The following is a 139,208-nucleotide window of genomic DNA, read 5'->3' as shown; positions in this document are numbered from 1 at the left end:
GGAGCGTCGGCTCGCCGGCGGCGGCCCGATTCGGGCGCGCTGGACTTGGGCGGCGGCCGGGGGTGAGGGGAAAGGGGAAAGGTGGCGCCCTGGAGGGGATCCCGGCCTCACCTCGGGCTGGGATGGCGCGCAGAGGCGGGGCGGCGTGGGTCGGCGGCGGCGGGCGGGAATGGCTGCGGCGGCGGCGGTGCAGGTTAGGAGAGGGGGCTAGGGCCGGCGGGTGAGGTTGTGGAGCTGGCCGGGGAGCTCGGGGCCCCTTTTATAGGAGAAATGAGGCGGTGGGGGTAGGGTGAGCCGGTGGCGGACGGTAGGTGCGTCCGGCGAGCGGCGCGGGGCGGAGTTATGGCGCTCCGGCCATTCTTGCGCGTCGCGGTGCAGCGGGTGCGTCAAGGGCGGGCCGATGCGACGGCTCGGCAGCGGCACAGGGCAAGGGAAGGCGCGCACGTGGAGGGGCCCGGTGATTGGGCTTGGCGTCGCGCTGCGAAGCCCGAGTGACGAGGCGGCGGTGCTACTGTGCAGGCGCGCGGCCGGCGGCGAGCGCGGCACAGGGAGGCGGCAGCGGCGGGCCTTGGGGGCGCGTGGAACGCGTGCTCGCGGGCGGGCCGAGGCGCGTGCGCGCACAGGGCGAGGAGCAGCGGTGCGCGTCGCGCGTGGCCGTGCCGGAGCGGTGGCGTGGCGAGCTTGGCGTCAGGCATGGCGAGGGCGCGCAGAGAGGCAGCGGCGGTGCGGGGGCAGGCGCGCACGTGGCCGAGCAGGGGAGTGGGCGTGCGAGCGCGTGCGCGCGGGTGGCGCCGGGCGGAACAGTGAGCTCGCGCGCGGCGGCGGCCTTTTGCGGCGAGGCAGAGGGCGGCAGGCGGCGGTGCATGCGCGCGCGTGCGGGCAGGACGAGCGGGGGAGGCGGGGTGCGGCTCAGGGCGGCCTGGCGCGTTCGCGCGTGCGCAGCCGGGAGTGGAGGTGCGCGCGCGGGAGGGAGGCCGGAGGCGGGCGGCGCGGCTGGGCGCGCGACAGGGGAGGGAGGAGAGGAGAGAGGGAAGGAAGGGAGGAAAAGAAAGAAAAAGGGAAAAAGGGTGAAGGGAAAAAGGAAAAGAAAATAGGAAAAAGAATTAAAGAAAAAGGAAATGGGGAAAAGGGAGGGAGAGAAAGGAAAAAAGAGGAGGGGGAGGGGCGGTGCGCGCCAGCGGCGACCGCGGCTGCGGTCGGCCACGCGTGGCGTGCGGCCGCGGGAGGTGGGGCACGCGGTCGGAGGGGAGAGAGGAAAAAGGAGGGGGCGGGATTCGCGGCGGCTGGTCATGACGTGTCGCGTTGGATGGGAAAGAGATGAGACGTGGATTGAATTCGGGTGTCGGGTCAGATCTCCAGGGATCGGGAGATCGGAGCAGGAGGGTTTCCGGGAAGTTAGGGTTAGGGTTTGAGTCGAGCTCAATAACAAAAACAAATTTAGCGCATGATTTATTTTGGTGGGTTTTCGGGATGTCACAAACCTACCCCACTTAAAATGAATCTCGTCCTCGAGATTCGGCTGGTTCCTAAACAGGTGGGGAAACTCCTTCTTCAGAGCGTCTTCTCGTTCCCACGTCGCTTCTTCTACTCCGTGTCTGCTCCACTGGACTCTGCATATCCGTACTTCAGAGTTTCTGGTCCTTCTGGTGACCGTGTCGAGAATCTTGACCGGTACTTCTTGATATCGTAGGTCTGGCTGCAGATCTATTGTTTCTACTAGCACGTGCTCTGCCTCGGGTACTCTCAAACATCTTCTTAGCTGTGAGACGTGGAACACTGGATGTATATCCGACATTTCTTCTGGCAGTTCCAAACGGTATGCTACTGCTCCAACTTTCTTCAGAACTCGATATGGTCCAATGTACCGAGGGGCTAATTTTCCTTGTATCTGAAATCTTCGGGTTCCTCGAATGGGTGATACCTTGAGATACACGAAATCTCCTGGGTTGAAACTTATCTCGCGTCTCTTCTTGTCGGCGTAGCTCTTTTGTCGAGACTGGGCTGCTTTCAGCTTTTCTCTAATCTCGGCAACTCTTTCTTCTGCTTCCTTTATGAGTGCGGGGCCGACTAGGGCACGTTCTCCAACTTCTGACCACATCAGAGGGGTTCTGCATTTTCTTCCGTAGAGAGCTTCAAAAGGTGACATGCCCAAGCTTGCTTGGTACCCGTTGTTGTACGAGAACTCGGCATAGGGTAGACTCTGCTCCCAATCTTTGCCATAAGTGAGGACGCATGCTCTCAACATATCTTCCATAATCTGGTTTACCCTTTCTGTCTGGCCATCTGTTTGCGGGTGATAAGCGGAACTAAAGTCTAGCTTGGTGCCCATGGCTTTATGCAAACTTTTCCAGAATCTAGAGGTGAACTGGGTCCCTCTATCTGAAACAATTCGACTGGGCACACCATGCAACTTCACTATATTTTCCACGTAAAGCTTGGCTAGCTTCTCTCCGCCGTAGTTGGTACGTACGGGTATGAAGTGAGCCGTTTTAGTGAGTCGGTCCACTATTACCCATATGGAATCGTGTCCTTTCTGGGTTCTGGGCAGTCCTACCACAAAATCCATTCCTATTTCATCCCATTTCCAAACTGGAATGGGTAGGGGTTGCAATAATCCTGCCGGCTTCTGGTGTTCAGCTTTAATTCTCTGGCAAGTATCGCAATGGGCGACAAATCGTGCAATATCTGCCTTCATCCCACTCCACCAATACTTCTGTTTTAAGTCCATATACATTTTGGTGGATCCTGGGTGAATAGAGTAGGCTGAGTTGTGGGCTTCATCCATGATTATTTGCCTGAAATCTCCCTTCTGGGGCACACAAATTCTATCCTTGTACCACAATGTTCCCCTATTATCCACTCTAAAGTCTGGTGCCTTATTTTCTCCGGTTTGCTTCCGGATTTCCATCAGTCCCTTGTCCGCTTTCTGGGCTTTCCTGATTCATTCTCCTAGAGTGGATTGAACGTTCAGCACTTGGCTGGAGCCTCGAGGGACAATATGCACGTTTAATCGCGCCATTTCCTCTTGTAAATGGTCATTCCTGGGCCCATAGGATTTCCGACTCATGGCATCAGCTACTACGTTTGCCTTTCCCGGGTGGTAATGAATTTCCAAATTATAATCCTTGACTAATTCTAGCCATCTTCTCTGCCTCAGGTTTAGGTCTGGTTGGGTGAAGATATACTTCAGACTTTTATGATCGGTAAAAATTTCGCACTTATTTCCAATCAAATAATGCCTCCAAATCTTAAGTGCGTGCACTACGGCTGCAAGTTCCAAATCATGGGTTGGGTAGTTTTGCTCATGGGTCCTGAGCTGACGGGAAGCATATGCAACGACTTTCCCATCTTGCATCAGCACACAACCCAATCCTTGTCGGGACGCATCACAATAGATGACAAAATCCCGATGAATATCCGGCAGGGTTAGCACTGGGGCTGTCGTCAATCTTTGCTTCAACTCCTGGAAGCTTCTTTCACACGACTCTGTCCAGGTGAACTTCTTCTCTTTCTTGAGCAGCTCTGTCATGGGCCGGGCTATCTTAGAAAATCCCTCAATGAATCTCCGATAATACCCAGCTAATCCGAGGAAACTTCTGATCTCACTGACATTAGTTGGTTGCTGCCAATTGGAGACTGCTTCAACCTTCTCGGGATCCACTGCTACTCCTTCCGCGGTCAAGATATGACCAAGGAAAGCTACTCTCTCCAGCCAGAACTCACACTTGCTGAATTTGGCGTATAGCCTGTGCATTCTCAACTTCTCCAGAACTACTCTCAGGTGTTGCTCGTGCTCCTGAATACTCTTTGAGTAAATAAGTATGTCGTCAATGAAGACTACGACAAACTTATCTAGCTCGTCCATAAACACTTTGTTCATGAGGTTCATGAAATAGGCAGGTGCATTTGTCAGTCCAAAAGACATCACCGTAAACTCAAACTGACCATACCGGGTGACAAAAGCTGTTTTCGGGATGTCGCTCCCCCTGATCTTGAGCTGAAAATAGCCGGACCTCAGGTCAATTTTGGAAAAGTACCTGGCTCCTTTTAACTGGTCAAAAAGATCATCGATCCTGGGGAGAGGGTACTTATTCTTGATAGTGACCTCGTTTAGTTCCCGGTAGTCTACACATAACCTCATACTTCCGTCCTTTTTCTTGACGAATAGAACCGGGGCTCCCCAAGGCGACGAACTTGGCCTGATGAAGCCAATTCGTTGCAGTTCCTCTAATTGTTTCTTTAATTCTGCCAACTCGGTGGCTGCCATCCTATAAGATCTCTTGGCTATAGGGGCAGTCCCAGGGACAAGGTCAATGACAAATTCTATGTCCCTATCTGGTGGCATACCGGGAAGTTCTTCGGGAAAGACATCGGGATATTCACTCACTACTGGGACTTCTTCCAAGGACTTGGCTTCCATGCTGAATACCATCGGGTTTGCTCCACTTTCCCGGGTATGACAGGTCACTCGGACTCCCTCTGGGTTTGTTAGGTGTACTACCTTATCCGTACAACCTATGAGGCCATTGTGTTTGCTCAGCCAGTCCATTCCAAGGATCACATCTATCCCTTCTGACTTAAGTACTACTAGATCTGCTAGAAACTCTACCCCACTTAAATTAATCCTTACCCGTAGACAACCCAGTTGACACCTGATGTCTCCTCCGGGCGTCCGGGTTAATAGGGGTGTTTTTAGTAGTACCGTAGGTATTTTATGTTTCTCCACAAAACTCGAGGATATAAATGAGTGTGATGCTCCAGAGTCAAACAGTACTGTTGCAAGAGTTGAGCTGACAAGGTACTCACCGAGTACTACGCCCTGAGCTCCTTGAGCTTCCTGCGCATCGATGTGGTTGACGCGAGCCCGTCCGAAAGACTGCTGGGATTGCCTTTGCTGATTGTTGTTGTTGTTGGTGTTGCCACGGAGGGGCACTCGGTTGGCACCGGTCAGCACTGGCTTGGGTCCGTTCACTGTGTTGGAGAAAGCTGAAGTGGCTGGCTTGTTCTTGGCATAAGGGCAGTCGGCGATGAAATGCCCTGTCTCTCGGCAGTTGAAACAGGCCCTGACATTGCTGTTGTTGTTGGTGACTTGGCTCGCATTACTCTGTGGGGCCCTCATGGTGTTCTGGCTTCTGAGCTGTGTGTTAGGGGCCCGTGGTCCTGTCGCTTGGGACTGGGTTCTGTACTGCATTGGGGCTTGGGTCCTTGGTGCATTGTAGCTGAAACTTCTGGCCTTCTGGGAACGATCCTGCTGGCGGGCCTTACTCTCCAGGAACTTGCGCTTGTTATCCTTCCTTTCATCACTCTTGGCCTTCTCAGTGAGGATTGCCTTGTTCATCAAGGTGTTGAAGTCAGGATAGATCTGAGGGGTGAGCAGGGTCCTGAGTTCTGGATTTAGTCCCTTCTTGAACATATCCTGCTTCTTCTCGTCGTCGTTTACCTCTTCTGGTGCATAGCGAGCCAATTCCATAAACTGGTGTGTATACTCCTCTACCGTCATATTCCCCTGCTGAAGTGCGCGGAATTCATCTGCCTTGCACTTCATGGTAGCTGAGGGGATGTGATAGCGGCGGAACTCTCTCACGAATTCATTCCAGGTGATGGTGGAGGCATCTCTGGCAGCAGCGCAGTAATTTTCCCACCAGGCTAAGGCGGTCCCGGTGAGTTGATGTGCTGCCAGGAGGACTTTATCCCGATCTTGGCACCCAAACGGCTCGAGCTTCCTCTGGATCACGCGGAGCCAGTCATCTGCGTCCAAGGGGTTGCTGGATCCGGCAAAAGTGGGTGGCTTGGCCCTCAGAAATGCTGTTAGCTTGTCGTTGAAGGTCTGCTCTCGTGGCTGCCTGTTCATTAGAGCATTGGCCAGTGTCTCCAGTATGAGAGTCTGGTTATGGATCACTTGTGCCAGGTCCACGAAGGGTGGTGGTGGTGGTAGCTGTGCATCCTGATTTTCTCCTCTGCCCTGACTCACTTCTTGTTCTTCCTGAGGATGGTTTTGCCCGTTAAGGCGTACTCCTGCATCAGCGGCTGCAGGGTCCCTGACACGGGAGGCCCTCGTGACGCTTCGAGAAACCATCTGCAGATTGGGTAGGGTTTTGTGAGATTGAGATTAGGTGATGCTTAAGTTGTTTAATTCGTATTTTTGAAAAGGCAGAATTAACCTTCTGCCGAAAGGCACACACACAACAAGCACACAACAAGGCAAACAAGCAACCTTCAATAAAGCGAGGCAGGGTACAACACGGGGACACAACTAGAACGCGTACTACACGTCCGGGTACAGGTTCAAACTAGGGATACAACTTAAACTGAAAAGGCTAGAAGGGTACAACAACAGGGTAGGGTTGGACATTCTGCTCGCGGGGCGAGTCTTCTTCTGGGGTGGTACGCGCTTCCGGGGAAACAAATGGCTCGTCGTCCTCCGGGTTCCCGTTCTCTTGGGGCTGAGCAGCAACTTCTCTTTCTCTGACGGCAGTAGACCCTTCGGGGTTCTCGGGTAGGGCTCGAGGGCTTCCAAAGAGCGTTCCCCATCCTATGACGGGTGTCCCAAGTAGAACATGGTCTTCTCCGATGGCCGGAACCGGGGTCCCACTTCTGGTCCATTCTTGCATGCGCCGGTCTCGGGCTTGTCTGAGGCTCTCCTGTGCAACCGCTTCACTGCTGATCGCGGCTGCGGCTCTTGCCTCGGCTTGGGCTGCTCGGACTTGTTGGAGCCTCATCGCGAGTTCAGCTTGCTCAGCGCGATGGGTCTGCTCCCTCAGCAGGTGGGCTTGTTCATCGAAGAGCTGATCCAAAGCGGCTAGGTAGTTAGCCACTTGGTACAGAGGGTCCTCTTCATGGCGGCGTCGTTCCAGGCTTCTCATGCGGGCTTCCCAAACAGGGGTCCTGATGGCCGGCGGAAAGAACCTCATTGGCGTGGGTGCTAGGTGTTCTTCGAAAATCCGGCATAGGTACCGAAGTGCCTTTCTGACAGCCAAGGGATAGGTGTCTTGGTGCCTGAATCCCGTAGCGGTCACTCGCCACGACTGGATGTTGGGGTGGCGCTCACTTCTGGCGATGACAATGATCACCCTGCAGCGGAGAGTGCCATGATGCTCGTACTCTCTGCTGTAGTACCTTGGGCGTTCCGTAACGCCAAGGCTTTCCAGGGCGTTGATCAACAGGCTGGGGAAGCCAGGTGCAGCTTGGCAGTCGCCCTGGGTCCATCCTTCCTCAGCCATCTGAAAACAAAGATAGGGTGAAGATCTTGCACGAATATTTGCGGTACACAAAGGGGTAGATGGTTTTTATTTATGGCATCATGGTGGGGTACAACTTCATGGGTACATGATTATTAGAGCAAAGGTTCTAGCTTAGAGACTACTCCTATCATGGGGATTCTTCCTCAATTCTAAAGGAGCGCTTCTTCAGTGGAAGGTACTGGTCCACCACATCATCCTCGGTCTGAGTTCCTTTATCCCAGTGGGTTTCTTCGGGTTCTTCTTCTTCAGTCTGAGTGCCAACGTCCCAATGGGTTTCCATGGGTTCTTCCTCTTCTTCGTCTTCCTCTATCCATCCACCTATTCCCCAGCGAGCCTCGTACCTCCGCATCTGAGCTTGGAGAGCGGCTAGCGAGTTCTCGGCACGTGCGGCCCTTGTCCGCTGCTCCTCCAATTCTGCCTCTTTTTCATCCATTTGGACTTGGAGAGCAGCCAGGGAATACTCGGCGTGGAAAGTCCTCGACCGTTGTTCCTCCATCTCCTGGGTTGCTTTTTCTGCTCTGTGGACCTGCTGTTTCAGTTGTGCTGCTTGCTCGCGATAGAGCTCATCCAGGCCGGTGAGATAGATGGATAGGTGAGAGACCGTGTCTTCTAGGTCTTCTTCTTCTCTTCCAAGTCCTCTCATCCTGGCAATCCACGTGCGTCCTCTTCCTTCAGTCGGCGGGAAAAATCCCATAGGAGTCCGCTGAAGGTGATGCTTGTAGATCACTCGGAGCCGTCGCAGGGCTTTACGGGCGGCTTTCCGATAGGTATCCGGAAAACGGAATCCAGTGGTGGAGATGAACCAAGGGTCCACATCAGGATAGCGGGTGCTTCTTGCTATGAAGATCATCAGGTCACACCGAAGAGTACCCTTGGAGTCGTATTCCCGATAGAGAAACTCTGGTGGATCCACAACTCCGATGCGTTCCAGGCTGAGTATCAACAACTTGGGAAGGCCAGGCTCTGCGAAACAGATTCCGCCAATCCATCCATTGTCAGCCATCTGGAACAGGGCAAGAACCAAAGGTGAGTGTTTGTGCGAGAAAAGGATTAAGGAAAGAATAAACCTAGTGTGGAAAGGCCTAAAACAGGATTTCGCTCCTAGGGTCACGTCCTACGGCCAACCTACGGCTCTGATACCACCTGAAGCGTCCCCTCATAAGAGAAGACTTAAATGTGATACAAAGCACCAGTCCCAGGAGGCTGATGCCACATTTATTACATCAGATGGTTCAAAACCGTACAAACCTTGGAGGACACTCGATACAGATGATAATAATAATTAACCAAGCTACGACGTAACACCAGACCGCAAACCACATAGGGTCTACTACGGGCTCAGAGTACTGCGACAGCGGAGGCATCTCGACAGGGCCGGTTCCACAGGCAAGGTTGGGTGTAGAACGATAACCCTACTCGGCGTCGTCTGGTACGAAGTCTGGATCTTCTTCTGTAAAAAGTAAAAGTGGGGTGAGTACAAACGTACTCAGCAAGTCCAACCACACCCACGGAGGGGTTATAACAGAATAATATGCATAGGTAAATCAAGGATAAGGTTACGGTTTAATTTGCAGAAAAATGACATTTTATGCAGGGGTTTATTTTACAGAAAACCTTTTAGAAATCAGTTTTTGCATTAACACGGAGTTCAGGTTTTAAAACTGCTACCGGACTCCCCGTCCGTCGTAGCACACGGCACAACTGCCGGACACAATTCCAAAACAACTCACACTAGCTCATCCCAAGAAACACTAGTTATGTGACCACACCGTAACTCGCCCAATACCGTGGGCACGGACTATTCGAATAGATTCTTAACTCTGCAGAGGTGTGCAACTTTACCCACAAGTAGGATACCACAACTCGAACACCGTCGTGTCGGTGTAGATCCCAACATAGCCATTACCCACCATAGCTAAGCCTGACTAGCCATCACGGGATGCACCAAGGGGTCATTGACCGTTCACTTAGGTATAACCGGGCATAAGTCACTCGGGGCTTATCCCTTTTCCTTAGTCACCCGTTGCTCTCAGCTCTCCTGATGGCTACCACACCAACTAGTGGGATTTATGCTACGCCGTTGCCCATTCAACGGTCGAGTGGTTTGCACGATAGTGGAGTTAGGTGAGATGACACACCAACTCGGTCCTTAGACATGACAAGATGGATATCTCCCTTCTTTGCCCTGCCACACAGGCATAAGCACACCAGTCGGCAATTCACACAGAAATGCCGTCCATCCCGTCCATACTCATCTTTCGAAAATCCACATCTTACCCCTTCCCACACGCACACATTTTCTTTTTAAATCAAATAGTATTATGAGTAAAGTCCTAAGCATTCTAACATCGATTAACGTCCAAACAAAATCAGACAATAATCTAGGTGGCCAAGGAATGGTCATCACAAATCAAGGGGTGGCTATCCAACCGTGTTTTCATGTAAGTAAAACATATGCAATTTATAAAACAGGCCATTGGGTCGTGTTTATAAAAACTAGGACAGAAACATGCATCAAAGGATGGGATTGAACTTGCCGTCTTCAAAGCCTTCGGGGAAGTCCTGTCCTTCGGGCTCGGGGTCGCGGAACTGGTCCTCGTTCTCCTGCTCACAGAACTGCTCGCTGACGGGCTCCCCTTCGTTCACTCCGCGGTCTACAGCACACACAAACAAGCATCCAATCAACACAAGATCTATCGTTGAGCTCGAATCGGAAGCACATAAAATATAGAGTACGAAGTATTATTTTCGAGTGGTTTCCTAATGGCATGGCCAAGACTTGGTTAGGAAAAGCGTGATAAAGTTTCGGGTTGATCAGAGGTCGTTTGTTACATGAAATGATAGGTTTTAGTAAAGGTTCGGGATCGGATAGGGGCAGGGGCCTAGTTGTAAAATAATTCGGGAAAACTCGGGGCCTGTTTACGATTTCTAAAAGTATTTGGGCCTAAAAGGGAAGTGCAGGGACCTAATTATTATTAGGTTTAAATAGTGGAGGATTTGTTTGCAAAAATAGAAAACAGAAGGGCCTTTTAGGAAAAAAAAGCCCATAAGGAGTGGGGCTCTTTATGGAATAAAGGGAAGGGGGAGGGCCTAATGGCAAAACTGCCATCTCCCTCCTCCCCCTCGCACTGGGAAACAGGGGAGGAGCGTCGGCTCGCCGGCGGCGGCCCGATTCGGGCGCGCTGGACTTGGGCGGCGGCCGGGGGTGAGGGGAAAGGGGAAAGGTGGCGCCCTGGAGGGGATCCCGGCCTCACCTCGGGCTGGGATGGCGCGCAGAGGCGGGGCGGCGTGGGTCGGCGGCGGCGGGCGGGAATGGCTGCGGCGGCGGCGGTGCAGGTTAGGAGAGGGGGCTAGGGCCGGCGGGTGAGGTTGTGGAGCTGGCCGGGGAGCTCGGGGCCCCTTTTATAGGAGAAATGAGGCGGTGGGGGTAGGGTGAGCCGGTGGCGGCCGGTAGGTGCGTCCGGCGAGCGGCGCGGGGCGGAGTTATGGCGCTCCGGCCATTCTTGCGCGTCGCGGGGCAGCGGGTGCGTCAAGGGCGGGCCGATGCGACGGCTCGGCAGCGGCACAGGGCAAGGGAAGGCGCGCACGTGGAGGGGCCCGGTGATTGGGCTTGGCGTCGCGCTGCGAAGCCCGAGTGACGAGGCGGCGGTGCTACTGTGCAGGCGCGCGGCCGGCGGCGAGCGCGGCACAGGGAGGCGGCAGTGGCGGGCCTTGGGGGCGCGTGGAACGCGTGCTCGCGGGCGGGCCGAGGCGCGTGCGCGCACAGGGCGAGGAGCAGCGGTGCGCGTCGCGCGTGGCCGTGCCGGAGCGGTGGCGTGGCGAGCTTGGCGTCAGGCACGGCGAGGGCGCGCAGAGAGGCAGCGGCGGTGCGGGGGTAGGCGCGCACGTGGCCGAGCAGGGGAGTGGGCGTGCGAGCGCGTGCGCGCGGGTGGCGCCGGGCGGAACAGTGAGCTCGCGCGCGGCGGCGGCCTTTGCGGCGAGGCAGAGGGCGGCAGGCGGCGGTGCACGCGCGCGCGTGCGGGCAGCACGAGCGGGGGAGGCGGGGTGCGGCTCGGGGCGGCCTGGCGCGTTCGCGCGTGCGCAGCCGGGAGTGGAGGTGCGCGCGCGGGAGGGAGGCCGGAGGCGGGCGGCGCGGCTGGGCGCGCGACAGGGGAGGGAGGAGAGGAGAGAGGGAAGGAAGGGAGGAAAAGAAAGAAAAAGGGAAAAAGGGTGAAGGGAAAAAGGAAAAGAAAATAGGAAAAAGAATTAAAGAAAAAGGAAATGGGGAAAAGGGAGGGAGAGAAAGGAAAAAAGAGGAGGGGGAGGGGCGGTGCGCGCCAGCGGCGACCGCGGCTGCGGTCGGCCACGCGTGGCGTGCGGCCGCGGGAGGTGGGGCACGCGGTCGGAGGGGAGAGAGGAAAAAGGAGGGGGCGGGATTCGCGGCGGCTGGTCATGACGCGTCGCGTTGGATGGGAAAGAGATGAGACGTGGATTGAATTCGGGTGTCGGGTCAGATCTCCAGGGATCGGGAGATCGGAGCAGGAGGGTTTCCGGGAAGTTAGGGTTAGGGTTTGAGTCGAGCTCAATAACAAAAACAAATTTAGCGCATGATTTATTTTGGTGGGTTTTCGGGATGTCACAGTGGACCGTCCGATTTGAGATGGATGGATATGATCGATCGCTACAGTACCATGCTACAGTGAAAAACAATACACTTTTCGAACAATGTTCTGTGACTGTACCTGCTACAGTGAACACGGTAGGGAGCACTGTTCATCCAGACTCAGAACAATGTTCATCTTTGTGACTTCGCTTCATGAAGTGCTTCATGAAGTCAGAGAAGTTGAATCGCGCCGCCCTACGCTGGGGCTTGGCTACCGGGCTAGGCGCCACGCCAAACCCCAGAAGTGGTCGGCCACCTCGCCGGCCGGCAAGATTTTCGCGCCAGCTGCACGCAGGCAGGCAGCTCCGGACGCAGTTACATGTCACAAGAGGCGACAATATTTCCAACCATCACCCGAAAAGTCTTCTTCATGTACAACTAAATGGGCCGTCGGCCCAACTAGCTAGGTTCACATGGTGTTTCGTAAAGGATGTTTACGCTTCAACTCTGAAAAGGAAAAGAGTCAATCACACCGTTCGGCTGGTGGATGCAGCAGCGAGCAGCGAGCAGCGAGCAGCAGCCTAGCGTCCAGCAGCAAGCAGCAGCCACGCGTCCAGCAGCCACCAGCCGAATGGCAGCAGCGCGGCAGAAGCAGCCGGAAGCAGCGCAAAAGTGACCAGCCGAACACAGTGAATGTATACATGCGAAAAAGACAAATATGATGACGTCATCCCACATGCAAGAAAGTTTAGAACTTAAAAAAATTATAGATCTTAAAAGGTGTGTCCAAACTAAATTTAGATTGCACCATTATTATTTTTACGACAAGATTTTTAAAACAAGACCACACTTGTCTATATTTGCATGAAATTTTTTTAAAAACATTTTTAATACTAAATAATTAGTTTCATCTACTGGAAACAAATATTTTAACAATATGAATAAATAATTATTTAACGAATAAATAATCAAACATAACGAACAAATAATAATGTGCAACGAACAAAATATTGAACATTTGATTATACAAGATATATAATGGAAAATAAATATCACGAACAGATGAGTCAACATGGTCGAACAATTTAATCTATAAAACGAACAAATGAGTCAACATGGCCGAATAATCTATAAAGGAAACATATAGAAGGAAAAAATAAGTAACTAAATAAAGAAAAAGAAAAAGGAAAAATAAAAATAAAATAAGACTAAAAAGATTTGTAGAATGGATACAATAGAAAATTGAAAGAATATAAATATAAGAAGAAAAAGGCAATTAAAGTAAAGAGAAGAAAATGAAATAAAAAAGATGCATGCGCCTTATTTTATTTTCTTCAACCCCGTCGCATGCATGTATGTTTGAAGCAGCAACGCACAGTGTGGGAGAAAATTATAAGAAAAATAAAAATGTAGCAGCACAGTCACAGTCTCGTCACATGCATGTACTAGCATGCATGCAACTGAAGCACTGCTTGCGGCCAGGTACAGCACAAGTCTAATCATACTAGCATGCATGCAACTGTCATGCATGCAATTATTGTACAACTGCAGCAGCACCACCGCACAGATTTTCACAGGCCAACTTTTCTCTCATTTGGGCCGAAATAGTTTCACCGATCCGTATCATATTCTTCAGGCGATGGATAGCAAATTTGCAGCGTAGGCGACATATAGCTTTCACGCGCCCTGGGCTCGGTTAGGTATCACTTCAGGCGACCGTAGTCCCATCCGTAACCTGAAGGCTGAAGCGGAATTAATTTCCCTCGATAGACATGAGAGAGTGCAAGTGCTGTTGGACCGAATCTTGAATCAATTACCGCGATTTGTTCCGTGCACATTAGCGATTCCGGTTTTCACTCATCAACCAATAGTCCGATTTTGAAGCATATTGCTTTCCTCTTGGATTGTTCTTAACATCTGTTCAGGTTTCGTAGTACTTTAAATAATAAATGCATGCATGCAGGTTACACAAATTGATGATATCACCCACATGCAAAGAGGAGTTCATAATAAAAAATTTATAAATCTTATACTGTGCATCCAAATTAAATTATGATCATTATTATCTTTTTTACAATAAGATCTTCAAAACAAGACCACACTTGCCTATGTTTGCACAGTATTTTTTAAAAATATTTTTCAAAACTAAATAATTACTTTGAGCTATTGGGAATAAATATTTTAACATCACGAACAAATAATTATTTTCTAAGAACAAAAAATTAAAAATGATGAACAAATAATAATGTACTACGAACAAAATATTAAACTCGTGAACATTTGATTGTATAGTATAAATAATGGAAAATGAATATCGCGAACAAAAGGATCAACGTCACGGAACAATTTAATCTACAAAGCGAACAAATAATTGACATTGCGAACAAATTAGTTAAACACGGATAGATAATTTTACATGAAGAATTATGAGCATATATGCGCACCAAATGAGTTAGTATGGAAAATAAATTAGTTATACGCTGATAGATAATTTTACATGAAACATCACTGTATTTATAGACTATAGTGTTCATAGACTTAGTCTATAGAAAAAGAAAATAGGGAATAATGAATGAACATATTAGAAGGAATAGGAAATAAGCAACATAGAAAATGAAATGAAAAAGAAATATCGACTCTAGCATTGCAAATAAATAGTAAAAAAATGGATAGGAAGAAAATCAGTACAAAAAAAGGAAAGGAAAAAGAAACAAACAAAAAGAAAGGTGCTTCCATTTGCATGCATGCGCATGTAGCATGCTCATACCCACTCAAACAGCTTTGCATGCGGCCATATGCAACTAGATCAATTCATAGTACGATATGACTACAAATTATAAATTTGCAGCTGAGAAAAAGCAAAGAAAAATGAGCGGAAATGAATATAAGAAAGAATTGAGGGGAGAAAAGCAAATAAAAAAGAATACAGAAAGTAAATAAATAAAAGGCGAAGAAAAAATAAAACATATTACAAAAAATTATCTAGGAGGACTGGAAATAAAAATGAAAAAGTAAGATGGAATTGAATAGAAACATAAAAGAAAGAATAAGAAATAAGGTGGGACTCTCTTTGCATCTTTGGATGCAATTTGCATGTGCCCATGCATGCGGACGAAGCCAATGCTATTTCAGAATTCCAACGTCACCAACATTTGGCAAGCGGATCCAAATAATCTCACGGCGGCCCGTCTCTACCTTTTCAGGTGATGGGAAGCGATTTCATCGCTTGGGCGATGTATAGTCATCGCGTCCCACTCCCACCCTACCATGTCTGGGAATGAACTAACCATAGTAGATCTTAAAAATTGACAAAATAATCGCGAGTATGTGATGTGATCGGCATGAATATTGGCTACCACATTGAAAAAATAATATCGTTAATATGTAAGTAACTTAAGAAAAAATGAGAGCACCCAGTCCAGGACTTACGACTAGGATCCGTATGCAAGTTTCACTTGAACGAACCTAATCAACTGGCCTAGACATAGCTCGCTAGTGTTGTGTTACTGTATAACTTGACGAAATAAGTCTATGCTTTTTAAGTTTGAACAGTCAACAGATGTGTAAAAGCTTGCATAGATAACACAATGAGTTGATATTAACTGTTTAATTCCGTGTGACTATTTTTATTTTATTTGAAACAATATATTCATATAGATGCTATTACTCAGAGTGTCACGTTGCAAACATGTCAATTTCTTAACCAACTTATACTTGACATCGGAGGCGATATATAATTTCTTAGAAAAAGGATATTCTTTCTCATAGAAATCTTGATGTTCGAAACACAATGACAGAGAACTACAATATGTTTAAATTACCAATACCCAATGTTTTGAAAAGTTAACTGTGCTTTTTGTCAAAGATGTAGGTGACTGAAAGTAGTTCACTCATGAACTTCATGTTTTAGAATTTAAGTAAAACAGGGGGTTGTTTGGGAGCACTTTTAGCTCCACTCCACAAAAAAAATATCTAAACAAGTCTAGCTGCTCCACTCTACTCCACCAAAAACTAGCACTAGTCCACCATGCCACTGTCTACACATCTCCCGCACCCCTTCATGAACTACTCCACCAAAAACTAGCACTAGTCCACCATGCCACTGGTTACACATCTCCCGCACCCCTTCATGTATGGAAAAAAAATGTCGCCGCTCCACTGCAGGCTACACCTCCACCTCCAGTCTCGACCCCGGTCTCGCGCTGGGGGCTCGCCCGCCGCCGGGGCTTGAAGCCCCCTCCGCTGTGGGCTCTCGCCGCCGTCGCCCCCAGGGCTCGTAGCCCCCTCCGCCGCGGGCTCCTTCCGGCGCCCCTCCCCTCCGCGGGGGCTCGCGGCCATCGCCCCAGGGCTCGCACCCCCTCCACCTCGGGCACAGCGAGCAAATTGTCCCCGGGACAGCGAGGATCCGAGCGGGGCCGCACCTCTGTGGAGACAGTGAGGGCAGGAGGGACCAGGATGGGGCCTGCAACCCCGCCGTTCTAAAACAGACCAGATGCAAGGCAGCGCCGGCCTCCTTCCTTGTTCCTGTTGTGCTCGGATCCGAGAGAACAATGGGCAATAGGGAGAACGAATAAGGAACCAGAGAATGACCTGCAGGGGCACACCAGAGAGGAGGAAGAGGAAAAATGGAGTGGAGGTAGAACAACTACCTGACAGTAGGGCTCACGTGAAAGTGAAAGGAGTTTAGATGGGTCGAGACAATCTGCTAGGCTGGTCTTTTTAGAGCTGTGAAGTCGAGCCACAGAATACTCAAACAAAATAAACTATAAGTGGTGGAGTAAAGTGAAGTCGGTAGAGTGGAGTGTCTATTTTGAATGTCTCAAACAAAATAAACTATAAATGGTGGAGTAAAGTGAAGTCGGTAGAGTGGAGTGTCTATTTTGAATGTGGAGTGCTCCAAAAACGACTTCATTCCCCAAGCAGCGGGGGGAGGGCGCGCACAACCAAAATCTTGGCCCAAGTATGAAAAGAATTAAAAGTATTGGCCCGCTGTACAGTTTCCGGAGCCCAGCCCAGTCTCCTAGCGGGGACGAGCACGCTTGGACGACGGGACAGAGCTGTGGGCCGCGGTGGGCCGTGCGACATATTTGCTTCGCTTCTTTCCACATTGGATGACTGGGTCTCGCCATCTCTCCCTTTCCTCCCCGAGGCTCCAAAACCTAGCTCTTCCCTTTTCCTCGGGCGGCGGCGGCCATGGACAAGAGCATGCTCGGCGACCTGGACGGCCTCCCCGAGGAGGACAAGATGCGCATGGCCTCCATGATCGAGCAGCTCCAGATCCGTGACAGGTTCGAGGACCACGCTCATGCCTCTCCCTCTGGTGACACAGGTTGTTGATTTGGAAGCGTAATTTTGAGAAAGCCGTAACAAATTGATCTATGTGGTCTGTTGCGGTGAGCTTCCGAGAGATGGGGATTGGCTTGCTTATCTGGAAGGGTTTTGATTGTGGGTATCCTCTGGTCTCTGGATTTGTGTGATTTGCACCTTGTACGTCCCAAATCATGCCGATTAGTATAATCTTAGCGAGTCAAACTCTGATTTCCTAGCGTTTGGCTGCCGACGATTGTATGAAAGCTGCTCAGTGATAAATAATTTAATTTGTCCGAGTGTCAGAGTGTGGTATAGGAGCAGATAATCGTGGTTGGGAAATGGAAGGTTATTTAGTCCTTTGTATTCAAAAGCTGCCAAAATATCATGTGAACTCGAAACCAGGGTTTCTTGGCTTGAAAAAAATTAACTGTTTGCTAACCTTAGCCTTTCTGGTGGTAACTGGTAACCAAGGATTCTGTGCGTTAGAATTGATAGTTTAATGGCTTCTCTGCATTCTTTCTGTTATTTGTCGTTTCTGATGCATATATTATATGTGTTCTGCTATCTGTATGTTCTGTTCTTCACTTCTTCTGCCATATTAGATTTGCTGGTTCCAGTCTCAGGCTAGAGTCAAAACTGTCACAATTGTAGATCCCTGTACTTTTATAGTTCTGATGGAGAATGAATTGTTTTCTAGACCTATTGGGTAAGAGTATGCCATCCTTCTTGATAATTCACAACTGTTGCATTAGAATTGCTCATTGATTAGTTCTAGTTTACAGCATTTTAAATACCTTGAAAGGCAAAACTTCGTTCAAGGTAAAGATGCTGGAGGCTATACAACTATTGGTGATATATTGCTGCTTGGGGCTAGTGCTAGGTGTGATAATGCGAGGTTACTCGAAAATGTGGAGAAATAAGGATGTGATGATGGGCCAGAATAATATTTCCCTGTTAAATTAATTAATGGTGCTCCATTGTAGCAATGTATCTGCAAACTATGTAATACTTGGCTTTAATTTGAAGCGGTGTTTCTACATATTTTCTATGCTTTTGTCTAACCCAAAACTCGTGGGCTGCTCATTGAATCCTTTACACCTTTTGCATCTGTGAAACTGCAAATCCAGAACTCACATCTTTGCTCTATCACTTTGCAGTCTGAGAATGTACAATTCCCTGGTGGAGAGATGCTTCACGGACTGCGTGGACACATTCCGCCGCAAGACCCTGGACAAGCAAGAGGAGTCATGTGTCCGCCGCTGCGCTGAGAAGTTCCTGAAGCACTCCATGAGGGTTGGCATGAGATTTGCTGAGCTTAACCAGGGTGTGGCCACACCTGACTAAACTTTGTTGCCCTTGCCAAGTTCCCCCCGTGGGGATTTTTGTCAGCATCTATTTGTAATCCTAAAAAAGATTTTAGCACCCTTTGAGAAATGCAACTCGGTAAGGTTGCCCTTGAACCAACTGCTGGGTATGACATTGAATAAAATTACCTAGATTCATTTTATCCAATGGTACATTTTCCATTTCGTGGTTAACGCTGTATCCATTGATATCTGATAGCTGCTGAGAAGAGTTTGGATTCTCGTTTCGTACTTGAATCAGCAGATTTTGAGCCACGGAAGTGCATATTATCGTTCCTATATCAGGTATTGTTTGTAGTGTAGACATCAAGCTGCACAGCCAAAGGTGCCATTGGATGTTCTCAAAGGTTTGGACGTGGTCACCTTTGGCATCTCATGGGTAAACTGTTCGGAGCTTGGCCTGTTGGCCATGGCCGATGGGCGCTGTGGGCAGGTTGGCCCCCGGCCAACTTGTGCCCAGTACCTTGTACTTGTAGTCCACTCACGCAGTGCCTGCTTTTTTTTTTTTGTTGGCGTACGTGTCCGTTCCGAACCAGAATGGATACTGCGGTGCGGTTCCTGCCCGGCCAGCGTACATGCTTCCCCGCCGCCGCGCTGTTTCGCGCCCCGCGCCGGGAGCGTCCGCCGTGGCATCTCTAGCGCATGCGATCGTCCGCTTGCACGGAGAAGAAAAGAGATCGAGCACGAAACAGAAAAGCGTCGTGCCTCCGCTGTCACAAGGCACCGACCAGCTTGAAAGAGACGATCGCCAAGCTCAGGGATGCCAGAATTTTACACTATGGTGCTCTCCGTCGCCCTCATCCCACCATTTCAATTTGCAGATGGATGGGAATGGGAATTGACCATTGGGCATGAACTCCTGACCAAAAAGGAAAGGTGACTACTGCTAGCTTTGTGGACTTGCAACTGCCTTGGTCTACAACATAAAAGAGCAAGTACAATAAAGATGAGTCAGCCGGCTGAATAGAGTACACGTCAAAAGAAACGATGATGCGGCAGCGAGAGGATAGGAGAGAGAAGAGGCAGGAGCTAAACTCTTCGCTCGGCTGAGACTCTCCGCACCGCCCGTTCCCAGCCGGTTGCAGGCGATAAGGTCGGCGCTTCCTCCCTTCTCGATCTCGTGTGGCACCACAACATTAAATACTAGCATGTTTGATACAGCCAACCTCAACTAGTTTGTTACATTCACATGCTATTCACAGACTATATGTGACATGGCATGAGCTCTCAGCCGGCAGTCGGCTGGCTTATTAGCCATGCTCTAATGGACTCCACCTCACTTTCTTCTCCCTTCCTCCAAACCACTCTTGTCTTCTAGCCTGATTCGGTGGCATGCATCTTCCCCACTGTCCCGAATACAAGGTTTCACACCGCAGTGACATTTTACCCTCGCTTTTTGTGAAGACGGCTGCTAGCGGACCCTTGCTTATAAAATCTGCACTCGAGCCCGGGCCTTGCTCCAGCCTCCCAACTCCCTAGTGGCCAACGCCGCCGCCGGCGGAATCAAGAGAATCAAGAGGTCTGCATAGGTTCCAGGGGTCTTAATGTAATTTTTCTGTTTCTTAGGGGCCTTTGCGTCAAAAGGTTGGGACATCTTCCTTCTGTATCCCACATGTCTGTATCTTTATGTGTACGCATCATGTACAGTACTTGTTCTTGTTAATACAGGTACGGTTGCCTCAAAAAAAAAAAAACTCCCAAGTGGCCAAGTCCCAAGCTCCCCTCCTCCCACTCCCGCTTCTCACTGCTCGAGCTGCACACCAAGAGGTTGTTCGGCTGGTAGAATCAACAATGCTCGGCTGGTAGAATGAATAGTATTATGTGAGAGAAAATAAGCCGAAATAAGCCAAACCGGCTGGTTGATCAGATCAGCCGAACAAGGCCCAAGCCCTCCGGCCCACCGCGCGCTCCCGAGCCGCCAAAACCTCCTCCATCGATCGCCGCCATATGACCTCCCAGGACCGCCGCGGCGCCCGGCTAGTCCTCGTCCTCTCCGCCGCGGCCCTCCTCGCCTTCCTCTCCGACGCGCCCTTCGTCATCAAGTGGTGCGCGACCTAGTCCCACAGATGAAGCAGGAATACGGATACGGAAGGATACGCGTATCGATATCAGAAGGATACGGATACGTGGATACGTCAAATTTCTGCAAAAGTTAAAGGCACAAAGGTATATCGGAGTATCGGATATGGATACGCGGATACGTATTGGATACGTCATACGGGGCCATGTTGAAGTATCGGGGTTATATAGTTAGCCACCGCTCGGCCGGCGGCGGCCCGAGCCCCCGCTTCCGCCTCAGCGCCTCGCGCCTCGCCGTGAACATGGTATGGTTCGGATTCGCCATCGGCGGCCTCGCGTCCAACGTCGGCTTCTCCTGCTACTACCTCTTCTTCGCCAGCGACGACCAGTACGGTAACGTCTTCGGCTACGACGCCCGACGACGACGGCGGCGGCAGCGGCGAGTCTGACGCCGGCGGCAACTGAGGCCGGCGTATGGCATCCGTACGTCAGGTGCTCCCGTAAAAGTTCGATCTTACAGCGTATCTGCAATCTGCAAATATATACGCGTACATGGCAGTGCTCATATATAGCAGCGTGAGTCGATCTAGTAAAATTTCATCATATATCCTAAAATTAAGTGCACTAGCATGATGCAAATTCTTATGTTGATGATGATTATGAATTTATGATTAATGACTAATGAGGTGGTGCTTCCCTTCCTAGTTTTTTTTTCTTTTTTTGAGAATTGCTTCCCTTCCTAGCTCTTCTCAGGCGTTCAGGCTTGTTGTTTGCACGTGGAAACAGCGGAAGGCCCAGGTAGTCCAAAGGACTGGGCCTTTCTATGGGCTGTATTGTTCACACTAGGCCCGATATGAATTTCCAGAGCCCAGTGCGGGAGTTTAGGCGGCAATCCTATCTATTTTTCAGAAAAAAAAAATACTTACTCATCTTTCTTTCGGTGTCTGAGATTCGTCCGAAACTTCTCCGCCGTTCGATCCAAACGCTCGTTGCATATCAGCCCAACAGGCCGGACAGAATTCCAAGGGTTGAGGGAATCTGGTGGACACGTGTCACAGCCTGATAGGAGTAGGTGGCATTTGTATTTGAAACCTAAAATGTGTTTTTCTCCTAAATGGTGGACTTATTTGTGAATCCGTTTAAACCACTGTACTCTTGAGAATTAATCCAACACAATAAGATCCAATATGAATATGTTTTTACTATTTTTAAAAGTCAATATTTTAGATGAACTAGTTCAACATTTTAGATATATTGTTTCAACATTTTCATATCAAATGTTGAACTAGTTTATGTAAAATGTTGAATTTTATTTTAAAAAATGTTAACAAGAGCACATTTATACACTTGATAAATTAATTGAAGTACGTGAAGGAAGATGTCTAAAAGGAAGATGAATAGACAGGAGAACGTATGCATATATAAAAAGTTAAAAACAAAGAGCATCTCCGTGAGCGATTCTGTCCCGCCGCCTGTTGCATGCTAGAGCTGGAGCAACTGTTGTTGGTGAGCCACTGTTGGGCCGTGGGCTGTTGCCGTGAGCGATTCTCTAATGCCGAATTTTTTTTATTTTTTATATTATTATTTTTTTCGAATTTTCAAAAATATATGCTGATTTTTTTTTTGCAAATTTGTCATCCTGCCGCCGGTTGATCTGGCGGAATGAAGTTACCGCCGGATGAACCGGCTGTAGGTGCTTGGGCCTACTGCCTGACACCGTATCGCCAGCGGTAAATGGACCGACGTGGGCCTGCTACTTACCGCTGGATGAAACGGCGGTAGGTGAGGCCTACCGCCGAATGGTCCGGCAGTAAGCGCCCGCTGCGCTTACCGCCGGACCATTCGGCGGTACGCGCCCCCCCCTTAAAAACTGGCCGCGGTCCGGCCTGAGCCCTCTCCCCCGCGCGCTCAGCCGCCTTGACGGCGCTCGCCCTTCCCCCGCGCGCCGCCGCTCGTCCCCTCCGGTCGCTGCCCGCACGCCGCCGCTCGCCCCCTCCGGTACGATTATTAGTTTAAATATTAGTGAGTTGATTTATTAGTTTAGATAATATTAGTTTAAATACGATTATTAATTTTGATATAAGTAGTTTAAATATGATTATTAGTTGAAATAGGATTATTAGTTTAAATATTAGTGAGTTGAATTATTATTTTCGATATTATTAATTTAAATACTATTATTAGTTTAAATATTAATGAGTTGAACTTAGAATATTAGTTTGCTAGAACTATTAGTAAGTTATATTATTTTAGGTACAAATAGTAGGACTATTAGTCCGTTATAGAAATTCAAAGGAAAAAATTAAGGTACATATTAAAAATTAATTACACATATTACTTATTTGAATGGTACATGTTAAGGTACCTGTTTTAAAATTATATTGGTTTTAGATTTGAATGGTCAGCACAGTAATATCAACGGCTCACATACATTACTTATTTAATTGAAATGTGGGTAGAAAATATTGTTAATATTTAGACTGTGGTCTGAATTTGACTTCACAAAATAATAGAAAGATTCACTGGCGCAAATTTTGGCAGGCATGTCAGATGATTTGTATTTTCAAGTATTCTATGGGTCAGGAGAAGTTAGATAAAGTCCTGAAGGGATAGATTTGACAGAGTTTAGCTCGATCCCAAAAAAAATTACCCAAAGCAAGAGAAAGGACTTTGATTTCAATATCCAATTGGCTATTTAAAGCTTTCGGGCTTAATGGAGATGAACATGAGATCTCGGTCATGGCAGTGGTCAGACGAAGGGAACCAGTGTTTTGGGAGCTATTGCCGCTTGAAGGGACGTAAAACTGGAGGAACTATGTTAATATAAGTACTAGCTGAGGGTTACCGCTTGCATTGTTTGTTCAAGCTTTCGAGAAGGTTAGGTTTAGTACTGAAGCGGGTGTAGAACATGGAGGCCAGGGAAATATAGTATCGGAAGATCCGGAGACGATGCATGAACCTCATGAAGAAGGTGCTGAACTCGAGATTGTTGAAGATGATACAAATGCTTCACACGAACCTCGTCAAGCAACTGGTGAGGCTGATGAGGGGGAACACATTCCCGAGATAGTTGAAGAGTTTCAGAGGGAGGGTGAACAACATAACCATGCAATGGATGACGACTCCTCGGATGATGATGATGATTATCATGTCCCACAGAACTGGTCCGGGTATGATTTTTCAAAATTAAGTGTAAATAAAGGTGAAGCGGTCCCTTGGGAGTACAATAAAAATGAGGTATGTATCGGTTCGGTGTATGCCAACAGTGACAATATGAAGGAAACTGTAAAATGGTGGTCCATCCTATCTTTGCAAAGACAGTTCAAAGTAGTCAAGAGCAGTCCGAGAGCATATGACGTGCGTTGTATGCGAAGCGAATGCTCATTCAGGGTGTATGCTTCTAAGAGAAAGTGGCAAGATTTCTGGGAGGTCAGAAAAATTGTGGAGCACACATGCCTGCTTGAGCAATTAGAACCACAGCACCGCCACCTTAGTGCCGGTTTCATAGCTAACTACATGTACCATTTGATCGTGGACAATCCTAATTATGAACCGAAGCCAATTATTTATGCTGTTGAGGAGGAGTTTAAATATAAAATTAGCTATAATAAAACTTACAGAGCGAAGCAGAAAGCGCTGGAGATGAGGTGAGGGACGTATGAAGCTTCGTATCATAATATGCTGGCACTGTTGCAGACCATATGTCTTAGAAATTCTGGAAGGTACTACGACTTGAAAACATATCCATGTGCCTAGAAGCCCGGGAAGCAGGTATTGCAACGGTCGTTCTTGGCCTTGGGGGCTTGCATTAAGGCGTTTCCGCACTGCCGGCCTGTCATTTGCCTAGATGAGACATTTTTGACATAAAGGTATAAAGGCACAATCCTCACAGCTGTTGCAGCTGATGGTAACAGGCAATTATTGCCCTTGGCAATTGCCTTCGTGGAGAAAGAATCAAGGGATAGTTGGTATTGGTTTCTATAGAGGGTGAAACAGATGATTGTGAAATATGTAGAGAACATGTGTTTGATTCATGACCGGCACAAGAATATCTTACAAGCAATTGATGACATACAAAATGGTAGTACTGAGCGTCGTAGGCCTGTACTATGGCCGGACCTAAAGCTTCATGCTCCTCCGCCTGCCGACGTTCCACATATGCGAACCTCTTCTGGATCTCTTCTTTATCTTTCTTGTGCTTCTCCTCCATTTTTTTTCTCTTGCAGCATTCGCTGCCACCTTTCCGCAGCCCACCTTGCTTCGCGCTCAACGTGTTCCTTAGCTTCGGTCGATTGCTGTGTCCAGCCACTGTATGAAATCACAAAGAGGTGGTGGACTCTATTTGCAAGCCGAGTTAGATTTAACTTACTGTACTCCGAAGGCGCAAACTAGATAGTGCGAGGTGGTACCTTCGGTTGAAAGGCCCTTGTTTGGTTTTGGTAATTGAGTGACAACTTATGTGGACTAATAAGTGTTTATGTTGAGATACACAGGAGATTAGTCCACACAAAGACACTAGTATGAGCAACATGTGCCATGGAGGAGAAATGGCTAAGTGTTGATGCTATGCTCATATAGTGTGATCGAGGAGCTCATTGCATATGAGACATGACATGGAGTTATGTGACCAAAGTGGAGAAGATCAAGACAAGGCTTGGCTTGATGGACCGGTTGAAATGGAGAAGGGCAAGTCAAGGCTTTGAAGCGAGGGACCGCGAGGCGGTGAAGCTTGGGCAAGATTTGGCGCCGATGGACCGAGGCAACGGTGAAAAGCGAGCAAGGTCAAGATCGATGGACCAAAGAAGTCATGTGATGATATGGAGTGGATCATATCATTTAAGAAAGATCAAGCCAAGTGTTGACTCGTAATGATGATCAAAAGGCTTGATGGAGTTTGGTGCTTGTGAGGCATCAACATTTGGGAAGATGAAATGGAATGCGCAAGGCAAAGGTATGACTTGTAGGGCATTTCATTTCACCGGTCAAAGGTTGTGTAGAGAAGTGCATGACCGGATTTAGGATAGATGGCCGTACTATCAAGAGGGGCAAACTTGTTTGCATATCGGTCATCTAGTGCCACTTGAGCGATCTAACATTGCGATGTTGCTAGGATCAAGTGGCGTGGTGAGATCAAGTGAAAATCCTTTGAAAATGATTGTGAAATGCTAACACACATGCACATGGTGTTGTTCACGTGGTGGTGTTGGCACATTTGCAAAGGAGAAAGAGTTGGAGTTGATGTTGATCAACTTTTGGAAGCTAGAAAGGTTTTTCGGTTTTCTCCGGAAATTAGGTTGTCCCTTGGAGTGGAATACTGCTTTGATCCATTGTGTTTTGGATCAAGTATTCAGTTGGGTTGTGTAGCCCTCTGAATTAGCTTTCCATAGAGTCCAAGATCACCTAATTTGGACATCGGAGCTAAGAGTTATGGCCGTTTTACCGAGGTACATTTCTGCTGGAAATAGACCTGCGGACGGTCCGCCCTAGACCTGCGGACGGTCCGCCGTTGAGGGGCGGACGGTCCGCCGTTATCTCGGTTGAGCTCAAACAGAACCGTTTTTGGCTCTGTGGGTGGTCCAAAATGACCTGCGGACCGTCCGGTCCATGGGGGCGGACGGTCCGCCTTTAAAAGCTGAAACGGGCGCAGAAACTTGGTTGTTCTGTCTTGGGTGCCCAAAATGACCTGCGGACCGTCCGGTCCTTGGGGGCGGACGGTCCGCCTCCTACTGAAATTTCTGGGACAGAAACACTGCGGTTTCTGTGTGTGCTCACGTTTTGAACTGCGGACAGTCCGCCCCTGGGGAGCGGACAGTCCGCCGGTAACTTCCAGATTTAGTCAGAGACGTTTGCAAATCGGTTGGTTCGAAGTTTTGAACCGCGGACAGTCCGCCCCAGGGGCGCGGACAGTCCGCCCGGGGCTCTAACGGTCGACTCTGACACATAATCATTGCAGTTCTAGCCGTTGGTTTTAAATGGCGGACGGTCCGGTTTTTGTGAGGCGGACAGTCCGCGAAAACTCAGTTTTCACGGGATTTGAGTGTAACGGCTAGTTTGGGGCCTCCCTCTATAAATAGAGGGTGTGGCCGGCCATTTGAGATGGCTGAGCACCTTGGGGACTTAGTGTCCATGTGTGAGAGTGCTTGAGAGCCCTCTACTCACTCTAACTTGATAGTAATCATCCGATCGAGTGAGAGAGTGATTCTAGTGCGATTGCTTTGAGAGATTGCATCGAGTGGCACTAGGTGATCGTGTTGCAAGCCGGTGTGCTTGTTACTCTTGGAGGTTGCCACCTCCTAGACGGCTTGGTGGCAAGAGGCTCCGTTGAAGCCCGCAAGAAGATTGTGCGGTGCTCCGGAGAAGAGATTGTGAGGGGTATTGTGCTCACCCCGCGGGAGCCGCGAAGAGCAACTCTAGTTGAGCGAGACGTGAAGAGCAACAAGTGGTTCGGCCGGATCATGTGCTAGAGCTCGGTGTGAGCACTCCACGTGGGAGAGTGTGACTTGAGAGTCACCACTAGCAAGAGGATCGGCGGCAACCTTGGAGCTTGTCTCAACGGGGATTAGCTTGGTGGCAACCAAGTGAACCTCGGGATAAAAATCACCGTGTCAACTTTGTCTACTCTTCTCGGTGGTTTGCATTCTCCAAATCACAAGCATTGTATTTACATTCTTCTATATCTTGTGCTTGTGTAGTTGCTCTCTAGTGATTAGTTAGCTTGTGTAGCTTGCTAATCAACTTCTTGCTTGTGTAGCTAGAAGTAGAGATCCTAGTGTAACTAGTTAGCTTGTGTAGCTTAATTAGTTGCTCTTACTTAGATTGTGTAGCTAAGCAAGTTGAGCACTTGGATTTGGATTGTGTATCCTTGTCCTTGAGCATCTAGTGAGCTTAGGTTTGGCTTTGTGCTTTTGCTCATTAGAATTGTTTAGGAGCTCCCCCGGTTTGTGAAGTACTAGTGCTTAGGCTTGTGTGTCTTGGCATTAGAATTGTTAGGAGAGCTCTTACTAGCTTGGCACTCCATTTGCTTTGTGTAGGATCCTTTTTGGAGGTGCCTTAGAGTCATAGTTAGAGGGGTGAAGTCTTGGCTAAGCGAATAGTTTCAATTCCGCATAAGTTTCGGTTAGCCGGCGTAATTATTTTTAGAAAGGACTATTCACCCCCCCTCTAGTCCGCCATCTCGACCCTACAAGTGGTATCAGAGCAGAGGTCTCTCATTTGTGGTCCTTACCGACCCGAGAGGATGGCGACTTATGGGCTAGATGTTGAGTGTCCACATATTTTTGATGGCATACACTTTGCACGGTGGAAAAATTAGATGATATGCAATTTTAAGTTTATTTGCCCTCAAATGTGGTGGATGGTGGATGTAGGTTTTTCTCATGTGTTAGATGAAGGAAATCTAACTCCAACACAAGAGAAATGCCTAGATCTAGACATCCAAGCTACTAATATTTTGTTTAGATCTTTGCATAATTGTATACTTGGTGAAATCATGGATATGACAACCGCCCACGAGATTTGGAGTTATCTCAATAAGAAATATGGGGCGGCCTCCGATAATGATGATGATTTTAAGGCCAAGGAGGAAGTGCATGAGGATGGTGAGCTCATTCACGACATGGTAGTTGTGGAAGATTGCTCGACCTCATGGTCAAGTGATGATGATGATAATGATGATGATCAATCTACAACAAGCTCACTTGACATAATTGATGGTGATGATTCAAGTGTTGCAAATGATGATCCTACTCCAAGCACACTTGTCGATCAAGTTGGTTCATGCATGGATGATATTTCTACTTCAAGCTCATCTCCATCATCACATTGCTTCATGTCACAAGGTGACACAAAGGTATCAAATTGCAATATGATTGATCCTAATTCATATGATGAGCTCTTAAATAGATATGCTAGTATGACCAAATTATTTGAGGAAGTGTTAGCCAAAACAATCAAATTTGAAAAAGAAAACTCTTTTCTCAAAGACACATGTGAACAACAAAAGCATCTACTTTATGTCATGAGTTGTTCACATGAGGAGTTAAAATTGACTCATGAGGAGCTTAGTGTTGCTCATGAGAACTTGGTACTAGACCATGCTTTACTCACTAGCAAGCTTTATAATAAAAGAATTAAAACTAGTGAGAGCTCATCACATGGGTCAAAGGATCAATTGCAAAATGTTGCTAACCCTTGTGATGTAGGCAAGAAACATATATCCACCTCATGTGATGATTTATTGTCTATGCCATGTACTTCACATATAGATGCTTGTTCTTTTTCTACTATGCAATATGAGACTAACCTTGTAGAAGAAAATAAAGAGCTCCAAAGTCAAGTGAAGTATTTGAGCAACAAAATAGAGAGATGGACAAAATCAAAAGTCACCCTTGAAAGCATAATCAAAAATCAAAGAAGCTTCGGTGACATGAGTGGCATTGGTTCCAACAAGAGCAAAGCCAAAGACAAGAAATGGGGCAAGGATAAATATAATAGGAAGATGAAGAAGCAAGAAGAAATGAAGCTATCTCATTTCATGTGCTTTCAATGCCATGAGATGGGACACTTTGCAAATGGTTGCCCCAACAAAGAAAAGCTCAAGTTGAAGAAGGAAGGAGAGAAGCTTAAACATGTCAAATGCTTCAAGTGCCGCACTTGGGGTCACCTCACCTCAATGTGCCCAACCAAGCAATTGGTGAAGCAACAAGAACCTCAACCAAAACCACAAGTTGAGCAAGAGAAGGTACCCCAACCTCAAGTCAAGATCAACCATGATGATCAAGTTGATGACTTGAAGATGATGAAAAAGAGAACAAGAAGGGGTGGCAAGGCAAGAACAAGGCATCCAACTCACATTCAAAATGCCAAGATGTTGAGTAAGAACAATATTCAAGAGAAGAATCCACATGCTCACATCAAGTGCTATAGTTGTGCAATATTGGGTCACCTAGCTTCGGGTTGCCCAAACAAGTTTGAGAAGAAGGCTCTAGCAAACAATGAGAAGCAAGGCAATGAGAAGCATCAAATGAGTAAGGAAGAAAAGGCTCAACAAAAGAGAAGATGCTACTTATGCCGGGAAACGGGACACATGGCTTATTCATGTCCCTTAGGTAATAATTCTAAGCCTATTTCAATTGATGCAAATATTATGCTTAGAAAGGATGGTAATGGTACCTCATTTGTTACTATTGCAAAATATCCCGCTATTCATACTAAGGCATTGCCAAAGTATGTTGCTCCTAACTTGAGAGGACCCAATCTAGTTTGGGTACCATCAAAACGTGGATAAATGAGTGTAGGTACTAATGACATTGGAGGATTGACTCAATTGGTTTTATATTATTCATCAAGTGATTGAGTCAAATAATTGAAGCCTAGTGCTATTCTCATCCCAATGTCAAGTCAAAACAATGAAGTCCAAGTACTACAACATACAAGTATCTTATTCTAATTGTGATGTTTTATTGGAAATATTTGATGGCTTGCAAATTTATTTGAGTTGAATCTTGTTTTGGATAAAAAATCATTTTGCTTATTGGAAAAGGAGCTACTTGTCATTGACTTCTCAAATGTGACTTGAAAACTAATACTTATGGCATTTGGTTCTTATATGCACTCTTTGCTTCAAATTTCTGAATTTTCAAAGCATTTACGGGATATTTATGAGTTTTCATGATTCTACTCGATTTATTTTTGAATTCTTGTTGAAACTTGCTCATATGAGTCTCTTGAAGGTTTTCATGCAATATTTGAGATTTTTGGATTTTTATATGAGCAATGATCCCAAATTGGAGTTGGATTTGAGAAAATTGGCAGAATTCAGACTTGTCAGATTTTTGGTAGCGCGGACAGTCCGCGGGTATGGGGCGGACAGTCCGCCGTTCATAAGGATTGTCCACCAGAGGCTCTGCAGAGAAGTTGTCAACCGCAGAAATTCATTGCGGACAGTCCGCCAAAGGACCGCGGACAGTCCGCCAGTGTTGGGCAGTATTTGCCAGAGGCAGTTTCAGTCGGGCGGCAGTGTGAAAATTCAAAGGCGGACGGTCCGCTAGGATATCGCGGACAGTCCGCGAATGGACAAAAAGGAGGATCCTGACAGCTGAACTTATCATAAGCTACAAAGGTATATCCCTAGTTGATCACATTCATTTGGGTGCATATGAGATGTTTGAATTGGATATATATGCTCGTGTTGCTTGCTATAAGATGTTTGAATGGATTAAATGCTTAGTATTCAAAATTGAGTTAATTTGAATGGATATGATCATGAGATGACTTTTAGTATGCGATATAATTGAATATATGTCTTGTGAGAGTATTCAAACAAGTTGACATCAAGTTTGATTCAATTTGATGAAGTATAGCTCAATTGCTCAAAATCTATCCTTTATTGAAAATCTGAGTAAGCTGAGAAGATAACCATAAGTGGATGATCAAATCAATTTGGATTGGCTTGAAATTTGGTATGCATGCCCTACACTTATGGTACTAGTTGCTGTACAAATTTCATGAGAATATGATGAGAAATACTTTAGTTTTGGAGTGGATCTTGTCAATGCATGTGCAGCAGTTTTCAGCATGCACCCATGAGTGAAGATGTGAAATCTGGTAGCAATCTAGAAAAGCATTGAAGCTCAATTTTTTATGGCTACTAGATGACTTAGTGCCACACATCTCCACAAATTTTTGTGGCAATTCAACATGTACTTTGAGAGATTTGATGTATTCTTTGAGAAGTACAAAATCTGCCAGAAAAGTGACAAATGTTGGATTGATCTTGAGTCACTTAAATTGAAAGGTCCTCAAGTTGGAATCATCGTTACAAGTGGTTGAAGAACTTAGGTTTGGTTTTGAGAGGAGCTAGAAGCATGACAAGAAGCATGACAAGTATTAAGTACAAGGCCATTTGATTGTAGAGTGTACTTATCACATTTTTGTACTAAAATTGGAAGATCAAGAAAAGCAAGCAATACCCAATATAGAGAGATTCATGATAATTCAAGTATATTCAAATGGTATTCTCTCATGCAAGCAAGGATCAAAGAGATGAAGCAAACCAACCACAACAAGATAATGCATTTGATGATAAGTGATATTCATTTCATATGGGTGAAGGATGGTATTCATTGTCTTCACCAAGCTATTATAATTGGACTTCATGATGCTAGTTGGAGAACTAAATTGGAATCTAATGACTATCCTCTACTCCAACATAGCAAGGTGAAATTGCTTGACATATGCATTCATTATATGATAAGGACATGATTAGTGCATATAATCATATATAGTGATCATTCATGAAAAATAAAATATTTTTAAATGTTTATGATGCCACTATTGCTTCTATGGTTGATATGATCTAGTGGTAACATATGACATGTTCATGAGCTAGTAAACCCAAGTAGTTGATCTAGAAAATGAGTTTTCAAGTATTTAACTCAACATTGTCAAGATAACCCTTTGAATGAGGTGTGAAGAAGCTTGTCATTGGTTCAAACCAAGTTAAATTATTTGGGCAAGTAGTCTAGATCAAGTCAAAGAGAAAGAAGCTCATGGAAACAATCTAGTTCAAGAATTAGTTATCAATGTCAAATTCAATAAAGTGGTCCATCATGATTTTACAAGTGATACTAGATTCAACAAAAGGTATATCATTGTATCTCTACAAGTGATGTACATGGTCATACAAGTAGTATTCATTCAAGTAGATCTAGTGCAATAATGTTGGTTCCACAAGTGATCCTCAACTTTAAGTGATCAATTCAAATCAAGAAAGCTATCCTCATCAAGAAGAGCTCAAGATTCAAGTAGATTGACAAAACACTTTGACATAGGGGGAGGAGCCCCACTACAAAGTTTCAAGGTCAAGGATCCTACTAGTATCCTACATGTGGCATTTCAAGGTGATCTTCATGCTTCCACATGTTGTTGTTACAAGTGGTGTCAATTCCAATCAAATTGAAAGTGTCCATCAAAAATGAAGATTCAAGACTCAACCATCTACCCAAGTCCAACTCTTTGTATCAAACCACAAATGCTTCATATGATTGCCTACAAGGGGTGTTCAAGTGGTAACCCTATAAGTACAAGAGGTACAACCTCAAGTGGTAGCCATTGATCTTCACATGGCCAATTTCATGTGGTTTCGGCCTTTTTATGGTCATTGATGACAAAGGGGGAGAGAAATGAACAAAGATATGAATTATTCTTGGATGACAAAGGGAGAGATGAGATGAGAGTGCAATTATTCTTGGATGACAAAGGGAGAGATGAGATGAGAGTGCGATCATGGACATGGATCAAGAGGAGCAATATTGAGGAGGATCAATATTCTTGGACAAGAGGAGCACACAAGTAGGGGGAGCAAGCTCATGAACTTAGTTGTTTGCATTTGATATGTGCATATTCATGTGCTTGTTTGCATTTGCATAAGTTTTAAAATTTATATATGCATTGCTTGTGTGTGATGTATGCTAGTCATAGAACTTGGTTGATGATTTGATAACTAGCATGCATAGATTGTAGCTAGACTTTTTTTTTACAAGTGAATCAAGAGCCTTGCTAATATTGTTGATCTCATGAGGTATCTTGAGTTTTTGATGAATGTCTAGTTACTCATTGATGCTAAGGAATGAACTTCAAGGATGCAACTCAAGTTGGTATCATGCTTCAAAAGTTTATCCTATATACCTTAGCATCACTTAGTAGTGATAACAATCCCACAAATTTCATATTTATGCATGTGTGAGTTTAAAACCAAATCTCTTGAGCACACATGTAGGGGGAGTTATCACTACCAAGTTGGATTTTTATGGTGCTTATCCAATCTTTTACAAGTGGTCTTAATGGTGGATAAGAAACATAAAATCCAAACCAAGTTAGCTATTTACACGTATGTGAAGTGCTAGCTTGGAATATCCTTAATTTCCATATCTTTGTAGAGTTGTCATCAATTACCAAAAAGGGGGAGATTGAAAGGCCCTTGTTTGGTTTTGGTAATTGAGTGACAACTTATGTGGACTAATAAGTGTTTATGTTGAGATACACAGGAGATTAGTCCACACAAAGACACTAGTATGAGCAACATGTGCCATGGAGGAGAAATGGCTAAGTGTTGATGCTATGCTCATATAGTGTGATCGAGGAGCTCATTGCATATGAGACATGACATGGAGTTATGTGACCAAAGTGGAGAAGATCAAGACAAGGCTTGGCTTGATGGACCGGTTGAAATGGAGAAGGGCAAGTCAAGGCTTTGAAGCGAGGGACCGCGAGGCGGTGAAGCTTGGGCAAGATTTGGCGCCGATGGACCGAGGCAACGGTGAAAAGCGAGCAAGGTCAAGATCGATGGACCAAAGAAGTCATGTGATGATATGGAGTGGATCATATCATTTAAGAAAGATCAAGCCAAGTGTTGACTCGTAATGATGATCAAAAGACTTGATGGAGTTTGGTGCTTGTGAGGCATCAACATTTGGGAAGATGAAATGGAATGCGCAAGGCAAAGGTATGACTTGTAGGGCATTTCATTTCACCGGTCAAAGGTTGTGTAGAGAAGTGCATGACCGGATTTAGGATAGATGGCCGTACTATCAAGAGGGGCAAACTTGTTTGCATATCGGTCATCTAGTGCCACTTGAGCGATCTAACATTGCGATGTTGCTAGGATCAAGTGGCGTGGTGAGATCAAGTGAAAATCCTTTGAAAATGATTGTGAAATGCTAACACACATGCACATGGTGTTGTTCACGTGGTGGTGTTGGCACATTTGCAAAGGAGAAAGAGTTGGAGTTGATGTTGATCAACTTTGGGAAGCTAGAAAGGTTTTTCGGTTTTCTCCGGAAATTAGGTTGTCCCTTGGAGTGGAATACTGCTTTGATCCATTGTGTTTTGGATCAAGTATTCAGTTGGGTTGTGTAGCCCTCTGAATTAGCTTTCCATAGAGTCCAAGATCACCTAATTTGGACATCGGAGCTAAGAGTTATGGCCGTTTTACCGAGGTACATTTCTGCTGGAAATAGACCTGCGGACGGTCCGCCCTAGACCTGCGGACGGTCCGCCGTTGAGGGGCGGACGGTCCGCCGTTATCTCGGTTGAGCTCAAACAGAACCGTTTTTGGCTCTGTGGGTGGTCCAAAATGACCTGCGGACCGTCCGGTCCATGGGGGCGGACGGTCCGCCTTTAAAAGCTGAAACGGGCGCAGAAACTTGGTTGTTCTGTCTTGGGTGCCCAAAATGACCTGCGGACCGTCCGGTCCTTGGGGGCGGACGGTCCGCCTCCTACTGAAATTTCTGGGACAGAAACACTGCGGTTTCTGTGTGTGCTCACGTTTTGAACTGCGGACAGTCCGCCCCTGGGGAGCGGACAGTCCGCCGGTAACTTCCAGATTTAGTCAGAGACGTTTGCAAATCGGTTGGTTCGAAGTTTTGAACCGCGGACAGTCCGCCCCAGGGGCGCGGACAGTCCGCCCGGGGCTCTAACGGTCGACTCTGACACATAATCATTGCAGTTCTAGCCGTTGGTTTTAAATGGCGGACGGTCCGGTTTTTGTGAGGCGGACAGTCCGCGAAAACTCAGTTTTCACGGGATTTGAGTGTAACGGCTAGTTTGGGGCCTCCCTCTATAAATAGAGGGTGTGGCCGGCCATTTGAGATGGCTGAGCACCTTGGGGACTTAGTGTCCATGTGTGAGAGTGCTTGAGAGCCCTCTACTCACTCTAACTTGATAGTAATCATCCGATCGAGTGAGAGAGTGATTCTAGTGCGATTGCTTTGAGAGATTGCATCGAGTGGCACTAGGTGATCGTGTTGCAAGCCGGTGTGCTTGTTACTCTTGGAGGTTGCCACCTCCTAGACGGCTTGGTGGCAAGAGGCTCCGTTGAAGCCCGCAAGAAGATTGTGCGGTGCTCCGGAGAAGAGATTGTGAGGGGTATTGTGCTCACCCCGCGGGAGCCGCGAAGAGCAACTCTAGTTGAGCGAGACGTGAAGAGCAACAAGTGGTTCGGCCGGATCATGTGCTAGAGCTCGGTGTGAGCACTCCACGTGGGAGAGTGTGACTTGAGAGTCACCACTAGCAAGAGGATCGGCGGCAACCTTGGAGCTTGTCTCAACGGGGATTAGCTTGGTGGCAACCAAGTGAACCTCGGGATAAAAATCACCGTGTCAACTTTGTCTACTCTTCTCGGTGGTTTGCATTCTCCAAATCACAAGCATTGTATTTACATTCTTCTATATCTTGTGCTTGTGTAGTTGCTCTCTAGTGATTAGTTAGCTTGTGTAGCTTGCTAATCAACTTCTTGCTTGTGTAGCTAGAAGTAGAGATCCTAGTGTAACTAGTTAGCTTGTGTAGCTTAATTAGTTGCTCTTACTTAGATTGTGTAGCTAAGCAAGTTGAGCACTTGGATTTGGATTGTGTATCCTTGTCCTTGAGCATCTAGTGAGCTTAGGTTTGGCTTTGTGCTTTTGCTCATTAGAATTGTTTAGGAGCTCCCCCGGTTTGTGAAGTACTAGTGCTTAGGCTTGTGTGTCTTGGCATTAGAATTGTTAGGAGAGCTCTTACTAGCTTGGCACTCCATTTGCTTTGTGTAGGATCCTTTTTGGAGGTGCCTTAGAGTCATAGTTAGAGGGGCGAAGTCTTGGCTAAGCGAATAGTTTCAATTCCGCATAAGTTTCGGTTAGCCGGCGTAATTATTTTTAGAAAGGACTATTCACCCCCCCTCTAGTCCGCCATCTCGACCCTACATCGGTTTGTCCTTGCCGTAGCGTTTTGGCGGGTCGTACTCGTAGTTGTCACACATGAAGAACCTCATGCCGAAGTCATCGCCCAAAACTTTGGACTCCATCAGCTTGCACAACGAACCGCAGAAGCACATTGGAACCTGCACTCCTTGAGGCACAAGTTCTCTAACCTTATTTCACGGAATGTAGGTAGAACCAGAGAAAGACATGGTGGTAGTGCGGAGATGTCTAGTGATTTCGTTTGAGATGGGGTGATGTCCCTATTTATAGATGGAGGTATCTGGTATATAGGCATAGTTTATGCAATCTGAAAAGCGCACTGCTGTCAATTGACGTACCATCACATCCACACACAGTGAACGTGTGGGGGTGCAGAAGAATCCGATGCAAGCTGACAGGATATCGAAATCGTAATTGGAACTCATGAAAATATCTAATGAAAATATATTTTCACATTCTATTAGAGTTAAATCTAATTTGTAGTAGTTAAAAAAAGTATTTTCATAAGCTCTGCTTGCTCTACTATTTTTTTTTGAAATATATCTAAGCGTACATCATCCGGCAATGAGAACTTATCATACTAGTACTATGAAAAATGCATTAAATTCGGTCAACTACCTGCACAATTGGTCACCATAACCAATAAAATTTCTGGACAATTTTTAGTTACACCGATGGACCGTCCGTCCCATAGGATCCGACAATCCGACTGTTAAGATGTTCGGACATCGAAATCGTTATTGGAGCTCATGACAATATCTTAAGAAAACATATTTTCACATTCTCCTAGAGTTAAATCTAATTTGTATTAGTTTTTAAAAAAGTATTTTCATAACCTCTCCTATCTCTATTTTTTTTGTGAAATATCTCTAAGCGTAAAGAAAATAATTACAGCACAGAGAGCCTACAAAATAATTAAACAAATAATTACAACACAGAGAGCCTACAAAACAATTAAAAAATGTGGGAGGACCTTCCGCCGTTTGAAACGGCGATAGCGCACTGTAGTATACAGTGCGACTATACAGTGCGGCTACAGCGCGCCTATATCCGGATGTAGCTCGGCGGTAGCACCTTCCGCCAGTTCATCCCGCGGAAGGTAGCTACCGCCGGATGAACTGGCGGGAGGATGACATTTTTGCAACAAAAAAAATTTCGGCATATATTTTTGACAAATAGGAAAAAAATAAAAAAAATTCTCTAATGCCGGAACAAAATTTTAGGCCGTGGGCTGATTGATGGGCCACTGTTGGGTTAAGGATAAGAAGCAAAATTATCTAACGGAAGGTATATAGGAGCCCCGAGTTTAGGAGCCTAGCGAAAGAATGCGCCGGAAATGCTGGGCGCTGGCGTAGCCCCTTGGATCCGATACGATTAACGGTTGATTATTTTAATATTTTTGCAATTAATTACAAATTATTTAGATTTATTAGATTCGACGAAAAATTTTATTTAGTATTAGAATTCTTTTATAGCGATACGTGTGCCAGTGCTCACCAAACGCGGCATGAACTCCCGTGAGCCGCGATGGTCCAAAATGACGCGGTTTTTTTATTTTTTTATTTTTTATTTTCGTTTTTTACATAAATATATTTTCGTTTTCAAAATTTACAGAAATATACCCGGCCGCCCTGCTACCGGACGGCTGGGACCTGGTCGCGGCAAGGGTTTTTCTACAAAAATTGTGAGAATTTTTGTAGAAAAGCCCCTGGAGGACCGGTCGCCCGACAGCGGGGCGACCGGCCCCCCAGGCCACTCGGCAGCGGGGCGGCCGCCTCCCCCCATATATAAATATATAAGGGGTTGGCTGCCCCCACACCTTTATTTGCCTCACTAAAAATCCAGAAAAAAAAGAAAAGAGAGGGAGGGAGGGAGAGGTGAGGGAGAAGCAAAGCGGCGAAGTCCTGTCGGATTTTCAAGCCGGCGATTGCAGGTAACTAAAATTTTCTACACTTTACAAATAGATTATGTTATAATTATTTTTGTTGACACAGTAGATTAGCAATCAGTTTAATTATTGTTAGGAGTGATTAGTGGTACATTAGCAATTATTTAATTAATGTTAGTAGTGATTAGTATTAGATTAAAGATTTAGGTTCGGTTATGTATGGATATGTATTTAAACCAGATGGTAGCATGTAACAATATAATTTCGTTATGTATGGACATATAGTGTTGTATGATGGTACGAACCTAAGACTCGTTGGCTAAGGACACCGGTCCACACACTGAGGCTTCGTTTAGGGCGTACCTAACCTGGTACGAACCTAAGACTCGTTGCCGCTTGACGTATGTTGACATGCATCCACAGCCGCATGTTGCGACTTCGCAGGATGGCTATGCACGACATAGGGATGAGGCACTAGTTGGGGCGGTGAATAAATATTGACGGCATTTTCAATCTTTTAAGATTTGTGGACTAAGTTTGGATGAGGCACTAGTTGGGGCGGTGAGTAAATATTGACGGTATTTTCAATCTTTTAAGATTTGTGGACTATGTTTTCTTGGTTGCAGTTCGAAATGTGTAGGTTGCTTGAATTAGATTGCTCACTGAATGTAATAAGCATTCATGGCGGGTCTACGATGAGCATGACGGCGCAACTCAAGGCCTGGACCACTCAACATGATAGAGCCCGAGTCATTCTTCATGCCTTTGGTACGTGGACGGAGTACGAGGATTCCTACGGATCGTCGCAAGCGTCCATGTCGGTTCATTGTGGTGCCGCAGTCCAGCAGCCTCCCCCATACCACCCACAGTACGAAGGTATGGTGTGATATTTACCGATCCGTATGTTTATAGGCAATATTTAAGTACGACTCCACACAGAGTACGGGTACCCCGGTTCTCAGCCCTATGGGTTATGGAGGGTCAGGTGCCTCGCAAGGGGCACCGTTTCAAGGAACCCAGTTTACTATTATGACACCAGCTACATGGACTTTAGGTAAATATGTGGTGCATAATTTTATTTTCTTATGTTTTATGGTCGAAGACTCATACATTACTATTTACACTCAGGATCACAACAGTTCACCGGAGCGGGGCCTTCTTTGTATCACCCTATGCCGCCGCCAGGAGGATATCAAGGAGTTTATTACTATCCCCCCACCACCACCACCTCCAACACAGGGTACGTACAATCATTTGTACGGAATCGCATTCACCTATTTAACATTACTTTTAAAAAAGTTTTTTGTGATCCGTAGGGTGGTCTCAAGACAACGACGAAGTCTCCTTCGACGACTTTACACGGTTGTTTGCTACGCCTGCCCAGGACGATGATCCCAGCTTGCATACAACTATGGCTCAGTTACGACGTCCTGCCAGAGACGTGAGGCCACCGGACCGTCATAGCTACCCTACAGATCACGTACATGCATAACGTAAGAGAGGTCGGCACGGTAGGGGTGGTTAGTTGTTGCCACTTATTTCTCTATTGTTATTATGGACCTGTCGTCTTGGTTTTCATATTTTGTACTCAAACTTCGTTTATGCTACCTTGCAATGCAAGGACACTTTTGCAGCACCAATGAACTGTTAGACCATTATATGTTATATGAATAGTATTACGACAAACCGAGTTCAAAGTAATCCGTGCGGTACAAAGTTCGTGGTAGGAACTTCTTTGAGTCATTGTATTTTTATGTTCATATGAAGGAAACGAATATGTGATTTTCCAAATTGGAAAATCAAAATGATGCCTTTTTTGATTGTTTTCGGGGAGCTGGGCAGAAGTAAAAGAGGCTCCTAGCTAAAGTTGTCTCGCCCTGCTTCAAAACTACAGGGCGCGCGCTACGGCTTTGACCTACGGATTTCCTGGTAAACGAAGTCATAGGCACGTAGGTTCAGAGCCAACCCAACTACGCCAATAGCACTCATCCATAAACCGGTGACGGGTACAAATAGCATAAAGAAATGTAACCCGCCTATCCGCGAGATCGACTCTATGGCATAAAGAAGGCCTTTTTGCTGCCAAGGTGTAGTCGTTGATCTTCTAAATGCACGAGACGACGCTGATTAGTTCGAATTATGAATTCAGAATGCTGCAAGTACGGGACCGCCATTAAATTTTGAAAGCGAAAATATATTTTTTGTAAAAAACAAAAATAAAAAAATAAAAAAATAAAAAAACTGCCCAAAATGACTTCGTGGTGACGTGCCTCGAGTCAGCAATGCAACAACAGGGCCTCGAGTCACGATGTCGTTGGGGGGAGCCACGGGTCACCCGTACTCATACCCACGATTTATCCATCCCCAATTATCCAACATTAAACGGGTAGGATAATACCCAACAGACATGGATAAGCCTACTGATCCTCGCTCGCTCCGTCTCTCCTTGGGGATCGAGGACCTGTGTAGTAGGAAGTGGAGGGAGGTGTCGTCGAGCTGCAGAATGCTCGGGTGCAGCATGTTCAGCGGCCGGATTCTATTCCTGCCGCCCTCGAAGAGCTCGACGGCGGCGGCGAGGATGCAGCGTCGACCTTGCTGCCCAGCCACCGACGGCAGGTAGGTCCTGCTTCTCTGGCAGCGTGGGACCGAGATGCGACGGAAGCGCAGCGTCGTCGGAGCTCGCATGGCCATGAAAGCTGCGCGCCTGCGCAGATACTGAGAGGAATGGCGAGCCGAGCCTGCGACAAGGCTGCTGTCTCTGCCTGTCCACGCGCCAAGGCCTTGATGCAAGCTGAAGGTGGCTGCTGGCTGGGTACACGGGTGAAATGGGTAATACTCTTTATTATCCTACCCATATCCATAAGCAAATGGATAATTCATACCCTCCCCAAATAATATAGATATGAATTTGGGTACGGATGCTGGGTATCCATCGGCAACATGCCCTCGAGATTGTCGGTGCGGCGTGTCCGCGTGTGCCCGTGTTCCCGAATAAACAAGAGTATAGACGCAAAAGCCAAAGGGCAACGTAGGTAGAAAACCCATGTCTGAGATATCGAGCAATGTCACTAAGAATCTCTACGCCACGTCGCTTGAAAATCGACATGGCGCTTATTTTGATGCTCACGGTAACTGAAATTAGCCTAAAGACTGAAGGGAGTACCAAACTGCTACAGTGTCAAAAACTCAAATTTTTTCAGCAACTAAACACACCCCTAGTTTAATATACATTAAAACAAACCCGGTGCATGCTACATTGCTACTACTTGTTTTAGAGCCTAGAATTGGTTTTAGTACAACCATTCAAGTACAACTCAATTACAAATAAATCTGATAGCTTCCTATTCATTTATTAGCTTTCATACAAGAGAATTTTATTTACATAATAGATTAAGCATATTGCTACTTGTGTGTTCTTACCGTTGAATCGTTGACGTAAGGGTCCACGCGTCACTGTTAGGGAGGACATCTCAATTTGATGTGGATACTCATATTTTTTTCAAAATTTTTTGTTATAATTTAACCCTACTATTATTCTCCCGGTGGTTGGATATATAGTATATACTCGTACTTTACGTCTCCACCGTTAAGCTCTCACTCCGTAGGCCTAGGCGGACTTATTCAAAAGTCTCAGGTACTTTAGTTCCTAAAGAACCAAATAGAAAGAACTTTTAGGATCTAAAGTACTAATTGGGGCTAAAGAATTAAAAGTCTCTCTTGAGAAAGTTTTTTGGGACCTAGGGAAATCCTAACCCATAATGTCTATGAGTAGTATCCACATCATCAAAAAATCACCTTTAGAAATTATACTTTTGAAATCCATGATGTCTCGGTACGGATTTCTATTAACCTCACTCTATTTTTCTCCACCTATCATATTTGTTATTCATTTATTATGAAGACATCACCTCACTTCGAATTATTGATTTACATATTGACATTGGGTCTTACATGGAATCCAGTTTCTTCCTCTCTCTCCACTCTCTCATCTATTATTATGCCACATAAGTTAAAATTCCTATATAGCAATGCAGTTAATGCCATGGACACTATCCTACATGAAGGGTTGGGGATGCCCTAGGCGTCCGCAATGGTAATAGTTAGTACTAGCTACGTAGTCTGTTGATGTGGAAGTGAGAGATAAAAGAAAAAACTATTTTATACTATTGGACCCACACATTTCTCTCACATGTTCTTGTGTTACGTGAAATAAATCAGCTATTTGCTCATCGCTAGTGACTATTTTTTTTCCTATTTTTTATTGTCGCATCAGATCTAGCTAGCTAAATAGCTAACCGTTGTGGACGCTCTTAAAGCTCACATGAGATCTACTATTCCACCTCCTACCTCCGTTCCCCATCTCTTAGATGCATACAACTTAGAGGTATTGTGGTACTTTGTGCACTTATTTATTGGTCTTTAGTCTCTTTTAGTCCCTAAAACCAAATAGACAGACTAGAATTTTTTTAGTTCAGGAACTAAAATAGGCAACCAAAGGCCACCTAACAATGTGGAACAAAAGGGGCTACACTGCAAAAAGTCAGTCACCCCTCGGATTCCCCTCGCTCCCCGTCTGAAGAGCAGGGTTCACCTAACCGACCGGTCTCCGGTAACCGCCAGGCTCCGGTTCCGGTTTACCAGACCAGTTGCACCGGTTACCGGTAGAAACCGGTCAAATTCAAATTTAAATTAAAAAAACTCAGTTCAACCGGTTCGTACCGGTATACCGACCGGTTAGACCGGTTTACCGGTCGGTTTGACCGGTTTACCGGCCGGTTTGAATTCAAATCCAAATTTAAAATCGCATGTGTAACCGGTATACCGGCCGGTTAGACTGGTTTACCGGCCGGTTTTACCGGTTTACCAAGTGGGCCTTAATGGGCGTCTATTTTTTTTCCTTTTCTTTTTTGTTTTAACTTTAAATGCCCGAAAAGTATGCTAAACGAACGAATTTTTGAGAAAATTTGACACCATTAGATTCGTTGCACCTTGAAGTATTTTTAGAATTTTTTTGAAAATTTATCATTTTTTGGAATTCAAATTTAAATTTTGAATTTGGGCCGATTTGGGACCGGACCAAACCGAAACCAGACCGGACCGGTTACCGACGGTTCGGTTAACCCTGCTGACGAGTCGACTCCGAGCTCCTCCATTTTCTCCGAGCGAACCTTCTTCCCTTTCCCCGGACACAAATCAGGCTCTCCGCCGCCGCCTGCCCGCCATGGCCGCCCGCCGTCTCCTCCTGCTGCTCGCCGTCGCCGCCGCGTCCCTCCTCGCCGCCGACGCGCGCCCGTGCCGCACCTTCCTCGTCGCCTTCCCGGCTGACCCAAACCCCAACCCCAGCGGCGGCGGCGCCGCAGCCCACCACCACTACCGCGGCGTCCCCCACGTCGCCACGGTCGTCACCGTGTTCCGCGTCCGCCGCCTCGGCCCGCACCTCCACCAGGGCCACCGCAACCACCACCACCTCCACTCCATCCCCGCCAACGTCCAGATCCGCCGCCCCGAGCTCCCCCACCCCGCCCACGCGGCGGCCGCCGGGCCCCAGGAGCGCGCCAGGGACATCCTCGTGGTCGTCGTTGGGCTCCTCTTCGGCGTCGCCTGCGGCGCGCTCACCGCCGCCTCCGTGTACCTCGTCTGGTCCATGGTCGCGGGCGGCGCCACAGCCTCCCCGTACGAAGAGCTCTACGACGAAGAGGACGAGGCATCCGACACCGAGAGCCCTAAGAAGGTCGGCTACGTCATCATCCAGGAACTCGAGGTTCACGACGGTGGTAAGAACTAGAGGGGTAGGGTTTGGTGGTGCTCCCGGGAGGAAGGGCAATTTCATGCAGTGGGATGATCTATGACCATATGATTATGTGTTGAGTGATTCGTAATGTCTGTATGTGATGTTTGGTTGGAAGTACTAGGGGTTTTCCCTCCTTGTGAATATGCTCCTGAAGTGCGCCTAAGCTATGAATTGTGCTTATTTCTGATGGATTTATCAATCAATGTTATGCATTGCGAAATGTTCTTCGGAAACAATGTTCTTTGTTCTGCTGTCTCATGTATTGTGGCCCAGCTTTGATAGCATGGTTGTGGTTGGTTGTTTACTTTTGACAGATTTGTATCCCAATTCAAGACATTTTAATTACTGCTCTTCCCTGATGCACGATGGCATGTTTGATTAGCCATCTGAGGATCATCTTGGTTGGCCTACGATTCTTTGCTTGTATGTGCACTAGTGGTTATTTTGGACTGAAGTGCTTGCGGTTGCACTAGCTGAACAGGTAGTATGAAATGTGTTGATGAATGATGATCAATTTCTTTTGCTAAATGGTATTGGCAACAGCTATCTAATGGTTTCTGTGTGCACCGTGTTGTGATTTCTGAATATTGGTTGGTGTTTATCTACCAGTCAGGGGCCGGTTATAGCATTGCCGCCATGTTCAAGACAGGGCAGGTACATGCATGTTAATTCGTATGACCTAACATTCGTATATGTGCTGCTTAAGGTCATGAGCACAAAATCTCCGCATAAGACAGATTAATCTGAATTAGTATTGAAATGTGCAGATGGTAGTCACTTCAAACGCTCCTGGTGTCGTTTTATAACTGATTATCATTTTGGCAATGCTATTAGGTTGTGGCTGGATTTGATTTGCTTTGGCTTATTGAGTGTTATGTGCTTATCTGTTGCTTAAAATGGGAACCTTATGATGGTAATGTAACTAACTTGGGTCGTCTACTTTGTATGATTATTCAGGAGATATTACTGTTACTTAACTTCTGAGTTCAATTTGATCTTAATGATTGCCCCGGCTGCATCCTGCTTGTTTGCTCTGAACTAGACGGTCTATGAATGACAAATTGACAGTAAGGTGTTCATATCAGGTCGATTATCATATGCATACAATCTATTGTTTTAGAAAAAAAAAGTTTAGTTTGGATGCTTGACCGTGATTCATTTTCTGATTGGTCGTTGTACCTGCTGCTGGAGAGGTGTGTACGAAATAAGTACTCTGGAACTGACGTTGTACGGTTGGAAGAATCATTGGTGCTGAAAAGTTGATGAACGCGACATTGGCTGTGTTTAGATGGAGGGAAAATATATGCGAAAAGTCACATTGGACATTGTAGTATTTTTCGTTTGTGTGGTAAATATTATTTTACCATAACCTAACTAGGCTTAAAACATTCGTCTCGTAACGTATATCAAAACTATGCAATTAGTTTTTTTATTTACTTACATTTATTACTCCATGCATGGGTCATTTGCTATATTTAATGTTTCGATGTTATGGAGATGTGATGGAAAGTTTGGTTTTTGGGGAGTTTTTGGGGCATCTAAACACACCCATTGCGTAGTAGAGTCAGCTTTAATTCATATTCCCTCCGTCTCAAAATATAAGTATTTATCGATTTCTGCGATTCATATTTGACCGTTCGTCTTATTCGAAAAATTTGTGAAAATATTATTTATTTTATTATGACATGTTTTATCATTGTATATATTTTAAGTATATCATAACTGTTTTTACATTTTCATACATTTTTTAAATAAGACAAATGGTCAAACATGAATAGCAAAAGTCAACAAATACTTATATTCTGGAACGGAGGGAGTATTCCTCAGTAATCGGGAAACTAGTGTTTTGCGCAAGAGTTACCTGCGGTCGCAGGCTCACGCCTGATGTGTGCTCCTCAGCAAATTTCTTAACGTCAGCTCAATTGGCAACTACTCGCTCCTTTTCAAATTGTCGTTCCAGCTTTTTTTTTAGAGTCAAACTGTGTTTATGTTTCATCAAAGTTATAGAAAAGATTATAAAAATTTATAGATCCAAATAGATATACTATGAAGATATATTTAATAAAGAATTTAATGATATTTATGTTAGTACTAGATCAACCTTGAAATGTTTTGACTCTCAAAAAAGTTAGAATGATTTTAAAATTTGGAACCGAGGGACCACAGTAAAACAGGCTTATGCGATGCTCCATGGACCAGCGGCCTTTGCGCCGTGGCACCGCAGCCTACCAAATAAACCAAAGCTGTTTCTGTTTGAGACCCCCTTGAATTGAGTAGTACACAAGCCATGACCATACAAAAGAATACAACTTCAAATTTGGAACTCGTGATGTACAACAAGACCAAGCTGAGTCAAAACATACTTTCCGCCAAAAGAAATACACAAAGAGCAGTGGATGATCAAAATATAACTCTCTTGCCACAAGTATATTTTTCTTGTACAGTCAAGTAGTAAAAGATGAGATGCTCATCACAATATCTGTCAATCGACAACTATAGCACACATAGTCAAGTACATAAGCCAGGACCATACAAAGGGCCTGCTTAATAGGCCGAACATCGAAGTCATGCGGCATCATACTGATGGGATGGGTCTACTTACATGATAGATACTGCAATACCAGTGGTACCTTCTCAAAGGAATTGTCAAAAGCTCCATTTGTCATGACTCATGAAGATTATTGCCTCGAACATGGAATAATCAATCATGTGACATTTGTTCAAGCAACCGCAGGAGTTGGGTTTTGATGATAACCACAAGGCACTCCAGTGCCCTATTTTCTCATGAGATTGCCATCGACTGACTCACATTGTATAAATCAACAGAAAGGGGTATGCAAGCCTTGATCTGATGATAAGCTAAGTGTTCTTTTGGGCTGCTAGCATCATGACATGTCAAGCAACGACGTCGTATATTGTGCATTGCATAGATGAGATTCCTGAAAACCAACTAAACATAAACATGCACCTTTGCAGTACCCAGTGAAAAGAAACGCCAGATGGTCTTTTAAATGCCTTCATCTCCAGTCCTCAAAACATGATCAATCTTCTAGACTTTCAACCCAGCACCTGCAAATAATTTCAGCAGATTTTTCATGTCCCTTGTAAACCAAACAAAATAGGTCAGTAACTGAGATCCGGCATTTATACACTCGTAATTTCACTATTCTGATAAACTTAAAAATACAAATCTTGTGGTAAACTGGTAACTAAGAAGCATAGTGACAAGGAGACATACCGGGTTGCCATTCTCAGATCCACAGGTCTGTAGATGAAGTAGGAGAAATGCTTGCATCCAATCCTCAAGTTCTCAGCATTCTGTCTGATGTTTAGAAATAGTACTTGAACATCTCAAATAAATTATATTATGATACGGCAATATAAATACTAGCTGAGCAAATCTTTTTAATACTAATACTAATGCACACAGACATTGGTGGACTCATAACAGTTAACTAACCATATGGTCATTGGAGCGGATGATTCTTTGACAACTGAGCTGCCTAATGGACAGATTTGCTCCCACATGGCCACATTACACCTCAGACAAATGAAATGATCACATACAGCATATACGTGGCAAAACATGACCTAGCAGAAATAAGGATTGATATTCGTATCCCAAGCTCCAACAGGGAATCACAATTCCACATCCAAATCTAGACAAGGCAAAATATGACCTAGCAGAAATAAGGATTGCAACTCCTAATCTCAAGAAGTAATTATAATCCCAAACCCAAACCTAGACAAGGCAAACATGACCTAGCAGAAATTAGAGTCACACGTCACACCTACATTACAGCAAGTTCTAACAAACTATATTACTACACTGCAAGAGCATACCTTTCAGGAAGATGTCAAGCTCTTAGAAATATCTGCTGCAAATCCTCTTATATCAGGCACAAAGCCTTTTTCTACCATGCCTGCATTGATTATTTTATAAGTGGCCCTATTTGGAACTAGACCTTTCTCCAACATTTCATTCAGGAGCTCATTAGCCTCCTCCATCTTGCCCATCTTGCAGAAGTACTTGAGAAACACATTATATGTGGCCACATTCGCCCGTTTCTTACATCTGTTCATCCTACTCCTAATTTCATGGGCAGCTTTATAGTCCCCCTTCTCACAAAACCCTTCTATAATGGTATTGTAGGTCAGATGTTTTGGCTCCAAACCAACCTCTGACATCTCATCCAAGAGCTTTACTGCTTTCCAGACCTCACCTTTGCAACAAAGCGCGCCAATAAGCACATTATAAGTGACAACATCTGCTTTCACACCTTTCTCCTTCATCTCATCGAGAAGGCTTGAAACACTGCTCCAATCCCAACTACTCGTAAACCCTGCTAACAAGCAATTATATATGTTAATATTTGGACTAATCCCTTTCCCTGCCTCCTTCACTGCCACCGCCTCCTCCATCTTTCCCAGACGGCGGTATCCATTGACCAAGGTACTGTAAGTAATCACATTGGGTTTCATGTCACTCTGTTCCATACCATCAATCCAGTCCTCAGCTTCCACCATCATGCCATTCTTGCAAAACCCATTCAGCACACAGTTCAGGATAGGCACAGGGCATGCCAACCCCAGCTCCTCCGTCTCTTTCACCAGCTTCATGCCTTCCTCCACCTTCCCCTCACCGCAGAGCCCGGAAACAAGTGAAATGTATGTCACCACATTCGCGGCAATCCCGTGCTGCTTCATCTCCTCGAAGACCTTCACTGCAGCTGTAATGTTGGATTCCTTACAATACCCATTAATCAACAAATTGAATGTAACCACATTCAGAGAAAGGCCGGCATCGATCATCTCTTTCAACAGCACATCGACATGATACATCTTCCCCGCTTGACGGGACTTGAAGTACCCGTCGATGAGAGTGTTGTACGTGACCACTGAGGGCGCCAGCCCCCATGCCCTCATGTCCTTGACGACGTCGCCGGCCTTGCGAAGCTGACCGATCTTGCAGAGCCCGGAGATGACGGTGTTGAAGGTGATCACGTCCGGCGACAAGCGCCGCCGCAGCTCCGCCTTGAACGTCCTCTCGGCGAGGTCGACCCGATCGGCGTGGACGAGGGCGGCCAGCAAGGCGGTGACGGAGAAGGCCGAGGGGCGGTGGCGCGGGTATTCGGCGCCCGCGAGGACGAATGCCTCGTATGCGGCCAGCGGCTGGCGATCCCGGGCGAGCGCGAGGACGAGCATGTCGGCGATGAGCGGCGCGGACGGGGACAAGCCGGAGAGGGCGCGGAGGATGGAAGCCGGGGAGTGGAGGCGCGCGACCGCGAGGTCGTGCAGTTCGGAGCGAAGGAGCGGGTAGTGGCCGCCGCCGCCGCCGCGGGAGGCGAGGCGGACGAGGAGGAGGGCGTGCAGCGGGAGCGGGAGCGGCGCGCGGAAGTGGGCCCGCGACCACCGCGCGAGGGAGACGAGGTGCGGGAGAGGGGGCAGCGGCGCGGTGCGGAGGAGGCGGCGCAGGACGCGGTGCGCCGCCGCCCGTGAGCTCCACCACGCGGCCGTAGCGGCCGGCCGTGAGGTGCGCGAGCAGCGTGGCGAGCGGCATGGGGATGGACCGTGAGAGGGGTTTTGGGTGGGATTTGCACACGGGGGCTGGGTGGATTTGCTCGATTTCACCCCGTCCGTGTGGAGGGCAGGCCGAGGCGGAGGCTCTCCGGCAGGGTGGGTGATGGGGGCGGCGATCGCCTGAAGCGGGGGAAAACACAAAGAAACCACCCTTGCGGACGGAGGCGAAGCGCCCGGCGGCCCCGGCCAGCAAGACGAACTGCAGAGAGGCACAGAGGTTTGCTATCGTTATGGCCACAACAGAAGTAAACATTTCAGTTTTTTTTAAAAGTACTTAAACATTTCAGAAAAAAGGAAAAGAAAAGAAAAGAAAAGGAAGCAAGGTAAGCAAACATTTTTACACAAAGCCGTAAACGATTCAAGAGTTTTTGCTTTTCGTTCCAGAAGCAAGACTATGCGTGCCTTCGTGTTCTGTGCATCAGTTCAGTTCAGGAGCCAAAATTACACGGCTCAAGCTTTGGTGAGCAGCAATGGACTTGGCACAAATGGCTATCAGAAACACCAATGTGGACATCACATACCAATACCATCACAGTGCCACCGTGCTGTGCCTATTGTGAAGGCTGCGCCATCATCGAGACAGAAGCATTCTGAAGAACACAAGTGCAGTGCAGGCAAGTTTGTCTTTCTGATGGCACTTTTTCGAAGGGAATTCTGATGGCACTTGACAGTTAACATTTCTGATTCTCGGGCCCAAGCAGAGGCTCGTTTCCATTGCACAAGTAGCACTATAACTGGCTGTGAGTGCTCAACTGCCCATACATGCTGTAAGTTGTGTGCATCAATTCAGGGATATGAATTACTCACTGGAGCTTGGGTTGTCAGCAACAAACTGAGCACAGGGCAATGATAACCCTTCAGTACATACTGCAGACTTTAAACATGCTGAGTTTATGTGTGTAGCACTGGCTGAATGTTGAGGTTGTGAAGTACTACCGAAGCAGGTGATTTGTGAGTACATGGAACAAGAACGTTAGGGCCATCTAGGAGAACTGCACGCATTCCCATCAGCTGCCTGTTCCTCTTTCAGTCATCAGTTTTCTAGATAATTTCATGAATTTTGAAGCATTTGGGCTCATGGTGCTGAACAATTGCTGACCTTTCAGGGGGACTGATCTTGCTGCACCACCAGTGTTTTCTGCAAGTAAAGGTAAAAGAAAACAGTGAGATCAAGCATTGTGGGTTCTTAATGGTGGCGGTGCCATAGCAATTGTAACACTGATGACTCCCATTGCAAAGGGACAGATTGATATTCATGTGTTGCTTTAAAGATGTAGCTGACCATGTGAGCAGAGTAATGTACTGAAAACCAAAAACCTCAGCACTGCAATGTTGGATGAAGACAAGAGAAATTGGTTTACTAGAACAGCATTCTGAACATTTTTGCTTCTCAATATGGTACATCATAGTTAACTTGTAAACTTAGCAACAGTAAAACTAAAATGTCTTTTGTTCCAAAAGCTTGAGCAGAAAAGTACCAGAGAGGTTATAAATAAGTTTGAAGGTGGCATCACTCAGAAGCCCAGGCTCTATACAGGTTGGCAAGAGTTTTGCAGGTTTTCTACTGTCATGATAGCCATGAAATACAAAAGATGAAGAGGGCCCAGACTTTGATAGCCACGAAGACAAATGCATAAGATAGGTTTTACAAGATAAAATCAGGTGTTCACGTCAAAATAAAAATAAAGATAAACTGAGGTGGCTGTTCATGATTAAGATTAAAGGCCAATTCTATTCACCTGATTTTCTTTTCAGGAATTAAAAAGTTTACTTCATGATAGCTTATTGTAATTTTAGCCACAGCAATAATTACCAGTGTCAAAATACTGTCAGCATCTAAGTTTTGCCCTTTTCCTTCTATTTAGCAAAGCTGAATGTATTTTCTTACAGAAAAATATTAATTTATAACACAACAGATATATTATGTAAGCATATCAACAAATGTTTCGATGCAGTTCCACAACAACATGGAAATTTCACTACGGAACTGCTTCTGTTCATTTTTGCATTTTTCCCAACTTGGTCCAAATTTCAGTCGTGTATGAGTAACACACATGAGCATCAGCAATGTAGTCTTTTAAAGTACTGCAATATTACTAGAGAAACTCACAACAGCCTCTACTCAAGTTCAACACCATATATAATAAATGCAACAATAAGCAACTATGGAATACCTTTATTGGCTTTCTTTGCTTCAGTTTCACCTTCACATCAACTCCATTATCAATTATTGCACGCAACACAACCTCAATTTTTCCTTCAATCCTATCTCCTTTCCTTGGTGTATACACTGCATTGTGAATATCATCCTCTATGGCACGCTTCGCAAGCACGGCACCAACAGCCGCACAGGCCTTCAAACCCTTACCCTTCCTTGAACCCAGATCAAACTTCATATCCTTTGATATGGAGTGTGCAACAGCCACCACCCTGCTGGTCACTCGGTGCACGAAGCAAGCACGCACTGACCCTTTGGTGACATGTATATCAAGGCAGAAAGGGTGGTGGTAAGGATCGGTCATCTGGTTGAACGTTGGCACCCGTTCCCGCTTCACCTCAACTATGCTGTCGTCGCGTGCTGAACGCTTTGCCTTCAGCTTTGGAACATTGGCAGAAACAGGCTTGATAGGCTCCACGTTCATGCATTCCTTTGAATTCTTGGTGTTGGCTTTCTCCCTCTTTCTGCTGCGACGCAAGGGCACGCTATTCTCCTCAAACTCCCGCGAGCCCCTGTCCAGCTTGTAGAACAGCTTCTTGCGGTGCCTCATGTCATCGATCTCGTCATCCGAATCATGTATCTCATCACCCTCGTGTTGCTGAAAGTCATCTGTGAACTCGCTGCCAGGTGCAGGCTCCGGCAGAAAACCCAGGGACGCGGGCCATAGGTCGGAGTCGACCACATCAATGCGGAAGCAGGAGCCAAGGGGGCCAGAACTGGAGCAAGGCGAGCCTTGTACTCGCACAGGTGGAGACCGGCGCGGGGGCGTGGTCGAGGCTTCAGGAGGGACGATGGACGGCGAGTGGAAGAGGTGAAGGAGGCCGGGGAGATCCCGAGGCGGATGGGGTGCGCACTGCCGCCGCGCTTGGCGCTGCAGCTGCCGAAGGAACATTCCCACAAACACCTTGCGTGCGAGCTGGTAGAGAGTAGTTAGTAGGAGGTGCGCCCAGTTGCTAGAGAGTTTAGAGACCAAGGGTTCCTGAGGAAATAGGTAACTCTCGGCGCAGCCTGCCGGCCACGCCGGCGCCGCACCTCACCGCGGAGCACCCGCGCCCCGCCCGCACTGCTGGGGGGAGGAGGAAGGAGGCGCGGCGGCGGCGGTAGGCGGAAGGAGGCGCGGCGGCGGCGTCAGAGAGGTGCGGCGGCGGCGTCAGGAGAGGTGGCGGCAGCAGCGAGAAGGGGCGGCGGCGGGCTCCTCCTCATCGCCGGCAGCAGTCGCACCCGCGGGTGTCGCGAGCAGCAGGATGAAGAGGACGGAGGCACGGCAGTGACGCGAGGGAGACGGAGGGCGGCGATGGGTTGTTTGGTTTATGGCCACTGGACGCCACGCCACAGCCTGGCTCGCCACAGATGTGAGGCGGCGTTTCGTCCGCTACAAAAAAAACACTGTAGCGTGGCGAGTTTACTGTGCACGTGGCAGGGTGCGACTCCCAACCAAACAAGCCCAGCAAAAAACCATATTTTTTTAATGTTCTAGAGCAAAATCACTTTTGGCTGTGTTCACTACCCTCAAATTTTTCAAACTTTCCATCACATCGAAATATTAAATATAGCAAATGACTCATGCATGGAGTACTAAATATAGTTAAATAAAAAAATTAATTGCATAGTTTTGATGTACGTTGCGAGACAAAATTTTTAAACCTAGTTAGCCTATACTAGAACAATATTTACCACAAATAAACGAAAATTGCTATAATACACTATAATGTCTGATGTGACTTTTTCTACCAGATTTTCACGGATCTACACACCTTTGAAGAATGTCCCCCGCCCCCAAAACACAACGGGCGGTCGCGACCCGTCAACATGCAGTGGATTTTTGCGTTTAGCCCCCCGCGACCCGCAGTAACTCCCGAGTCGTCGCCTGTTTTGTCTACGAGCAACGACCCGTGCTCCGAGGCACGGCGACGGGGAAGGCGACCGCTGTACGGCGTGCTGCGGGGAGAAGACGAGGGCATGAATCCGCTGCGCGCGGAGGAAGTTTCTATACACCAAAGGTTCGCGCCGTCCGCGACTTTCCCCTCCGCCTCCGGCCTCCCTCTTTTTTTTGGCGCCAAGGAAAAAAATTTCGACCGGTAAATCCGGTTTACCGGAAAATTTACCGTTACCGGTAGTGTCCGAGAAATGGATTTCGGTGATATTTCGCATTTACCGGTTTCAAATTTGAAAATTTCAAAAAAAAATTATATAAAATAGGGTAAAAATCTGATAAAAAACTAGACATTTTTATGAGCATTTTGGACTAACATTTTTTGAAATCTAACCTCATATGTTGTGTAAAAAAAATAGACCCATACGACGGTGAGGATGATGGTAGCTCTACCTCTGTCAGTTCCACCTACAGCTACCCGTCGGCACCCACCTTTGTGTGGCCACCACAACCACATCCGATGACTGTCCCTCCGCGTCCTCTATATGGATATCCTCATATGTACTATCAAGGATACCTCCCATATGGATTTCCTCACATGTACTATCAGGAATATCCCCCAGAGCAAGATCATAGAGATGACGAATGAGTACCCATGTATGTAGGTAACACATCTTATTTTCTCACTTGCATTCATTTCGTTTGCATCTTCTCATCCATTTTATTTATTCCATTCTATAGGATTCGACGTTACAATGTGAGTCATCAACAATTTCCGGTCGGTCGTAAGGTTTTCCTGTTGGAAAACACCGAAATAAAAATTTTAGAGTATATTTTGTGTTAACTATTTGAGACTTGTATTATTTGAACCTATAAATTGTGTTAACAAGTTGAACCTATATTTTATTGCATTTGGATTGTGGTTTGTATTGATATACATATGTTTTACGTCAAATCTATTAATATTTGCTTGGTAAGAAAATCATTATGCATATTGAACTATTATATATAAGAATTAGATATAATTCTCTAAAAATATTCCACTTCTCTTAACACAATTTGTTATTTTCTATCGTGGTCAACATTTTTCGGTCCATACGCAGCGAATTCCACCGAAATTACAACGGAATTCGGTCGAAAAATCCGAAATTCGATGATTTCAAATTTGAATTGGTTTACCGATCGGTAAATCCGGTAAACCGGCGGTTTTCGGTAACTTACCGTTACCGGTGAGGACCGGTAAATCACCTAGCGCCGGTAAGTTTTTCCCTGCTCGAGGCTCGACCCCCATCTCCTTCGTCTCCTGCAGGGCCGAGACCGCGAGCGGCAGTGGCCCAAGGGTCTCTAGCGTGGTAAGGTGCTTGTCAGTGATGGCTGCAAGATCTGAAATTACCATCACGGTGAGGCTCGGATGGGCCAATAGATAGACCATGGAGGTAGCTGCGGAGGTTGCGGTGCCGGGGGCGCGAGGAATCGGCCAGAGGTGAGCTGTGGGCATGGAACTTTGGCCGGCTGCAGGGAGCTCCGTGGCTTCAACCGTGATGAGAAATGACGGGAGATGGAGATGCACGGGGAAGATGAACAGTACAAGCTAGCAAGCAATGGATGTTTAGTACTTGTGTGTTCATGATTTTGTAAAATTCACAGTAAAATAAATACAGGTCCAAATAATCTCAAATTTGTTTTGTTGGATCTATCTTGTGATGCTTTACATTTGAAAAATATGAATACCCATACTACTATTCTGTGTTTTTATCTATAAATTTATTTGTGCTAGGGTGTTTAAATGTATATTAAATTATGTATTGATCCAACAAAATATGAAACAAATTTTGTTAGACTCCCCTTTAGAATTATATTTCAAAACTGTAACCTTTACTCTTGAGAAGTTTAAATGTATTTTTTACTTCCTGCTTGAAAATTGAGAAATCTCTAGAAAATTACAGAAAAATAATAAAATGGCAAAACCATTTTTTTCATCTTTTGTTTTCTTTGTGTACAATATGAGAAAAATAAGTTTGCTATGTTTTTTTTGTTATTTTATATGCCTTTTATGATTTAATGTATAGGTGGCTTAAAATTTGCTACAAAAAGACATGCAAATTCATGTTTATATACGTTTTATGATTTAATATATTATATATATAAGATTTATGCAAATTATTTGAATATATTGTGCATTCTGTCATCTATGCAACAAAATAGCTACAAAGATCAATTATGCACTAAATCACCATGAATTTGTGTGTCAAAGGATAAATTAATCATCATTTTGACAGCCAAATAGATAATTTATTGTACAAGCTGTCTGTTCAGCTGTCTGTTTGAGATAAAAAAACAGCAACTGCATATACTATTGTTGTTGCCCTAAGGGAAACCAATCGAGATGGTTTGGGTCTGGTGAGCCTGGCCGATCCAACAATTCGTGCCAGTGCCAAGACAACAAGCACTAGTGATAGTCGGCGTGATTGGTTGTCTGCTTGCGCTCGAGCCAGGCTCGCGGATGCAGAATCTTGTTTGGTTGGTTCCTTGCATGATTGCATCCATGCTGGAGTCTGGCTGCCCGGATGCAAAACGCAGTGTAGTGCCCTGCCTAACTCCGGGCCCGGCTCACAGGATGCGACCAATTAATCAGTTAATGATGTTATTAGTATTAATATATTTTAAATACTATTAGGGAGTATTAAGATGAATTAGGAGCTATACAAAAACCTAGTTTGCTTCAAGATTTCAAAATCAAGACCTGTCAAACGCAGGTGAATAGGAACCAAGACAGACAATCATCACTTCCAAATTAAAGAGGAACAAAAGTAGCTACTTCCAAACTCAACAAATTAAAAGACTAGATATATTTCGAAATCAAGGCTCAGCAAGGACATCAAACAAGCCACATGTCAACTTATGCGGATCAAAAGTTGCACAAATTTTACTCGTCTTCTGTGGAACTGTCGTTTGCATTTCCCTGTCCATGAGCCTGAAAGTCCTCCGATGGCCACATAACTTTCAGAACTAAATAAAAATGCTAACTTGCCAGTAAAAATCATGATGTTAAAGGTCGAAGAAACTAAAGCAATTTTGCAAGCACAAAGCATTCAACAAGATAATTACTAAAACCCACTAGTCTTGCTGACCTTGCTGAGATTACAAACTTTCTCACAAGTCAGACCAAGGATAAATAGGAGCATGAGGAGATAACGAGGCACCCACGTAGATTCAGCTATGGACCAATGCTTTGCCCTCCCTTTCTGTGCCATACAAATAACAAGAAGCAGGTAATTAGAGTTTGAGAATAAAGGGATGAAAGATAGTCTGTAATAGTAATGATTTTGATAAGCACTGCTAACTAAAGAAAAAATGCTTCATGAACCCAAGGGAATTTTACTTGCAGGTCAACAAAGAAAATCTAATATAAGTAAAACTGAAAGTAGGATTGAAAGAAGAGAATATAATTGGTTTAACTCAACATGGGCATTGATGATGCTAGTGACATTACAGAAAACAATTTCAACTTTGCCTGGCTCAATTCTTATCCAAAAAGCTCAGGTCTTTCAATCAACTGTTTTCAACACATATCAAAGGTTCAGCCATTGTGCCAAGCCAAAATTTGGTCAGGGCCAAAACCAGGGCATGGCCAAATTTTGTCAAAGGAAGATGTGCGAGTGTGACCATACCAACATTTACTGTTATGCCTATGACATGTGGGTCCTATATGATAGGACAATAATTTTTTTACACTAGAATATAGTATCCAATATGGGTCTTAAATTGTAGGTTTAAATGTAAGTTTGTTTAAAAGGATCAAGAAACGAAATTGTGGATCAAGAGATATAATCTTCAGAAGATTTTCATCTAACAATTAATGCAGGGTAAGGTAGTAGCACTTTAACAAAAACACTACTTACAAAATTACAACTGAAAGCAAGATCTACCAGTGAACACCAAAGAAACAACTTCAGCTTCACCACTATGTGAGTCCTTGGTCCAATTCTTTCTACCAAGAGCTTTTGGGTCATAAGTTGTGACAATTTTGCTATGTTCAGATGTTTCAATCAACTGTGTTCAACACTGCATGTGCAGTTTCAGATCATTGAGAGTTGTTCTGAATTTCAGGTAGCATTGTTGTGTACTTAATGTGCATACCATGCCACGCAAATACCGCCAGACCCATGAAGTTTAGACATATGGGGAGAATGCTAGTCACAAATGTTATATCCTTGTTTGCTTCAACAGTTCACAGTATTTTGAGTACCAGCTCATGCAATCCAATTATCTAATGTCTCTTTCTTACTGTATTACAGTACAATATAAGGCAGATAGGTTCATAACAGACTTTATCAAATTATCTTCTGCCAGTAATTGGCAAATGTAGAACTTGAGGTTTTATGCGATTATTTCCAAGATCATCCGAACACCCAAGTGACTATACAGAGATGCTTGGAGAACAACAGCCAAGGTTCCGCGACAATGCTTAGTGGAACATATTTTCCTATGGACAAATCCTAGAGTAACATAATTTAACGATGACTAAGAATTCCTTAAAATATAACATAAATGAAGAGCATTCTAAGAAATACTTACAAAGAAATACACGAATGCTGATTAGAATGGACAAAGCAGGCAGATTAAACTTTCATGGCAGATAATAGGAAACAACTTGCAGCAATGCCCTGAGATATCCACAGTGTAGATCGTTTCAATTATTGCCGTCTTGGGGTCATAGTAGCCCAGTGACCAACCTCCATGGAGCAAAATCCGGCCATCCTTTGGATCAACAGCCAATGGTGTAGTGTTACCTGACAAATAATCTGGAAAGAATTCACTGAGCTCTATATGATACTCCATTAGCCAACTGCCACAATCTTTCATCATCCTCATCCATATACCAATTGAGTTCGTGCTTGGATCTGAACAAGCCACACAAAGAGCAACTTGAAGCTGGAGGATGGTCGTACGCCCACAGTCATTGTTGCATGGTGGACCTTGCAGGACGTCAAATTCATCTGACTTGACATCAAAAGCCAAGATTTCACTTCTTGCAGAAACTGGCCCAAGATTTTGCTCTACCATCCAGTAGATCTTGCCATCAACGAAAGTGGGTGACACGGAAGCCACTGGTCTGGGAGGAGGGTCTAGTGGACGCCATAGCTTGTCATCCAAATATCGCACTTTGCATTGCAGTTCATAGTATCTAGTTTCCAGGTCCTTCTGTTTGTATGTAATATGCACAACAACATGTTTGTTAATCTCCAAGTTGTACCCCAATCCAATGCGACCGCCAAAGAATGTGCCATCATTATCATCAAATTCTATATGCTCACAATAACCTACGACAAGATTGCATATGAAATCCCAGAAACTGTAGCTCCCCACATTAAGTCCGTGGCAAGGCTGGGAACATACAAAATCCAAACCCCATAAGATTGGTTTATGTACACCAGTGAATTTCTCCAAATCCATGTACTCACCAAAGCGGGGATCCAAGATGAACATGATCCGAGGGCTCTTATTCAAGTTTGCATAAATAACATGTGATTGGATAAAGTGATCTGACATGATCATTGCACGCCACTCCCAACAGACCAAGCTCAACTCACAAACAGAGCGGGCTGGTAACCAATTGAGGATGTCGAACCAAGCTTCATCTGTTTGTGATTGGATAAGCTTCATAGGGGTGTGAGTGTGCGTATGTTGTGAGTGTCTGAGTTGTACTGTGTAATCTCAAAAAAAAATGTGCGGCCCACAGGGACAAGACTCTCCTCATAGAGACCTAGGGCTGGGATATTGTCATCCTCACAACTGCCGACGATAGTCTCATCTGGAGTTAGTAAAATCTGTGGGGCGTTGCCATCTAGGTCTACCGCGAACACCTTGCAAGAACCTGTCCCAAATATGATCTTTTGTCCACCACCTAAGTTAATATATCCCTAATGGGGCCATCCAGAGCGAGTCCAGCAGTGTGCGCTCAGATTCAGCCAAGCTGTTCGATCAATGCAACACAGAGTCTGTGGGACCGAAGTCGGCGACCAGAGAGGGGTGAATGGGAGCCGATCAAAAATTTCTTTAGAAATCGATCCGTCGGCCTATATCCCGAAAATCACCACAAGCCCTCAAACCTAGGATATGAGAGAATAGCTATGGACTAGCTATCTCTTTACAAAATGCCCTAGGAAGCTGCGCGGAAGCAAAAAGAGGCAATTTGAGAACTGAACTGCAGGGACCGGTCAGACCGGTATGACACACCGGTCAGACCGGTCCTTTACAGACAGCTCGAAAATCAACCTCCAAACGATGAATCTTGAGCAAACGACCTTCAAATCCAACAAAACTTGGAGGATACATTCACAACTATTCCGTGAACATATCCCCAAGAGATCTTTCCCAGAAGATTAACGGATCGTGGGAAATCAAGGAAAGATCAAAGTGGATTGGGGTTTTCTCAAGAACTCAAGAACAGCAATTCGGGTGCACTCGCGATTCCAGGGGATTTAGCACTTGGCTAGAGAGATCAGAATCGCCACAAAGAGTCCAGCAAACCACGAATCAATGAACTTGTCTGCTCCAAACACTAAACACACCAAAAGAACACACCAAAAGAGGAGAGTTCAAGTCCAAAGCGCGAAAGAGGAGGGGGAGGACGAGAACTCAGCACACAAGAGTGAACTCATCAGATTCAAAAGCCCTGAGGGCACGAGGAGGATAGGGCCTCCTTTTCCAAACAAATCCAACACAAGATCTCAACAATCCATGGACTAAATCTACTCTAAAGAGAAGAACAGGGGGAGAGGAACACAGGGGCGGCGGCCTGGGAGATAGAACAATTCACGGATGAAATACAAAAGCCACACTTAACCTAACACAAGTGAAAGGGGTATTTATACCCGCGGGACCGGTCAGACCGGTTGGTTAGACCGGTCAGACCGGTGCCAGGGACCGGTCAGACCGGTTGGCCTGCAGCACCCCTGTACACGATCTCATCCGACGGCCGAGGTTCTTTCTTCGGAACGAAGTCTTCTCCACGATACCGCCGTCTTGATGAAGATCCAGTCCGCGGTTTTGGAGGGTCCGCGAAACCCGGGTAAATGGCCGGTTTTGAGAAAACCGTCAAAACCTCACGCGCGGGAAGATTCCCGCCTCCACGCCGTGGCCCTAGACGCCGTTCCCGCCTCAGCCTTCTGACAGCCCTAGACGCCGCCCGACGCCCGTCACCTCCTCGCCCGCAGCGAGGCCCTAGACGCCATCGACGCCCGTCGCCTCCGTCAGTCCCGAGACCAACGCCCATGCCTCCACGACTTGGCGTCTTCAACCGCCGTCCGCCTCCTTGGTTTTGTGGCGCAAACCAAAAAACCCGCCTTCCGTCGCCGCTTGCGCCCTCGATCAAGGAGTGGACGCCACAGCTGCCGCCCGGTCCGATTTCCGATCCCGGCTGCCCTTCACCGCTGTTCACTGCACGGTCCATCGGCCACAGCACCTCCACGGCAGCTCCCCGTCGACACTCGACGCCTGTGTACCTGCAATCCAAAGACCAAGCGCACGATCATACCGCACGGTTGACAATTCACTCATCACAAGCAAGAGTACTCTCGTTCCTCAGAGTCTCCCATTGGTTGTAATCTCTTAGGACACATACATGATAAAGATCTTCACTATCTGGTTCGCCATAGCACAAGCATAAGCACCTATCCAGCTCTGTCATTATAGATGCTGCATCCTTGAAACCTGATGGTGGCGGCAACGAACCAAAGGTCTCATCGTTGATACTGAAACTGAAAGTGACGATGCCACCATCACGGCAAAGAAAGTGAAGACACCCGTTTAAGAAAATAGCTGGATGCTTCTCGTCCACCCAACGCAAGGGAGGCTGTTCAGCTATTGGCCTCCAGTATGCGGGCCTATCAAGGACAAACACCTCACAGCATGTGGACTTGGCCTGTTGGCCATGCCAGTTTCGCTATCAGGTTAGCAGAACAAACGCACTACCTTAAATTCCCTTTTCACTGCGCAATAACCAAGGCCATAAGACACCTCGAAGAAGAATGGCGGGGGATGTTCAGGATGTTTCGAAGGCCGCCAAATCATCTTCAGTGGCGCCTCACTATCTGGGAGAGCCAGGACATCACCGGTGGAAGGATTGCAGACAAAGTACCCGCCGTAGTCGGTGCCCCGGACGAGGATAAGACCACGGCAAGGCTTGGCGAGAGGCACGATTATCCCGTCCGAAAAATCGTCCGGCATGAGCTTCTCGACCGCACCACCGGGCTGCCAAGACCAAGAGTGGAGATGGGCATCGTAGCTGGACCCTACCGCTGTGAGGAGCAGTCTGGGGCGGTCCGGCCGGTTGGCGCGCCGCAAGTGGAGGTCGGCGAAGTAGTCAGACGAGAGCGTGGCGCGCCACGCGCGGGAGGCGCATCGCAAGTGCCCGACCGACTTGGCCGGCAGCCGGGCGAGGATCTCTGTAAGGAGCTCCTCAGGCAGCGCCGGAGCTTCTCCTTGGTTGCTGCTGTCCTGCGTGCCCACCTCTGATGCATCCTCCTCCATCTCGCTCGTACCTGGCTCGTGGTTGCAAGCCGCCTGCACGCTCGCGACTAGAGGAATCCGACGCAGGCCGGCGGGACGGCGAAATACTGTGGAATCCCGGCGGTGGGGTTGGGGATGATGCCTTGATGGCCGATGGGGGGTGTTGGGGTTCGAACAGAGAAGGGAATCCGGCCAGAAAGCGCAAATCCGATTGCAAAGCACCTGGACATGAGGGGGACGGTTGGGCTGCTCCTGGTACAACGAGGTCAGCGGCGATAGAGCAACCCGGCCTTCACCCGCGCGGCGGCCCTCCCGAATCGCCGCTCCATCTCGCATCGCCGCAACGTGCCGCTTCTCTGCGCCGCCCGCCATCGTGGAGCGCTGCGAGCTCGGTGAGGAAAAATCACCAGCCTGTCGGGAGAGAAAGAAAAGAAAAGGAACACGACCTAACAGGGAGAAAGAAAGAAAGAAGGGTTAATTTAATCATGCCATTACAACTTTTACGAGTTGGAGATACATCATTACAATTCGTCATATTGGAAATCGGCCATTACAATTCTTCTTCAGTTTGAAATATGCCATTTTATACGTATCCAACAGCTTCGGGGCCACGTGCAGACGTATTTGTACGTATCCAAATACCCTGTCTATTTCTCTGCTGTCTCTTACATACGGGCCCCATGTGTCATCTTCTCCTCCTACTTCCCCAACCTCGTCACCGGTCGCGGTCGTCGCCGGAGCTGCCTCTCTCCCCAACAGCTCCTTCGCCGGAGCTCGTCCGGGCGCCGCCGCACCTTCGGCCAGAGCTCGTCTCGGCGCCGCCGCTCCCTCCGACTCAAGCTCCTCCTCGCATCGCTGCTAGCTCCGGCCGGAGCTCCGCCGCCGCTCTCCAGCCAGAGCACGCGCGCGTCCCCGCCGGCACCGCCGAGCTCGAGCGCAGGCGCGGGTTCCCGCCAGCGCCGCGGAGCTTGAGCGCGGGCGCATCCCAGCCGGCACCGCGGAGCTCGAGCATGGGTGTCGGCCCGGCGAGGGGTCCAGCCCTCGATGGCCTCGCCGGCAGAGAGCCAGGCGAGCCAGTCGGCGGCGACCTGCTCGCCGCGCGCCTTGTTGGTGAAGTTCCAGCCGAGGCGGACCTCCGCGTGCGCCGCTGCGGCCGCGGCTGAGCGCGACGACGGCGACCGCCGCTCCCTCTTGACCTGCGCGGGCTTCTCGGGCGCCTACTGTTGCTCATGGCGGGGCGGCTGTGCACGCAGCCCATGGCGCGAGGCGGCGGTCACCGGCGCCGGCGCATGGGCCGAGCCGAGCGTGAGGAGGTCCGTCGGCGCGGGTGGGCAGCGAGGCGACGGACGGGCGAGTAAGAGATAGGAGAGAGAACATATTTGGATACGTACAAATACGTCTGTACGTGGGCCCGAAGCCGTTTGATGCGTACAAAATGGCATATTTCAAGTAGAAGAAAAATTATAATGGCACGCTTCCAATATGATGAATTGTAATGGCAGATCTCCAACTCACGAAAATTGTAATGGTATAGATCCAAATAACCCACCACAAGGTCCAATGCTGCACGAATCTTGGGGGCGATCACAGCCGTGGAAATCTGAGTGAGAAAGAGGGGTGGAAATCACCCGATAGATGGATAGAAAAACCGTAAACCTAAGCTGCCGTTCTACATAAGGGTATCTTACGGTCTTGGCTACTGCACATTGAGGAAGGAGTACAAAGTAGTGCGCTTGTTCTCCAATCGTGAAGCTGGAGGTGGAGATGATGAAATTGCGCCTGCAAGAACCGAGGTCTTCGTCCTCAACACACCTGGGTACTGGAGGCCTAGTGCTGAAAACCCTCCTCCGTGCTCTGTGATGGAGAAGAACCCAGCTGTCTTCTTAAACGGGTACCTGCACTTCCTATGCTGTGATGGTGGCATCACCACCTTCAACATCAGCGATGAGACCTTTGGTTCATTGCTGCCGCCACCAGATTTTGAGAATGTGGCATCTGTGCTGACAGAGCTGGATGGGTGTTTGTGTCTTTGTTATGGAGAGCCGGATAGCGAAGATCCTATCCATTCATCTGTGCTGAGAGATTACAAGGAAGCCCGGTGGGAGAAGTTATGCTGTATTGATCGAACTGCTTGGACAGAATCTGAGCGCATGCTGATGAACTCGCTCTGGATTGCTCCAATTGGTATATATAATTACTCAGGCGGTGGACGGAAGATCATGTTCGGGACAGGTTCTTGCAAGGTGTTTGCAGTAGACCCTGATGGTGGCGACCCAGAGATTTTATTGACACCAGAGGATACCATGGTTGGAAGTTGTGAGGATGACTATGTACCAACGTTTGTTCTATTAGAGGAGAGCCTCGTGCCCGTGGGCGCCTCAATTGAGGACATGGTCTTGTCATCGCCAACAACTGAAGCTTGGTTTGACATCCTCAATTGGCTGCCAACACGCTCTGTTTTGGAGCTAAGATTAGTTTGCATGGAGTGGCACGGAATGATCATGACTGATTGCTTTACCCAATCACATGTTATCCATGCAAACTTGAAAAGGAGCCCACTGATTAAGTTCATCGTGGATCCTCGCTTCGGTTACTATATGGATCTGGATGAATGGATCGGTCAAGATGGTTTTCTACCAGACTTTGATCTTGTATGTTCCCAGCCTTGCCATGGCCTCAATGTTGGGAGCTGCTCATCCTGGGATTTCGTATGCAATCCTACAATAGGTTATTGTAAGCACATACAATTTGATGATAACGATGGTACATTTTTTGCTGGTCGCATTGGGTTGGGATACGACACAGAGATTGAGAAGCATGTCATGGTACATATTACCTACGAAGAGAAGAACCTGGAAACGAGATGTTATAAACTGCAGTGCAAAATGAAGTATGTGGATGGCTGCGATTGGGATCCAATAGATCCTCCTTCTAGACCAATAGCTGGCATACCGCCGACCTTCGTCAACGGCAAGATTTACTGGATGGTAGACCCTAATCTCGGACCAGTCTCTGCAAGATCCGAAATCGTCGCATTCAATGTCAACATTGAGGAATTTGAAGTCCTGCAAGGTCCACCGTGCACCCATGGTAGTGGGCATATGACCATCCTTGAGCTTCAAGGAGCACTTTGTATTTCCTATTCAGACCAGAGCAGGAACACGGTCGACCTGTGGATGATGAAAGATGACGGTATCTCGTTAATGGAGTATCATATAGTGCTTGACAAGTTAGCAGAGAACGCTGCACCATTGGCTGTTGATCCAACAGATGGACGGATTTTGCTCAACACTGGTTGGTCATTGGGCTACTATGACCCCAGGACATCAGCATTTGAGACCATCTACACCAAGCGGCAAGCGCTTTCCGGACTAAGTTCTATCCCATTGTCTGCCATGAAAGTTTAGTCTACCCGCTAAACTAGGTACACTCCTACTTTGATCTTCTTGGACTGTGCTTAAGTCCTATACATTTGTTTGAATGGAGCATTAAGCAAGCTTAGCAGAGCATTTGTACAAGAAAATGTTTAGGCCTGGATGTTTTTTTTCATGAGTCATGGAACCTTGACTATAGTTTCCTAAGCATATGCCGAGCACTCGTATCCTGTATTCCTGTTTGAAAGGATCATGGTAAAACTCAGCTATTCTGCATTCACAGATTACTGATATAGCTTATCACGGAACCTACCTTTATTTGCATTTTGAATTTCTGCAGTATGAACGAAATAGGTCAGTATGTTGGTTGTATCTTTGTTTGAAAAGAGCATGTAATATTAACTCAGCTCTTCTGAGGCAAGATAAAAATGAGTCTATTTTGTGATGAAACCTATCTTTATCTGCATTACAGACAGTATGAATGCCCTCACTTTATCTTTGTCATGAGTCTATTTTCTGAGGCAAGGTCAATATTTTGGTTGCATGAGCGCTAGCAGTTTTGGTACTTCTGAGATTCATTAGTTTAGCATTATTATTTTTTGTTTGACTATCGACAGTGGAACGAATTCATCTGAATTGATGAATTGTCGAGAGAAGAGATGAATGGTGCAAACGGTTCTTATCCCTGTGTGCTTGTTACGGTGAACATGTAAGAACTCAAAAACAGTTATGTTTATAGATGGCCGGACAAGATTTTATCATATTGTACATCCTCCTTGTAACCATTTTGAATGCATGAGAAAGATGAAATGAATAAAATTTCCTCTTTTTTTGTTCTTGTTGTCCACGTAAAGAAGCATGGCATAACATCAAACTTCTATCCAGAAACTACAAAAAGAATAAATCTATTCAAACAAAACCGCACCAGGACGCACATTCAAGCAGAACCGCATCAAGGAGAGGCAGAGACAGTATGATCTTCTTGTCTGCCACTGCCAATAAGCCACGTCTTTCCCTTGGTGCTCGCCAGCTTCCTCATCCTTAGAGCAGCAGCCATCAGTGTGTCATCGCTCTTGCAGAACGCAAACCTGACATACTGGTGATGGTAGCTTTCACCATCACAATTCCTGTGGAAGAACCCACGGCCAGGCACAGCTGCCACACCAGCGTCATTGATCAAGTTCATTACGAAATCTATCTGCGTTTTGTTTTGATGTGCCACTGGTTAGAATGCTTGATCAGCATGATTATGGATGCAAGCTGATCCCCAAACATAAATTGATACATCCTGATTGTCTACCAATGCTCAGTAAAATTCAGACAACCTTCGTGTACAAAAGGCATGTAAAAGTACCAGTACTATAATATCATGTTCTGCACATAAATTTCCTGCACCAACTACTAGTTGTTCCCAATTCCATAAGTGTCAGATATTAGTGGCATCTCCTATTCATGCTTCAGATATAGTTCAGGATCATAGCATAGGAACTCACATCAGAAATTTGCCAGGACGAGGGCAGCTCAGCAAATACAAAGACTGAACCTTGTGGCTTGAAGCTGATGTGAAAGCCAAAATCCTCCAGCAGCTGAAGGATAAAGTCTCTTCTCACCTCATAGTCTTTGCCAAAGTAAATACAGTTATATAGTGAGGGCATTCGATTTGAAATACTCGTGGTAAATTGGTAAACATTAGAGGTTAAGGTTAGCGTGAAGGCTCACTGTTTTCAGGGACGAATAGAAGTCCAGTGTGCTGGTTAATGCGATCAGTGCAGCTTCTTGGAACAGTGCAGGAGCTGAATCTGTTAGTTTGACATGGATATTTCTTATTGCTGAGGCAATGCTTGCTGGAGAACAAGCCCACCCAATTCTCCAACCTAGTCAATCCAGGCAGTAGTTTTGTTAAATTCCCTCATGATAAGTTGTTATTTATATTGTAGTTTACATCAAAACAAACATCACGAGAAATTTAAGTCAAGCTCACCAGTTACGCTGTAAGTTTTAGACAGTGAGGATGTGATGACGGTCCTCTCTTGCATCCCTGGAAGAGAAGCCAGTGAGATATGCTTGTTCTCATGATATGTAATGTACTCATAAACCTGGAAATATTCAGACACATTAAAGCAACATATTGATGAAGTTTTGTTTCAGAAGTCTATTTACAAAGCTGACATATATACTATATGCATTGAAAAAGAGGAATGAGGAGCCTTTAATTTGCTGCTTGTTGCAGATCTACGTCATCAGTTATTGCAAAGCAGTCCACTTTCTGACAAGCTTGGGCAATAATAAGCAACTCCTCTTTGCTGAAGACCTTCCCTGTTGGATTGTGTGGACTGCAGTGGTGAGATTATGGAACTCGGATCAGTACGCATGTCCTGTGCAAACATCTGCATGACTGCATGTGCTGATAACGGCATCGGTCAGGCATCCAGCCAATTCAACAAGCAATGGTGGTGGTACCGTGGTAGGAATCAATCACCTGTTCAAGACCACCGCCTTCGTTCGACTTGTAAAAGATTTCAAGAATTCATCTTCGTTCAGCGTCCAAGAAGGTGGATCCAGTGGCACATTGTTGGGCTGTATGTATTAGAGAGTTAGTAGCCCAGGCCCAGGAGGCCCATGTATGTATAATATATATCTGTACACAAGGATGAGAAAGACTCCAGAAATTTCCCCAAAAGTCTACATGGTGTCAGAGCTTTGGTGAGGAGCAGTGGCCGGCGATGGCGACCAAATCGGCCATGAAGCAAGGCTGCTCGACGGGGGCTGCCTGATCCTGGTGAGGCTGCATTATCTGGAGGTGCTCTTCTGCATGCAGGTGTGCATAGAAGGGCCAGCAAGGAGGTGAGAGCAAGGGGGCCGTTTGGTGAGGGCGACGGTCACTGCGGACGGCAGATACGGCCGGAGGTGCCCGTGGAAGCGTGAGGCAGCAATAGCAGCAAGCTTGGAGGCTCTGAACGGGATCCACGCGCAGGCATTTGAGGGAACCTGTGCAGGAGGCAGATTGCAGGTTTAGATAAGGTGTGTGCTGCTGTGCACTGGTTGCTAGCTGTGGGGGAAAGTGAAGGCTGCTTGTTGGTAGTTTATTTCTTTGCTGCTACTTGTGCTGGTGGTAGTAGACGAGAGAAGAATTTGGTGCTGTGCAGTTAGAGTAGCATGGGGGAGAATCAAGGTATTGAGATGATTCTTGGCAAACTTGTGGAATTACTTACAGAGAAAAAGAATGAGTCACAGTCCTCTTCAAGCAAAGAAAATATGCCACACAGTGAGGTAGTTCAGAAACTAGAACTGATGCCAAATGCCATTAAGTTAGAAGGGATAAGAAATTGTTTGGCTTGGTCTAGGAGAGCATTATTGCTATTGAAGGCAAAGAAACTGGAAGGATTCGTGAATGGAAAAGTAGCTGAGCCTGAGGATAAATCAAGTGATGAATGGAAGGCCTGGGATGCTACTAACTCTTTGGTAGTTGCCTGGTTGTTTAGCTCAATGTCCCCAACCATAGCTGGATCAGTAGATACAATTGCTACTGCATCTGGTGTATGGGATGCGCTATCAAAGATGTACTCAGGTGCTGGTAATGTGATGTTATTGGTTGATACAGATGATAAGCTCTACCATCTGAAACAGGGGGAGCTATCTTTGATGGACTATGTCGCAGAGTTGAAGCGCTTATGGGCTGACTTAGATTATTATGATCCTATTGAGTTGCCACATTCCGAGTGCGTGGCTTGGGTGAAGAAGTGGATGGAAAAGAAAAGAGTACTTCAGTTCTTGAGAGGCTTAAACCCAGAATTTGAAGGCGTGCAAGTATATTCCATCAATCCAGTCTTCCAAGTCTAGAAAAAGCAATAGCTGCAATGGCACAAGAAGAGACTAAACTGAATGTAATGAAGGCAAATGCTTCAGCCCCACCCCGTCCAGCTTATGTGGTGACAGGAACTCAGGAAACTAGGATATGTTATAATTGTGGTGATAAGGGCCATTTAAGCCGTGATTGTCACCAGCCATTTAAGTTTAACCGTGGAAGAGGGAGAAGCAGTGCTAGAGGTGCACTAAGAGGTGGTGGGAGCCGTGGTGGAAGAAGAGGTTATAGAGCTAACCTTGCTGCAATTGAGGAAGCAGCAATTGAAGAAACGAGGAGCCATTGTGGGAGCCGTGGGATGGCATCTGAATTTGTTACCATTCCTGTTGCTGAATTAGAAGAATTAAGGAAGCAAAAAAGAAATAAGGAGGGATCAAAATCAAATGATCAAAGACAAACCCCTTCAATTGACAGCTTAGGTACATTGGACCAAGCTTTTACATCTATACAAAATTATAATTCAGATTGGATATTAGATTCAGGTGCATCCAGGCATGTCACAGGCATGTCAAGTGAATTTGCATCATTCACACCATATCCGGATGCTCATAAAGAGACAATTCAAACTGCTGATGGTACATATCGTTCCATCAAAGGTGTTGGTACAGTGAGATGCACTCCATCCATTACACTATCATCAGTATTATATGTTCCTTCTTTTCCGGTCAATCTTGTTTCAGTAAGTTCATTAGTTGATCATATAGACTGTCGGGTTTCTCTTGATCGTGAAAATTGTTTAATTCAGGAAAGGAAGACTGGAAAACAACTTGGGACTGGAATTCGACATAATGGGCTCTGGTATCTTAATAGAAGAAAGACAGATGCAGCTATATGTCTTGCCTTGTCAGCCACTGCAAATGAAGATGAGGCTAAGGTAATGCTTTTGCATTGTCGGTTGGGACATATATCTTTTGATATCATGAGTAGAATGTTTCCTAATGAAATGTGTAAGGTAGACAAACGTAAATTACTATGTGATGCATGTGAGTTTGGAAAACACACAAGAACCTCATATGTGAGCAAGGGATTACGAAGTGTGTCACCTTTTACATTAATCCACTCTGATGTGTGGACCTCTCCTGTCGTTTCAGTGAGTGGAATGAAATATTTTGTCACCTTTATTGATTGTTACTCTCGCATGACATGGTTATATCTCATCCGACATAAAAGTGAGGTGCTTAAATGTTTTAAGGACTTCTGTGCATCCATAAAGAATCAGTTTGATGCTCATGTTAAAATTATTAGAACTGACAATGGGACAGACTATGTGAACAATGAATTTAAAAGTTATCTATCTGCTGAGGGAATATTACATCAAACCTCTTGTCCTGATACACCCCCACAAAATGGAGTTGCTGAAAGGAAGAATAGGCATCTCTTGGAGGTGGCTCGTTCACTCATGTATACCATGAATGTCCCTAAATTCTTATGGAGTGAGGCAGTTATGACTGCTACTCATCTTATTAATCGCATGCCATCAAAAGTACTTGGTATGAGAACTCCATGTGAGATTCTTTTTGGAAAAAATGAGTTTATTGTTCCACCAAAGGTGTTTGGGTGTACTTGCTTTGTTAGGGATCATAGACCTTCTGTTGGAAAGTTGGATCCCCAAGCTGTTAAGTGCATATTTATTGGCTACTCGTCTGGGCAAAAGGGATATAAATGCTGGAGCCCATCCGAGCATCGTACGTTTGTGAGTATGGATGTTACTTTTAGGGAATCAATTCCTTTCTATGGGGAGAAAACAGATTTGAGTGATCTGTTTCTTGATCTTGAGTCTCCTGATATATGCGATACATGTGAGGTTGGCAACAAAGAAGATAAAACATTAGAGACCAAGGATGTGGAGGAATCAAGGAGGAAGAAAGTTATTACTGGTTTGATCCCATGCCCAGCAGCTGTAAATAAACCAACAAGTGCAGAGATGAGTAGAACATCACATGTAGAAAGAAATTTGCAAGTGTACACGAGGAGAAGGAAAAATCCTTCTATACAACCTTCAGTTGTTGATGATGTATATGGTAGTCAAGAGGAGACCCTACAGGTGGTGGAGCAGGAACAATTTCCAGCTAATGACAATGAGGTTGATATTTCGTTAGTACCAACGGATGAAGGGATCAACACTTCTATTGATCTGCCTATTGCTATAAGGAAAGGGATGAGAAGTACCGCAGGAAAACCTCCGGCAAGATATGGTTTTGAAGATGCTAATGAGGATGAGAATGACATAGCTAATTATGTCTCATATGACACTCTTTCTTCTGCCTATAAAGTTTTTATTGCATCACTGCAATCAGTGACTATTCCAAGAGATTGGAAACAAGCAAAGGAGGATCCAAAATGGAAGAAGGCTATGCTTGAGGAGCTAGCAGCACTTGAGAAAAACAAGACATGGGATCTTGTACCTTTTCCTGTGAACAAGAAAGTGGTTAGTTGCAAATGGGTATACACAGTGAAGCAAGATCCTAATGGCAAGATAGAACGATATAAGGCAAGATTGGTAGCAAAAGGGTATAGCCAAACATATGGAATTGATTATGATGAGACATTTGCTCCTATTGCAAAGATGAGCACTGTTAGAACATTGATCTCTTGTGCTGCTAACTATGAATGGCCATTGTATCAATTGGATGTTAAGAATGCATTCCTGCATGGAGATCTTCAAGAGGAAGTTTATATGGAAATTCCACCCGGATTTGAGACTTCCCAAACCAAGGGAAAGGTGTTGAGATTGAAGAAATCTTTGTATGGTCTAAAACAGTCACCAAGGGCATGGTTTGATCGGTTTAGGCGTGCAATGTGTAATATGGGATACAAACAATGTAATGGGGACCACACTGTATTTTATCGACACTTTGGGAATAATATCACTATTCTTGCGGTGTATGTAGATGATATGATTATTAATGGAGATGACACTTTGGAAATAGCTCGACTGAAGGAGAATCTAAGCAAAGAATTTGAAGTCAAGGATCTAGGCCAATTACGATATTTTCTAGGAATTGAGATATTAAGGTCCCCTAGAGGGATAGTTCTTTCACAAAGGAAGTATGCACTCGATTTGCTAAATGAGACATGTATACTTGGATGTCGCCCTGCCTATACACCTATTGAGCAGAACCATAAGTTGTCTGCTGAATCTGGAGACCCAATCGACAAAGAGAAATATCAAAGACTTGTTGGACGTTTGATTTACTTATGCCATACAAGGCCTGATATAACATATGCGGTAAGTGTGGTAAGTAGATATATGCATAATCCCAGAAGTGCACATATGGATGCAGTCTACAGAATCTTGCGGTACTTGAAGAGTTGTCCTGGAAAAGGATTATGGTTCAAAAGAAACGGACACCTAAATGTAGAAGGCTACTGTGATGCAGATTGGGCAAGCTGTCAAGATGACAGGAGGTCGACTTCTGGATATTGCACTTTTGTTGGAGGAAATCTAGTATCATGGAGGAGCAAAAAACAACCAGTGGTGTCTCGATCAACTGCAGAGGCGGAGTATAGAGCCATGTCTGTTTGTCTAAGCGAGATGCTATGGGTAAGCAACTTAGTGTCTGAATTGAAGCTAAAGGAAGGTCCCTTGAAACTTTGGTGTGATAATAGGTCTGCGATAAACATTGCTAATAATCCGGTCCAACATGATAGAACCAAGCATGTGGAAATTGATTGTTTCTTCATCAAAGAGCGGCCGGATGATGGAACACTTAAACTGAGTTATGTAGCTTCAGGTGAACAATTAGCAGATTGTCTAACAAAAGGTTTAGGAGTGAAAGAATGTGCATCAGTGAAAGAATGTGCATCAGCTTGTAGCAAGATGAGGATGATTGATATTTATCGCCCATCTTGAGGGGGAGTGTTGGGCTGTATGTATTAGAGAGTTAGTAGCCCAGGCCCAGGAGGCCCATGTATGTATAATATATATCTGTACACAAGGATGAGAAAGACTCCAGAAATTTCCCCAAAAGTCTACACACATACACCTAACAATTAAATAATCTGAGTTTTGAATCACCGATTTTGCTAGACTTAAAAACTCAGAATTCTGAATTACGAAAACCATCATCTTACAGGGACACCTCGGGCCAGTTCAATGCATGTCTCGTACGTTTCGTAAGCAGGGTCGAAGAGCAAAACCTCATCCCCTGGATCTATTACTGCATTGCACAAAAGGAAGGAATCGCATATCCATCAACAAGATTTCAGCAAGGAAAATCTGTTCTGAAACCACCACATTCACAATTCAGTAGCTCGTACGGAATGTGCATTGGCTGTACTAGTACTTGCAAAGATGGCAGCGGCGAACGCTTCCGATTGCCCGCAGCAGATGACGAAGTCCGTGAGCGGGTCGACGTCGAGGCCGTGGTCCCGTTTCGCCATCTCCGCGAGGATGTCGCAGATCCCCTGCACATGCCTACGCGCCGCCGCCGGCAGCCGTCAGTCGGGTGGAGGCATTGTGACCCAACTTCTGTTGGAGGGCAGCGAGAGAGGTGGTGGTGGGTGGGGTGGGGCAGGATGGGATGGGGAGACGGACCTGTACTGGTTGTGGTCGGCGGCGATGGCGGCGGCGGCGGCGGCGGCGGCGGCCTTGACGTGGGGAGGCGCGGGGAAGTCCGGGAAGCCCTCGGCGAGGTTGACGGCGCCGACGCGCTGCGCCAGGTGGGACAGCTGCTGGATGGGCGACGGCGCGGACCGCCTCGACGCCGCCGACAGCCTCCGCTCCATGGCGTCGCCCCGCGCGCGCGCGCTCCGGCTTGGCAGCGTGGTGGGCGTTCGGATAAGGTGAGGTCAGGGTCAGCACAGCTGAGCTGAGCTAGCAGCATGCTATGCCCGCGCGCGATCGGGGACAGGTGATGCTGGTGTGGAAGCGTCACGTGATGTCAGTCGCCTGATCGGCAGCTGCATCTGCAGTGCTGGGACGCAGACGAGGACGACGGCAGGCGCGTCGGAGGGAACTGGGACAAGACGAGACGCCAAATATGAAGCAAAAAAGTAGCAGACGCCAAATTGAAGCCAACAATTTGCAAGACAATTTGTTCCAGTGCACTTTGAAACTCGTAAATCAAAATTGAGATACGCATGCGATTTGCATGACAATCGTTCAAGCGTATGCAATTTGCGAGTCATTTTCTTCCATGTACTTTGGAGCTAGCACTTAGGGTAGAGGCCGGCGAGGACTATTGAGTCTCTACTGGTACCTAGTACTACTCCGTTTAAACTACAACACATATTTATTTCACAATTAGATTCATCTTAAAAACATTTTCTTATGAGTATATTTTTGTTTCATATAAATAATAAATATTAATAGAGTACCTGTTGATCAAAACGAAATAGTCAAAGTGCAACTTTTTTTCAAAATAGTCAAAATCGTCCCTAAACTATGGAGCTCAGCTCATTTTGGTCCCTGAACTATGAAAATGTCCAATTTAATCCCTGAACTATCGTAACCGACCCAACTTCATTCTTGAATGTGATATGACACGCCACGTAGGCTGCTCCAGTCACCGCTCAGTCAGTTTGGAGTGTGAAATACCCTTTTTACCCTCCATCCATAGAGCAGGTTTAAACGCAGGCAGCTTCCAGCCCGCATCGAGCCGCCCCTCTCCTGCCATTGATGACCTACGCTATCCAGGAGGGGTGACGACCTGGCTGGGGAGGGAGCGTTCAGCTCGATGTGGGCTGAAAGCTGCCCGTGTTAAATCTAATATATTAATAGAGGGTAAAAAGTGTATTTCACACCCCAACTTGATTGGGCGGTGACAGGAGGAGCCTACGTGGCATGCCACGTTGGATTCAAGGATGAAGTTGAACCGGCTAGGATAATTAAAAAACTAAATTGGATATTTTCATAGTTTAGTGATCAAATTGAGCCGAGTCCAATAGTTCAAGGATGATTTTAGCTTTTTTTTAAAAAAAAGATCAAAGTGCAACTCTTACTAGTTAAAGCTGGCCTCAATGTTACATCAAACGCAGTGACAGGGGTGCTACGTACCCAGGATGTACTTAGACCTTGGCCATCTTAGGGCCTGTTTGTCATATAGCTCCCTCTATAAGTTATTCTCCGATGGAAGGAAGGATGGCTGCAAGCGATTATCTAGTGATTAGGGAACTCTAGAGAGAAATTGAACCAGGAAAATCCTGTTCTTAGGTCACCAACCGCGTTCCTCTAGAAGGGACAAACGGGCGCAAGGCGGCAAGGCAGGCAGGCCCTGGCTTGCCGCGCCCACGCCGTCCTGAGCCCTGAGGGCTGAGGCAGTGAGACGGCCTGGGCGCGAGCAGCTCGCACTAGAGAAGAACATGCACCTGCCCACAGGTTTCAGCATCAACCACACACACCACATGCAAACATTACATGCATCTGCTTTAGAATTATGCATTACAAAACAATATCTTTCTAGCTAGCATCACACGTACGGTCACACAAGGTGATAAAGATCACACGGACTGGGTGGGCAAAAGTACCGGGCAGACCAAAGAAAGGGGTGGAAAGAATGAGCCATCTCCCCTCGAGAAAAATTGGGAGAATGAGACGACCAGTCCGCGACCTACCGTGCTTGCGCTCATGCCTTCGTCTCCTGCGGAACCGAAACCAAACAAACCCCTCCGCAGCCATGCTCCCATTATTTAAGCGCCGAAGATGTTGCCATGGCCTCGCCGCGCTACGAGATCACAAATCAGTAGAGCAGTCGGAAACAGAAAGAGAGACCGAGTGGGGTGACAATGTCCGGCAACGTCGTCGTCAGCACGGGCGCCAATGGCAAGAGCCAGAGCACCAGGGGCAAGGCCATGCTGCTCGCCCTGGGGAAGGGCCTCCCTGACCAAGTTCTGCCTCAGGAGAATGTCGTCGAGAGCTACCTCCAAGACAGCAGCTGCGACGACCCCGCCACCAGGGCGAAGCTCGAACGCCTTTGTAAGCTCTCTTGTGTTCATCGCAGTTGTTATTTTTTCTCAAAACGATCATCTTTGTGCGGAGCACTTTGAGTTGGTAAATATAGCTTAGCTCTCCTCATAAAGATCTCTGGTTTAAACAACTTTCAGTTGTCAAAATATCACGGTTGCAATATATCTGATCAAGAAACTGTCCATTGCACGTAGAAAATGGAACTGGTAAAATGGATTCTCCATTCAGTAGCGAAAGAGAACACATGCACAAAAAAGTGCAGAACTACTTTCGCTTTAAAAATATCAGTAAAATGAGCCAATTTTACAGTTCAGCTGTTATGTGATGGTTTGCATCAGATCGTCCAACAGACAGATAATTATTCCCCAACGATTTTATTTTACAGGCAAGACCACCACAGTGAGGACAAGGTACACTGTCATGACCAAGGAGATCCTGGATGAGCATCCAGAGCTGAAGACGGAGGGCATCCCAACACTGACGCCACGCCTTGACATCTGCAACGCTGCGGTGATTGACCTTGGTGCTGCAGCAGCTCGTGCTGCCCTTGATGACTGGGGCCGCCCTGCAGCTGATATCACCCACCTCGTCTACATCTCATCCAGTGAGCTTCGTCTCCCAGGGGGCGACCTTCACCTGGCTGCCCGCCTTGGCCTTAGCCCAAACACCATGCGCACTTCCCTTCTCTTCCTTGGCTGCTCCGGTGGCGCTGCTGCCCTCCGCACTGCCAAGGACATTGCTGAGAACAACCCAGGGAGCCGTGTCCTAGTAATAGCTGCTGAGACAACTGTGCTAGGTTTCCGGCCCCCGAGTTACGACCGTCCTTATGACCTTGTTGGTGCTGCCCTGTTTGGTGATGGTGCATCAGCTGTGATTGTTGGAGCAGGACCCATGACACCAGCAGAAAATCCTTTCTTGGAGCTTGAGTTCTCGACGCAGGAGTTCTTGCCTGGGACTGATAAGGTAATCGATGGCAAGATCTCGGAGGAAGGAATTAATTTCAAACTAGGGCGTGATTTGCCTGAGAAGATTGAAAGTCGGATAGAAGGGTTCTGCAGGACCCTCATGGACCAGGTCGGGATAAAGGACTTCAATGATGTATTTTGGGCTGTGCATCCTGGTGGACCAGCAATATTGAACAGGCTTGAGTTCTGCCTTGAACTTCAGCCAGAGAAGCTCAAGATTAGTAGAAAAGCCTTGATGAACTATGGAAATGTGAGCAGCAACACAATCTTTTATGTGTTGGAGTATTTGAGGGAAGAGTTGAAGAAAGGGGCAATAAGAGAAGAGTGGGGGTTGATCTTGGCTTTTGGCCCAGGCATCACCTTCGAAGGACTGCTAGTTCGAGGTGTCAACTGAAACTGTACCTCCTAAAAGACCTTCACAAGCTAGTATACAGGAGGACCAAAGGGAAGATTTACATGGCATACGTAGATATTAACTATATATATACAGGTACATCTCATAAAGACCATAGAAGTCTGGGTGGCAGCTGTGCACTGCATAAACATTGCTAATGTTTTACTGTATTTATGTGTTTATCTATCAAACAATGTAAGGTACTTGAGTTTGATTCCAAGATACTTGTAGAATTAAGGCACTATACAGCATGCTGTTCCACTGTGTTGTGTACTAATAACAGGATTATCTTTGTACTGATTATAACATGAGTGAATTGATTACAGCGCAACAATCATCCTTTCAAAGGACTGAAGAAGCAGAACAATTATGTTATGTGACAAAAAACGCACATTATAACTAACATGTTACAGTGCAAGATAATAGATGTATAATCTATCATGATTCCCTCACCACTTCAACAAATGTTAAAATTTAACATCATTTTAAATATTATTAGAAGACACAAAAATAGAGCAACATCTTACAGTAAAGGGATTATGGAATGGCACCTCTTACCATTCAGCTTTAGAGAGACATCCATCACATCCTGATCTAACCATGGATTTTTTTTTAAAAAAAAAACAACCCAGTGACAACTCGAAGACAGCACTGGATCCCATGGGAAAGCCTATCTTCTTCGTCATCGTCATTGTTCAAGGTCCAAAACACATGAAGCAATCAGAAGTAACGCAGATGCCTCTACCAAATCATGGATTTGTACTTGGTGCTCCATCTTCAAGAGACAGTTCCCCCACAACCTTCCCCCAAGCAAGCTTAGCATCACCTTTCACAAGTAAATCCATCTTGGCAACAACATTCCTAGCCTCTTCAGACTTCCCACTCTTCACCAACCCCTCAACCAAACCCTTAACAGCCTCAAATGGTGGTGCTGCCTTCATCGCAAAGCAGCTCTTACAAATCCACAGTGCGTCATCAAGCTTCTCTTTCTCCACCAAGCTCTTAAACAGCACCACATATGTCTGTGAATGTGCAGACACACCCAAGTCACTTCTCCCCTCCCGCCTCTTCATGACCTTCATCCTCTTGAACACCCGCATCGCTGGCCCAACATTCCCCTCCTTGCAGTATCCTTGCACGAGAGCATTGTAGGTAAGGTAATTCGGCGCCACCTCCTTTGATTCCATCACATCAAGCAGCTCCTCCCCCTTGACTGTCTCACCTTTCTTGGCAAACCACTGTATCCGGCAGTTGTAGGTGACAACATTTGGCTCCAGCTTGCTCGCACTGATCTCCTTCAGAAGCTTCTCAAATCCCTCCTCATCGCCCTGCACGGAGTACCCAGCAAGGACAGTGTTGTAGGATATGATGTCCGGGGCAGGGCGGTGCTTCAACTTCTTGTTGGCCATTTCGTCGAGCAGCTTCCGGGCAGCAGCGAGCTCGGAGTTCTTGACCAGCGCGTGAAGGAGCACATTGTGAGAGGCGCGGGCGGGCGCGACCCCGAGCGAGGACTCCGCGGAGGCGAAGGTGGACTTGAGATCTTTGAGGCGGCCAGCGCGGAGGAGCGCGGACAGGAGCGCCGAGAGCGAGACGTCGGAGCGGGCGGCGGGGGGCGAGGCGGAGAAGGCCCGGAGCGCGTCGTCGGGGCCCGGGAAGAGGGAAAGCGCGCGCGCCAGGAGGCCCGGGGAGGGCGGCGCGGAGGCGAGGAGCTGGTGGAGGAGCGAGGCGGCGAGGTCGGGGCGGCGGAGGCGGGTCAGGCGGGAGGTGGCCAGGGAGAAGAGCTGCCGCGATGTGTGGAGGCGCGGGAGGTCGTGGTTGGAGAGCGCGGAGGCGACTAGGGAGTGGATGCGGGCCGGGTCGGCCTCGGCGCGGACGGCGAGCTGGAGGTCGAGCACGGCGGAGGAACGAGCGGAGGTGGAGGTGGGAGCGGCCGGGGTACCGGTTGCGGCGGGGGACGCCGAGGGATCAACGTCGGGGAGCGCAGAGAAGGCACGAAGTAGGCGGGTGGAGGCGGAGGCGGCGGCGCATGGGCGCGCGGCGTGGCGGCGGCGGCGGAGGAGGGACGCCATGGTGGGGGACTCGGGGTTTGCAAGGGTCCCCCCAATTCTTTCTCTTCTCACGGTGTGTCAAGCGTTAGGGTTTGGGGCGGCGAGCAACAAGTCACAATCTCAACAGGACTACATCATTTTTTAGTAGAGTGACCTGGCTCAAACTGCATCCTCTTTAAAATGTTCGATCTGAATTTTGGAAGAGACACAATTGGTATAGATTGCACGAATAATCTGATACGTCATACATGGACTGCCAGTCTGCCACACTCGCTTGCTTACCATTAACTGTAGGTTTCTTAGGTGTTGAAATGTTTCAGTCCATTCTATTCGAACGTGTCTTCCAGATGCGCCAAGAACGCTGCAACAAGACCGCAGCCGTAACAGAGATTGCTGATCTCGTTTACAGATCCAGGAACCAAGATACTCCAGGCGCTGGCTCAAATTCAACAGGGGTATCACTACTTGACCAGGTAAATTGTGTTGAAGACAGGAGATATTAACTGCAAGATCAACTCATTGCAAGAATCGGCGTACGATAGCCCCAGAATCGAATTGCATGGGGGGAACTTGTAAAACGTAGAAGCTCCTCAATAACAAAACTTGCTGTGATGACGATGACAATTGACAATGCAATATGTTACAGAAGAGTGTAACCAGGCCCTTCACGAACAGCAAGAAATAGACTAGGAAGTACAAGTGGGTGTTACTATAAGCGGCTACCTGCGCCTAGGTGGATCAGAGGGCCTACGTTGCTTCCCATCTGTATCTGATTTCTCCTTCGTGTCAGATGACCTTCGTGGCTTCCCATCTGTATCCGATTTATCCTTCTCCTTCGTGTCAGATTGTTTGAGTTTCCTCGTCAAGTCATCAGCATAGCGCCGCCAAATAGACTCTCTGTCTTTACTCGCCAGTTTGTTGTACCTTGGATCAGATCTTAGAAGACATTTTGCTTCACTCCAAGAGTTGATTGCAGTCTTCCCCTCGTCTGTTGTCCGTGCTGCTACTTCTGGAGTGATAACCTCAGATAGAAGTGCCCGGAAATCACGTACACACCGCTGGGAGAAATTATAGCAGAATTGGGTCAAGATGACACGATAACAAGAATCCAAGAATAAATTACAAAATGCATTACAATTATAATCCTAAGGTAGCTGGTGATGCCAAGGAGTTACCTAAGTAAATCACTACTCAAGCCATCAAAGGCTACAACCTCAAACAAATGTATGCAATATGCCTACTGCTCATTATTAGCATGGCCACTTACAACACAAAGGTTTCTGTAAATTTGTTAGTTTGATGAATATTTAGGCGATTCTTTCAGTTGATGTATTGGCAAAAGTAACAGATACTTTCTGAAAGTGGCGCAGACACAGGTTGTGTGCCTAGTGCCCAGGTAGTGGATGTGCCCACAACACAACACCACACCTAAGGCTTTAACCACTAGAATGTGTGCACAACATTCTATGGCTAAGTGGCTAGGACAGCGTGCTCTCAGGCAGCCAGCCCGGGTTCGAGTTTCGCTGCCTCCTTAGTGCAATGCGGGGTGGCTGTCTGCCACTCCCGTCCCGTTTTTTTAGTATGTGTGCACAACAAAAATAATATGGTGGGCAAAATAATTGATTGGGGGCAAATGGAGACAAGAAATATGGAGACTGAAAGGGCTTGATTTTACGATTCTAGTCACATTCCTATTTAAAGACCTCCGATTAAATTTAGAATCTCTGATTCTGACAACATTGACTATAAACCAAAACTTCAATGAACGAACATTTGGATTTACCTCATATAGGTCCTTGACATGGTCACGAAATAACTTTTCTGCATCGCCTTGGCCTAAGTCAGGATTTAGAGCTCGACCTTGTGGATCCTTTTCAAGCTTCGGTTTGGATTCTGTCCATGATACCTACAGCACAAAATTAAAATTGTTGAATCGAGCAATGCATAGTTACCAGCTCATCAATATGAAGTAAAATAAGTACAGCAAAATGATGTCAGTTAAAGGCCAACAGGAAGCTTATAATAAGTTAAAAAATAAATGCAAAACAACATGACCAGAGAAGTAATGACGCATCCTAGATATAACACGACCAGAGAACAATCATAGATACTTTTCAACAAATATTGACACGTGATGCTTTTGGCGGAAATACAGCATTTAGATTTCCAAAAATAAACTCAACACCAGATTACAGCAAAGGCTGTTCACATTATTGTTCTTTTCAATCAGAACCGAGGATTCATAGTGTATCAAGGAAACGGTAAGGATGTGTGTGTGGCAGCTAATATCTCCCATGCATCTCCCATAGCTTTTCTTTCTTTCCAAGACCAGCACCAACAGGCTAATCATAATTTTGCTTCAATTAGACACAACACTAAAGCAGTATCTTCTACATACAAAATAGTAAAATGGCAATAGTTCATCCTTGTAGTAACTAGCCAAGCAAAGCCAGTTTGCATATCAAAGAAAAACACTGGTGAAGGGCACTATAACTAACATGACACTACTTTGTCGACAACAATGAAAGACAGTCTATAAGTGCATGCTCAGTTAAAGAGGAAGAAATTTAACATGTGACGCAAATCACCTTGGGATCCTTAATCATTTCAACAAGCAAAGCTTGGTATGATGACACAGCCTCTTTTCTTCGGATCTTCATTTTTACTCTCTCCATTTCCTGTTCCTCCCTTTCTTTCCTTTTGCGTGTTTCGCGTTCCCTCTCCTTTAACTTGGCCTGGAACAAATCCCAAAGTATATGTAAAGCTATACATAGTAAAAAAAAAAGATCACGATGTTCATCAGTTAAGTTCACTGACGTGTTCATCCACTTTGGCCTTGGCAGCTTGTTCTGCTTCCTGTTCAGCAGATTTTAGTTCTGCTATATATTCATTAAATATAGTTTCCCTCTCGTCATGCTTCGTGGCTTTGTACCTTGGATCACTCCGGAAATTTTCTTTCACCTACATGATTCAGTGTATGAACATGAACATCGATTCATTATAGAAAAAAAAAACAACTCATAACTTACACTGCAAGGTCCTACAACATCCTACAATGCCGGTACACTATTATTACTGTTAGTGATGAAATACTTTCGGTAGGCCTCTTCCACACTGTTTTCTTAAAAAATGGCATTCAATAAGATGTTGCAAATAAACATATAAGTGTTGGAGTATATTGAGCCCATGTATAGAGGCCCATCTAGAGGCTCATGTATAGAATCTATATATACCCACCCTTCTAGGGTTTGGAGGAATACAAGCCACTATTCTCTCCTATTCCTCACTGACATGGTATCAGCTAGCTTAGGGTTCCTCTAGCCGCCGCCGCCATGGCTGGCTGGCCGCCGGCCCCATCCCTCTCCTCTTTCCCTCCTTTTTCCTCTACTGGAGCCGTCGCCGCCGCCGCCAGGGACCCTGGGACGCGCTGCCGCGTGGATCCCGCGGCCTGGGACGCGCCGCCGCCGGATCAGCGGCCAGGGACGCGCTGCCGCGCAGATCCCGCGGCCGCCCTCGCCTGCTGGCCGCCGGTGCCCGCCGGCCCCTCTGCAGCGGCCGCCGCCTGGTCGACCGCTGCCTGGCCGGCCGCTCCTTCCTGTGTTTCCGCCGCCGCCTGGTCGGCCGCTGCCTGGCCGACCGCTGCTTCCCCTGCTGGCACCGCCGCCTGGCGCCCTCCTGCCGCTGCCTCTGCCGCGGCCGCGGGGGCCTCTGCAGCCGCCGCCAGACCCGCCGTGCCGGCTACCGCCTCCTCTGCCGCGCTCATCCTGGCCGCGCTGCCGGTTCCCGCCCCGGACGCCGCCGCTGCTGATGCCCTGCGGCGCGCGGGGGCGCGGGAGCCGGGGACGCCCCCGCGCGCTGCTGCAGCCGCAGCGGCAGGGATTCCCCCTGCGGGCGCAGCAGGGGCCCTTCCCGTTGGCGTGTGGGTCCTCGGCGCGGGCGCTCCTCCTCCTTCCTACCACGGGCTGGGCATGCCCCCCGCGGACGCTCCAGGCGCCGCCTCCCTCGCCGCCGCGCAGGCCGGCGCGCCCGCCGTGCAGGTCGCCGCGCCCAGGAACCCCGCGCGGGCCGCTGCCTCCCTTGCCGCCGCGCAGGTTGCCGCCCCCGGCGCGTGGCTGCCCCAGGGCGCCGCTGCCGCCCCGGCCGCCGGATCCATCTTTCTCGGGGGCGGCGCCGGATCCACCTTTCTCGGGGCCCCTGCTGCCCGACTTCCCGTGCACGCGCCCGCGCTCACGACGACCGCGCTGGCCATGGCGCGCGTGCCTGTGCCCGCGTGGCCTGCGTTCAGTATGCCGCCCGCGGTCGCGCCGTTCTGGACCCCGCCCGCTCAGCCCAGCCAACAGCCGACCTGGCCTGGGGTTGGGACCAGGCCGCACTGGCGCAGTCCTTCAGCGCCATGGGGCGGACGCCGCCGGTCCGCACCGAGTGGATCGCCGACTCGGGTGCCTCTTTCCACACCACCTCTGATGCCGGTATCCTCTCTTCTGTCCGACCCCCAAACCCCTCTTGTCCTTCTTCCATCATGGTTGGTGACGGGTCTTGCCTTCCTGTCACCGCCGTGGGTTATCCTCCTGGCTCCTTTCGTCTTCCCAATGTCCTTGTTGCTCTGCAGATGGTTCATAACCTTCTTTCCATTCGTCAGTTCACAGCTGACAATTCTTGTTCTATCGAGTTTGATTCTTCTGGCCTCACTGTAAAGGATTCGGCCTCCCGGCGTCCGCTACTCCGGTGTGACAGCACGGGGCCCCTTTACACGCTTCGCCTTCCTTCTTCCGCTGCACCACTCTCGCCTTCTTCGCCCTGGCCGTCTTGGTTTGCCGCTTTTGCCGCGACACCGTCTTCCACCACCTGGCACCGCCGTCTTAGTCACCCTGGCCGCGACGTTCTGGCTCAGCTCAGTCATAGTGCCGATGTTCCTGGTACTATGGCTCCTGCTGAGCCCCTCTGCCATGCGTGCCAGCTCGGTCGTCATGTTCGGCTCCCTTTTTCTTCTTCTTCGCATGCGACGCATGCATTTGATCTTGTTCACTGTGACCGGTGGACCTTTCCTGTACTTAGCCTTTCGGTTATAAGTACTATCTGGTGGTGGTCGATGACTTCTCGCACTACTCTTGGACGTTTCCTTTGAACGCCAAGTCTGAGACCTTCCCCACCCTCCTCCACTACTGCCTGAGTGTCCACTCAGTTCGGCCACACCGTTAAGGCCGTCTAGTGTGACAACGGGCGGGAGGTCGACAACTCCACCTCCCGTTCTTTCTTCCTCTCTCGGGGTGTTCAGCTGCGCATGTCTTGTCCGTATACCTCTCCTCAAAACGGCAAGGCTGAGCGGATGATTCGCACGACGAACGACGTCGTGCGCACCCTTCTGATCCAGGCTTCTCTGCCCCCGCGCTTCTGGGCTGAGAGCCTCCACACCGCCACCTACTTGGTCAGCCGTCTTCCGTCCGCTGCTTCTCCTGCTCCCACTCCACACCACGCTCTTTTCAGTACCCCTCCTCGCTACGACCACCTTCGGGTCTTCGGGTGTGCGTGTTATCCTAACACCACCGCCACTGCTCCTCACAAGCTGGCGCCCCGCTCGACTCGTTGTGTGTTCCTTGGTTACACCCCTAACCACAAGGGGTACCGATGCTTTGACCTCACCTCTCGCCGCGTCCTGATCTCCCGACACGTCGTCTTTGACGAGTCGGATTTCCCCTACTCCACCTCCTCCACACTTTCTCCTGACCCCGAGCTGGAGTCCTTGTTTTCGACTGCCCCGGTGGTTCAGCCACCTTTACCTGTCTTTCCTTTCCCTGCAGGTTTTCCCGGCACACCGGCACCGCTGCCGGTGATCCCTGCTGCGCCACGCGCGGCCACGGTGCCCGCGGTCGCGCCACGTGCAGCCTCCGGACCTCCGGTCATGCCGCGCGCGGACCCGGTGTCTCCCGCCGCGCCACGCGCGGCCCCGGTGCCTTCCCCTACACCTGCGCGATACGCTCAGCCGGTGCAGGTGTACCGGCGTCGACACCGGCGCCACCTCCTGCTCCGGAGGCTCACTCTCGAGCCGAGCCAGAGGTGTACCACCCGCCAGTCATCCATCGGGATCCTCGGCATATCCATCCCATGGTGACTCGGCGGATGGCGTCTCAGGCCGCGACTCTCTCCGCCACCGAGGGAGAGCCGCGGGTCTCTCTGGTACCCTCCTCTGTCCGCGACGCCTTGACGGATCCTCACTGGCGTCGCGCGATGGAAGAGGAGTACGCGGCTCTTCTTGCCAACCAGACGTGGGACCTCGTGCCGCGTCCGTCTGGTTGCAATGTGGTGACTGTCAAGTGGATCTGGACGCATAAGCGTCGGGTTGATGGCACACTGGAGCGTTACAAGGCTCGCTGGGTTCTCCGGGGGTTCACTCCGCGGCCTGGTGTGGACTATGATGAGACCTTCAGCCCAGTCGTGAAACCCGCTACGGTGCGCACGATCCTCTCACTTGCGCTCTCGCGCTCCTGGCCTGTGCACCAGCTGGACGTGAAGAATGCATTTCTTCACGGCACTCTCTCAGAGACTGTCTACTGCTCTCAGCCAGCGGGATTTGTGGACTCGAGTCGTCCGGATATGGTCTGCCGACTCAACAAGTCTCTCTTATGGACTGAAGCAGGCTCCTCGGGCTTGGTACTCTCGGTTCGCCATGTTCTTGCTGACATTGGGGTTCACTGAGGCCAAGTCCGACACGCCTCTCTTCGTCTATCGCCGTGGGGATGAGGCTGCATATCTGCTGCTATATGTCGATGACATTGTACTCACAGCCTCCAGTCAGCAGTTGCTTCAGAGTTTCATCTCCTCTCTGCAGCAGGAGTTCGCTATGAAGGATCTCGGTCAGCTCCACTACTTCTTGGGAGTCACTGTTGAGCCTCGCCCGTCTGGTCTTCTCCTTCACCAGCGGCAGTACGCACTCGATATTCTGGAGCGGGCTGGGATGACTGATTGCAAGACCTGCTCCACTCCTGTCGACACTTAGGCGAAGCTGTCTGCTGATCTGGGTGATCCGGTGGCTAATCCTACGGCCTACCGGAGTCTGGGCGGCGCTTTGCAGTACCTCACCTTCACCAGGCCGAACCTCACCTACGCTGTTCAGCAGGTCTGTCTCCATATGCATGATCCCGGGAGTCACACCTTGCTGCGCTGAAGCGTCTCCTCCGGTACGTCCGTGGCACTGTGGACCTCGGCCTGGTGCTTCACCGCTCGTCCTCTGCTAAGCTGGTGGTCTACACCGACGCTGACTAGGCTGGCTGCCCGGACACTCGTCGATCCACTTCCGGCTACGCCGTCTTCCTAGGCGGCAACCTGGTCTCCTGGTCGTCCAAGCGGCAGCCGGTTGTCTCCCGCTCCAGTGCCGAGGCGGAGTACCGGGCTGTCGCTAACGGCGTGGCGGAGGCGTCCTGGCTACGACAGCTCTTGGCGGAGCTCCACAGACCGCTCGCCAAGAGCACGCTCGTCTACTGCGATAACGTCAGCACCGTGTATCTCTCCACCAACCCTGTCCAGCATCAGCGGACGAAGCACGTGGAGATCGACCTACACTTCGTACGCGACAGAGTCGCAATCGGCGATGTTCGGGTACTCCATGTCCCGACCACCTCCCAGTTTGCTGACATCTTCACCAAGGGGCTGCCCTCCTCGACCTTCTCGGAGTTTCGATCCAGCCTCAACGTAGCCGGTGGCTAGTTGTGGCTGCGGGGGGTATTTACCCTTTGTACTCTATTTGTACTCTCATCTTGTCCAGTCTTCAACACCGCTGCGTCGGTAGTTCAGACTGCGGGGGTGTTAGCTTTCTTGTTGTCCAGTCTTGAATACCCCTGCGCCGGTAGTTCAGACTGCGGGGGGGTGGTGTTGGAGTATATTGAGCCCATGTATAGAGGCGCATCTAAAGGCCTATGTATAGGATCTATATATACTCACCCTTCTAGGGTTTGGAGGAATACAAGCCACTATTCTCTCCTATTCCTCTTTGACAATAAGTTATATATGATGGCCTATAAGCCTAGTGTTTGTATCTTAATTATGCATTAGCGTTCGGTTTAGACTTGCCTTGGCTTCCAAGTTGATGGGCCTCGGCTGTTTTTTGTTTTAAGCACTTTAGTGGGTGAGCTCCAGCTATATAAGCAGAGCATCCCACCCCCCCCACCCCCCCCCCCAACTCTTTGTAACCTCAATTCTACTCCAATTCAATCAAGCGGCCTCGGTCAAGCTGACCTCCGGCCTTTACCATGAAATTGGGGTTTATCTGGGCAACAATCCCTCCCCAGCCGCCGCCGCCGCCGCCACCATGTCTACCTCCAGCTCGAGAGCTCGCCGGCTTGCAGACGCCACCAAGGGCCCTGGCGCGGGCGGCGACGACGTGTAGGCGCGGAAGGCGTGTCTTGAGGCCGCCGAGGCAGCCGCCGCCCAGGCGGCGCAGGCAGCTGCGGACGCAGAAGCGGCTGCGGCTCTGCGAGCGGAGATCAAGGCGGAGGAGGCGGAAGAAGGGGGAGGGGATGAAGACGAGGTGGACTCAGAGGACTCCGGTGGATCGCGCCAATCGAAGAACCACCGCCGCCGCAGGTCGCCGTCTCCACCACGGCATCGCGGGCGGCGCGGGCGTTTGCCGGCTGCGCACATCTACCGTGAGATCTGAAGTGGGTGGCCGATGCTCACGCGGTCGAACTACTACGAGTGGAGTCTCCTCATGAAGGTGAAGATGCAAGCTCGCTTCTTGTGGGACGCCATCAAGTACGACGACGTCGACTTCGAGCAGGATCGCCAGGCGATGGAGGCCCTCTGCGCCTCGGTCCCGCCGGAGATCGGAGCCACCCTCACCAACAAGCCCACCGCCAAGCTCGCCTGGGAGGCGATCAAAGCCAGGCGCGTTGGGAGTGATCGCATTCGCCGCGCCGCGCTCCAGCGCCTTCGCGGGGAGTGGGAAGGTCTCAACTTTCGCCCCGACGAGCAAATTGAAGACTTTGCGGTCCACCTCACCAATCTGATAGAGCAGATGGTGCGCAACGGCGACACCGACCTTGACGAGGGGCGCGCCGTGGAGAAGTTCCTCCGATGCATGCCTAAGAGGTACGAGCAGCTCGTCTTCTCCATCGAGACTCCTCGACCTCCAGGATCTCTCCATCGACGAAGTTGCCGGGCGGTTCAAGGTGGTCGAGGACCGCGAACGCGCGTCGGAGTCAGAGCAGGGCAAGCTGCTGTACTCCGAGTAGCGGCGCGCCGGCGGTCGGAAGGGAGACAACGGCACAACGCCACCACGTCCAAGGACGGCCAGGAGCGGCGGCGTCGTCCCCGCGGCGGCAAGAAGAACAAGTCCAAGGGCGATCGCGCTGGCGGCGCGGCCGATCCCGGTGGCGGACGCGGTGACAGGGGAGGTGACGCCGGCGACGAACGTTCAGCGGGCCGCGACGACACCTGCCACAACTGCAACCGCGCTGGGCCCTGGGCTAGAGATTGCCCCAAGCCGCGGCGGAATCGCGGTGCCGCACACGTTGCAGAGGGAGACGTCGATGTCGGCCTCTTCCTCGCGCACGGCACCGTCGAGCTGGATGCAGTACGCGCAGCAGCGCACGGCCTCTTCCTCGAGCTCAACGAGCGGCGCGCTCGCTTCGTCCTCAACACCGCCGTCGAAGAGGACATCAACGAGTGGTACCTCGACAGCGGCGCAACCCACCACATGACCGGGCGCCGTGAGCTCTTCACCGACCTCGACAGCGATGTATCCGGCTCGGTGCGGTTCGGCAACGCGTCCAGGGTGGACATCCAGGGCGTCGGCACTGTCGCGTTCGAAGGGAAGAACGGCGAACGGTGGCTGCTGCACGGCGTCTTCTACATCCCGGTGCTCAAGAACTCGATCCTGAGCCTCGAGCGGCTGGACAAGGACGGATCGGAAGTGAGGATCCGAGATGGTGTCCTGAGGGTGTGGGATCAGCGCGGACGCCTCATGATCAAGGTCCTGCGCAGTCCCAACTTCCTCAACACCCACCACTTCAACGCGGCCAAGCCGCGCCGTCCTGATCAAGCCGAGGGCCAGAAGCTCTGCCTCACCGCGCGCAAGGATTATCAAGCGTGGCTGTGGCATGAGCGCTATGGTCATCTCCACTTTGACGCTTTGCACAAGCTCTGCAAGGACGACATGGTGCGCGGGATGCCGGTGATCAAGCACGACGGACACCTCTGCGACACGTGCGTCCTCACCAAGCAGAGGCGTGCACCCTCCCCCGCCCAGGCCCAGTACCGCGTGCAGGAGCGGCTACAGCTGGTGCACGGCGACCTGTGCGGGCCGGTGACGCCGGCGACACACGGCGGCAGGCGCTTCTTCTTGCTGTTGGTGGACGACGCCACGCGCTTCATGTGGGTGTCTTTGCTGACAGCAAAATCGGTCACCGCGGATGCGATCAAGCGTGTCCAGGCGGAGGCGGAGAAGGTCTGCGGGCGCAAGTTGCGCGTCCTCCGCACCGACAACGGCCGGGAATTCACCGCCGCAGAGTTCGCCGACTACTGCGCCGACGAAGGCATCACGCGCCATTACTCCGCTCCCTATTCGCCTAAGCAGAACGGCGTGGTAGAGTGGAGGAATCAGACCGTGGTGGCCATGGCGCGGGCCTTGCTCAAGCAGCGGGGCATACCGGCCAAGTTCTGGGGGGAGGCGGTGGTCACGACGGTTCATCTGCTGAACAGATCGCCGACCAAGAGTCTACAAGGCAAGACGCCTTACGAGGCTTGGCACGGGTGAGCTCCGGCGGTGGCGCATCTGCGCGTCTTCGGCTGCCTCTGCTTCGTCAAGGAGCTGAACCAGCTGCGGAAGCTCGACGATCGCAGCAGGCTGGGCGTCTTCATCGGCTATGCGGATGGCGCCAAGGCGTACCGCATCTACGACCCGGTGTCGCGACGCGTGCTCGTGTCGCGCGATGTCGTCTTCGACGAGACGCGCGGATGGGACTGGAGCAAGAGCGCAGATCATGCTGCGTCGGTGGCGGAGGAGCTTGTCTTCGACGACGAGCTGATCGACGCCGGCGGACCAGGTGCGCATGACGCATCTGCGACCGCGGCATCACCCTTGCCACGATCTCCATCTCCGGGGGAGATTGGGAGCGCCGCATCGCCGAGCGGTGCGCCATCCTCTGCTTCCGCTTCGTCCCCTGCTCCCGCGTCATCCCCTGCTTCGGCGTCGTCCTCGGCATCCCCTGCTTTGGCAACTCCTGGAGGGGCAGCGCAGACTCAAATTGAGTCAACCACCCCTCTGCAGGATGATGAGGACCGCCTCAACGCGTTCTACGACGGCAAGCCTCTCCGGTACCGCAGGATCGACAACATCCTCGGCGACGAAGCCGTGCCGGAGGTGGAGCCGCAGGTGTGCGCAGAGCTGCATCTGATGCACGCTAGTGAGCCGTCCACATACGCGGAGGCACAAGGCGATCCAACGTGGCGCGAAGCGATGCAGCTGGAGCTCGAGTCCGCGGAGAAGAACCGGACTTGAAAGCTCGTGGATCCGCCGGCCGATCATCGCCCAATCACCCTGAAGTGGGTCTTCAAGCTCAAGAAGGATGAGAAGGGCGCTGTGATCAAGCACAAGGCGCGGCTGGTGGCCCGCGGCTTCGTCCAGCAAGAGGGGATCGACTACGACGACGCGTTCGCGCCGGTGGCGAGGATGGAGTCCGTCCGTGTCCTCCTCGCGTTGGCGGCCCAAGAAGGATGGGGCGTGCACCACATGGACGTGAAGTCCGCCTTCCTCAACGGGGACCTCAAGGAGGAGGTGTACGTGCGGCAGCCACCCGGCTTCGCCATCCCCAGAGAAGAAGGCAAGGTGTACCGCCTGCGCAAGGCGCTGTACGGGCTCAGGCAGGCGCCACGGGCCTAGAACGCGAAGCTGGACGCCACGCTCAAGGAGATGGGCTTCCAGCAGAGCGCGCACGAAGCGGCGATGTACCGGCGGGGCAGCGGGCACTCTGTCCTGCTGGTCGGGGTCTACGTCGACGACCTCATCATCGCCGGTGCGGATGCAGAGGAGGTGGAGAAGTTCAAGGCGGCCATGAAACAGAGGTTCGACATGAGCGACCTCGGGCTGTTGAGCTTCTACCTCGGCATCGAGGTGCGCCAAGATTCCAGCGGCATCACGCTTCGTCAAGCTCACTACGCCAAGCGCATCCTGGAGCTCGGCGGCATGGAGGGCTACAACCCCGTCCACACGCCAATGGAGGAGAAGCTCAAGCTCAACCGCGACAGTGAAGCAGAGGAGGTCGATCCCACTCACTATCGTCGGCTGGTGGGCAGTCTCCGCTACCTCGTCCACACCCGGCCGGACCGGGCGTTCGCGGTCGGGTACGTGAGCCGATCCATGGAGCGGCCGACGGCGGAGCACTTGCAGGCCATCAAGCGGGTCCTACGCTACGTCACGGGGACGTTGGACTACGGCCTGCACTACAAGCGCGCCCCTGGTGCGATGCGCTTCATCAGCTACTGCGACAGCGACCTCGCCGGCGACGTCGACACAAGCAAGAGCACCAGCGGAACCATGTTCTTCCTCGGTGGCTGCTTGGTCTGCTGGCAATCCACCAAGCAGAAGTTGGTGGCATTGTCCAGCTGTGAAGCGGAGTACATCGCCGCTGCCTCAGCCGCCACACAAGCGCTGTAGCTGTCCAGGCTGCTCGGCGAGTTGCGGGGCAGCAAGACGGATGTGGTGGAGCTCAAGGTGGACAGCAAGTCTGCCTTAGCTCTGGCCAAGAACCCCATCTTCCATTGGAGGAGCAAGCACATCCGGATCAAGTATCACTTCATCAGGGACTGCCTGGAAGATGGGAGTATCAAGGCTGATCACATCCCCACTACTGATCAGCTGGCCGACATCCTCACCAAGTCGCTGGGCAAGACCAAGTTCCAGGAGATGAGGGAGAAGATCGGGCTGAAGCAGATCACTCAGCACTAGGCTTAGGGGGAGATTGATGGCCTATAAGCCTAGTGTTTGTATCTTAATTATGCATTAGCTTTCGGTTTAGACTTGCCTTGGCTTCCAAGTTGATGGGCCTCGGCTGCTTTTTGCTTCAAGCACTTTAGTGGGGTGAGCTCCGGCTATATAAGCAGAGCATCCCCCCCCCCCCCACTCTTTGTAACCTGAATTCTACTCCAATTCAATCAAGCGGCCTCGGTCAAGCTGACCTCCAGCCTTTACCATGAGATTGGGGTTTATCTGGGCAACAATATATTTATGAAGTCTGAATGGAAGGACCTCTTTTAGGGCCACGGCTGGTTCACAACTGTCAATTTACTACATGAATTCATAAAGTGCACAAGTCGTCAATTGGAACATCAGGACGATGTGATCTGGCCACAGGTAAGCCAGACAAAAATATCATACCAAAAGAGACCATTATACTTTACGATATTTCAAAAAAGTTGTAGGCAGGTGGTCAGACTCTGCCTAGCTCCTAGGTGAAGGCGATCCTAGGCAGTTTTAATTTTCCGAGTTAGTAGGAGTAATGCCTTATTAGATAGACAAAACATCGCATATTAAACTTTAAAAGTAAAAAATTTGATATTAACATGCATTTATAAGTTGCAAGACCATAGTTCAGCTCCCTTCATGTCTAATCTGTCTCAGTTTAGATCAAATCCTAAACCACTTTAGGCAGAAAACACCTAGATAAGACACCTAGGTGCCAGGAGGACGCTGGCACCACCTTTTGAAACATGTATGGAATCAACTCCAATGATATATTGATATCAGGATCTTGAGAACAGATATCATAACAGTTACGGTAGATCGGTATGCTAGAACGCCTCCCTATGTTAGAAGAAGCTGTTGACTTGTGGCACAATGTCAGTCTCAGAAGAAACTCAGTTCCGTCAAGTTATGCCCACACAAATGTCAAGTTCAGAATTTAACTAGGATCTCAAAAGAGGATGTGTTCATCCCCTCCTAACATGAATAGAATTAGAAGGTGACAGAAATGAAAGCTAATACGTAAGGCGTCAATAGAACACATGCCTAAAGATTATAGTCTGCTAGTGTAGATATGTGATGTGTCACATAGTTACATACACAGTATTTACATGAATCAGGTTCAGGATGCAATCCTGGGTGTATGAGCAAAATGTATACAAAGGATTACTCCCTCCATTCCAAATTATGTCGTTTTGGCTTTTCTAGACTGTGTATCTAGACATAGCATATATTTAGGTGCATGTATCTAGAAAAGACAAAACAACCTAACCTATAATGAGAGACACAGGGCGTATCTTGCTTGCATAGTATCATGTGGAAATTAGCAATCCATGTCCCAGAACCATGACCTAGAATTCAAGTTATTTACTTGCTTACTTCTATATTATAAATAAAATTAGTGTTGGTACTGTTTTTAATTTAACACAACAGTTCTTGGTCAGTTGGCTTTGTTGCATTGCATTTCATCTCATCTACACCAACTTGCTTGGTACTGAAGGCTTTGTTATTGCAGTAGTTATATTCAGTGAAATGAGAACAAAATGCATACTTTTGTCCATCGGCTAGCTGAAGTTATATCTTTACTTTCTCGAAGCATTGATTTGAAGTCAGCAATGACAGCTTTGCGCATTGATTGGACTTTTTCTTGAATAGCCTTCACCCTGTTCAAAATTTGACGATGCATTATATAAATGTATAGCTCAGATATTTAACATAAAGAAATCAAAATCATTTATTCAATGATGGGCATACTTCTCATTAAAAAGAGCTTCCCTTTCCTTTCGGTCCAAGGCTTCAAACCGAGAATCAGCACCCCATTTTCTTTTGAAATCCTGATAGGCTGTTTTCTCGTTGATGTCCTGCAATATATATTTAGATGGCATGACACATATGAATGCTATCACCTTTATAAGCAAGCCATTTCGCCACCATTATGTGGCCAAGTCAATTTACAGGGAAAACAACTAAAGTATAAATTAGACCTCGGATGCTTCTTCCAGTAATTCTTTATACGCCTCTACTGCAGCCTTCTGGGCAGCTCTTTTCTCCTTTCGCTCCTCTTCAGCACGTGTGCGAACATAGTGGTCAAATATAGCCCGCCTTGTCGAGTGACTAGGAATAGCCTATAAAAAGAAAAAAGAACATATATTTTGGACCTTATTATGTTTATTAGCCGTCAAGAAAAATACCAGTTTGTAAAAGTTAAATCATAACTAATATGCTTTAAGTTCACAAAAGAATACTTAAAATCAATAGTTCTCCAGTATAACATGCATAGAAAATAACATGACTATAATCATTAATTGCTCAAATGTTCTTGTAATAAGTAAAAGTTGAGCCTCAGCTTTACTCAACAAAAAACAAAGAGAAATTTGCACAATTTCTAGCCTCGATTAAAAAAGAACAACACATAGGTGCAAAGTTATGTTTTCACAAAAACAACATTCAGTTATGCAGAATTTAGTACATTGTTGTAAAGTTTTAACCAAACAAATACCTAAAGCCACTGATTCTGTGAACAGCACTTTCACCACTACCTTAAAAACAGAATTCCACAAACTAGTATCACATCAGTCAACTATCTGAATCAAAATTTTCTCTAAGTGTGCTACAAAAAGAACTGTCTTCTTAAAAACAACTGCAACACTCAGTTTTCATTATGTATGTCACATACCAACTCACACTAGGCTAGTCGCATGCAAGATCACAAACTAGGCACACCTTAAAGCGCGGATCAAAAACTATTTTTGGAAGTTCCTTCTCCCACTTCGAAAATGGTGCAACTCCTCGTTCCTTTAGCATCTCCTGTGAAATTTAACACACATGCATGTCAGGTAACATCATAGTATAATCATCTATTTCAATCAAAATGTAACTTCACAGTTTTAGTCAGCTATTCTAATTCTCCAATTAGGAGTAGAGACCTAATCGTTTATCCCACAAATTACCTAAAAGAGTATGTGGTACATCAGACCCCACAAAAATGAGCAAACATCAAGTTACATTATTTTGAAAGGTCATCTCTACTCCAGAAATAAAAGGAAAAAAACAGAAAGTATGTGGCTCGCATGGGAGGGAAAAAAACTCATGGAGAAGCAGCGAAACCCTTGGTGTCTGCATTAAAATCCAAGAGAACTATCACAAGAACCACCTTAAACTGACGAATGCAGTCCTCTTTACTTGGGCCGTGTTCCTCATCATCTGAATCTGAAGAGGAATCAGACATATTCGTATCTCCATTGTTATCTTTTGATTTCTCACCATTATTCGACACTTGCTGCCCCTTAAGTGCAGCATCAGCTGGTTTGGATCCATTCAGTTCAGAAGCAGCAGATGAAGACGTAGCAAGAGGTGAAGGCACACTGGAAGCACCAGCATCCTGCAATTTCTTCTTTATTAAATCCAATGCAGATGGCGATGCAGGGGCAACTGTTTGCCGAAGTGGCAACGAATCACGGCCACCTGTCTGTATGGCAGGAGTACTTGCATCAATGTTTATTACTCCCTTATTATCTATAGTAGCAGCATCCTGCAGCAAAGTTGGACCAGATTCCGCATTCTTGAGGAGCTCAGCCACCTCTGGCGGAAGTTGCCAGCTGCTAACCTGTTAAGCAACTCAGCGTTCAGTGATAAGGCGTACATAAACTCATGAGATACCCAAAGACCTATACAACTCCAATATTGTACATGCTGCTGAGCTAAATTTTCACAGGGTGCTAGCATTGAAAAATCTGTAGCTAAGTTCAGCACCCAATGCCAAAGAAGGAAAGGTATGCATGAGCGTGAGCCAAGTGTCGGTGAGAGAAGAATCTCAAAAAGATTGGATGTGGCAGCTGAGGTTTACATGTTTCTCTCTTTTAATTATATCGACTGCAGGTCATACTTAAATAAGACAGTAGTGTTAAACACTTGAAGCATTTTGTGCCAACCTAATATACCCCATTCGTGGGTCCCACCTTAAAAACACAAAGGTACTGTAGTACTTAAAAAGTTGCCCTAAGCCATGGTCTAGATCTTACCTTTTGCTTGTTATCATAATAATATTTCTTTCCATCGCTTGTTGATACTATGCTCCAGTCAGTACCAGCCAATTTGTCCCTGGCAGAGTAAAAAGATTAGAGTCCTTATTGCATTAAATTTGTGAACATGCACAAATATAGAAGACAAATCAGAATGTATTGATTAGATAAAGAGCAACTGAAGAGGATACCGACAATCATGATTTCAGCTAGCAATTTTGCAATCACATGTCTAAATGATCAATCATATAATATACATTTAGCACCATCATATCAATTGCAACATTGATAAGGAAACTGGATTTTTTTTCTGTGCCTTAGGGTTTTCTTTATGTATAATTTGAAACCAAAAGGCCTCACGTGTAGCCCAGGATGCTCACACAGAACACACATACAAAGTGGGGCTGGGTGCCGACAATTGCTTGCAGTTTTTCTGGTTTTCCTTGCTATGTATAACTGAATACATGCTCCAGTAAGGACTCACTTAACCACCTAATTAATGCAGGCATTACTACCAGGATTTCCTATTATTCTCCCTAATTTGCTAACACTAAAGACTGCACCTAAACACTCTGAACATGGATTATTGCTAACATGATTAAACAGACTATATTAAACATGCAATTTTGTGGCATGTGATATTACATGTTAGCACTAAACGAACATCAAGGAGATTAAGATAATTACATATTATCTACTTGATCAAACAAAAATGACCAAGGGATTGTGTACTTAAGTAAAAGTAGCAGGGCAGCTGAGCCAAATGCTATTTAGTCTAGTGTAGAATTCTGAGGATCCAACAGCCCTGATTCTAGAGTAACTATCACTCCTATCATAACCAATAGCTGGAGAACTGGTAGCCTAAATTGGTTGTGCCTTCAAGAACTATATGAAGAGAATAAAGAAGGACAGATCAAAATGCTTGGAATGTTCATCCAACAAGAAATAACTCCAACTGTATAATCAGTCAAACACAGTTCAAGGTAAGCATGGTAGCTTCTGACATACCAAGAAACTGGAACTGGTTGTGTTGCAACATTCTCAGGCTGCAGCAAAAACATAAAAAGGAAAAAAAAATTAGTTAAATCGTGATGCTAAATTGCCATGTCCCCATACTAGAATGAAGTCATATTACTTGATAAAGCTATTCCTCTGTGCAACTACCTCCCCCTTATAACCAGGCGGTCTCTGATAAGTTGATTCTCCAGTCAAGGCATTGTAATAGTATACAACACCAGTTTCAGTTTTGTGAGCAGACCATGCATCCGAATCCTGAACTCCTGTGTTTCTTTTGTCCTCCAGCTGCTCATTGACTTGACCTCCATGTCCTGCAGCATCACACACTATAATGAGAATTGAGAAGAATTAACAGGAAAACCAAGACCAAATATCAACTCCAGCAAAAGCATTGCCTGTAGAACCTGGCTCGGATGAAGCCAGAGTGGGCTGTTCAGATCCTGGATTTGTTGATGCCTGTTCTTTTCGATCCCCGCCAGTTAAGACACTAGATGGTTGGGGATTGGCAAAGGCCTTAGTTGCAGCAGAAGCCCCAACCATTGGCTTGCCAAGAGACCCTACAGGACCAGGATAGGACTGGAAGGGAGGCTGCTGGGCCCCAGTAGGTTGTGGAGGATGGGGGTGCCCCCATAAAGGTTGAGGTGGGACAACACCATGTCCTGGATAGGATGGGTAAAATGGTGGTTGAGAATTCTGTGGAATAACACCTGGGTTTGCAATTGATGATGGTGTTGTTTGGGGCAAAGAAGCTGCAGATGGAACAATAGGCCTCCCAGGGAGGCTTGTTGGATTTGAGAAGATTGGAGAAGGTTGTCCAGGTACAGATAGTCTACCACTTCCAAATACCTCAGGGCGAGGTGGCAATGACAGTGATGGCATCTGAATAGGGATTGAAGAACTTCCAGAAGCACTTGTAATTGTTGAGGGGGAATTTGATGACAGGCCAGTAGGCAACTGCATGGTATGGGGGCTAACCATTGGCGCACTTGGGGCATCTGATTTCGAGGTATTAGTGTCCAAGTTGCCCTGTAATAAGCTCATTAAGTTATTCGAAAGTTTCAAAAATACAAAAGCAAACAGATTGATGCATAGTGCTTGATGGAAATAGAGAGGCTTGGGATTGCACCTGTTGTGCGCTAGCACCAAAAGGAATATTGGATGGCCTTGGCACTGAAAATGGCAACTGAATAGATCCAGGAGGATTAGGTGCCATAGCTCCTTGCAAAGTTGTACCTGGGCGAGTTAATTGCCCAGGAGCAGGAGGCTGCAAGGAACCCGGTGAAACAAATCTAGAAGCTTGACCAACATGGTTTGTTCCCTGTAAGAAAAATATATATTAAGGGTTAGTGCATCAGATAATAGGATCAGGTCACTAACTTAAGAAGAAGAAAAACTAGTATACAGAACAATGATAATGATAATAAAGCCACGAGAAATTACAGCGTCAGGTTGAAACTGCTGACCAGTAGGCAATCTAGCATTAGCATGCGAAACTACATTATACGAGAAAGAAGGCCTGTTCCCAAAATATTGCCCTGGGGCTGGTGGCTGAAGAGCTGCTGCAGGCACAGGAGCAGCTGTGAGTGCCTGCAAGGGGGGATAAAAATCATAAGATACAGGAAAGCCAATATTAGGTAAGCAACCCGACTTGACCACAGTTGACTAAGTTGAATTGTTTGTAGTCCCCATCCTTCCATTCTACTTTAACAGAAAGATTGTGCTTCCATGCACAATAACAAATTTGGGTTGTCAACATCTTAACTTTGTATTAGGCCATCTTTGAAAATGGTAGGATTGACAGCAGTGTACCAATAAAAAGAATAGAAAACGAATAAAAATAGGTAGTGTATCAATATAAACTTTATAAAGAACCTGATTTCACTAGCTTCTCCAATAAACTCTTCTAAATAAACTGTTGCCTACAATGGTCCATCGCATTAACAGCTTTCAATTAATAAATTCTGAGGCACTTATAGACATGACATAATGCAATATTATCACTGACTAAGCTTATATGCATTTGACAAATTCAAATAATCAGTGTGCAGAAGACTACAGAAGCTAATCATATAAAACAGAAACAAAACAAAATGGTCTCACTATCTATCATATTCTATCACAGGTATGTTTAGCATGACATAGAAAAAAATCGCAACACTAAAATAATAACATGAGCTATGCAACATGTTAAATAGGCAATGCCTTGACCAAAAGCACAGCCTATCCATCTTCCATTGAAGCTAACAAGGCATTGATAACAGTCGACTATTCTGATCATCAGCTCCATATGGAAACCAAAACACTGTTGCAATTCAGCTAAGTAACTCATGGGTGAAATTATAAGCATGGAGTCCCCATGAGTAGAAAAGGCCTATATGGAACACAGGTTTGTGACTTTATGCGGTTAGCATACAAAACTCATCAACTATGATAACCTGTTAGAATATCATTGCTCATAATCAAAGGCTCAAAGCTAATCAGTGGAGTGCTATAGTTCAGTTACAAAAGCTAGCATTATCTCAATCTAGTTAAAATCACAACATTAAACATGTCTCCATACACAGAAACGCAACAGGGAAAAGGAAAACCTCCTACGCAAGCATATAACAGCATGGCAATGTCAAGGCAGATAAGCTACAGTAGAGAATAAGACAAGATGCCTACCGGAGAAGAGCCTGGCTGTAGTGAAGCTGCTCCGCCGCCAATTTGCGGGGCTGGTGGAGCCCTCAGCAGTACGTTAAAAGAAAAGGCAGGCGACGGAGACGGGGGCGCCATGTAGGCCGGGAAGCCTGCAAATTGCGGCCGTGCAGGCCCTGGTGCTGCGCGCGCAGCTGGAGAAGCCGGAGGTGGCGCCGCCGCAGAATCGGGAGTGGTGGTGGGAGCGGGAACGGGAGCGGGAGCGGACGAGGCGTCTCCGGAGGCTGCCGCCGCAAGGGCAGATTGATTGGATGCCCCTGCCGATTCCGCCGTGGCGGCCGCCCCTGCCTCGGGCCCTTCCGGTTGCGCCGCGACCACTGCCTCGGCCTGAGGGGGCTCTTCGGCCTGTGGTTCGCCCACGTCGGAGACGGCCGACGCCGGCGTCGCCATGACTGGCGGTGGTTGAGGCCTAGGGTTTTGTGAGGAAGGACCGAAGGAGAAATCGGCGCGAGAGAAGCAGCGGCCGTCGGGCGAGGCAGAGAGCAGTGAGGAGGAACTCGACGACACGGGTTGGATTACTTCAAAATGGCCCGTGGGCCGTAGCCTGACCGTTTTTTTTCGGTGGTGCTAGAAATAAATAGACTAGTTGATACCCGCGTTGCTGCGGGATTTTTTAAATAAAATTTTAAAGTGAAATTTAAAAGTATAAAAATTAAGATGGTTGCATGGCAACATTCACAAAAAAATCGATGGAAAATATAAATAGATATCCCTAGTGGACGTTGATGTGGCATTTGATATAATGGGTTCCTATATGATACGGATAACTTGCATGTTAAGAAAAATATAATTTTACTATATATGCTATATAGATGATATGAATTTTACTTGCATTTTATTTTTTATCAGGATCTGGTAGAAATCGATAAACTAACAGAAGTAACATCAATAGAATATTTGATCACATTATAAAAGAATAGGTGCTCAAAGAAATAGAGTATGCATATGAGTCTTTACGTTAATAGATTGAAAGCATTGCAAAAATAGAGTATGTATATGACTTTACGTTAATAGATTAAAAGTATTGCACATAGTAGAGGTCATATGGACATTTTCTTGTTTATTGAATCTCATAAAAATCGATAATCTAAAAGAAGAATCACCAATAGAATATTGATCACATTATAGAAGAATAGGTGATGAAAAAATAGCGTATGTATATGATTTTACTTTAGTTAATTAAAGATTAAAAGTATTGCATATTGTAGAGATGACAACATGAACATTTTTTGTAATTAATAAGGTAGTTGAAAGTTAATGGGATACTTAGTGGAGAATGAGGTGGACACCTTGCATGAAGAGAGAAATAGTTAGTGGGTGCTATCTATATAGGATATATAGATATAGATAGGAGGACGAAACAGGTACCGATGTTGCAATTATTTTTTTTATACAAGGAAATAATTTTTGTTTTAGAAATAAGTAAAGATTGCGTAGTAAATGTTGTATGAAATATGATGTTAATATTACGGTAGGAATTTTCCATCCTCCAATGGAATATCAAAGTCATTTGTATACATATTTTTTTTTATATTGCAAGTGTTGATTTCTAATGTTACAATTGTTATTTGTCAATATTGCGATGGACCGTCCGATGAAAAAAAAATCTGATAGGACGTCCAGACGCTAGCAGTGATTTTTTTTAAACAGACTGGACTGTTATCAGTTGGGAACAGATGGGCTCAGAAAAGGTGGTTTTTTTGTCAGAATGGCATAAAATTCCCCGACAAGAAAAAAATATTCCTTCAAATAAAATTTCCACTGATGATCTAACATAACTTCACAGGGATAACAGCGAAGTCTTGACTATCAAAGCGTTATGTATAACAAATTTGTGACACCATAGTACAGTGTGAACATGATCTGAAAATACAGGATGCTATATCTCTAATCCAAAAAAGATGAAGTACAATGTTATGTTGCAGTGATGGGAGGTATGTGCAAGGTGGACTGAAAATTTTCTTTGGAGCAACGACAGAGGTCCAGAGAACTCTTTCAAGTCTCCGGCCAGTCCAAATGCTCAATCGGCTTCCCACTGACGAGCCATGCTCCTTCAGATAGTTCATCAAGAAGTTGGTTGTATCCCCACCCCGAGTAGCCTAAGAAGAACCACAGGTCATCAACAGATTGCTCACCCGACTTGATCCATGTGACTACCCGGCTTGTGGCAATTATGTTCCCATAATAGACGCCTGGTATGACTTGCATGTACCCCTCCAAGACTACTCTTGACAAGCTCACAAGGTGATAACCCTGCACCACAACAGGCCCACCATAGAAAAGTGGGGCGTGCTTGATAGACTCCATCGAGCTGTCCAGATTCTTGAAGATTCCCCAGCTTAATCGTTTGTTGATTATCAAGCCATGAAAGCCTCCATGAGAATCAGAAGATACAATGAGCACTTTGGAATTATCAAATGGTACTGCAGTCCCAAGCTTATCAGTGGCAGTGAGGATGGATCCTGTAACGACATCTGAATGATTTGGTAAGTCAGAACCAACACTGCCGCTGCCTTTATCACTGATGTGAAATTGAAATGCCTGTGGCGCATCTTGCTGTGTTGCCATTCTCTTCTTCCACATATATCCTGTGTACCAAGAAGAAAATAGGCTTTAGAGCATGTACAAGTACCAGGAAAATATGTGGTTCATTATAATCTTTCGGGTGTAGGAATGCATGTGACATTTGTGAAACCTCTTGATTTACAAGTACCAGGAAAACAGGGCTCTTCAAACAAATCCTCATTAGTTTGATGGGATGGCACCTCAGGTTTGGGGGACTTCTAGAATAAGGTAATATATGGCCAAGCATCTGACAATCCAGATAAGAGTGGTAAACTAAACTAGCGTGCTAGACAGGTAGGCAGCTCGTGAACAAGGTAGACTTCCATGTGTGAGAAGAAGATTAATGCAACTTTTAAGAGACAATAGTGTTGTAATGTGTGAGTTAACATATATTATAGAATTATAGCACATCTAAATATTTTCAGTAGAAACAGATGCAATCACAAGATGTTTCGCCACCAACCTTTATATTCCAATAGATGGCGAGAATTGCTAACATGAGACTCCAAAAAATTGATTAAATGAACCACTGACATCCCCCCTTCATATGCTATTGCACTTTTGTTCTCCGCAGGGAAAAGCAACAATGTAGGATAAAGCTCTTCCTGTGTGTAGATGAAGGTGCAACACAGTAGCATTAGTAAGTGCATCAGTATCAAAATATTCAAATAAGGAGCTGTTGTTTTAGTTGTTGCCAATGCTGCTGTTAAATAAGGAAGCTCAAGAACATACACTCCTGATACTTTTTAAAAATAAATGCATTTCAGAAAACTGATGATTGTCAGATGCCACCCCAATTATAATGGGGGGATTTCCCAATTCCTGAAGGAAAATGTTATGTTCCCTATAACATTCATGTGCTCCAAACAGGGTCTGAACTGATTGAATTTAAAAACTTTCTTGTGTAGGCACAGCTTTGCATTCGATAGTTTGAACTTTCTTGGAAGGAACACAATACAACATTACGTTAGAACCATATAAATAGTGTTCAACAAACTGAACTGTGTGGGCCATGGCTGGTTGGGGCAATAGAGGGTCCTGCCGGCCTGCCCTCCCTGTTCTCTGAAATCTCAGAAGGGGGAACTCTGAAGTCTGAACCAGTTAGCATTCGACCACTAGTAAACTCTAGAGATCATAGTTGTTTCAATGGTCAAATGACAAAATCTTCTGAAGTTATATCAATCCTGATAACCCCAAAAAAGACTGCGTCGTGCTTGAGTGTTGCTCATACAAGTACCTTTTGACTAAATTTATTTGCAGATGCCCCTTTATATCCAATGCCCACTCAACAAAGATGAGTTTCGCAAACACGATGTTCCCCTAATTCCCTAAGTCACTAGCTGCTTACCTGACCTATAAAGAATGATAACCAAATATAGATTTGAGCTGTTACAGGAGGGAGCAAACTTCAATAGATGGGAATATATGATTAAAAATAAGTATTACCATGCCTGCAGATTTCAGTAAATGGTGGCATTCATTTGATGTGCAGTCTATCATATAAATCACTGGAAAGCCCTTCATGGCATATTTTTCATTTTTCCCTGCAACCAAAAGGATGATTCTTTAATACACAATGAATAATTGTCATTTGACATGCAAGGAACATAGGGAATATGCTTACCCAATGTTCTGAACTCAAAGGGAACATACTGCAATAAACGGGTTCTGTTGACTTTATGATGCAATGATTTGACATGTTATGCTTGGATGCCGCTGCAGTAATGTTGCAACTTACACATGATTTGCAAACTTTTCTCTTTACATTGTCCCTTTCATAATTCACGGGAACATGGCCCCACAGGGTAAAAGGTGCAACTTCTTTCATTGAAAACTTTGAAAGTGAATTTCCAGCCATTTCTGGTATTCGACTCGTGAGCCATTGGTGTCAGTCTAACATCTAGAAGTCTAGAACAAGGCGACATCTTATGATGTTCACCACTAAAGATGGGAGGTAAACAGCATGACTTGCATTAGATGCAAATTGTTTCTAATTCAATTTACAGCATGACCTTAATCTCAACTAAAAAGAACAAACCCTTCTCACAATTCTAAAGATAAAGGTAACAATGTGAGCTCTCAGCTAACAGTAAGTAATTAAGGTATTACCTTCAGTGTGCACTTGCACATCTTGAGCATTTGCAGATGAAGAATCTGAATAACTGGAAAAGCTCTTAAATGATCGGTATAACTCACGGACCACCAGCTCTGCTCGCTGGCAAAACCCACACCAAGAGTTGCTGAAAAGCACCATTACATCCTTGTTCCAACCCGATGAAATATTTTCAGTGTTTGAAAATGATACTTCACTTTTTGAATCACAGACTGCAGATCCAAAGACCAATGGACAAAAACTATCTGTTGTCAACTGAGGGATCGAATTTGCCTCATGGAAATCATGATTAACAAAAGGTGGCCTTGGAAGTTCCTTTGAACTTATAGCTGATGAGGTAACATGGTAATACGAAGGAAGACTTCCATTCATAAAACTGTCAAGATAATTCTGTAAAGAAGCATAGCTATACTCAATTTCCTCAGGAAAGACATAATGCTTTTGTTGAACTGGATCAATAATTACCAGGGATGGAATTATTGATCCACCAGATAAAGTTTTCAGGAGCCTGTAACCACCATCAGAGAAGTAGAAAGAACCAGCAAAACGGTCATCAGATATACTTGAAGTTACATGCTCGGTAAAGTGTGCGTCATCTTTTACAGGACTGCAGGAAGAGCTAGATGTTGCATGATGGGGACATCTTGTATCACTTTCTTCTGATTCTTCATGTAGATTGAATGTGCTCTCCTCATAAGTAACATCTTCATTTTTTCTGAATTTTTTACCCAGGACTGAAGATCCATCATCTTGCTCGTTTGATGATACTGATTCCTCTTGTTCCGCATGCATGTTTCTCTCATCAGATTCCAAAGTTTCTGTAACTGTTTCCTCCACTATGCATTTATGTGCTGAAGATCCATCATCTTGCTCATTTGATGATACTGATTCCTCTTGTTCCGCATGCATGTTTCTCTCATCAGATTCCAAAGTTTCTGTAACTGTTTCCTCCACTGTGCATCTATGCAATATACCTTCAACTTCACCACTACTATACGCATTATAGGAGACGTCTTCCTGAAGATCAGGGCTCATATCTGAAGCTTCACTTTTGCTTTGGTCCTCCACTTCTGCAAAATCTGATTCAAGATCGTTATAATTTTCATCAGGGTAAGTTGCCAGAGTTTTCTCAAGTATACTTGGTGCTTGCCCATCATCGATATATTCAGTTTCTTCTGCTGTGTTTCCATCCGCAGAAACTTCAGTAATACCATCATTGGAATTATCTGTAGTGGTAACTGAATTGTCAATCCTTTTGTATTCACTCTCTTGAGCTGATGGAGACTCGACTACCTGAATTTTAGAGTCATCTGACAGCATATTTAGGCCAACGTCTTTTGCAACTAAATTTATCCTCGTTTTCTTTAACCTATGCCCTGGTCTCGTTTTGTGTAGCAACTTAGTTAAAACGTCATATAAAGGACTACCGCCGCTATCATGGCTGGAAGTTCTGTATAAAATATTATCTCCATCGTTAACCACCATAACTGACATTTTGTCCCCAAGTGCCATAAGCTTAGATGCCCAAGCACTCAGCCTTCCTGATTCAGAATGGGCATTTGAAATAGCTGTATTTCTCAAAGAATTGACCACTTTTGAGCGTGTTTTTGAGGTACCGCTACTTAGAACTCCAGTACTGACATGAAATGGATAGTTATTTTGGACGTACTGTCTTAGTAACTTGATGACGAATTTGCTTTCATCTCCAACTTTTGAAGAATGGGATAATCTATCAATAAATAGAATTATCGAGGGCCTGCTTGCAGGGAAGATAGCCTTGCCACCACTTTCATCAGCACCAACCTATGCATATAACATGGAAATTCAAAAGTCATGGCCTGGTGCATGTAAGAATTAGAAGTACACGCAGCACCCCTGCATGTTTGAGGGAAAAAAAAAGAATTAAAAGTATCCTATAGGCAATATCAAAAACAAAATAAGATAGCATTTTCCACTGAAGAAAGATAGCATACATACAAATAATTCATTCAAGGAAATATTTCACACGTAATTAGGCGGTAGCTGGGGGAAACGAGGGAGCGGAAGATGATAATGTGGGCCCCAATTGTTGTCCAATTATTAGTATTGCACTCTTTGTAGGATTTTTTTTCAAATGCCAGGATTGCACTTTTCATGGGACAGAGTAGTTGTCAGCACAGAAGTGGATATGAGCAGTTGTCAGCACAGCAGTGGATAGACAAAGGAATTGTAAGCAGTCTTACCAGAAGGCTACAGCCTACAGGCACTGTTTTTTATTCCTCTAATATCTAGTCTACTAGCATACTTAATACTTATAGTTCCCAGACACATTAAAAATGGAAGGAAAATATCTGTTAATTCCATACCAATGAATAGCATTTAATGCATATTTGGTTCTATCTCGGAAGTGCATAAAATCGTTATTCACCTACCTCCTTAATGCCCAGAATATGATGGGACTGCACTATATTTCCAAGGTCATCTCCATCTTTCACAATAATGGAACAAGATGTGCATCCCAGATAATGAATGATAACAAACCACGTCTCCGGGTTGCCTTCATTAACAACATCCAGTGATGGCAGCAATGATCTTTCGGTTATAAGACCAAACCTAGCTATTTCTGGAGGAAGAAAATATTCTCTTGCTATAGCTGTAAGCTTTGCATAGAAGCTTTCAAACTGATGGAACATTTGCATTGTACACTTTCTATTTCCATCGTCTGTGTTTCCAATTTGCTCAGAGACACTTTCATTTGCCAAGGTAAACCCACCTTTCCAAGAAGAATCAGTAAGCTGACCACCACCTCCAAAGGTTAGTTCTTCATCCTCTATAACCTGTTTGTCATCTCAAATAAGCATATTTTCAGGGATCTTTCTTCAGATAATGCTGAATCTTCATAGTTCAGATAGTTTTTTTTTTTTGCGCTCAAAGAAACATAGCAGCAGGTAATTAATCAGATATAAATGGAACCTTCTTCACTACACTTACAAGCTCTAGCGGCCCATCTGATTCTCTGGTTAGTGTCTTCCCAGAAATGTCAACTGTAGCAGATCAAAGAATATAGAATCCAGACATCAGAAGACGAAAGGCACTATCATTAATTCAAAAGATTTGTGTAAGAGAGATCAGGGAGCAAGTGGTGCATTAAATGGGCAAGGACTAAACAAAATTAAATTGAAAGAGTAAACCAGATAGAATAGGATCCTGGCAGCTTCTGTTTCAAAAGAAGCTCTCATCAGGAGACCGAGGCATCGACGATGCCTCGTCAGCTTGGCACCATATTTACTTGACGCCTCAGAAAGGGAACATGGTGGACTTACAACTGAAAGGACTTTTCGCTACAGAATTACACTGGTGCCTTGAGGATTTGTAGTTGTGGACAGCGGCACCTGGCTTAAGGAGTGATCGCGCAGCTGCCAGTGAATGCAGCAGCGAGAGAACCAAAGATAGCAACGCAAGCAGCCTACTCAGGTTGGGGAAGAATTAAGAAGGGCAGAACAAAAGGATTCATTAGTTGTATTCGTGTGGCCATGTTGAAATTTGGCAACTTTTGCTAGCAATTAAAACTTTGTGAGAACAAAGAAGGGGATGACGATTAGGACTGCTGACACGCTGCCATGCTGGGTACTACCAACTTGGTGTCACACAGGCGTCGGTAATGCATATGTGCATGGGAGTTGAATGGCTGTGGGTTGCTAAAGATGCCTGAACCACAGAAAACTACATGGGTCCTGTGTGGGGGTATGCCAAGTTGACTGACACTTAGGCTCCGTCATTGCATCCTTGAGTGCCAATTGCAGAGATTTTGTATTTATGCCATAGATTGCACCCTAAAGAACATTTTGTACCCAGTGTGTTTTACATACAAATTTATCCGTACAGTCATAGGCTGTGATATCAAGCTCAATATTAAGATTTCAACAGAGTGTCTCAATCTCGCTTTCTCTCTCAAAAGAAAGAAAAACATAATGCTTCAAAAACTGAATAAAACATGGAGGGAAGTTGCAGAATCGACAAATGACAAACCATTTTCCGTGTGGTTATTTGATGAAGCCACCTCATAAGTCTGGTTGCTCCCGCCATAACCATGAGCCAATCTGGTGAACCATCCACAGGACTCGTAAAGGATTATAGATTTATCAGTTGATTCAATGAAAGTCTCCACATCTTCTTTTGTATGCAAAACTTCAAAAGGGGCCTCCTCGTGCTTAAGTGACATGATATGGCGCATCGAAGACAGAATATCTCGTGCACGAAGCTTCCCTTGATATTTGAATCGCATGGAACGTTGGTAGTATACAACCTTTATTCCTTCAGTGGCACCAATAGCATCTGTCAGCAACTTCTCAGAATTCCTGTATACAACCATCAGCTTGAGGCGACCAAGCTCCTCGTCGGAACCAACCAAATGTTCTATGTCAGCCATCAATGCTCTGGACTCACCATACCCTACAGATTAAGATCAGTAACAACAACAGTTAGGCTATGGCATGCTGTGACAACTGACCACATAGTCTATAATAGAGCATCAGAGCACATTCTAATGCAAATGCACCGGAAATTTGTGAGAAACGCTGCATTTGGGCAAATTTTGATTTCGGGACCATGCGGACACTGAGCAAAGCTTAATTATGAGATTTCAATGCATAATAAATAAAAATGTTCAGGGTACTTCAGTAGCACAGCATTTGGGGCACAGTAAACTTCACGTTTTCCATTGTCACTCCGACAGATTCCACAAATCTTATCAATTCCAAATTAACCGTAGACTTTTGTTCAGTTGAACCACTTAAGTGACTAGGCAGCTCATCAGACATCAGAGGCAGGCACAAGCAGGAGGGCTCACAGGGCATCGTTGCGAGGAGGAGGACGTGGGGGTGGAGCTGGATCTGGGAAGAGAAGTTGGCCCTGGTCAGGATCTGCCATTCCAGACGGCCGGCAGCGGCACCGGAGCTCGCAAACGCCGGAGACCCTAGCGCGCCGGCAAGGAGGAGGAGGAGGATAGCGCACGGCCATGCCGCGGCGAGGAGGCGGCGCATGTCTGCCGCCGTCCCCGCGGTGGCGGCCCGGGGTTTAGTGGCAACACCAGGGCGCACGACTTCGCGCAATCGCGCGAGGACTCGAGTTCGAGTTCGGGGTTTAGTGGCTTGATTTTTGCCGCTTGCCAGGAGCTGGTCAATCGTGGTGGCCTTTAGATGCTCAAAAAAAAAAAAAAAAAATCGTGGTGGCCTTTACGGGATCGGTGCGTCACCAAAACGGCCAAGTCCCCATGAGTTCCGCAAAGTGGCGATGTGGAGAATCAAATGCCCAGGAAAGATAAAGCACTTCCTATGGGGGAAAAATTTGGTGGAGCCGGGCTGCAAACCCTCCTCCCTGCAGCCCCGCCCGGATGAGCGCCACGTGGATATCCAACGGCCCGTACGATAGGCTCGGCAGGGGTCGCGGCTCAGCTCTCGGGTGCAGCTCCAACTGCTGATGGCTCCTGGACTCGGCTCGTGCTCCGTCAAGACTCACTCTGGTAGTGGTGTGGGCAACTGGCCGAAAACCGAACCAAACCACTTTAAAGATATTCTTGCATGCTGTCTTGCCTATTTATTTCTCCATCCTTTGTTCATGCTCATTTACTGTTGCTGTTTCTAGACTATGGGAGACAAAGGGATCAATATGAATCATGTCACAAGCTGTGCAGAGGATGCTTACTTCTTGCACTTATTGTTACTGCATTAATTCTTTTCTAGACTGGACCTCATTGATCCCAACATATGACCATGCAGGAACAAAATGTAGTTAATACTGGCCAAGAATGTGGCTCCAGAACTGAAGCATGACACTTCAGTTTCAACTAGATTGTGAACCTCGATGATTCCAACACAGATGCAGGACTACTGCAACCAAACCGAAGAGGCCTGTATACCAAGCATCTTTATTCATGCTACAAATTCAGTCCATTGTGAAGATAAAGAAGACCAAGTTGTGGGAGGATGTTTAGTGCTGCTGGAGTATGGCTCTAAGCCTGATGTGGGAAGATCAAGTTTGTTGTTCTGGCCTCATGTATATAGTGTAATTCTCAAATTGTACAATGTATGAATGTATTACAAAAGAGAGTTTAATCTGAAATAAATATGGCAGTTGTGGAACATGAGATTTTGTCTGGTTTCGTGCAGAATTAATGTGTTGTGAAACTATACATCTGAATACACTTTGATGCATTTGTATTGGACATGAAATTCTGGGAATGGAAAATGAAACGGTTCAGCAGTAACATCTCATTATACAGAATTTCAGAATGAGATCTGGAAACTGAAACTGTGTATCCTGTGCTTGCCCTTGTAGTATAGTAGTTACATGATACTCTGAAGAAACAAAATTACAGTAGTTACATATTTTCATGATTTGGAATCCCATCAAAATGTAATTTTCTAACAGCCGATTGCAATGTAGCACTTTGATCAACTCTGAGTAAGAGACTCATATCCTCCTTGTATATATGGAGTGCCCATAGCGAACGCATATCTGTCTTGGGACAATGGAGGAGCTATGGCTGAAGATTGGCCATATACATCATTTGTGAAGCTTCCAGCATCAAGTCCCTACATGAATGAGAAATTTAAACTGATTTCATATAAATGAATAAAATATGAAAAGGGAATTATGAGTCGAACTGATATGCCTTACAATTAATTGCTTTGGATCATCACTGATGCAGGAGCCGTCGCCGCATCCCTTGACTCATCTGCGACAGGCTCCATGGCAGGGATAGCAATGGCGGCAGTCGATGAATCACAGAGATGAATCAGACTCCCGTCGTCTGCATCTTGCGGCTGCATGGTGGCGGCGGCGTCCACTGCGTGCTTTGGCAACCGACGAAATCACAGATTGATTTACGAAACACGATCGGAAGGAAAAGCGAGCCGGAAGCTGAGCCAAGCCCAGCCGTTGTTGCCTCGCTGCCTTTACAGGGACGTTGCTCCCGAGCCGAGGGAGCCTGTCGTCCGGGGCCTTTGGATCTCCACGTGGCGCTCATCCGGGCGGGGCTGCAGAGAGGAGGGTTTGCAGCCTGGCTCCACCAAATTTTTTTCCTTCCTATGGCGTTTAGCCCATAACAGCATTGCAGTCCGGATGGAGGAGTTTTTTTTCTTTTTTTGAAATGCCGGATGGAGGAGTTACATTACATATAAAAGAGGAATGCTTGTGCATATTAATTTTTTTCGTCTTAATTGAGCGGCAAAGCTCCTGGCTTTGTTTCAAAAAAAAAGAGGAATGGAATTAGACACCAAGTGTGTGGTGTGCAATAGACTGAATGAAGATGGAGGCCACTTGTGTTTTCAAGTGCAAGTATGCTGTCAAGGTGTGGCAGCTACTGAAAATGGAGGACTGCGGAGCTGTACTGGCAAACAAGCAGTCTGCGGAAGAAGTGATTCCGCACATAATCACCTTGAAGGAAGAAGAACAGATGAGGGTGATTGTTCTCCTTTTGGCAATGGTGGCATGAACGAAATGAAGTCAGGGAAGGAGAGGAGCTGCAGAGGATTTGGCATACATTGTCCAAAAGCAGCCGTCTGAATTTCTGAAAGTATACATGGGCATAGCTGGAGCGATGCACAGGCCAAAGAAACCTGGGACAAACCGGGTGCAGGGATCAGCACCTGTTAGATGCATCCCATGCAGAGCTACTTGCATGTTACCATGGAGTTTTTGAAGCGGCACGTCGCGGTATGAGCCGAATTATTCTTCGGCCAGATTCCCGGCTGCTGAAATTGGCGTTGGAGACAAATACGTACGCCCCAGCATCGACGGGTGGTATTGTGTTTGAGATCAAGTCCATGATTAGGTCATCTTTTGTTGATTTTGAACTCTTATTTTGTCCTAGAGATTATGAGCCTTCGTTCCATTTAGTTTTAGAGGTCTTTTACGATGCAAGTTGCAATGGCTATTGGAACAAGAACAGTGCTCCTTTAATTATTTACATTATAACTAGTTATCATCAGATGTACATTCTCTATAGAACGGTCAACGCCTCATCACCCCAAGCTCGCTCTTATTTACTTCTACAGCTGAGCTGGTACGAGGGAACAACGATGACATGGAGGCATGGAGCTGCTCACCGAGCTCAAGAAATTCCTGCAAGCACACAACCAAATAAACCGTGGCGCCTATGATGGATGGTTGGAGTCAGAGGCCTCGCCATGCAACTGGCAAGGAGTTGGATGTGATGCCGACGGCCGTGTGAGTTCCCTTGACCTCCCTAGCTCGAGGATATTTGGACCCATCTTCGGCAATTTCTCCCGTCTCACTCGACTCAATCGTCTAGACGTCTCCGCAAACAGCATCACTGGTGAACTCCCGGATGACCTCAACAGATGCGTGGGACTGAAGCACCTCAACCTCTCACATAACCTCATAGGTGGAGCTCTTAACGTTTCTAGCCGAGATAATTTCACTGTAGGTCCATTAACTTTTGCCGAGTTCTCATCCAGGTCCGTTAACTAAAAAGTGGGTCATTTGGGTCTTGAATCTAATAAAGTGGTCTCATTTAGGTCCAGAAGCCGCCACGTAAGCACTTTTCGCCTACGCAGCAGGGCCAGCGTGGACAAAGGACCATGTGGGAGGGGAACAAAATTGCAAATATGGGCCGTGTTTGATCGCGCTAAGATCCTGGCGCGCACGTTTCTCGAAAAAGAAATCTCGCATGCATAGAGTATTAAATGAAGCCTATTTGCAAAACCTTTTCAGGAATGGATGTAACTTTTTGCGACAAATCTAATGACGGTAATTAATCGATGATTGGCTACAGTGATACTACAGTAACCATCATCTAATCACGCGGTCAAAAGCCTCATTATATTCTTTAGGGTTTCTGGTGCAGGAGTTCTGGAGTTGGTTTTACAAACTGACTTTGTTTGACATCGTAATTAGCAGTCAAAGTTACTACATTTTCTAGTCTAGTTGAAACCAAACAAGGCCATGGCCCCTTCGGTCCCTTGGCGTCGCACATGGCCAGGTCGCGCACGCGCCGGCCTTGACCGAGGCACGGCGGCGCTGACCCGGCCAGGAACGCCCGGCGGCGAACCTCCTCGGCCAAGCCAAGGGCACCGCGGGGCTCAGCGCGACATGGCGAACAAACGGGTGGCGCTAGAGCTCAAAGATAGAGGCGAGGCGGCGGTTAACGGCGATGGCGGCGGCTAGGGCTTGACCGACGGCAGCAAAGCGGCCAGCAGGCGCGAGGAGTGCAGATCCAGGGCAACAAGCGGCACGGGTAGCATCATGGGAGCCTAGGATACGCGGCGCGCTCCCTAATTTGGACAGCGCGAGATGGGAACCAGCAAAACCCGACGACGGCCATGGCGGCGGCGCCATGCGCGGCGGTGCAAGCGTCCCGGCGATGGCACGCGCACAGCAAGCCAACAAACGGCACTACAAGCACCTACACAACCTAGGAGAGCTAGCCATGCGGTCGTATTGGGAGAAAATCAACCGGAGCATAGGCTCACCGTGAACTACCTTGCCGGCGGCGAGCGAAATAGGGCAGGGTACTTGGCGGCGATTCAGGGCACGAGGGCTTGAACAGATGGGTTGGGAATGGAGGTGGGTGTGCACGGAGCTGTAGGCTGGAGGAATCAGTCGGAGCTTGCTCGGGGACGACGAATTTCTCCGACGGTGGCGAATTTCTCCGACACCTTGGCTCGGTGGCGAAGCAGCACGACGGGCCCGTGCGCCCGCGCCAGGGACTGGAGCGCGCGGTGCGGCAGCGCGCCGAGGAGGTGGAGGTGGCCGACCAGCGGGAGGGCCAGCGGCGACGCAGTTCAACTACGGCACGGCGTCAGCGATGGCGCCGGCCACTGGCGCCTCGTGGCCAGCCGCATGGTGGACGCGTGTGCCGGCCGGCGGCGTTGGGGTTTGTCGTTCAATTCGTGACGCTGAATCGCTGATCGTCGAGTTCCTCACAAGCAAGCGGCTGTCCACGGGGATTTCGCCATCGGAACGCTCGACGATGTCGGTCCGTGTGTCCTCCTGGACCGTCAGGATGGGAGGGAGGCGGGGCAGCGGCGGAGGCGCACGCCCGAGGCCAATGCCGGCGCCGGCGCCGGCGCCAAACAGGTACCCGTCCCAAGACGCGCGGGGCTCGTCCCACGAGAAGCCAGCATGGTGTCGCACGAGCGCCGGCCACCGGCAAGCTTGGAGCCGGCTTCCCCGCGGAGGCGCCGCCGCCGACGGAACGACGGCTCGGATGCCTCCTTCTTGAGCTTCAGCTTCCGCCGCCATGACCACAGGGATGTCCTCGTCGTCTAAGAAATCGTCAGGGATGCACGGCGCCTGCGGCGGAGGCTGGACGTCGGCGGCGAGCGTAGCCGCTGCGGTCATGGTCGTCCTGGTGGAACAGCACCCACAGCGCACGTCGCACGAGCGCGGCTGCGGCTCGTCCCCCAATTGCCCAAACCCTAGCTGGAAAAGGAAGCAAACCAGCATCTCGTTTGTTATGTTGCTGATGTTCTTAATTGTGTGCTAGATCGAGAGCTTGTTCATAATTTGGGCATCATAATTTATTTTGCATGAACATAGCATAGTAATTTCCTTCATGTAGAAGTAATGCACTGTATGTTTCCCTAAAGGAATAGAAACATTTACTTCAATAAATTGAAGATCAAGGGGTTCGGACAAGGAAAAGCAATTGATTCGGCAGAGCCTTAGATGATATGCTGGACATGAACAGCATAGTTGTCTGACTGGGGTTCCTAGTTTGCATTTACCTAGAGCCAAGTTTTGACTGGTTTCTTGATTGGTGGTCGACCATTTTAGATGAAGTTTAACAGCAACCCCGTTTTGTTGACGTGTGGTGTTTCAGCCGATGTATCATCTGAACCTGTTATTTGGCTGGTTCGTACCATAAGCCTCCAGGCTTCAGCGTTAGCAACATTGCATGATTGGAGTTTGCATTCCCGTTGGGCTATTAGAATGCCATTGATGTATGTAGCAGATCCTCTATTGGAATACCTTGAAGATTTTGGCATCTCAGTATTTAGCTCCTGTCATTGCGTACCGCTTTGCGGATTTTGTTGTGTGACTGTTGTCTGATGCGCATTTGGTGCTCTGCGGGGACACCTTTGAAGTGCACTTAAGGCATGGGATCTTCATGTACGAAATGTGAGGCTAACTGTGTTGTTTTAAGGAAGTTGATTATCTGCTGCATAGGAGTTAACCGCATGTTACCGCAGTCACTTTTATGCTTGTGCTTCTGATCTGCTCTGATAAATCCTCAGCTACATGCCTACAATCATCCATTAATGTTTTGATAAGCCCTCTTGCAAGAAAACCACATCACTGCTCAAACTGATTGACTACTAATCCCGGTTGGTGTGTGAGCAGGGTGAAGACATGAATTCCGATCTGATATGATAATATTCGATCTGATATGATAATATTCGATGTCTAAATATTCCGATCTGACATGAAGTCATGTTTTTTTTTGCAAGTCCAAAAACAGTAACCATGCTTCATTTATCCGGCCAAAACCATGCTTCATTGATCATCTTACTCTTTCTTTACTATATATGTTGACTGCAATTTTCTTTGGAATAATGTAGGATGGGTGATTTCTTTATCGATCTCAACGATGCAGCACAGGGTGTTGGTGTTGGAGAAGTTTCTGAATCTTCCATGAGCGGTTCTGCTTCCCAGGTGGGGGCAACAAGGAACAAACGGACCAACTTCTTAGCGTATGAAGACAACATGCTCCGCAAAAATCGTGGCTGGAAATTAGCTGCGATCCTGTTGTAAACACCGGCCAGAGGAAGGAAGCCTTTTGGATCCGTGTGCTCAACAGATACAATTCCAAATGCGGCAGCTATCCGACAAGGACCCAAAAATCCATTATGAGTCGTTGGGATCACATCAAGGCTGAAGTAAGCAAGTTCTCTAGATACATGGCTGAGATGATCCGTTCTAATCCTAGTGGCATGTCGGATGCAGATAAGTCAGTGGCTGCTACTGCTGATTTTGCTAGTATGGAGAAGCACAATTTCACGCTCATGCACTGCTGGCAAATCCTGAAGGATGAGCCCAAATGGATGGAGCTCAAAAGGAAAATGGACACCCCTCAAAATAGTGGTTCCAGGGAAAATGTCCCCCCCCCCAATGTGCAGCGAGACATTTTCGATCTTCATCCCGAAAAGTCCTCATCAACCAGCCCATCAAGAAAACGTCCCATGGGGAGGGACACATCAAAAGAGGCTAAGAAGAAAGCTGCTTCAGCGTCCTCTGAGTACATGTCCAAGATGCATGACCTATCTGTTCAGAAGATTGAGTTGTTCAAGGAAACAGAGGGTGAGCGCAAGGCCCGGCTAGATGAAATTGTTACTATAGAGAAAGTGAAGGTATTGGAAGCTCGCGAGCACCGCAAGATGATGCTGGACATAGAGAGGGAAAGGTTGGCTCTGGATAAGCAACGGCTTCAAAACGAGGCTGAAAAGAAAGAGAAGGAAGAGGACGAGCGCATTTTAGCCATTAACCTTGATCAGTGTCTACCCATGCAACGAATGTACTATCAAGTGCTACAAGAAGATATAATTCAGAAGTTGATGTCTCGACGTCGTGGACCAACTCAGTGAGGAAGTTGGTGGTAAATCATGTCAGTGAGGTCTATGTAATCTGGGATTATATATCTGCTGTAATATGGGATTATATATCTGCTGTAATGTGAGATTATATATCTGCTGTAATCTGGGATTATATATCTGTTGTAATATGGGATTATATATCTGCTGTAATGTGGGATTATATATCTACTGTAATATGGGATTATATATCTGCTGTAATGTTATCTGGGATTATGGTCTATGTAATCTAACCGTCTATATGCTACTGCTTATGCATGAAAAGTTCTGTACTCCACGAGTTACAGAAGCTTTCAGTACAAATATAATGTTTCCTGCATCATGCTTGTTTCAGTTGATTGCTTTGTGCTTATCTCAATGACTTGTGACTTATATTTGAGAACACAGTTTCATTGTACCGCAGAATTCTGCTAGCTGACCAATTAAGTTGAAGCTGCTGCTTATTTTCTCTGAATTCTGCTAGCTGAAGCTGACCAATTCTGCCATCACTTATGAGCTTTTAGTCTTTCAAAGGAGAGCTTAGAATCAGGCCTTGTAAGATGATGCAGTGGGATAGAAACCTTCCCAATTAGTTCTGGTTTCTTAGATGCCTGATCAACCATTACGGTAAGGATGAGTTCTCCGGTAGGTTCACACTGCAAACTAGCTCCAGTCTTCCCTGTAACTGTTGAAATTCCCTGTAAGGATTCTTGGTGAACCATACATACACATTTTATGAAATTCCCTGTAACTGTTCAAGTCCACGACTAATATATAGTAGAAACATCATGGCAGAAGAATTGGCTGCTTCAGATTTTAAGAAATTATCATATCAACTATCAATCCAGAAACAACTGGTTATAGTAGTTACAAGTATAACACACATCATTTTGAATTGTACCATCAGATCAGGCCTGAAGGATTACAACTGTTCCATATTTCTTGATCATTTCAGCAAAGTTCAGTCCACTTCTCTAGATCATTTCATTTCGTCCAATCATAAACATTACAAAAGAAAAAAAAGGGAAAACTACAGTTTCTGAAGCATTACAACTGAAGCAAAAAAAAACTAGATTGAACCATATCGCATCCAGTTGTGCTCTATGAGATCCTTCTTGTCGGTACCTCTGAACTAGAGTACCCCCTCTTGCTGTATCAAAACTCGTGTAGTTATATGTAACTACGCCCAAAGGAGTTGAGCAGCCGGACCCCTGGGGTCCGGCTCCATCTCACTGGACCAACGGTCCCGGACCCGCATCCCGCTAGGGGACGGGTCCGGAGTCACCACGTGTCCCGGAGAAGGAGGCACTCAGCCAAAACAGCCGGGGGCCCCAGACCTCCCACGGGGTCCCGGACCCCCATATGCAATCCGGACCCCTCAGCAGGGAGGGAACAGACAACCCGCCTAGGGGGGGTCCAGAGCCGCCACGTGTCCGCAGGCGCAGGTACGCGCACGGCTGCCAAGCTTCCTCGGGAAGACTTGCCCACCTAGCACATTCAATGCGGGAGACGATAAGTGCGTTTTACCGCAGCAGAGCCCGAGGAGACTTTTGCCAGGCTGTACTGTTGGTCGCGCGTTACCAAGGTGCACAGTACAGCCGCTGGTGCCACCTTCGCCACGCGCGTCAGTTTGCTACGCCAGTTAGACACGACAACTCGGCGACGGAGTATCATAACGGCTACGCAGTAGACCCAACAGTCTACGCCGCAACCTACACTGCCTCAACGGGCGCCTCGCCGATGGGACAGGAGGAGACCTCCTCGGTCAAAGAGTCTACAGGACGGTGAAGCATATCCGGCAAGAGATCCTCCATCACTGTAGCACCATTAGTGTCTATTTAGTATAGTATACATCCTTGTTGGACCCACCTGTCGGGGTCCAACACCTGTGTACGCGTCCTTTTTGCTCTATAAAAGGGAGACGCCCGTTAGAGAAGGACTCAGGTCCAGCAGGGGACTTGGAGGCAGAGGATAGACTCATCCACAGACCCAAGAACAATACAACTCTCAGTGGACGTAGGGTATTACGCTCCGGCGGCCCGAACCACTCTAAATCCCGAGTGTTCTTGTGTTCTTGCTCCATGAGTAGATCTGAAGAATTGCTTGCTCCTCCCTGGGTATCCACCCTCTGGGGTTAGGCGGGTGCGCTACGCCACCCGGCTGTGGCCCTCCTTTCTAGAGCCGCGACATCTGGCGCCGTCCATGGGGACCGCGCAAGCGTAGGTCAGATCTCCGCTCACTTCCTCGTCTCCGGGGTTGAGTTCATCCTCTGCAACAACGACGAAGAAGATGAAGAGGGGCACGGCACCACCTGTGTCGCATGCCCCGATACCGAAGCGACAGTATCCTCGGCGCGGTGGCTCACGGCAGCGGCGCCTGCTGTGCGTCGCCACTACGACACCTCAGAGCCGGCACGGTGGTGCGCGGGGGCGACTCCTGCTTCCCGTCACCCTGCGACACCTTAGCGTCGGCTCAAGGTTTTCTCTCAAGCAACCACCGGGAGCCCCCTGCAGCGGCATGGCGTCGGCTCGAGGTTTCCTCTCAAGATGGAGCCTGGAGCTGGAAGGATCTCTGTCGCCTTCTCCCTCGCCTGGCTCAGGCCACCCTTGGAGCTGCTGCAGACAGGCGTCAGCCTCCATCGCAAGGCGCGGGGGCCCTGTGCCAGCACCAAGGCGAAGCTGGCGAATTACCGCCCTTCTCCACGCTCCGTGCTCGTCCAAACGAGCACCCAACCTTCCGCTGCGCCAGGATGTCAAGCTGGTTTCAGCACATCAAGGGCAGCCACCGGGCTGGCTTCCGCCGGCAGCGGCAGGGCCACTCTCATTCAAAGCCAAAAAAGTTGTTCTCATGCAAACTAAGCATGAAACAGTTCTTGTGCAAAGGAGGGCCCTGCAAGCTCCCGAGGTGATGCTGGATGATGCTGTACGTGCACGTCTAGGGCGCCTCCGCCCCCAACAACTGAGGAGTCTCTGAGGTGGCGGTTCCGCTCCAGCCGGGGACATGCATGCCTTACGATGCGGCGGCTGTAGGTTACCACTAGATAGGATTGAGATAGTTTGTCCTTTGTAATGATATGGTGCCTACGTGTGGTCCAGAGCGGTAAAGGTCCGCCCTTGTAAACCCGACCTCTGGCTTCATCGCACAAACAGGCGACACCAGCAAGTGGTCTGAAGCGGTAGAGGTCCGCCCTCGTAATCCCGACCTCTGATGTACACCACAAATCAAGTAAAGAAGGAGATTTGCTTTCTCAGTCCTATCTTTACAATGACCTAATAGCACTTGTCCGTCCAACTTGCATGTTTCTTTCTCCTGCGCGGAATTTTTCTTTTGTTGCTAACAATTCAAGTTGAGTTGCTGGCTTGTGGTCAGGTTAGGACACCCCTTCTAGCTGAAAGGCGGTTCGGACCCCTAGGGACCTGCTCAGTAGAAGTGGTGCCCGTATCCAGGGGTAGAGAAGTTCTGCGTAGCTTAGCCTGATAATGTACCCTAAGCATACGTACTTCGCTGCCCTCTACGAGTCCCCTAGTATCCGAGTCTGCTGTCCTTAGAGGTCCCGGGCTCCTTTCTAGTATAAGGCTTGGTTTCCTACACCTTGCTACAGGGCCCGGCGACGTAATTCATGGGATCGTCAGCAACACCCCCAAGTCCACTCCGGTGGCCCGCTCTGGCGGAGACCGCTCGCCACGGTCGCTCTAAGTCCACTCCGGTGGCCCGCTCCGGCGAAGACCGCTCGCCACGGTCGCCTGGAGCCAAGTCCGGGGAAGTAGTGCTTGCTCCCTGGGCGGTTCAAGGAGCGTGCAGCCGCTTAAGCCCGGTTCCGTACCGTAAGCCTGCACCTTCGCCGCCCTGCGGAGAGCGCTCTAGTACTTGAACCTGGCAACAAGTGCTACGGCCTTGAAGGGGTCCGGAGCACCCGCTCTCGACATGAGCACGCCAACGCAATCAGTATTGCGTCACAATAATGGCCCCACCTGCGGGTTCGTACCTCTCCCAAGGTGGGCCCAGGGGCCACTATCGGTACCTCTGGACTAGGGTACCCCCTCTTGCTGTATCAAGACTCGTGTAGTTATCTGTAACTACACCCAAAGGAGCTGAGCAGCCGGACCCCTGGGGTCCGGCTCCATCTCACTGGACCAACGGTCCCGGACCCGCATCCCGCTCGGGGACGGGTCCGGAGTCACCACGTGTCCTGGAGAAAGGGGCACTCAGCCAAAACAGCCGGGGGGCCCCGGACCTCCCACAGGGTCCCGGACCCCCATATGCTATCCGGACCCCTCAGCAGGGAGGGAACAGACAACCCGCCTAGGAGGGTCTGGAGCCGCCACGTGTCCGCAGGCGTAGGTACGCGCGCGGCTGCCAAGCTTCCTCGGGAAGACTTGCCCACCTAGCGCATTCAATGCGGGAGACGATAAGTGCGCTTTACCGCAGCAGAGCCCGAGGAGATTTTTGCCAGGCTGTACTGTTGGTCGCGCGTTACCAAGGTGCACAGTACAGCCGCTGGCGCCACCTTCGCCACGCGCGTCAGTCTGCTACGCCAGTTAGACACGACAACTCGGCGACGGAGTATCATAACGGCTACGCAGTAGACCCAACAGTCTACGCCGCAACCTACACTGCCTCAACGGGCGCCTCGCCGATGGGACAGGAGGAGACCCCCTCGGTCAAAGAGTCTACAGGACGGTGAAGCATATCCGGCAAGAGATTCTCCATCACTGTAGCACCATTAGTGTCTATTTAGTATAGTATACATCCTTGTTGGGCCCACCTGTCGGGGTCCAACACCTGTGTACGCGTCCTCCTTGCTCTATAAAAGGGAGACGCCCGTTAGAGAAGGACTCAGGTCCAGCAGGGGACTTGGAGGCAGAGGATAGACTCATCCACAGACCCAAGAATAATACAACTCTCAGTGGACGTAGGATATTACGCTCCGGCGGCCCGAACCACTCTAAATCCCAAGTGTTCTTGTGTTCTTGCTCCATGAGTAGATTTGAAGAATTGCTTGCTCCTCCCTGGGTATCCACCCTCTGGGGTTAGGCGGGTGCGCTACGCCACCCGGCTGTGGCCCTCCTTTCTAGAGCCGCGACACTTCTGAAGTTGGATATGGCGAGCTTGGTCACGCAACTTGTGATGTGCTGCTACAAATGCTTCCTGATCCGCTACATTTCCACCTAAAGGATTGACTTGTCTGCCAATGTTGTCTAAGTTGGTATTGATGGCCTCAGTCTTCTCATCCTCGACAATCATGTTATGCATGATAATACAAGCGGTCATAATATCAAAAAGCTGCTCCATATCCCATCCATAAGCCGGCCCACGGATTACTGCCCACCTAGCTTGAAGAACTCCAAAAGCTCTCTCAATATCCTTGCACGCACCCTCTTGCACAGCAGCAAAACGTTGTGTCTTCCTCTCCATAGGATGGCAATTGGCAAACACTCTTGACAAATGCTGGCCAATCAGGGTATATACCATCTGCAAGGTAGTACCCCATGTCATATGTCCGTCCGTTGATGGTGAAGTGAACAAGAGGTAACTCTCCTCGGATATATGCTGAGATAATAGGCGACCTCTGCAGAACATTGATATCATTGCAGCTGCCTGGAAGGCCAAAGTAGGCATGCCATATCCAAAGGTCATGAGATGCTACAGCCTCCAAGATCATGGATGGGTGCTTCCCGCGTCCAGTGAACATGCCCTTCCAAGCAGTAGGGCAGTTCCGCCATTCACAGTGCATACAATCTATGCTACCAAGCATACCTGGGAAACCTCGTCTCTCACCCTCTTGCAGTAGACGAGCCACATCGATAGGTGTTGGAGAACACAGGTATTCCTCCCCAAAGGCAGCTATAACAGCACTATAGAAATGGTTAGGAGCCTCATGAGCAGTTGACGTGCCAATTTGCACATACTCATCAACGGCGTCTAACGGCAAGCCATACGCCAGTATGCGCATTGCGGCCACCACCTTCTGCAAAGCACTCAATCCTAAAAGCCTAGTACAATCCTCGTGTTGCTGGAAGTAGCTGTCCACAGACTGAACTGCATTAAGGATGCGAATGAAGACGTGACGCTTCATACGGAACCTGCAAGATAGAAAATATAAGCAACATGCACATATTGAGAGAAAAGACAATGATTTGACATGCCATGTTCTATACCTTTCACGAAACTTTTCAGGGGTGTAAATAGGATTGGTAGCAAAGTATTGGCGTATGATCCTTGCCTCTCCATCAGCACGTTCTCTGGGGACAAATCGTCTCACATGTATTGAGCCGTGGTAGGAGCTCTCTGCATCCATGGCTGACACCAGAGTTTGTATGTCGTCGTTATCATCGAGAAACTCATAATTCGGGTTATCCTCAACAATCAAGTAACGGACAAGGGTACAATCTTCGTCCTCCATTGTTTGGTGCAGCCGCAAAGATGGACGAGGGAGATCCATGGTGCAGCCTGCGAGGAAGAAAGAACATGGGAGATCCATGGTTTAGAAATAAATGGCCTTGGTTAGTGAAGAAATAACAGGCCAATCTATGGATGGACTTGAACAGCATCATCTCTGTAGCTGCTACGAACTTGGTTAGTGAAAAGCAGTGGGTAACCAGATTTAACAGCAAATCTGTGCACTATCAACGCATTGTGATAGCATATATATACTATTTCCTACCGTTTGGTTTACGACTTTAGGCATTTAGCGCAATTCTGATCACAAGATATCTGAAAGAAATTATGTTGGCTAAGAATTTCTTAGATTGGGAGCATTTTAAATGAACTATAGCAGCTTTGGTGTTTATTCGCAGATCACAAGGCATGCTTAGGAACAATAGGACTATAACTCATGGCAGCTTTGGTGTTTATTCGCAGATCACAAGGTATTGTAGAGCCTTAACAGTACTCGTACAAATTTTGAGCATTGAATAATGAGGATTTGGATCTTTTTCATGGCAGATTTTCAACATGACAGAAATATATGCAGACATCATGGTGGAGCATCAGTAAGAATTTACAAACTTTCTTAGCTATAGCTCTCCTATGACTAAAATTCCATGCATACAAGTAGCATCAGCATCATCTCTGTAGCTACAAGTAGCATACGAGCAGCAGTGTGGCCACCGGCGACGAAGCAGCAGCAAGAAAATAGAAAACGCTGAGATTGGTAGACAACCTGGGTTGGTCCTTGGCGTGTGGCCACCGGCGACGAAGCAGCGAAAGGGCGCGGCCGCCGGCGTGGGGAGGAGTGAGGGTGCGGCCTCCGGCGAGGAAGAGGAGGGGGCGTGGCCACCGGCGTGGGGAAGGAGGGGCCGACCGGCTTCCGGCCCTCGGCGAGGCGGCGGCGACGGGCCGGCGCGTCGACGGCGGAGGCGGCTCGGCGGGGCACGCGCGACGGCGGAGACGAGCCGAGGACGTGGACGACGCGCAGGTGCAGGGTGAGGGCGCGGGCGCGGGCTGCGGCGACGACGGCGGCGGCGATGGCAGCGAGCACGGGGTAGAGCAGATACGGGACAGTTTAGCGGTGGCCGTTGCAATGGGGATTTGATTTAGAGGAGGGAAAATTTAGAGGGTACTGCAAATATCCCTTTGGAGGGTGAAATATACGGTACAGGCCACCGTTGCATATAGCCTAAATTGCTAAATAACCAGGCGTTGAACTGTCTTTGTCCACTCTGGCCACGCCACGTAGGCGAAAAATGCTTCCGTGGCAGCTCGTGGACCCAAATGAGACCACTTTATTAGATCTTGGACTAAAATGACCCACTTTTTAGTTAACGGACCTGGATGAGAACTCGGTAAAAATTAAAAGAACCCATAGTGAAATTATCTCTTTCTAGCCTGACAAATCTGAAAACATTAGATGTCTCACAGAATTAGTTCCATAGCAAATTGCTCTGATTTGAGATACCTGGTCTTTTATGGTGCACAATACGACTATATACTACTGTCTAAGAAGGACTCATATGTAAATATCGGACAGTTCAGATTTTACTATACTATTGAAATATTGATTAGTAGTACGAGGTAGTATATAGATAGTATAAGGGTAATATGAGAAAGAAAATTATTAATATCACCCCCTTTTTATTTTTAAAATTATTAATATCACCCCTTTTTATTTTTAATATTTTTCTTTCTCTTTCTTCAGGTTTTCCGGCAGTCGCCGCCGGCGCATCCCATCCGATACCCGACGATGCCCCGTCCGTCCCTCGCCGCCGAGGAGGCGGCGCATCTCACACCTGACGACGCAAGACCCCGGGAGGAGGGCAGGTACGGTCCCCCCTCACCCCCATCCCCCACGGCCCATGCTCGCCACCGGGGAGGCATCAGTGGCGGCAGATCTAGCCCCCGCCCTTCGTTCGCCGGCGCGGAGGAGGGATGGCAGGCGACTTGTCCCTTCGTTCGCCGGCGTTGGGGGCGAAGGGGCGGCGCCTCACAGTGATGGCTCCACCCGCCGGCCACCGGCGCTACTGTGGGCCGAGGGGTGCTCATGCCACCGGCTGCGACCGCCCGTCACCTCCCGCCGGCGGCCACCGCGGTAGGCACGCGGCCAGGGGCCAACGCCCGGACGGCCACTGGCGACAAGGGCAAGGAGCAGGGGGGCACCCCGCATCACATCCCAATTCGAGTATTGCTCCTCTTTCTCTCTGCTCTGGTTTTCTGTTAGGCCTTGCAATGTTTTTGCACAACTCGTACATTGAACATGAATTTGCCATTATCCATCTTGGTGAAAAGAATCTCTGTCCAGTCATTACTTCCTTGTGCATTCAGGTGTCAGGATCTTGTTGTTCAACTTTTAAATTATGTTGAGTTACTTGCTTATCTGAGCAGGTTTTAGTTTAGTTTGCTATCTCTTTTGAGTATACTAGTATAGTATGCCATTTACATGTTGCATGATCTACTCATGCAGGCTGATTGGCTAATAGTTTAGAATTTCATTTGTTTGGGATATCTTTAGGGAACTTTTCTTATATTGCTCTTGCTGGTTTTGCAGGCGATCAAAATTCCCGATGATTAGATGAACTGTGTCATTATAAAGATTGCTGGACTTGTACGAAATAAGGTAAACCTCCTTTTTCATCATTCAAGTTTAAGTATCTCCCTAGATATTATCCTTAATTAACTCTGTCACGAGGTGCTTCTCTTTGCGCTATGAAAATGTAAAGGCCATTTATATGTATAAAATGCTAATTTTGTTTGCTTGATACTGCTAATAACATATAAAGTTTGTAGTTGAAATAAACAGAAGCATGGAATTAAATCTGTCTTTCCACTTCTTCCAGCTTATAGGTCTAGATTTGTAGCCAGGACTCTCTTGCTCCTTGTTCCACGGATAGTCAACCAATATGACCGCTAGTTTGGGCCTAAAATTAGTAATATCCTTCTGCGCATTACCAATAGAAATAGTGGTTAACTTGTAGTGTAATATGGAGCAGAGATTTGTACAATGTTATTTGAACTTTGAAAGAAGGTACCTGGTGAATATGTTGGACAATCTATTTCCTGTCCAAAGCTCCATGAATTTCAGCACGAATAGCCCGCACAATGAGCTGTGAGAGCAGTTTATTTTTTAAAGTTAGGAAACAACAGTGTGACATCTGATTTGTTTGCCAAATTGAAAATGTGCAGCCTACCTGTCGACCTGCATTCTCTTGTTAATGCATTCGATGACACGCCACTCTAGTTCTTTCAACCTTAGTAAAGAACCAAAACCTGCTTTATTAACGTCATCCTTCTGATCTGGACTGAACCCGTTCATTATCTGGACTAGTAGTTACATGTTCCCCGCATTAGAAAAAAAAGGAGGAAATTCGTTATTTGACACCAGAAAATTATATGGTTCTTTATACAACACAGAAAAATTATCTGCATTTGGGCCTCTGGCAGCTGTACTTGATTCCTTTTGATTTGTTCAGCGCAAATTTTATCTCCTATTTTGATTACTACACATATGAGATAAGGACCAGTGCTTAAATTTTCTACTTGCCTTGACCTATGCAGGCTGCAGGAATAAAAAACTTTTTTTCCTTTTTTGCTGCACATGGATTCATATGGTGAAAAGAATACTCACACGGCCTCTTGATGTGTTCTTCTGTCCTGGCGTGGTGGCTCAAACCTAGTGGTCCTATTTGTAGTCTGCACATGTGGAGGCTGTAATTTTTTTGCCGTCAAACTGAGTCTACTCAAGAATTCATTCATATTGATCTTGTAATCCAATGTAAAAGCTCACTTACAGATGATGTACTTCTTTCTGATCTGTTTCATGCGCCTGTGTGTCTGCTGCTTGCATTGGCACGCCTGTTTCTTGCATCTTCAAGTAATAATGCTTTAATCTTGCAGCCTGTGTCTATTTTTCTTGAAGATTCATTGTATCCTCTCTCTTTATTTATACTTGTAAAAATCTGTGTATCTTGTCTCACGCGGAGAGGAGTTTGTGTCAGACACAACCACAAAGTCCTGTTGCTCGCATCCCCTACGTGTGGCCAAAAAAACTAACTTAGTGCTCTGTTTATACATGGACGCAAAGTGTTTGACAAGCTGTGCCTCAACACTGTATCGACAAGAGCAAGCTTAGGAGTGTTTTATATATATACCATTACAAAAAATGGTCCCGACGTCCATACCACTAAAAAGTTTGGTGACACCTTTATATCATCGCGTTTTTTCCGTTTTGACGTCCGTACCATCATGGATGGATTGGAGGGTAACAAATGCTAACAGATCTGCAAAAGGTCCATGATGCCCTTGGGTGCCCAAAAAATGATTTACCCTCCATGCCATTCTATTTTGCTTCCAACGTTTGAGTACATAACCAAAAAAATTTTTGTCCTCCATGGCATTCCACGCAAAAATGTAATATGCTTTGCAATACGATTTTTTTAATTCTTGCGCAAATAAATTATATTTGGACAACACAAATAAAAATATATTTTTTATCCATCATTTGGACAGCATCATCATGTTATGTCTTCATATCTAGTGTGATCTCTGCTAACAGTAAAACACCTGGTTTTTGTGAGTAAATGCACAAAACTGTCAATGTGAATATAAGTCCATATTTTTGTGAGTAAATATCAATCTCCGAATGCTCCAACCAAACTCTTTTCACAATTTGAATTTGATTACAAGCACATTTTTAATAACTGTATTTACAATGTTGATTCCAACACAGACTACTGCTAGTGCCCTATTACCGAACTGATCAGCTTCAGTAGTTCCAGAAGACTTGGTTTCTCCTGTGCTGCTTCCTGAGGTAGACGCCGAGCAGCTTGTAGTACGTCCACCGCCGCTTCTCGCCGGTGGCCTCCAGCAGCGCCTCGGAGCTGGCGTGGAAGCCGCCCTTGCCAAACGCCTCGAAGATGATGCCGTCCGTGGCCACGACGGCCTCGGCGTTGCCGTCGAACCGGTCGAACACGAACGTGAGGTTCCGCGCGAGCCGGCGCTCCAGGTACGCATCGACGAAGCAGCCGTGCATGACAAGGTCCGGCGCGACGCCGTCGCGGCGCATGTGGTCAACGAAGCAGGGGAGGGCGGGGCGGCGCCCCCAACGCGCGGCCCCCGCGCAGGCCCCCGCAGAGGCCGCGCAGGCCCCGCGGCAAGGCGAATCCGGAGGCCGTGCAGGCCCCCGCGCACGCGCCCCCCAATGTGCGGCCCACCGGCGGCGGCGGCGTGGGATGGGGGTGGGGGCGGCTTGGGATGTGGAGGTGGTGCGCGTGAGATGTGTGGATGTGGTGCCCGTGAGAAGAGTTGGGAGGATAGGATTTGATGCAAGGATAAAATGGTCATTTTACTAGATTGGGCCCACATGTCAGAGCCCTAGATCTGTTAACTTTTAATGGATGGTGAATGGAATGGTATAGACGTCAAAACGAAAAAACACGATGATATAGAGGTGTCACCAAACTTTTTAGTGGTATGGACGTCGGGGCCATCTTTTGTAATGGTATACATGTAAAACCCTCCAAGCTTAGTGCCACCTGAAAATACTATAGACGTTGCTCGCATCACGTACGTGGCAAAAAAAAATTAGTGCTCTGCTTATACAATAGATAATATATCGACGGCTTCACAAACTAATGTATCGAGCAGGTGTTAGCAATTCCAGTTTGTGCGACCGCTAAAGAAGTGCCATACGGGCCTCCCAGAAGCAGAGCATCAATATGTTATTAATAACAAGGAGTTATACTGGAATCACAGTAAAAAAAACTCATTACAAACTCGACGGCTTCACAAGCTAATGTATTCAGTTATACAAATATAATGACAAAAACAGCAATCTTGAGATGGCTACAGAACCAAAAGACCAATTCCATCTCACTACACTAGTATGTACAATTAACTTTAGGTGCTGATCCTCCCCATCCCACACTATTTCTTTGAAGAAAAATTCAGAACTTCCTTGCCGTTGCATACTTATATATGTTGTCGAACCAGTCCTGGAGCTTGCTCTCGATGAGTGAGTCGACCAAAGTTGTTGCACTTGCACCTGCAGAATGTCCTCTGAATCTCTCTTCCTCCTCTTCCCATTTTTCTTGACAGGGATCACTTGTCAATGCACAACAACTCAGCTACCGCACATGCTTGCCTGAAATCAAGAGGAAACAACATTAAAAAAAACAAAGTAATGATAAAATTACAACATTCAGAAAATGGAAGAAGCCTTGAATCTTCATTGTTCTAATTCTAATTATGAATACTAATGCTGCTGCCTAAATGGAGTTATCCCCTGCATGTATCCCTACTGATCTCAAGAACTGCACACATGGATCGCCTAGGGCCCTTAGTCATAATGAAACACACGCCACCAGTGCATTAGGAAATAGTAGCTGCCATAAATCCAATTGAAAATGAAGTTGATAATTCAAGCAAAGTAATCCGTAATCGCAGAATTGAAGTGAAGGGGAAGGGGAGGGAGGCAAGGGCCCCTGATCCGTCTCGCAACCACGCAAGTCCTGGCCCCAGCGCACCACCGCTCGCAGGTCCGCCTGCCGAGCACACCAACATGCCTGGGAAGTGGCCGCCTGACCAGTGCGCCCGTCTGATCCGGATGACCCTCCATCGAAGCCGGGCGGCAGCCGCGCCAAGGCCGGTCCGTCCACCTGCAAATTGGTCGCCCTTCCAGTGCGCTCGTGGAGGTGGTTCAGCGAGCGAGGCGGCGACGGCGAGGCCAGGCCCTTGGCAGGCGGTGATGAGGATCAGGCAACGGGGGAATGCACGAGGGGGGGGGGGGGGGGGGGCTCGATCGGTGAAGGAGCCCTCGTCCGGCGCCGACGAGGAAAGGCGGCGGTCTGGAAGGACTGCAGGAGGGAGCTGGGGGCTAAAATGAAAAAAAAACTAAAAATTCTAATCAATTTATATTAAACTACTAATGACAATTTTAACATTTTTAATAAACGATCAGATTTTTTTTCTATACTACATACTACCAAGTGGTAGTATTGTGCACGTAAAAAAGCTCTATCTCTATGGGGGAACGGTTTTTACGGGAAGATACCACCAGGAATTGGAACGATTCCTGGGCTTGAAAAACTGATCCTTGGGAGCAACAACTTTTCTCGTGAGATGCCACTTGAGATAATGAACTGCACTGCACTAAACTATTTGGACATTAGTGGCAACAACTTTAGTGGTGAGGTGCAAGGACTCTTTGGGAAGTTAACGAGTTTGACGAATCTGAAGCTTCACTCAAACAAGTACACCGATGGAATTGTGTCCTCTGGCATTCTTAGGCTGCCTAAGCTGACAATGCTTGATCTCAGCCTCAATTGGTTCACTGGGGAGCTCCCTACCGAGGTGTCAAGCATGACAAGCATCAAATACCTCGTGCTTGCACAGAATAACTTTTATGGGCAGATCCCCCCGGTGTATGGACAGCTTGTTCAACACTTCAACTCCAAGTATTGGATTTATCATACAATAATCTCTCCGGTGGTGTCCCTAAATGTATTGGCAACCTCTCCTCACTTCTCGTGTTGATGCTTGCTGGAAACCAACTTTCTGGAGAGATCCCAAAGGAAATAGGGAACTGTACCAGCTTGCTATGGCTCAACCTTGCTGGAAACAAGCTATCCGGTCAGATTCCCCCGGAAATAGCAGGTGTTGGGAGCAACCCTACTCCAACGTTCGTTAGGAATCAGAAGGATGCCGTGCAACTGGAGATTGGCACCAAGAAATGTCTCTCTCTGATGCGATGGATTCCCCTTGGTTACCCAGGGTTTAACTATGTTGCCTCGGAGATGTCTTTGAAGGACTGCCGGGACCTAGAGGACCATATCTTAAAGGGGTATGGTATTGTTACACCACCTTCCGTCAAACCATGTATCATCCTGGGTTATGTTAGGTTCTCAAGGAATCTGTTGCCAGGGCATATACCTCCCATGATCTCTGCAATGAGAAATTTTCACTTGCTCCTTCTTGATGATAACTTGCTCTCAGGTGTCCAACCATCAGAGATTTGTCAAATGCCGCTTGTTGCTCTTAATGTCTCTAGGAACGTAATTTCTGGTACGATTCCTTCTGAGATTGGTCGGATGACACTCCTTGAGACCCTTGACTTGTCTTTTAACAACTTCTCTAATGGACTTCCACCAAGTCTGAACCAGCTCTTTAAACTGAATAAGTTCAATGTTTCATATAATCCACTTCTCTCTGGCAATGTTTCATCTACTGGCCAACTTTCTACATTCGACGAGCAATCCTTTCTTGGAGACCCTCTCCTGTCTTTGCGTTTCGCTAACTATGGACCCCATTCGGATTCAAATGAGGGTGAGCTCTCTAGCGAAGATGCAGAAGATCATCCTGCTAAAGAAGAGACAGTGGTGTCGGTCATTGCATTTATTGTGTTTTTCTTTGCCACATTTGTTATTAGAGAATATCACAATCTCATGTATGTGTACTTATGCTATAAAACGCAGATGTGTCATCAGTATGAAGATTTATGGAGATTTATAACCCTTGAGCTTTGTAACCATGTTAAAAAGCTAGGAAAATAGTGTCACGGGCCATGTGGTTCAGATGTTGAATTGTTAAATATGATGGCACATATAGAACTATAATTTTTTTTGAAACACCATATAGAACTATAATGTTACATGTACAAAACTTCAAATTTATGTACGGAAAATACCCCATGCCCCCGTGGGCAGGTGCCCTCAAGTTGACGGCGTTGGACTCCGTTTGCCAGCCACTCATGATCTTTTGTCTTCTTCTTGTTCCTTACCTTCTCTATCCATGCTTACATGATTCCTCCTTTCTTTTCTCTCAGCGTGAAATAGCTATTGTCCAAGTTCATTCACATTTCTTGTTAAAAAAAGAGTTAAATACACCAGCGGCCCTCGAACTTGTCCTGATGTGCCACTTAGGTTCACGAACTCGCAAAATCAAAATCTAGCACCCTGAACTTGTTAAGTTGTGTCATTTTGATCCATACCCCTTCACATGGCGCCACGTGGCATGCACATATGCAAAAAAAACCCTTCAAAGTTACTATCTTCTACCTTCACCCCCTCACTCCCCTCCTCCCTTCTTCTCCCTCCCAGACCCCGGCCCCTGCTCGACGCGCCGCCCTCCCTGCCCCGGCAGCGAGCCGCCGCACCCCCCCTGCTCCCTCGTCGGCGGCGGCGCCTGGGAGCGACAGCGCCGTCCACGCTGTGCCCCATCTCTGGCCCTCTCCGCCGCGGGAGGGAGGACCGAGCGGAGCACGCGGCGGCTCCACGCCAGCGCCCCTGCCTCCTGCCCTATCTCCTCCGCCTCGGCTTGGCCCCGGCGGCGGCGAGTTACTGCAGCGGCAGGTGGCCGGCCCCTCCTCGCGAGCTCCTGTGGCCGTGGCCACATCCGGCGGTGCAGGGGCTCGCAGCCGCAAGTGCAGGGCTCGTGGCGGCGGCGGAGGAGCAGGGGACGGCGGTGCGGGTCCGTGGCTGCGCGAGCTTGGGGCCACGGCGGCGGGCGTGGATCTACAGTGGCACACAACGCCGGGCTTGGGTCCATGGCGGTGCGAGGAGCTTGAGGCCGCGGGGGCTCCGGACCGCAGCAGCGCGAGGAGCTCGGGGCCGCGGCGGAGGATGTGCGTCGACGGCGGCGGGAGCAGCTCGGGGTCGCACGGCCGGGTGCTAGTCCGAGGCGACGCGAGGAGCTCCAGGCCATGGCGGCGCGAGGAGCTCGGGACCGCGGTGGCTTTGGACAGTAGCAGCGCGAGGAGCTCGGGGTCGCGGCGGCGGGGCGAGTCTGCTGCAGCGCACGACGACGGGCTCTTGTCCGCGGCGGCGTGAGGATCTTGGGGCTGCGGCGGGCTCGGGTCGGCGGCGGCGGGCGCAGGTCAGCAGCGGCGCGAGGATCCAGAGGCCGCAACAGCGGCGTGCCGCGGCGCCGGCCCTGCTCGCCACCGGTCCTCCCCCGCCGCCCGGATCTGCTCGGAGCCGCGCCGCGGGCGCCGCGAACGGGAGCGAGGCCGAGGCGAGGCGGGCCCAAGCCCCCGCGGGGCTCGCGGCCACGCCCGCGTGCGGGGTGTGGAGTAGCGCGCGCGAGGAGGGAGATGGTGGGACGAGCTCGGTGCGGCAGAGGGATGAGGGAGGAGGAGGGAGGAAGGAGGGGGCGGCACGCCGCCGCCACGAGCTCCGCCATGCCATGGCCTCCACCGCAGTGCCGCGGCGGCGCTCCTGGCGGCCTCTGGTGGCAGCGGCGGCGCTTGTGGGGGAGGAGAGAGATGAAAGTGATGAGGAGGACGTAGATATAGAAGATGAAAAAACTCAAGGGCTTTTTTTGCATATATTCATGCCCCTTGAAGGGGTATGGACTAAAGTGGCACAACTTAACAAGTTCAGGGTGCTAGATTTCGATTTTGCGAGTGTGGACCTAAGTGACACATCAGGACAAGTTCGAGGGCCTCTGGTGTATTTAACTCTTAAAAAACTATAGTCTAGTCAACAGAACTGGATCAAGAAATTAAGAACGACATTACAGTAGTATGTCTTAGATTTGCAGTAGTTTTTGTGGGATAATCAATCCAATCCCATGAATCTGAATAAGACATAACAAGTTCTGACCACAAGAATCGGAGAATCACCATGAACAAGAAATACCAGTGGATGAATGGACCCATGCTCAGTGGTGCTAGAAAAGGCCAGGAAGTACAGTAGTAGCTGCCGTAGTGGTAAATCGTACGAATAGGAATTAGGAACTCTGTTCATCGCATACACAAGTCAAGATCCAAGGAGGACCTTGCTTTCGTGGAGGAGGATAACGAGGAGACAGTAGCAGCTATAGGGTCTGTATGACTATATTGGCGCCGGAATCGTCTTCCTCCCACTGCCGCTTCTCCTTCTTTTGGCCTCGCTACCCTTGACGGCTCGACACCTGGATGCTGCAGCTGCTGCACAGGCACATTGCTGAGGTCGTCTTCCTCGGACCCGGCCGGCTGCACCTACTTGCTGCTATGGCAAACTGATGGTTATATGGTCCTTTGCAGCTTCACCAGTGGGAGAAAGAGGAGGGAGAGAATCGCAAGATGGCAGAGAAACAGTGAAATGACAGAGAAACGCGGTGACATCAGACTTCAGACATGAGTGGGTCGTCCGTGACCCATCCACCCCACTTGCCTATCGAGTCAGAAACGATCTCCGTTGGACCCGTTAGTTTCCTTGGATGAATCTCCACCGCTGCCTTCACATCTGACACCAAAGCATATGGGTGGGCACGAGCCCATGTGCGCACGGAAAACACTCTCATTTATGTACATTTTCTCATTTCTGTTCCAGGGGATTCCTTGTAATTAGAAAACAGAAGTACCATACCATTTGGTTGGACTGAGGTAACACAAACGAAAGGGAACCAGAAAATAGTACATAAATGAGAGAAGCCAGCGGACGAGCAAACTTCAAACGGCGAACGAGCAAGCCAGCGGACCGTCCGCGGAAGACGGCCCTAACGCTCCCGTGCCTGCGCCAGTCAGACCCGAGAGCAAGGCAAACTCCACAGCGGCACAAAAGCTTGAGAAATTTATTCTCTCGGTGCAGGAGAAAATCCCCACCCCTCTCGCGCCTAAACCGCCTCAACAATGCTGCATGACGAAGACAACGACTGGGAGTCAGGATGAGGGCGGGATGAGCCTACCGCTTCGGAGCAAGCGGTTAGCCAATCAAAGCTTGGCTCGGGTGCCAGCCTCCAAGCGAGGGGAGGTCCTCCTTATGCAGAGGATGGGCGAGATGGCAATGCTGCCTACACCTAACAAGAAGCAGTTCGAGGAAGACTATCGATCTGGGCTCCAACCCAAGTATTTCCAGGCTGTGAAGGAGTTGTCCCAGGTGCGGTGACGGCGAGCAGGCACAAGCCGCTCCTGCTGCCGTGAACGCACTGTGAGGAAGCTAGCTAGGTTGTTTAATTAGTGAGTAGCTTCTTTTGTGTTGTGTCCCTTGGCCCGAACTTCTTATTATGTAATCTAGCAAAAGGTGGGCCAACACATGAAGTTGTGACGGAAAGTGTAATTTGAAACCGTTTTTCTATCTTAATACAAAGAAGCACAATTCTCCCGTGTTTTCGAGAAAAAAGTAACGGAAACAATGTAATCTATTACTGAATTGTTTGGTTGCCTTTTTTTCTACAGAGGAGGCAACAACGCAGGGCTCCCGTCGGGGCCCTGAGGAGCCACTCGGGCTCACCAGCCCCCTTGTTTGGTTGGCCTTGGTAAGCAAAACTCGATTGGCAAATTAAAATCTTGGATGCAGGAAAAAGAAACTCGGCATCCATCGATCCCGAGCAGAAACACAAGCTTTCTGCATTCAAAAAGCTGGATCCAATTGGATGTCTTGTGGTTTCAAATTAAACAACGACAAAAGTTGGTAGGGAAGAGGAAATTGATTCCCTCCTCTGACTTTCTTTTTGAAATCTTAAAAACTAGGAACTTTAGTCCTACTTGGATAAAGTGGATGGATCTCCTAGTTAAAGGTGGTTCAGTAGGTGTGAATCTAAATGGGGAAGAGAGCTCCTTCTTTAGGCCAGGGAAAGGACTGAGGCAGGGAGACCCCATTTCCCCCTTCTTTTTAACCTAGTAGTAGATGTCTTGACCAGGATGCTAGAAAAAGTTGCTGGAGAAGGTTTGATTAAGGGGCTTCTCACTGACTTTACCCCTAATGGTATAATTTCCCTCCAGTATGCTGATGACACTATCCTTTTCTCTGACTGTGAGGAATCACATCTTAGAAATCTAAAAAGCTGCCTCTGTCTATTTGAACAAATCTCTGGCATGAGAATTAATTTTTACAAAAGTGAAGTAGTCCCTATGAATCTAGACCCTGTTCAGGTTCATGAGATTTCTCACATCTTTGGCTGACCTGTAGGTTCTCTCCCTATGAAATATCTAGGAGTACCCCTACACTTTGATAAGCTTAGAAGATATGAGATACAACCATTGGTAGATAAGGTTCTTAAAAAATTGGGTAGCTGGAGAGGGAGGCTTCTCTCTTCTGCTAGAGTGGTGCTTATTAAGAACTGCTTAGCCAGCATCCATGTTTACTTACTTTCCTTCATAAAGTTCCCAAAGTGGGCCCTCCAGTTAATCAACACCCACATGGCAAATTGCCTATGGGGTGATGGTGAGAACCATAGATTTCATTTGGTGAACTAGGAGTCAGTGGCTATGGATACAGATTTTGGGGAGCTAGGGATCCCCAACCTTAGAGATTTGAACATGTGTCTCCTTGGTTCTTGGCTAAGAAGGTACCACGAGGGTGGAGGGAAAATCTGGAGACAACTTTTAGATTTTAAGTACAACACTAGTGCTCCTAATATTTTTGACACTAACAACCGAGGTGCTTCCAATTTTTTCAAAGTAGTTATGTGGGCTGCACAGGTAGCGAAGATGGGTTACATGTGGAAAATTGGTAATGGGCAGAAAGTTAAGTTTTGGGAAGATAATTGGCTGGGTACCTCTAGTTTAGCTATCCAATTTTGGAAGTTGTATGAAATTGTCAATGAAAAGTCCCACACAGTTAGTGAGGTGTGGGATGGATCCACCCTCAGATGTTCCTTTCGAAGAACAGTAGGTGGGCAGCTGTGGAATGATTGGTTAGAGGTAGTTCAGCTGGCGTCTACTATTACCTTTTCCTTTGAAGAAGATAACATGATTTGGTGTTTTGCCTCTAACGGTATTTACAACTCGCAGTCCCTTTATAGAATCATCAACTTTAGAGGTATTGTTCCTCTGCATGTGTCGCCCGTTTGGTCCTTAAAGATCCCTCCTAGAGTGCATTTCTTCCTTGGCTCCTGGCTACGAATAAGTTGTTGACTAGAGATAACTTGGATATTAGAAAGAAGCTAGAGGATGTTGGTTGCTTGTTCTGCTCGGAGAGTGAATCTGCCCATCACCTCTTTTTTGACTGTGTTGTTTCCAAACAGATTTGGGAAATGATTTCTGAGTGTTTAGGTATTGTTATTGGTAATAGCTTTACTTCCATAGCAGCCATGTGGCTGAGCAACAAACGTTTCCTAGTTCATAATGTTCTCACTTCTGCTACCCTATGGGGGATTTGGAAACTGAGAAATGATTTATGTTTTTAGAATGCCTCCTGGAGGGATACCAGAGTGATCCTACCGAGGATCGTCACCATGGCTCAGAATTGGCTAATTCTGTGCCCATTGGAAGCAAAAGTCAGGTTGTCTCATGCTTTGTCCAGTCTCAAGCTGATCGCGACAAGACCTAGGAGAATTTCTGGGTGAAGAAGGGTATGCCTCTGGAGTTGGTGTACTTTTGGCGTTGTCATGATTGGAGTTGGGAGATAGCTGAGGCCACTGAAGGTTTGCGAAAGTGCTTTGACAAGAAGGGATTTCTGTTCGAGGATCATGCTACGACAATGGAAGGGAGCTCCAAGTTCTGAAGCTTTTGTCCGATGTGCTGCTTGTGTTAGTGTTCACTTTGGTCTACTGGCTGGCGTCCTGGAGAGGCTTTTTCTTTTTGCTTCTTCTGGTGTGGTTTCAATATCTAGTTTTCTTTTGAGGGGTCGTGGCCCTAACTCGGCGGGGCGGATGGATCCGACCTGTTACTGTGCTTGGATGTAAACACTTTCTGTCTTTCATTTTTACGTAAGACGGGAGCCCCTGTGGGGCTCTTAAACTCTAAAAAAATTGATTCCCTCCTCTCAAGGAACAGCAGGAGCCGGCGATCCACAGTGATGACCGTGTTGCCTCGACTAACGCCATTTATGCGCACTCCTCTCAAGGAACAGCAGGAGCCGAGGATCCACAGTGATGACCGTGTTGCCTCGACTAACACCATTGATGCGCACGTCACCTTTGGGTTGATGCTACGCCGCTTGGCGAAAGGGTCGAGGGATGACGAATCGAGATGACTCCATGGAGATGAGGACCTCCGAGCAGGAGCGGCAGTGGGTTGGCGCTGTGGGCGGGCCCGACGACCGGCGGCACGACCACGACGCCGTTGGCGAGCCCCAAGGCCCCGAGCCCCCGACGCTGCCTCCGTGGTGGGCAGGACTAGGACACCGGCGGGCCGGCATACTCGAGTAGTCGAGGTCGGCGGGCCCCTCCGGGGAGAGATATCGATATATGATTACACTCGATTTCCAGCGGAATCAAATTTCAGTAGCGTTGTCATTCGATTAGGAACCAAATAGG

The 139,208-nt window shown here is 47.5% G+C and overlaps 13 protein-coding genes and 3 long non-coding RNA genes across 27 annotated transcripts; 8 read left to right on the top strand and 8 right to left on the bottom strand.

Annotated features, from left to right (window-relative positions):
* The first annotated feature begins 16,925 nt into the window (after nucleotides 1-16,925).
* LOC120650727 (mitochondrial import inner membrane translocase subunit Tim9) lies at nucleotides 16,926-18,659 on the top strand. Its single transcript, XM_039927957.1, has 2 exons — nucleotides 16,926-17,111; nucleotides 18,291-18,659. The coding sequence occupies exons 1-2, from the start codon at nucleotides 17,017-17,019 to the stop codon at nucleotides 18,475-18,477; spliced, it is 282 nt and encodes a 93-aa protein (XP_039783891.1). The 5' UTR covers nucleotides 16,926-17,016; the 3' UTR covers nucleotides 18,478-18,659.
* Nucleotides 18,660-40,549: 21,890 nt separating this feature from the next.
* LOC120650726 lies at nucleotides 40,550-44,184 on the top strand. The gene has a single exon (XM_039927956.1). It carries the CDS (start codon nucleotides 43,360-43,362, stop codon nucleotides 43,921-43,923), a length of 564 nt encoding a protein of 187 aa, XP_039783890.1. The 5' UTR covers nucleotides 40,550-43,359; the 3' UTR covers nucleotides 43,924-44,184.
* A 2,142-nt stretch (nucleotides 44,185-46,326) lies between these two features.
* On the bottom strand, nucleotides 46,327-53,091 carry LOC120650715 (pentatricopeptide repeat-containing protein At1g62680, mitochondrial-like). 3 transcript variants are annotated; one of them, XM_039927946.1, is made up of 4 exons: nucleotides 51,684-53,091; nucleotides 47,773-49,629; nucleotides 47,168-47,270; nucleotides 46,327-46,998 (listed from the first exon to the last, which is right to left on the bottom strand). In XM_039927946.1, exons 1-2 carry the CDS (start codon nucleotides 52,617-52,619, stop codon nucleotides 47,776-47,778), a joined length of 2,790 nt encoding a protein of 929 aa, XP_039783880.1. In that variant the 5' UTR covers nucleotides 52,620-53,091; the 3' UTR covers nucleotides 46,327-46,998; nucleotides 47,168-47,270; nucleotides 47,773-47,775. The 3 variants fall into 3 exon arrangements, with proteins under 3 accessions (XP_039783880.1, XP_039783881.1, XP_039783879.1); XM_039927947.1 differs by having other exon boundaries at nucleotides 47,168-47,247; XM_039927945.1 differs by having other exon boundaries at nucleotides 47,168-47,251; nucleotides 51,684-53,085.
* Nucleotides 53,092-53,502: 411 nt separating this feature from the next.
* LOC120650724 lies at nucleotides 53,503-55,355 on the top strand. Its single transcript, XR_005665785.1, has 2 exons — nucleotides 53,503-53,727; nucleotides 54,910-55,355. It is a non-coding gene; the product is annotated as an uncharacterized LOC120650724 (long non-coding RNA).
* LOC120650725 lies at nucleotides 53,784-54,533 on the top strand. Its single transcript, XR_005665786.1, has 3 exons — nucleotides 53,784-53,864; nucleotides 54,020-54,257; nucleotides 54,342-54,533. It is a non-coding gene; the product is annotated as an uncharacterized LOC120650725 (long non-coding RNA).
* Nucleotides 55,356-56,361: 1,006 nt separating the features above from the next.
* On the bottom strand, nucleotides 56,362-59,634 carry LOC120650722 (F-box/LRR-repeat protein At2g43260-like). Its single transcript, XM_039927954.1, has 2 exons — nucleotides 58,179-59,634; nucleotides 56,362-56,845 (listed from the first exon to the last, which is right to left on the bottom strand). Exon 1 carries the CDS (start codon nucleotides 59,265-59,267, stop codon nucleotides 58,200-58,202), a length of 1,068 nt encoding a protein of 355 aa, XP_039783888.1. The 5' UTR covers nucleotides 59,268-59,634; the 3' UTR covers nucleotides 56,362-56,845; nucleotides 58,179-58,199.
* A 1,483-nt stretch (nucleotides 59,635-61,117) lies between these two features.
* LOC120650723 (F-box/kelch-repeat protein At3g06240-like) lies at nucleotides 61,118-62,559 on the bottom strand. The gene has a single exon (XM_039927955.1). The coding sequence runs from the start codon at nucleotides 62,484-62,486 to the stop codon at nucleotides 61,557-61,559; it is 930 nt and encodes a 309-aa protein (XP_039783889.1). The 5' UTR covers nucleotides 62,487-62,559; the 3' UTR covers nucleotides 61,118-61,556.
* A 1,108-nt stretch (nucleotides 62,560-63,667) lies between these two features.
* On the top strand, nucleotides 63,668-65,796 carry LOC120650717. Its single transcript, XM_039927948.1, has one exon. The coding sequence runs from the start codon at nucleotides 63,974-63,976 to the stop codon at nucleotides 65,519-65,521; it is 1,548 nt and encodes a 515-aa protein (XP_039783882.1). The 5' UTR covers nucleotides 63,668-63,973; the 3' UTR covers nucleotides 65,522-65,796.
* A 484-nt stretch (nucleotides 65,797-66,280) lies between these two features.
* LOC120650719 (probable N-succinyldiaminopimelate aminotransferase DapC) lies at nucleotides 66,281-74,339 on the bottom strand. 2 transcript variants are annotated; one of them, XM_039927952.1, is made up of 9 exons: nucleotides 73,888-74,339; nucleotides 73,637-73,767; nucleotides 73,423-73,510; nucleotides 67,968-68,060; nucleotides 67,725-67,821; nucleotides 67,470-67,584; nucleotides 67,208-67,362; nucleotides 66,982-67,107; nucleotides 66,281-66,686 (listed from the first exon to the last, which is right to left on the bottom strand). In XM_039927952.1, the coding sequence occupies exons 1-9, from the start codon at nucleotides 74,076-74,078 to the stop codon at nucleotides 66,441-66,443; spliced, it is 1,242 nt and encodes a 413-aa protein (XP_039783886.1). In that variant the 5' UTR covers nucleotides 74,079-74,339; the 3' UTR covers nucleotides 66,281-66,440. The 2 variants fall into 2 exon arrangements, with proteins under 2 accessions (XP_039783886.1, XP_039783884.1); XM_039927950.1 differs by having other exon boundaries at nucleotides 67,968-68,065; nucleotides 73,425-73,510; nucleotides 73,888-74,337.
* Nucleotides 74,340-76,017: 1,678 nt separating this feature from the next.
* Nucleotides 76,018-77,860, top strand: LOC120650721 (type III polyketide synthase A-like). The gene is made up of 2 exons (XM_039927953.1): nucleotides 76,018-76,266; nucleotides 76,643-77,860. The coding sequence occupies exons 1-2, from the start codon at nucleotides 76,077-76,079 to the stop codon at nucleotides 77,614-77,616; spliced, it is 1,164 nt and encodes a 387-aa protein (XP_039783887.1). The 5' UTR covers nucleotides 76,018-76,076; the 3' UTR covers nucleotides 77,617-77,860.
* A 134-nt stretch (nucleotides 77,861-77,994) lies between these two features.
* On the bottom strand, nucleotides 77,995-79,771 carry LOC120650718 (pentatricopeptide repeat-containing protein At1g61870, mitochondrial-like). Its single transcript, XM_039927949.1, has one exon. The coding sequence runs from the start codon at nucleotides 79,683-79,685 to the stop codon at nucleotides 78,366-78,368; it is 1,320 nt and encodes a 439-aa protein (XP_039783883.1). The 5' UTR covers nucleotides 79,686-79,771; the 3' UTR covers nucleotides 77,995-78,365.
* A 459-nt stretch (nucleotides 79,772-80,230) lies between these two features.
* LOC120650714 (pre-mRNA-processing protein 40C) lies at nucleotides 80,231-100,875 on the bottom strand. Of its 4 annotated transcripts, none has more exons than XM_039927941.1 (16): nucleotides 100,317-100,875; nucleotides 99,093-99,239; nucleotides 98,779-98,970; nucleotides 98,048-98,678; nucleotides 97,800-97,963; nucleotides 97,644-97,681; nucleotides 96,636-96,714; nucleotides 95,768-96,220; nucleotides 95,338-95,421; nucleotides 94,599-94,739; nucleotides 94,369-94,475; nucleotides 94,166-94,277; nucleotides 82,482-82,625; nucleotides 82,253-82,399; nucleotides 81,448-81,570; nucleotides 80,231-80,722 (listed from the first exon to the last, which is right to left on the bottom strand). In XM_039927941.1, exons 1-16 carry the CDS (start codon nucleotides 100,737-100,739, stop codon nucleotides 80,384-80,386), a joined length of 3,324 nt encoding a protein of 1,107 aa, XP_039783875.1. In that variant the 5' UTR covers nucleotides 100,740-100,875; the 3' UTR covers nucleotides 80,231-80,383. The 4 variants fall into 4 exon arrangements, with proteins under 4 accessions (XP_039783875.1, XP_039783876.1, XP_039783878.1 ...); XM_039927942.1 differs by having other exon boundaries at nucleotides 98,057-98,678; XM_039927944.1 differs by having other exon boundaries at nucleotides 98,057-98,678; nucleotides 99,116-99,239; nucleotides 100,317-100,793.
* A 1,203-nt stretch (nucleotides 100,876-102,078) lies between these two features.
* Nucleotides 102,079-110,193, bottom strand: LOC120650713. 6 transcript variants are annotated; one of them, XR_005665784.1, is made up of 9 exons: nucleotides 109,856-110,186; nucleotides 109,036-109,458; nucleotides 107,998-108,050; nucleotides 107,439-107,843; nucleotides 105,024-106,830; nucleotides 104,361-104,458; nucleotides 104,152-104,267; nucleotides 103,378-103,519; nucleotides 102,079-102,937 (listed from the first exon to the last, which is right to left on the bottom strand). XR_005665784.1 is itself a non-coding variant. In XM_039927940.1 (9 exons), exons 1-9 carry the CDS (start codon nucleotides 110,046-110,048, stop codon nucleotides 102,345-102,347), a joined length of 3,597 nt encoding a protein of 1,198 aa, XP_039783874.1. In that variant the 5' UTR covers nucleotides 110,049-110,184; the 3' UTR covers nucleotides 102,079-102,344. The 6 variants fall into 6 exon arrangements, 3 of the variants coding, with proteins under 3 accessions (XP_039783874.1, XP_039783872.1, XP_039783871.1); XM_039927940.1 differs by lacking the exon at nucleotides 104,152-104,267 and having other exon boundaries at nucleotides 105,024-105,858; nucleotides 105,976-106,830; nucleotides 109,856-110,184; XM_039927938.1 differs by lacking the exon at nucleotides 104,152-104,267 and having other exon boundaries at nucleotides 102,114-102,937; nucleotides 109,856-110,076; nucleotides 110,114-110,140.
* Nucleotides 110,194-116,930: 6,737 nt separating this feature from the next.
* LOC120647816 (glutathione S-transferase T3-like) lies at nucleotides 116,931-117,614 on the top strand. The gene has a single exon (XM_039924650.1). The coding sequence runs from the start codon at nucleotides 116,931-116,933 to the stop codon at nucleotides 117,612-117,614; it is 684 nt and encodes a 227-aa protein (XP_039780584.1).
* Nucleotides 117,615-122,453: 4,839 nt separating this feature from the next.
* On the bottom strand, nucleotides 122,454-125,124 carry LOC120650711. The gene is made up of 3 exons (XM_039927936.1): nucleotides 124,762-125,124; nucleotides 123,758-124,049; nucleotides 122,454-123,682 (listed from the first exon to the last, which is right to left on the bottom strand). Exons 2-3 carry the CDS (start codon nucleotides 124,039-124,041, stop codon nucleotides 122,956-122,958), a joined length of 1,011 nt encoding a protein of 336 aa, XP_039783870.1. The 5' UTR covers nucleotides 124,042-124,049; nucleotides 124,762-125,124; the 3' UTR covers nucleotides 122,454-122,955.
* Nucleotides 125,125-125,771: 647 nt separating this feature from the next.
* On the top strand, nucleotides 125,772-127,927 carry LOC120650712. The gene is made up of 3 exons (XR_005665781.1): nucleotides 125,772-126,216; nucleotides 126,583-126,651; nucleotides 127,590-127,927. It is a non-coding gene; the product is annotated as an uncharacterized LOC120650712 (long non-coding RNA).
* The last annotated feature ends 11,281 nt before the right edge of the window (nucleotides 127,928-139,208 follow it).

This window comes from Panicum virgatum, chromosome 9K, assembly GCF_016808335.1.
Source record: "Panicum virgatum strain AP13 chromosome 9K, P.virgatum_v5, whole genome shotgun sequence".
NCBI lineage: Eukaryota > Viridiplantae > Streptophyta > Magnoliopsida > Poales > Poaceae > Panicum > Panicum virgatum.
The sequence above is the reverse complement of the archived record's forward strand: the minus strand, read 5'-3'. Positions and strand labels throughout refer to the sequence as shown.

Coding starts and splice junctions, on each gene's coding strand:
- LOC120650727 (XM_039927957.1), top strand. CDS start 17,017: ATGGACAAGAGCATGCTCGGCGACCTGGACGGCCTCCCCGAGGAGGAC. Junction 17,112..18,290: donor CAGCTCCAGATCCGTGACAG/GTTCGAGGACCA, acceptor ATCACTTTGCAG/TCTGAGAATGTACAATTCCC.
- LOC120650726 (XM_039927956.1), top strand. CDS start 43,360: ATGGCCGCCCGCCGTCTCCTCCTGCTGCTCGCCGTCGCCGCCGCGTCC.
- LOC120650715 (XM_039927946.1), bottom strand. CDS start 52,619: ATGTTCCTTCGGCAGCTGCAGCGCCAAGCGCGGCGGCAGTGCGCACCC. Junction 49,630..51,683: donor AGCAAAGAAAGCCAATAAAG/GTATTCCATAGT, acceptor CCCCCGCTTCAG/GCGATCGCCGCCCCCATCAC.
- LOC120650722 (XM_039927954.1), bottom strand. CDS start 59,267: ATGAAGCTTATCCAATCACAAACAGATGAAGCTTGGTTCGACATCCTC.
- LOC120650723 (XM_039927955.1), bottom strand. CDS start 62,486: ATGGCGGGCGGCGCAGAGAAGCGGCACGTTGCGGCGATGCGAGATGGA.
- LOC120650717 (XM_039927948.1), top strand. CDS start 63,974: ATGGAGAAGAACCCAGCTGTCTTCTTAAACGGGTACCTGCACTTCCTA.
- LOC120650719 (XM_039927950.1), bottom strand. CDS start 74,078: ATGGAGCGGAGGCTGTCGGCGGCGTCGAGGCGGTCCGCGCCGTCGCCC. Junction 68,066..73,424: donor AACTGGCCCGAGGTGTCCCT/GTAAGATGATGG, acceptor TAATACATACAG/CCCAACAATGTGCCACTGGA. Junction 67,585..67,724: donor GCTTTGCAATAACTGATGAC/GTAGATCTGCAA, acceptor GAATATTTCCAG/GTTTATGAGTACATTACATA.
- LOC120650721 (XM_039927953.1), top strand. CDS start 76,077: ATGTCCGGCAACGTCGTCGTCAGCACGGGCGCCAATGGCAAGAGCCAG. Junction 76,267..76,642: donor GGCGAAGCTCGAACGCCTTT/GTAAGCTCTCTT, acceptor TTTATTTTACAG/GCAAGACCACCACAGTGAGG.
- LOC120650718 (XM_039927949.1), bottom strand. CDS start 79,685: ATGGCGTCCCTCCTCCGCCGCCGCCGCCACGCCGCGCGCCCATGCGCC.
- LOC120650714 (XM_039927941.1), bottom strand. CDS start 100,739: ATGGCGACGCCGGCGTCGGCCGTCTCCGACGTGGGCGAACCACAGGCC. Junction 99,240..100,316: donor TACAGCCAGGCTCTTCTCCG/GTAGGCATCTTG, acceptor CCCCCCTTGCAG/GCACTCACAGCTGCTCCTGT. Junction 80,723..81,447: donor ATGTCAAGGACCTATATGAG/GTAAATCCAAAT, acceptor AATTTCTCCCAG/CGGTGTGTACGTGATTTCCG.
- LOC120650713 (XM_039927937.1), bottom strand. CDS start 110,048: ATGCGCCGCCTCCTCGCCGCGGCATGGCCGTGCGCTATCCTCCTCCTC. Junction 107,844..107,997: donor CAGATGGGCCGCTAGAGCTT/GTAAGTGTAGTG, acceptor GATGACAAACAG/GTTATAGAGGATGAAGAACT. Junction 102,938..103,377: donor CCATCTATTGGAATATAAAG/GTTGGTGGCGAA, acceptor CTTGGTACACAG/GATATATGTGGAAGAAGAGA.
- LOC120647816 (XM_039924650.1), top strand. CDS start 116,931: ATGGCTGAGATGATCCGTTCTAATCCTAGTGGCATGTCGGATGCAGAT.
- LOC120650711 (XM_039927936.1), bottom strand. CDS start 124,041: ATGGATCTCCCTCGTCCATCTTTGCGGCTGCACCAAACAATGGAGGAC. Junction 123,683..123,757: donor CCTGAAAAGTTTCGTGAAAG/GTATAGAACATG, acceptor TCTATCTTGCAG/GTTCCGTATGAAGCGTCACG.